We start from the raw sequence: 144,179 nt of genomic DNA on the forward strand, positions 1-144,179 counted from the left end.
TGGAGTCAGACGTTCTGTTCTGTGCATGCACCCAGTCTTTGACCTGGTAGTAGGAGGCGACTTATAAACTCTACTACTGTGGAAATCATACTGTGGTGGCATTTTTTTTCCCGTACAACACAGCAACCACAAGAGCCATGCTCGAGCTAATGTGTATCATAATTAACATATCACGATCCAGTTCACCGTTCACTGTTCAATACACACTAGCTTGTAGAGAGATACGGCACCACTTACAGAGGCGGAGTCAGATGTATTCAGCCAGCAAGACAATTTTCTCCTCCGCACGTAAACTCGGGCTCTGAAAGTTGTCCGATTGCTAAACCGTGAATGTAAACGTGCTGAGTGTGACAAAACCTGACTCGAACCAGAGTACGGATTCATATTTGTCAGAACCCTGCCCAATCTGTCATGTTTTCAGTTTTGTGTCCACGCTCTAATGCAAGCCACAGGGCATGTTAAACTATTCAAGAATTTAGACACACATACACTCTGTATGTGTGTCTCCTGTTTATAGGTCAGGCTATAAATACATTTTATCTATGTCACCACTAATTTAAATAATGTGGACATTTAACATGATGGGTGATGGACCAAATGTACATGACAAGCCAGAATGACAGTGTTGACGCAAGCCTGGAAGTCTTCTCTTAACCCTTTTGTTTTGATGAATACAACATTTGAGAGATAAAGCCATGCAGAGTAGCATTTGAAAAGTTGTCTTTGTGAATAACTGCCAGAACATGGTGAACCACTGAACCGTTTGCCTGCGTTGTGTCCTGTCCTGCTGATAATAACTTTTGCTGACATTCCCTTCCTAGAACCCCCTTTATCACCATTTCTCCTCGACATATTTTTGTAGCATTTCAAAGGAAGGTCTCCCTGCCTCAATCACAGGGATGCGACCTTCCAGACGTGTTTTCAGGTGTCACAAAAGTATGTCGCTTCAATCAGTTGCCCCCTTTCAGTCCGACGGAAAGGAAAGCGTTGAGCATGACAGAAAAAGAAAAATAATAACCCAGCATCGCTCGACTTGAGTGAGTGACTGGCTCAGCTTGTTATTGAACTGCGGAAAACTGACAAATAAATAAAAGGAGACGAAAACACAGTACGTCAGTTCTTCAATTTCACGCTAGACTGCCTTGCATCATTGCAGTGTATCCCCATAATAAAGAGTCTTTGCGTTCAGAATAGTGATTACTGCTCCTCCTACAATGTGCCACACAGCTGCTCAGCGAGAGCGCCCTGCGAGGATTCTTCACACAACTCGGTGCCTCACACCTGAGCTCAATCCGGTCATTTGAGGACACCTTGTGGTTCGTTCGTGTTAACGTGCTGAAGCTTCTGTTGAGCACAACCGTGACTTTGCACCCAGGCCACATGTGACATATTAAAGAGGGAGCGACAGAAGCAGGTGTCTTTCTATTTCACCTTTGTCTTGGTCTGTGCTCTCTGTATCGACTGGGGCGCCTGTCTCATGAACAGTCCTCTAGGTTACGGTGCCGCTGAGAGGCAAAGAGAAGGAGAACCAAAGTGGCGCAAGAGGACTAAGGCCGACAAGGACACCTGTCAAACTACCAGGCATGTTGCCCAACGCGGTCTCGCCCCTGTGAATGCAATCGATATAGGGCTGACGTCATAGACAGACACACACAGAAGCAAAGGCCCACACGTTACCCAAGCCACAACTATCTCTTCTCCCTTATTAGCCTAACTCACTTACTTACGTGTCCACTTATGCCAGCAAGAAAAATGCCCTGCATCAGCAGTGTGCTGCTGGGCTGTGTTTGCCATTAAGCTTTTGATTGCATTATGGGACATAAGCATGATTGATGCAGGTGGGGAAATGGGGATGCTGCAGAGAAAGGACAGCACACCCCCACAGATAAATCCATCCATTTGCAGATTGATCGTGTTGATCATTGCATACACGGTTTTCTGAAGGAAAGACTGTTAATAAACAGATATTCAGTTCTGTGTATTTTAATATTGGTATCCATTAAATGTCAAGGGATGCACTGTATGTGATCTGAGGGAGGTATAACATTAGTTGTGCTAATTTATTCTTATGTCTTTCAATTTTAAAAAAGAAAATATAACTTTACCAGTCTAATAACTTAGTGAACCTTTTGTTGCTTTAAGCTTTGCTAAAGTCAATCCTTGTGGACGTGCTTATTCTGAGAGACAATTATGTTACTGGAAAGCAAGATGTTGCTTATTAGTGCAGATAAATATACAGTTACTTTCTTTATTCAAGAGGATATTCAATTCTAAGAGCAGATTTACAAAAGAAAACAGGCCCTTGATGAAGCAATACTTTTCCACTAGTTTACATCATACCTTGTGTACTATTGGGCAGATCATTTGTGATTTCACAGAGACCCATGACCTAGAGAAGAGCAATTTCACATTGTACTGAAATAGCCTGAGCGCTCACTGAAGCACTCGAAATGAATTGGACGTTTGTGAAGCCACAGCATATTTGATTGCAGTTTTGCAGTAAAGCTAATTTTGCACATTATCTTGGACTGTTCAACAGAGGTGGCAGGGTACAAAATCTAAATGTGAAATGAACGACCACACTTAGAAGTAGAAAATAACCTGCAAAAAAGCTCAATGAATGCTGAAAAAGGTGTGTGAAATGCACCCTAGTGAATGCAGCAAACGATGCCTTAACATTACTGTAATCCAATTGATAACCTGAATTGAATTACCTAATTTATGATAACCTGCATAAGTATAAGGACAAACTCTCCGTTTTCCTAACGGCCATAAAAACCTTTACAGTACTGGGTTATTTAAGGGGCTTTAAAGTCACTGCAATCGATTTTTCAACACGGCAGCACACATGATGCAATGCTGCTTCAGGATAGTCTTGCACTTTAAGAAATAATCTACTGTAATAATACCTCGCAATAAACCCATCGTAAAAAAAACGGTACTTCATGGCCCGATCAACTGCCTAAGAATTAATTTACTATAATATGGCATTTGCCCTTTACATTAGGCTAAAATGCTGTGTCAGAGCACTAAACTCTGCATTGTTACTGCCTCAGTCGACGCCTGAGGGAAGTTTCTGCAAATGATGACCATGACTGATGGTGACTTGGTTGTACTGTTCCCTAGAAATAACATGGGGATTACTTCCATATCACTTCCAATTACATCAGATATACGCCTGATGCTCTGTTGTTCTTTCTTTCACCACAATAACTGTGTCACTTTCACTTATTGTTGCCTTTAAATCACTACAGAGCTCCAGCTCTCTGATTCTGACATTGTTCTTGGAGCTAAAGTTTACGCGCATTGTCATCGTGTTTGGGGCGATTTGGTTCCATTTGCCGTGCAGTCCTCCCCCTCGTCTTTACTTTCTCACTCTCAAGTCAGAGAAAAATGGCAAGCCAATGTTCTGGAGTAAGCCAGCTATGCTCTAGTGGACAAACTTTGGTGTGATGAGTGACAAGTGCATGCCACAGTTCCAGCAACTGCTGATCGGCAGGCCTAATGGAAGCCATTGGTCCTGAAGGTATTTGTCTAATGGGCCGGACACACAAATACGAACAAGTTCACACACAAGCACAGGACACAGGAACTCCAGAGGGAGCAAATCCAAGAACATTGTCCATTCTTGCTAAAAATATATCTCATGTTGAGTAAATCCACTGATTTCTGCCACCTTTACTGCTTGACATGGCAAGACTAAGAAAGAATGTGGACCTTTTAAAATAGCAGAATATGCCTGTGTCAAGGCTCAAGGGAACAAGTGTGCCTATTAATAATTCAGGGTCAGACAATCAGACAAAGACAGGTTGTCAGTTACCAGATTTTTTTCTTCTCCATACTGTGAAAATGCAGTATACTCATTGTTGTGGGGGAGAGCAACTCCATACTTCCTTTGACTTGTATGCTCAACTTCTTCTCTTTCCTTTTCCTGATGGACCATCTAACCAAACAATTCTTCAGCTCCCTCAGGCCGAGCTAGTGGCAGACAAATGTCATTAGTAACCTCCTGGACATTCTCCCCAAATAGCATCCACCATGGGATAACCGCCCAATATTAGGCCATGCACCTATCATCTTGTATTTCCTGAAAACTGATGATGGCTGGCACCTCTGTGTCGACCCTTAGTCCCTGAAGAATGGGTCTTGACAAGATCCTGAAAATTCTGGACACCTTGTCTGCGACATCTTTCAGTCATTCCTCAGAGGCTGATCTTGGGATAGATTAGGAGAGACAAAGAGCCAATGATGGGCATGGTTCACTGACTAAAAGCAGCTCATTGTCCAAGCACTTTGATACACATGAGATTGGTAAGAAGTGAATGACAGAAAAAATCAGGAAGGTCACGATGCTCAGATAAGATAAGCCCCTTATTTTGGCTGTCACATTTTGCATGGTATCATCTCATCTTTTTCTTAAACCAGGTGGATATGTTTGGCATGTGAGATTTATGCAGCATTCAATCCACCAAAACCGTTCTTTTCATGACTGTGATACTTTGATTTAATATATACTGTATGCATCTTGAATAGAGGTGGTTTACACTGTGAGCTGTGCTACCATTGTCACTGTTTTGTAGGTGTAAGCGGGCAGGGGTCCCCATTTGCCCCTAAATGGTTAGCACACTAGTTTGATTATGGTCTGAGAGGCCTTTTCCTGAAATAAATGGAGAATATCTGTGGATGAAACCATTGATCTTCTCCCTACTGATCTGTGTGAGATTTGTGTGTCTACGCCAATTACAATGGTGACTCACTATGTGATATCATCTACACTGACTTTCGAAGAAGGAAAGGTGGGAAGAACAAAAGATTTGTTAAAACATGTTATAAAGTAAAAAGTCAAATGATTTAACATGACAAACAGACGATTACCTGGCACACGAATTGGAAATCAACAGGTAGTTCTTGCTTTTTCTGTGCGCAGCTTGAAACGATTCAACAGTACATTGTAGGGATATAAAAATGAACCAATATGAATCAATAATCAGTTATGAATTAAAAGATAAATAAAACATTAATACATGAACCACTCTATCGTTTGAAAGGATGTAGCAGTTTATTGGAGCTGCTCTGCTGTTATTTCCTCACTGCGTTATGTCACTGTTTAAATTTATCTGAAGTTGAAAAGGTTTGGCTGAAGCACTGAAGATACCGACTTTTTTTCACTTTAAAATGTCAAAAATTATTGTTCATTCATTAGCCCTCAGGTTATTTGTTCAAATTTGCCAAAGTAACCGAATAATACGTAGGTATTCCTAAAATAATTCATTTAAGAATACATGGATTTTTCTGAAATTTTGTGAAATCATAGCAAATCATTCCTAATAAAAAAAATAATTAAAAAACAAATCATATCATATCCCATGTAGCTCACTACGAATTGAATTGTCCTCTCAGTATTCTCAGAATTGATTCTTAATTCTATATTGTTATTATATTACAAACGATTACAAGTTATTAAAATGAGTAGCCAGCATTTGCATTCATTTATGCAATGGCCCCATGACACCCTGCCAGTATCATCTCATCTGCTGTCATGTTACTTGTGCTGACTTGCATTCTCACCTTATAGGCCCCCTCTCTCAGACACAAGGTGAATTATGCATGATAATCTCACGGTATACACATTAATTCACCCACACACACAAGACTTAAATGTGAATTATGTTGTAAAACAACAGTATTGCGTGGGATTGGATTTAAGTTCAACATTATTCTGTGTAGCTATGACATCTGCTAGGATGTCAAGGTCAGTGAAAGTGCTTTACACTGAATTAATGCAATAATAATATATCTCTTCACATATGAGTTATAGATGTCATTCCAAAACGAATATCTAAACACTCTTTGGTAAATGCATACATTTAACCATTTCCTACTCGTTTGTCTTCAATAAAATTGCTGCAGCATGCATGTAGGTCAGTGTACTCCTGGAGCTTGGCCATTTACTGATCCATTCAATGTTTGTAAATACAGATGGTGGATATTTATGTCAGATGGTGTAAAAAACATACATGATCATAAATGTGTTCTTTTTCTCATGCTGCTCAACATCGCCAGTAATTATTTCTGATATGTGTGTCAATATACATGTTTATTTTTTACACTATAGTTATAACCTTCTGTTATAGTATATGAGTAACCAGAAAGTGTCGTGTGCAGTAGAACATAGCCTCGAACAGTTGGCCACGCTCCGTGGGTTAATGTGCAACTTGGCTGGCAAAATCCAAGTAAACAACTAAATGACTGGAGGTATAATCCCAGTTAATTGGCTTTTGTGGAAGATAAACAGGCTTAATGCCAAGGTTGCAGAGATTAATATGAAGTGTGATTTGCGAAAGATTACTCTCTATCTGATGGAAATCGCAATTATTAATGTCAACCTCAGAAAAGGTCAAATCCACTCAATAAGTGGTGTTAACTCATTTTGTTACTTGCAAACTGACTAATCTAGCATTTCTCATCTGACAGGCTCTTATTATTTTTAATATACATTTTAAAAATTATAAGACATAGGCCGTCATATTTTAGATGCATTTTCTCTTATTTAAAAGCATCTGATACCTAACAACTGCAGTATATTTCACTTACCAGGGAATCAAATTGAACTTACTCGCTCGTAACGAACTGTGCTCGTGTGACAAAATGTAACATACAGCACAATCAGAGCTACATCTAGTTTACACTAAGTGGAACAGTGGCTTGCCGTATGTGTAAACAAAAGAGTTCCGGGCCTGCTCTACACTGTGACATATCGTGGAAACAGAGCCCCACTGTCACAATGTGTGAAAGAAAACTGGCGTGTTCAGACAGCTCAGGTCTCTCACCTCTGTCTTTTTTCAACCCTCATCCTCTATGTGTGTGTGTGTGTGAAGAAAAAGATACTGGGGGAAAAGCAAAGAAAAGAGGACAAAAACAAACATGCCTTAGAATCTGTTCCTGCTTAAATCACATACCTATGAGGCAAGGTTTAAGTTTTGTGAAACAGTATCATGAGAGTTGCTCTTCCTTCAGGGTCTCCTTGTTCTATGTAATTGCTTTCGCTGTCATTAGCCCAGCCAGTGCTTACTGCTCTGTGTTCTCCCATATCACAGCGTGCCTCACCAACAGATGTCCAGGGATTACCCCCAACCCAGTGGAAAGACACACGCCCTGTTTTTTGTCTGTGAATTTGCTTTACTTCGCTCAAAAATGTCATGTATTTTTAGACGAGGCTGCACTGAAACACTAAATAAGTGGGGTGTACCAAGCATGCATCAACACACTGGAAAGCCTCAGCTCTGAAGTGCCAGGGATTTATCCATTCCTCACTTCTGCATATCCTGTTATGAAAGTGTGTCAATGATAGGATGGCTCACTTGTGCAGACCGCACGTGATTCTACACAGGTTTATGTTTCAAATGAAGACTGTGTTGCAATAATAAATCAGCACTTGGTTTGTGGACCACTGACCCCTAACCCCTATCCTTAATTTGCAGACTTACATATAGTTCCTTGAAGGTGTAATTTAAAACTTGTTTTTTCCCCCTGTTTGATTTTTATATCCTATTTTTAAACCTGTTTAGTTATCCATCTATCTTCTAACGCTTTATCCTCCACATGCACTCTTAGAAATAAGGGTTCCAAAAGTGTTCCTCTACAAGGGCTGAGGCTCTACCTGGAACCATTTGCTTCTGAAAAACCCTTTCCCGAGGAATGGATTTTTCAAGGGTTCTTGGTAACACTAATGGTTCCAGTAAGAACCCTTTTGATCCACAGAAACCTTTAAAACCCCTTTCCTGAATTAAGGGTTTTAAAAGGGTTCTTGGTAACACTGAGGGTTCCAGGTGGAAGCTATATAAAAGGTTCTACCTGGAACCTAAAATGGATCTCCTATGAGGACAAGCAGAAGAACCTTATATGGTTCTACTTCACACTTTTATTTCTAAGAGTGCAGTGCCAATCTCAGCTGAAATAAAGCGGAAGGCGGGGTTTTCCAAGTTGTCAGTACTTTGATTGGATTTATTCAATTTAGGCAGGTAATGAAATCATTTTCTACAGTGGCCAAACAAGCAGTTCACTGTAGGGCAATATTTGCCATTTGTCCATTTAATTTGAGATTGAATTTGCGCTGCTCTCTTCAGTTAAGTTCAAACCTCATAGAACGGTTGGTAGAATTATGACTTAACTGTTGCAAATTGACGTGTCTTAAATCACCATTTAGATTTTGAAAGTAATGCTCTGTCAGGAAGAGAAAAAACATTTTGAGGATGTACAATCTTGATGTGCTGCATTTGGTAAACCCACATGGCAAATGAAAGTGCAGTAAAATTTAATGATTTATCATCATGACTATACAGAAACTACAAATATTAGACATGCATTTTAGTTGCCAAGCATATCTTAAGTGTGCAAACTTTACACTATATCTCTGCATGCGATTGTGAAACATATTCACTTTTATTCACAATACATTCTTCATATAGACCATTGCACATGCTTCTTTCCCTCCATCTGTATCTATCTTATAACCTTTTCTGATTGTCATTTCTTCTATTCCCACAATGACTCCCTGCCGTCTGGGTATCTCGTGTATTGATAGCCGCAGATTAGCGCGGGAGAGCTGTGCATTCAATCGTGAGGGGAAAATTTAGTTAACCCTCTCTCACACGAGAATCCATTTCCATCAAGTGCTTTTGCAAACTATTTATGTTCTCTGCCTCCCACTCACTTATTAACCTTTTGTTTCACTCAGTTGAATTTGCAAATGACTCTCTTGTGAGGAGCGAACCCACAGATAAATTCTCGAGCTGGACTTGAGCTAATTGTCTATCGATGGAGATAGAGCGGGTTGAAGTGGTAGCTCTTGTGAGACTTTAATAGAGGCTGTTCGAGTATGTGTGACAATAAACGCTACACAGATATACCCTCACTCACACAATCCCTCATACTCTAAGGACTGCTGCTTCAGGAGAATGAGAGGCAGGCAGGCCAACAGAGAGGTGACGGCATCCGAGCCAAGGTGGCCCTCTTAAATCCATCAGCTGCTGAAGTGCGTGCACGGCTCAGAAGCATGATGGACTCTGGAGGCATCAGCGTGCTCGCCAAAATGTGGTTGATTGCTGGCATGAAGACACTATTCTGATAACCGTATTATCCATTGTCTGGTACATATGCAGTCGTATAGGCATTCTTTTCCATTCATTATTTAACATTTCAAGTTAATTTAATTGAAGTGGTATGGTGAAGATGCAACGGGTAGAGGTACAGTAGCAAAGGTGTATGAGTGTAAATACCTGGGGCAACCATCCAAAGCAATGGACAGTGAAGAAGAGAGTGCAGGTAAGGTGGAGCAGGTGGATACGAGTATCAGGGGTGATGTGTGACCGAAGGATAGCAGCAGAAGTCAAAGGGAAGGTCTACAAGGCCAGCTATGATGTATGGCGTGGAGACAGTGACACTTGCTAAAAGTCAGGAGGCAGCGCTGAAGAAGCTGAGATTTTCATTTGAGAGTGACCAGGAAGGACAGGATTATAAAGGAGCAAATTTGAGGGATAGTGCATTTTGGAAATGCAATAAGAGAGGTAAGGTTGAGATGGTTTGATCACATGCAGAGTAGGGACAAAGGATGTTGAAGATGGAGTTAATGGGCGGGAGGAAAAAAAAGAAGACCACAGAGAAGGTTAATGGATGTGAAGGAGGACACGAGGACAGTTGGTGTAACAGAAGAGGACACAAGGGATAGGGCAAGACGGAGCCACATGATCCACTGTGGCGACCTCTGAAGTGAGAAACCGAAAAAAGAGGAAGAACATTGCAAGATTATAGTTGCCAATTTTATTTTAATGTTTGTAAATATGGAATGGCAGAGATGCACTTATACCTATTGCACTGTGTTCACTTTCATCAGCTGAGATAGGCACAGCACCCCCCGCCACCCTCCAGTGGAGGATAAATCGGTAGATGATTGATGGATAGATTTCAAAGTTGACGCAAGAGATAAGCGTGTTAAGTAGTTAATTTAAAGGAGTCAGACTCTGCATAATGTATTTCTGGTTAATTCAGCAGGGCATTCATTGTTTATTTCTCATTTAGTTCATAATAATTCGATTTTTGCCTGCTGAGTTTACAGTTTGTGGAATGTTTGTTTTCCAGAATTCAATGAAAACTTGTTAAATCTTAGATTGTATGCAGGGTTTTTTTCTGTGTGTGTGTGTGTGTGTATGTGCAGGTTTCATGTCACATGTGTCTATTTAAGAATACTGTATGTCCGGTATTAAAGGTGCATTATGTAATAAATCTAAAGCAATTGGCCATAAAATCCTCCTAATAATGTCACAGAGACTCAGGAATAATGTTCATATAACAAACTGAACTCACCAACAACAACAGTACAGCCAAAATATTTGCATTAAAAAAATGTTTTGCAGACTGCAAATCATGTTTATGTTTTGAAATCAAGTTTTAGCATGTGGCGCCACCTACCGCCGTCTATCAATCATTGCAGTCAGTAGAGTCTCAGCTGCAGAGCAACCGCGGGTTGCCAGTTGCATCAGGAAACGAAACTTAAAAGACCTCTGTATTTTGAATTTGAATGTAGTAACCGTTTTTGGCCACATTCTTTCATATGGCACCTTTAAATATGCAAGACCGAAATTTTTAAATATAAACAGCCGTCAAAAAGATTCTTAGTGTTGGATACATTACAGTAATATGTTGCTTTTTGCAGTAGCAAAGCAATGTGTTGGACTGCAACACATTACCATAAATACATTCACCAATCGAGCTGAAACGGTAGAAAAAATAAAGTAGTGAATGTGCCATCGTTGCCTCGTTGGTTGTTGTGCTGCTGCAGATGTGAGGCTCTTGTGGCTTTGATCACAGACAGAGCCAGAATGTTTTGCTGTCATTCATGTCCATATGAAACTATGTCAGCAATCAAGTTGGGGTTTATTTATCTAGACTCAACCAAAGTACCTTTTCAGTCTCACTAAAGAGGCTCTCTTTTAAAGCACATCACCATGGTTACGTAGGCATTTGGGATTAAAATGCCCCAAAACAGTGCTGTCATTTTACTCTTTCTAGGTGATATTCTCTTTGAGAGATTTAGATTCTCAGAGAAAGAAAGACATTTTGTATTTATTCTCAAAATCATTAGTTAGTTTCCGGTGATATTAATGTAACAGGCACTGACATTCAGCATTTCTGACGCATTTCTGCACCAATGTATTTCAGGTCAACGTGTTTTAAATTTCTGATGACATATCAAGATTATTTTATGTGTTAATATATTACATTTCCTATATACATATCACCTTGAAGTGAATATGGGGATTTAAACTACTCTGATAATAATGTGAAACCATTAAGACGGTAATGCAAACATGCGGTCTATTTACCTTCCTAAAATGTAATTAAAGTGCTCATCCTCTGGGACTAAAGACAAGCCTGCTTCCTCTGATATGAAGCTAATTGAGACCACCTTCTTGGATGTAAAAGGTCACAGCCCCTGTTACTCACCATCCCCCTGGTGTACAGGAGGTATTGGACCCCTACCACATCCTTTAGATCAATGAATCCATGGCACCTCTGGTCAATTTCACTCACTCTATGTGGTTGTCCTTGGGTTGTCGTTGAGAGGGGACTTTCTTCTTTGGTCTGAATTTATCGTTCATATTTTCAAGCCAGACCCTCTCTTATTTTTTTTCTCACCATAATTCACATCCCTCGTGCCAGAAGAGCTAGTGGGCTCTTTCCCCTTTGCCTTAAAACAAACAAATCATAATAATAACTACACCTGTGTGATCCATTTGTTTGGTTTGACACGTTGGGTAACAGAGAGCCGTGATTAACTTCTGTGATTTTCACTCACAAAGTCAACTTATGGTATATAGACCGACAGACAGTCTCTTGTTAGTGTTTCATTTAACAGGTGACATTGATACTGAATAATAATAGTTTTAGTGAGTTTGTTGTTGTTGTTGTTTTTTACCCCAGGCTGCTTATAGTTAGGAGTTACACGTAATAAAATCATTAACCTTGGTTTTCTGACAAATTACTTAATGCAGGTGTTTAGAAAACTAAATTGTCACGCAAGTACAGTGGCTAATGGGCATATTCATGTTTTCTGTAATTGTATTTACGAAGCAAACGACACCCCAGCTGTGAAATGAGCCCGAAGAGCCTGAACAAAAATGTGTGCCTGTCAGCTTGTTAGCCCACCTTCTATCACAAACTAATTGCAACAAAGTTGGGCGTTTTTCCACAAAAAGGATACCATATGTCCCTGGAAATACAAACACAGTCAGTCCCAGTGAGTGACACCTGCCAGCAGACAAGGCTTCTCTCTGCATTTCCGTCAATGTGCAGTCTTCAGGGCAACAGACTCTCCTTCTTTTGTCCTTTAAAATCAAGACGGTATAAAGAAAAAAAAAATCGATGCAGCTTTATTGAGGCTCTGCGTCCACACATACAATAGCAGGATGGTGAATGCCTCGAAGGAGGGTAGCATATAAGGGAGGGGCCAGAGTGTGTATCTGGACGAAATCAATACATGGTAAGTAACAATACAGCTAATGTCAGTAAATTGAATATAAAAAGAAATCATTTCTTTTGCAATCGTTTTAATTGAAAGCAGGCACTTATGGTTTAGTCCTTTAAAGATGGATCGCTTGTCTTTAAATTTCAGTTGCTGATTTGCCACCAAAATAATTTTTTAAAAAGCCTTTGTGTCTCTCTATCTTATGTCATTTTACTACTCTAGTAAAGTTAAAAAGATTTGATTTGGCTGTGTGAAGACACATTCAGAGGTCCCAGTGGGCTAAATCTGCCCAGCCAGAGGTAAAGAAAACTCTCGGTGAGAGGTGCAGGGGAAAAGTTCCTTACACACACATACACACACACACACACACACACAAAGGAAGAAGGTAATCACCTCTTCAGTGAAGAGAGATAAGAGGAGGAGAACTGAAGACGTTTGCACACATGGTTCAACTTACTTAACCTCATGGTCTTCAGATCCAGCCGTCAAAGCTTGATGCTGAAGTCAAATCAGCTTTTATTCTCACGCTGTGTGAAACTGAATGTGTTCATGGATGGATGGACTTCAGTGTAAGATACGGAGAAAATGTCCACAGCAAAGTTAATTTGATTTTTTTTTTTCTCTGCAGCGATGTGGCCTTAGCGTTGTTGTCTTCAGTCCCTGGAACAGTATGCAAGTGTTCAGTTGTATTGTTTGGAAGCTGATATGACATTTTGTCTTGTTCTCACAGCAGTGTGCAGTTACCTACTTTCCAACCACAACACTTACATGTTCCAGTTCCCAAGGACATCAGCTGTTGGGTTACAGGCTCCATCTGTGCAGTCCCATCTGTGGACAAACGTGGACTCGCTGTCCGCTTGTTGAACTTAACCAGTGACCAAGGTGAGCAGCCACCTGCATGTGAATAGATTTCCAACCAAAACTAACAGTGATGTCTTCAGTTCAAGTACTCTATCATCACAACTTGAATCTGTTTTATTTGTCGAGTAGGTTTTGAACATGTAAGGAATTAGCTTGGGTTTTTTGGTGCATGATAAACAATGTATTGTATCATCACAATATTAAAGGGGACATATTATACCCTATACCCTAAAAAAAAGTGAAACGAAACTTAAGGGACAGTAAATGACATAAGCCACAGAGGCTATTGGGAGCTAACAGCAGTTAGCATTTGGAAAAGTGATAATTTGCAGGTATCCACTGGACAGATAAATCCTCTGAGGCTGGACATTTGTGAAGGACTCTGTGCTGCACTGTGGAGCCAAGAATAGAACTTTTCGAGGACTTTGTGGCCTTCTGGTTTTCAGATACCGTTGCCCTCTCCAGCACTCTGGCGTGTTTTTACGGACAAAGCGGAGCTCCGCGAGACAATTCCAGGAGTTTAGCGCATTGTGACTGCGGAAGTCAACATTGCGTGTTTCGTCTCCTGTACTTAGACTGAGGAGGACCACAAAAACATGAGTGAGTCATCTTTTTTCACACTTTGCCGACTGATAGGGCCTCCAGAGTCCCTAATATTTAAATGATTAAAAAATCGATTTTGCATAATATGACCCCTTTAAGTTAAAAAATGTGTTAACTTAATTTTTAGCATCATTATTAATTTGTGCTAAAAATGTCCTGAAAAGACAAATTGTGCTCAGACCTTCTAATGTCAGCAACCTGTCAAGCAGAGGAAAGCTCATCACATTATTCCTCCTAAAGACTGCCTGCCACTGACTAAGCATTGTGCCCCTTTAAATTCAGCTGACTAATCCAGTCTTGCCACTATATTGTTTAGTTGTTGTTGGGTTTTTCACCACGGGAACCAGATATGGGAGGTAGAAACCATCTCGCTTTTGACTTGGTTCATCTATAAATTATTAAATACATCCCAAACTCGGCATAGACGTACTTTTAAGTTTCAGCCTCGTGTCCCATTCAACTATCACATTAAGCAGCAAAGCAGTCAGACCCACTCCAAGTTTTCTTGTTCACCGACGTTAAGTGATGATCAGCTGAAGTCTTAAAATTGTAGAGGCAATCTTGACATTTTGGCCCGTCTCTATGTCTCTGCTTTCTCAAAGTGCTTTGGATTCTAAAATGAAATAAGGCGACTTTATATCCATGTGAATTACTTTATACATTTTGAGTAAAAGTGCTGTCAAACGATTAAAATATTGAATCGCCATTAATCGCACATTTGTATCTATTCTAAATGTCCCTTGATTTCTTTTTGTACCATTATTTTTCCTAATTTTAATACTCTTATCAACATAGAAAAGTGGATTGGCTTGCTTTGTGTAAATGTTATTTGCATATTTTTTGGCATATACTGTAGTGTAGGGCTGAAAATTAATCGAAATGTATCTAAATTGCAATACAGCTTACTGCAATTTCAAGACACAATATTTATAATATAATATTTGTTCAGGCCAACATCTAATTTTAGATGAATTATTATTACACATCTTATTCTACAGACTGAACCACCCTGGCAGACAAACTAATCTATGTTACAGGCTGTGGTGTTGTAGTTGTTCTAACAACAACATGTGAAACAGCATGTGAAAAAAACTACAGTTTGCTCGGCCAGAAAGAGCTTTAATCGTGCGATAAAAAGAATTGACGCCATTAAAATGGGTTCACGTTTACGTGTTTAACTGACAGCACTAGTAAAAACACATCCCAGTTTGCTCTCTCGTCTATGCGTTTAGCAGTATCTGCTCCTTTTGTTTTGTTACCAGTGCTGTTGGAGCTGTAATTGTGGCCATTACACAAAGTCATAAGACATTTAACAAAGTTGCTGTCAAGTGGGAAAGAATATTAGTGAATAATTTACAGTGGATTTAAGAGGGGACTGAACCGTGACCTGCAGAGTTTCCACTCTAGTTTTATCAAAGGTGGCTCAAATCAGTCCTGGATCAAAGACTTTGATTTTTACACTCTTAAAGAAGAGCACTATCACCATTTCTTTGTTTTGTGTCAAATCCCAAAATCATAATTTAATCGTTAATTGCAGTACTGATGCTCAAAGGTCTCACAATTTAATTTGCCTCCATGCAAACATGAATTCATGATGGAACGTCGGCGATGTTTGCTGGTCCGCGCTCCAGTGTTCAGACGGAGCAGGTTTTGCCTGTGACTCTTGAAAGGCGCAGCGTGTTTGTCAGGAAGTAAAGTTTTAAGCCCCGTAGAGGACCAGACTGGAGCCTCTTGGCAGCTCTGCAAAAGGGAGCTTTATTTTTAGCAGCTGAACAACAGGAAGGAGAAAAGGAGGCCAATTCTACCTGGCAAGATATGTAGGAATGATGACATCGGCTCAGTGGAGTGTAAACGGAGCACAGGGAGGCTGGTAGAGTATGATAGGTTGAACACTGTTGTGGGGAGGGGAGGGGGGGGGGGGGTAAAAGTGATGTAAAGAGTGATAATAGACAGTGGAGCAGAGACAGAGGTGACTCAGTATTGAGCTCAGAAAGTTTCTCTGATCACCAGCCACTGGAATGACTTAGGATTCCCATGGTTCTCTGGTTGAACGAGTGTTCGATAAGTGCAGTTACAATTCATGCAAACCGCGGCTCATTTCCTTAGTCTAGGCCATATGCTGCAGATGCTATTTATAGATCTTTAAATATCAAACACAATCATCTCTGCAGACACTTAGGATGCGAGTTATAAATATCAGTGGAGATAAAGAAACGGGTTCGCAATAAACAGGAGATTTGAATGCTTTGCATCCTTGATAATATCAGCGGCATATTTCAGGTTTGCTGCCATCCTTGAATTCATAATCAGAATATGACCTTTTACTGGCTGTTGGCATTCACATAATATTACACCATTTACTAGTATGTCAGTGCAATGTCAAAATGTTAACAACAACCCAGTGTGATCAACCTAAAGTCATCCAATGGCTGTTTTTTTTGGAAAACCCAGCTCAGTTTTCACTGTAATGACATTGAACATTGACAATATGGAGACTTGCCTGACCTCTTCAACATTTCAGAATCCTGCAGTTAATAAAATCCTCCGATCATACCCTTTTTTTATTTGCTCTTATTTTATTTTCTCGTCTGGTGTTCGGCATCTCTTTGCCCGCGATCTCTCTTCTTCACAACACTTTAGGGAAAACACAAGCACAGGATGCCAAAGAGCTCTCAGTCTAGGCACGTGATGCGTTTTCTGAACTCATAAAACTTGGCACAATGTGCGACCAGTGCAGTACTGCGTGTTAGAGATACAGTGAGTACCGTTTCTCAGTGATTTGTTCAGGTAACAGAAAGCAGTCAGTTCAATGCTCGCCTCACGACAGGCTGCAGATGCTGTGCCTGCGGCGTTTTTTGCGAGACAGGCTTTCTTGGCTTTGTTGTTAGTTTTGCTGTTTTGAGCACGGGTGTGTGTTCGACTTCCATGCTCAACGTCCGTATTTTCTCCCGTATGTAAAACAGTTTATGCTAAAAGCAGCGCTCTTCATCTGTCATCCAGGCTATCAGGACATTGTCAAAATAGGTGAATTATCCCAGTGCATGGTGCATGCCCTCAATCTTAAATGACCACAGAAGGCAAGAGTCATGTTTTCCCTCTGTTCCACCTGTAGCCTGCACAAGCCTCTGCCAGACCCACCTTCACACACACACAAACCCCACCTTGAAGTACTTTCTGCACTTTAAATGCAAATAACATATCAGACGAAACTATACTGCTGCCTGTTTAGGGGGCATTTTTGTGGATGGAGATTAGTGAATAATTTAAAGGCCAATCTGCAAGTCACAGGGGTGGCATGTGTGTGTGTGCGTGTACAAGGCAATGCTGCAGGGGAAGGCCTCTTCATTAGAGAGGGCAGATTGGGGAATGGATCAGGCTCTGCATTCATTAGCGCGCACAGAGAGGCGTGATTAAGGCACATAGACTTCCCATTCCTCACCTGTCAGGATTTTCACACGGCGACGTATTTATCAAGGGGGAAAGCGTACGTTCTTCCCGCAAACACCTTTGATTTCAGTGTTACCCAGCTATGACAAGCATTAGCAGTTAAATGGCATTAGGTGCAATTAATGCAAATGATGGGGAAGTGATCGCCGTCGCCTCCACTGATGTTCCTAAAATATGCAGGAGGAGAAGAGAACGTTGGCACAGGACCATGGTTCACCGACTCATTAAGAGCAAACGCCCCCAGTAAGTCGGATGTCAAGGAAACAGCTTCATGGTCAAACCTCAGGGGATAAAAGGTCAAGCTAGAAACACGGACATATCAAGATAATGCATGAACACATCGTCTGAGACTATTACAAAAGTCCTCTGGCAGATTATTTACAGTTACACTGCTAAGTAGCTTTTGTGCTCTTTTAAAGCGGACCTAGACCGGAAGTTCCTATTAACGCTATTTTTTAGTGTGTATCTGCGTCATTACCTTGTTTATGAAGCCCAGAAGTTTCGAAACAAACAGTTCAGCCATTGCTGAGAACGCTGTGTTTATTGTAATCTTGGGGCTCAGCGAGATCTCTGAAAATCCCGTAATAGTTACGTAAACAGCGGTTCTCCTGAACAGCAGATCGTCCTGCTTCGGGCACTAGTCCGGGCACATCCGGTTGCGTACATTGAACCGCAGAAGAAGAATAACGTCCGTTGTGGAGGTGTTTCACGAGCAACAGTGTCTTCTGACTCTGGGTCTGACTCCGGGTTAAAGTCATAAAAGGGACTGAGGCGGGGAGTCGTGAAGAAGCTATTTTTAAACACTGTTAAAACAATGTTTTGATAATGAGGAGCAGTGCATCCACCATTCCAGAGGGGGGAGCTGCGCTTCTGAGAGCGGATGTGCTGAATAGTACTGGCCAATCACAAGATTCTGTCTTCTGGGGGTAAAAAAAAAAAAAAGAGGATTTCAATCGGCTCGTTTACAGCAACTAGGAGGTTTTTGTCCATAAAAAAAAGTTAATATATGTAAGTAGACCTCCATAACTAACATATATGTGCAACAGGACCACTCTATGTGACCTTTAAAACTTTAACAATGCTTTTCATCTTTAATGGAGATCACTATAACAACAGCCTTATGAATCAGAGTGCACAATGAGCTAATTAACACAGATCTGATATTCCACAACTCATCCCCTCAACCATACCCCCTTTGTGTGTATTTCTTATTCAAAAATGGTATCAATAAATAATGCTGGCATCATCTGAGCGTGTGACTGAAATGTAAATGAGATTCTGTTTCTAAGTCACATATTCCAATGCTGTTGGTTTCTGGTCTTTCAGGCAGTTATTTCCGTGCTGAATTTGGGTCAGGATGCGCAAAGGTGTTATTTTTAAACCTCAGCCCCTTTAGCCAATGTCTGAGCCACAATAAGTTGAGGCAGGCCTGATTTGCATTTTTGAAAGGACAGCTTGGAGAATTGGTGCAATATGTTGGCTCAGTCACTTTATTTGAGGAGTAGGGAATCTTTTTGTCTACCAAGGACCTTTTCAGGTTCTATAAAATTCTTAACAAGTTATACCAAATTTAGATCATATCATGTTACATTTCCTACTTGTTTTTGTGTATCTGTCGTTTACTACTGGTTTAAAACGTCAAAACTCCACAAATTAGCCTTTTTTACTTCTACTTACTATGTGATGGCTGGAACTGCTTCTCTTCAGTGAGGCATCAGATGTCCGAAGCACACGTTGTAGCCAAAAATGACTTTCTATAACAGAAATTCTGCTGATCAAACCCAAAAACTCTCTAATTGGGTAGTACTGATAAAAACTGTCTTGTTCTTTTGGTATTTTTTCAATATTTTGTATGACTTCAGTACTCCACTGAACAGTAGTTATCTGGCACAAACAGCTGAACAATCTTTGTCTGGTTCAAGCAGTTCTTCAGCAGCAACATTCTTCCTTCACAAATGATCCTTCTGTAAGAGGTTTCCGGTTCTAAGCTTTAAGCTCTCTCAACACATAACTTGACTGTATATCATGTCCTGAGGTCCTGTGAAAGCACAGAAATTATTATGTCTAAAGCATTTAAAGGGTACATATTAGGCAAAATCAACTTTTTTATCATTTAAACTCTGGATGCTCTATCAGTCGGCAAAGTGTGAAAAAAGATGACTCGCTCATGTTTTTGTGGTCCTTCTCAGTCCAAGTACAAGAGAACAAATACACAATGTTGGTTTCCGTGCTCACTGGGACGTCACAATGCGCTAATGCGCTAATTTCCTTTGTCCGTAAAACACGCACGAGTATTAGCGAGGGCAACGGTATCTGAAAACCGGAAGTCTGCGACAAGTTCTACTCTTGGCTCCACAGTGCAGCACAGAGTCCTACACAAACTTCCAGCCTCAGAGGATTTATCTGTCCAGTGGATGCCTACATGACGGTAATGTGTCTGCTAGAGCCTGCAAATTATCACTTTTCCAAATGCTAACTGCTGTTAGCTCCCTGTAGCCTCTGTAGCTGATGTCCTTTCCTGTCCATTAAGTTTCGTTTTACTTTTTTTTAGAGATAAAAGAGAGATACTACTAAACCGAGCGTTCTGAACAGGGTGGCAGGGTGATTGAACTGCTGTGGTGCTTCATCCTTATGGTATTTTGACCAAAGCATGTCACAGACATGTTCATTAGGACACCAGGGAACTAGGTTAACTTGGAGAAATAGGGTATAATATGACCCCTTTAATTTATTGAGGAGTATTTGTCTGCAAGTCATGTATTTTACCTTGTTTTTCGAGATGTAACGATGCTTGAGATTGGTCCTTTCTCATCATCATAATTGTGCCTTTACAGGTTAAACACACGTCTTTATTCTTCTTTGTCCGTTTCACTTGCTTTGCTTTAAAACGTGCGCTAAAATCTGGACATTCTCCTGAAATTGTCTGGCAGTGCTCTGTGTGAAAGAATAATATCCACAGATGTCACTCGAGACATTTTCCAAAACTTTCTCACCAGCTGAAATGTCAATTTTCCACAAAATGTGTGCCCGTATGAAGATACTCTGGGGAGAAAGGATTTAAGCATGTGAGCGGGTAATTGTCCTATGTGCTTGAACCATAATGTGATATTATGGAAATATTCCTTCTGCTATGAAAACGTGTAGCAGCTGTCGAGTGGTTTCCTGTAGGATAAAGCACACGCCTCTTTCAGTCCTTCTCACAAATGCCGTACATGTGCAGCTCCACCATTTGAGCCGTGTGTGTGTCGCTAATTAGAACCCAGAACACTTGACAAAATTCTCCATACATATAATTACAACATATTTAGTCAAGTCAACTTTATTTCTTGAGCTCATGTAAAAAACAATCAAGGTTGACTAAATTGCTTTGCAGATTTAAAGGCACAGCAACATAAAAGGTATACAACGTAAAATCAATAACAGTAGAAGTAAAAACAGTAAAATAGTGACATGATAGTAAAATGCTAAAAGTGAAGGCCAAGGAGAAGAAGTGGGTCTTTCAAAGCGATTTAAAATATTCAATGGTGGAGGTAGATTTCATATCATGGGTAACTCGTTCCAAATTTTAAGGGCAGCTACAGAAAAGTTCCGACCTTCCCAGGGTTTTAGTCTGGACTTTGGCACATCTAATAGCAGCCTTTTATTAGACCTCAGAGCTCGGAATGTAACGTGCAGAAGAAGTAGAAGTTCAGAGAGGTAAGATAGTGCCAGAGCTTTAAAACCAACAATAACATTTTAAAATCAATCCAAAAAACGAACAGGAAGCCAGTGGAGGGAGTGCAACACAGGTGTGATGTGGTCTCTCTTCTTATTTCCTGTCTGCAAGCGGCAGCGTTCTGGACTCATCAACAATCCGTTGTTGATGACCATGACAATACAGCTAGAAGGGAGCACACTGAAGGAGGTGTTGGTCTACTATTTTGTATTAATTTCCTTTTTTTTTCTTTGCGTTTTGGCAGAAACAGAAATAAATACTGTCATTATATCGATTTTGTATTTGTTTTTTTCAGGCCAGGTCATGTTGTCTTGTGGCCCACAGGTGCACCTGTTAGCTGGAGGATTCCAAACCCTGCATAACTTTCTTCTCAGATGCCAGTATAGATCAAAGTGGGCACAGGCACATTGTTGTTGTGTCTTTGTTTGTTCAGATCTATTGTGATGTGGCAAATCAAGCTTGAAGATGCTCTGTATCTCACCATCCTCACTCGCAGTATATTGAGGTTATAGCGGCTGACTCAGATGCTCGCAGATGGCTTTAATTAGTTTCTAGGATCCGTGTTACAATCCTCAGTGTCTATATTTGGACGTTGAAAGCCTTGCTTCTCATATTTGATACAGAGTTTAAGCTCCGTCATTAATATTGGCTCTGGTGACTGACCACATTTTGGCATGGGGGTAAATGATATATGAAAAATCACTTCCATGGCCCCAGTAGGCGTGTGTGTCATTGATGGCTTTTCCACTTGACCCCTTTTTTCCTAACAGAATTTGACAGAGCTAGTATTTAATATTCTGAAATTCTGGGCCATAAAAATCCAATTAGGTTCCTGAAGTTACTGGATTATGCCTCAACCATTTGGGATTAAAAAAAAAAGAAAAAGAAAACGTAGGGTTCAATCACTGTATCATCATATATTTTATGGAAGAACATTTTAAGCACTATTTGTGTGTAAGAAAATACCAATATGTAATATATAATCAATCTACCCTTCATTGTAAACAATAAGCACATTTTACACTTTACAAAACAAAGTTTTGGGCTATTATATGTTGTGTTATGAGACCTGACTTAACTGACTGTAATAGAGCTGCAACTAATGATTATTTTTATAATCAATTAATCCGTGGATTATTTTCGATAGATCCAGTGATCAGTGTTTGTCAAACCGGGAAATAATGATGTTCTGAAATGTCTCATTTTGTCCACAAACCAAAATGATTAACTTTGAATGATTTCTTAGTGATATGGAGTAAAGAAAGGATGAATATATTCACATTTAAGAAGCTAAAGCAATCAGACATCTTGTTTTAATCATGAAAAAAGCTTCAAACTGATTAATCGAGTAATTGTTTCAGCTCTAGACTGTAATGTAAGGTGTTTATATTATGTGGTAAGCGACAGGACAACCAATGTAAAATGTGTATTCTCTTGACCATTGGGGGGCGACTCTTGTGGTCGCTAAAATGAGTCCTGTGCCATTTTGATTCAAGACATGAGATATTTTTTTTGTGGAAGCATGAGTAATGCTGCCAGCGTTTTCCAATTCATGACCCGCACGCTGTCAACAACAGCCTTGCTGTTGCATGGTGCATCAAATTTACACTTATGGATGTTCGGTTATGCAACACTGTCGCTTTGGCGTTGCAGTGGCTAGAAGCAAATTAGAATCATACTGCAGACAACAGACTGTATTTGTTTTCCATTGCCTCCCCGAATTTCATCTGCCGTGCTTGAATGATGACCCCCTTCAAGAGTTGCAGGAGCCCACACTATTTGTCTGCTCTCATCAATTTTTTATGTGCACAGGAGGTCTTGCCGTTTTCTTTTTTTTTTCTGCCACATTTTGAGTAATTTGTTTGCTGAATCACACAAAAAAAGTCACTCTCAGTTCAAAAAGCAGCTCCCAGGTTCAACCAAGGAAAAAAAAAAAAAAAAAAGAAGAAGAAGTGTGCTCCTTCAAGCACAACTCTTGTATTTTCCCCAGTTGTTTGGTGTGACAGGGGAAAACACACACTGTGTACTCACCAATCACAAACAGCAAGTGACAGGGGAGATTCCGCCACAGTGGCCAGATATGTAAAATCACTAAGATTGAGTTTTATCCTGCGCTGTGCCAGAATCATCTGCAAGTATAATGGTTGTGGACTTATTTCAAGTAAGGGATGTTTTTGAATGAATATAGAAGATCTATTTAGTATAACTCCAATGTGGAGGGAAGGCATCCATCATTTGTTGAACAGCCTTGACCATGACATTACCACCATAGTGGAACCTTGGAATTGATATAATTAAAGTCACGGCATTGAACGTTCACACAACTGAACGACACAAGCGTCTGATGCTTTCCACTAAAAGTGTGTTCCTTGACTCAGCCTTTGCCGTGATGTTCAACCTGCCCCCGCGAGGTAGTGAAATCTAATGTTTGTGTGTTTTATGGCACGGTCTGAAAATGCTTCTTGTTTGTTGTGGACAAGCGAGCAATACATCACCTGATCATCTTAGCCCTCTGCTTCCTCTCTGTGTGCTTCATATCTGTCTGCTGGAGCTCATTAAACAGGGCTAAGGGAGAGAGTAAAGTGAGCAGTGTGTCCTGAGGAGGAAACTTGTCTTCCAAAAGCATTACCATAACCTAGTGCATCCATCCTCCAGGCGTGCCAGTCTGCCTCTCCTCACTGTGTTTGTAGTGGCCCTGAGCTATGTGTGTATATTTACTATTATTAGGTGGAGAACTGCTGGAAGGTATAGAAAAGTGCCAGAGAGAGCAGCTATTTTTAACAGCTGGTGCTTGGCCTTAAACCTTTTATTTTTTGCCACTTGTTTTTTTTTTTTTTTTTTCACATGTGAGCACTGTTGCTTTATGTGCTGACTTGGCATCCATGCATTGCCCCCTCTTTCTCCCCCCTCGTCCACCCCCTTGTTTATGTGCTGATAAATCACAAGGCCCTTCTGTCTCTTTTTCCCGATGCACTGTAACATGCAGAAGACGTTAATGGCTACAGAGGAAAAAGGAAGATGGATAATAATGGCAACACATAGACTTGTATGCGGCCTTTGTTTTTATTTTAAAATGTCAATTTTTAATTTGGCTCTGCTGACATTCAGTTGAAGTGCTAGCTGGGTTTTTTTTTGTTTTTTTAATGCTGCCTTGCTGGAGCTGTGCACATATTCATGCATGTAGTGAGTGATATAGCTACACTAGTCCTCACTGACATTGCAGTGCTAATGCAGGTAGCCCCCCCCAAACACCCACCCCCCAAACCACCCCTCGTTCCACTCTGCAAGCACCACAAGCTGAGAGCCTCCACAGACGCAGCTCTCCCCTCTCTTTCTCTCTCTCTTCCTCCGTGTTCTCCTCCCTCCTCCTAATCAAACATTTGTCTTCTCAGTTTTGTTTGACTATCATTTCCTTCTCGCTCTCCTGAAAACTACAAGACACCCTCTGTTTCCACTGAGTCTGTTTTTTTTTTCTTCTTCGACCCCTCACTATTCCTCACAAACCAGTAGAGAGAGAAAAATACCTACCTCCTGACCCCCTTCAGCTGCTTATCGTTTGATTTTTTTTTAAAAAGTCTTCAGATCTCTAATCACGATTGCCTTGATATTTGTTTCTGGGACACTTTTGATTGGAGACAAAGACGCGAGGACGATACGGGTGTGTGACTGCCGTGCAAATATTCCATTTGTCAGCTGTAATTCCAGACCTGAACAGTGAAACTGCTTCTCTCTCATGTGTGAGAATAATAATAATAAGAATTACTGATTTGCATCCAGAGAGTTATTTTTAGTGAGGAACCTGACAGCTATAATTATGACAGCCATATGGTGTTATCTATCTGAATTTTGACAGCAGCGCAGAGGTCATTTTGCCACTCATTTTCAATGCTTAAGTTAACTGTGTTGTCAAGGTTACTGCATGCAGTATGTGAGCCCGATTCAGAACACCTTATTTTTCTTTTCCCATTTTTAAAGCCATAACCACTGCGTTTTGCATACTATTTTCCCACTTTTTACTCGTCTGGGTTTGAACCCCCTGCAAGGATCTGTAGCTTACGTCTCGCTGGAGAAGTGGTTGGAGACTCAAGAGACTCAAAAATGAGCATCTGGTTCTTTTTCTGTGGCACTAACCAGAGATGTTATCAAGACTGAAGGCGCATAGACTCAACCTCAATGATTACAAACACACACACACACACACTACAGCGGTGAATGACATCACCAACAGTGAAAGAGCAGAGACGGAGAGAGCGGCAGTTATGAAAGACCCGAAGATGTAATACGAGAGAGGATGTGACAGAATGAGAGGACAGAGAGGCTGCACAGCTGGCATCGGCCCAATGAGTTCATTTTGTGGGGCCACAAATCAGTCAGTGTTATGTGAGTCAGAATGCACAATTTGCGTTTGCAGTGAAACTGCAGAAAGTGCTCGCCGTGTCGGATCGGAGTGGAATGCGTCGCGTGTGAACACACACTGAAGCAGATCGAGAAAACATTGTGTTTTAATCCACTTAGGGTCCTTGTTGTTTATTCCTTTAATGAACACTCGCGTTGGAAGCATTAAACACAGCCCTGTTATCCTCCTACAGAGCCCCCTCCATGGTGCAGACCAGTGCAGTCATGCGTAAATGGCAACTATGCCTACGGGGCATTTCGTGCACAAAAGAAATACCTTGTTTAAACTTATCTAGTGAGTTTACATTCAGTAATACTGACTTCCACTGTTTTCCAGAAGAGAGTAGGCCTGACATTTCATGTATCAGTGTAATAGATTATTTGTGAACGTTGTTAAACGAGTGCACTGCTTGCAGAACGCACATGATTCAGATTCTGAATCACAGCACACACACATATTTATCTAAATTGCATACATCACAGTGAACCCTTAATTTCAAATAGAACAGTTTTTTTTTTTTCCTTCATGTGCAGCGACCATAGCGCTGTATACTATAATGAGCTAGGTGATATTTAGTGGGTGGCCATCCTGACAAAGGCAAAGTGACAGCTGCATGCTAGGTTGTAATTTGTTTCTTATAAAACCCCAGTTCGGTGTCCAGGCTTATTACATGTGAGAATATGTCACGCAGGCTTTATTTCACCGGTGAGTAAATGGCACTTTCAAGCACACAAAACTGTCCATCTCTAGTGCTGATGCAAAATGCAATCACGTATCTGCTCGATTACGCAGTAACACACACAGTGTTCTATATCTGACTCAACTGTCATTTTTCTGTGCAATTTGGTGTATTGTGTGTAAAGACACTGAATTGGTTGCCAGACTGATCTCTTTTCTCTGCGAAACATTTAGCCAAACACCGCTTAAGACCACGGAGGCCTAGGCCCCGTCCCAATACCTCCCCTAACCCTAAATGTTTTCCCTAACCCTAAATTGTGTGCGTTCTCGTGTAGGGGGGGGGGGGGGGGGAGCAAGGGGGTGTGTGATTTTGCCCTTATAATCAACCCTCAAAATGTAGTGAGCTCTGATGAAAATACCCATGATGCTTTGCGAATTCAGCTAGCCGGCTGATTTTTTTCAACAAAGATGGCGGCCACATCTGCAGAGGATCAATTTTGTTGCAAGTATATTTTCGTAAATAAGCATGTTACAATGTCGAAATGTGTTGGAATATTATGTTTGATATACATCCAAAGGACCGTTGAGGTTTCAACACTTATTTTTGATTTATCAAAGCAGCTAGCTAACTAGCTAACTAGCTCGCTCCACCGGTACAATTGTCAACATGTGGCGTAGGTTAGCACTTTTGTTACGTTCCCTGTGCTAATTTGCATATAGTGGTGTCCCAATGCCATAGGGAAGCCACTTCCCTCAACGAGGGGAATTTACGGTTGAGGGCACTGCAAACCAAGTCGAAATTTTAAGTGTGAGAAATGGTACGGGGCCTTAGTCTGTTGTGAAGCTTGAATCAGAGTTATGAAATCGCTGAAATGGAAAATGTGGGTCCACTTCACAGACACTAAAATAATACAATTTAAACCTAATTTAGATGCAAACCAGCCAGTGTACACCTTGAAGGATATTAGAATTCCATGTTAACTACTTTAGCTAATAGTCTTTTTGAGACTGTACGTTTTAAAAGCCTAATTCCATTTATATATTAATGGAATATGTATTAGAACTATGAACTGACTATCAATAAGTGAATCAATTAATGAATGGGCTAACAAGTTAGTCATCAGCATACTTTCTCTGACATTAAATGTGCAAGAAAATCCGTCAGCAACCTGCGATTATACTCTGTGAATTGAGAGGACATGACACAGGATGACATCGTCCCACTTCCAAAAAGTGCCCTGCACCCTCTATAAACTGACAAGTACCACTCAAGTCCAGCTGTAATGCTTTATGAGATTACTTGTATCCTTTTATTTTTATTATTATATCACTTTCAGATGACTATTATATTATATTACTCGGCTCAAGTTGTAATCCACGTGCATGGATATTTTACAAGGGATTTCAGCTGCTCCATTACCCTGATCCTTTGCCCTTACCTTATTCTTACCTGATCCTAGGTCTAATAATCACAGTTGTAGTTTGGGTGCACAATGCTATAATTTGCTCTTATTGGACATGTATCCCTTTTTAATTAATTGTCTTTCAGTTTAACCTGTTTCAACACCATTATTTTTACGTGAAGCATGTTTCACATACATTGTACCACACTGCTGAGGACAAATAGCGTAATTGTGCTTAGCCCAATGAAAAAAATGTGACTAGATATATATGTGATAGAGGATATGACATAAGCTCTTAAAGGTGTAGATTTGCACACCTAATGTTCTAAAATAGGTATAAATGTATACTTAACCACATAATATATATATTATTTACTGAACACAGCTATATATTCTACTTTTACCATGACGGCAGGGATGTATCATAATTCATCCATTCATTGTCCACTGCTTTATCTTCCACATGAGGGTTGTGGGTCACTGGAGACAATCCCAGTTGACACAGGATGAAAAACGGCTTCACTCCCTGTTCAGGTCGCAAACACAGGGCAAAACACACAATGGTTCGCTCTCACATTCAAATAAACGGGCAATTTAGAGTGCTCAATTAGCGTGTGCCGGAGACCAGAGTTCCTGAAGGGAACCCACACACACACACACACACACACACACACACACACGGGGAGAACATGCAAACTCTCCACAGCAAAGATCGTTGTTCTGACCAGGTCGTAAAGCCTGGTGCTGGGCAATAGCGCTAAAAATCTAATTTAAAGACATTTAAGTAAGTAAAATGTTTAATTCATGATTAAAACAAATACAATTTAGAGCAAGGGTCTCAAACTCAAATGACCTAGTTTGGTCAGTAGGGGCCAGTCAATTGGAGGAAAAAAAAAGTCCAACCTTTTGAGAAAAAGTAATAATATTTATGTTGATATTTCACATGATTTCAAAATAAAAATGTTTGTTTGGATATGCAATGATAAAAATAGTAGTAGTAGTAGTAAAAAAACAAAATAAAAACTTAAACGTATTAAGTGGTGGGCTGCAATAAATTGATTGGGGTGATCCACGGGCCACAAGTTTGAGACCTCTGATTTAGAGCAAGGCAACAGGATATTGCGATAGTGTTTGTTTAAATGTAAAATATCCTTTACATTTTCAATGCAGTTCCAAGAAAATCTGTATAAAAACCTACAAACGGGGAATAATAGTTCAGTACAGTATACAGTATGATGAAGAGCAGCAGAGATCAGTGCAGTATTTTGAAATGGGTTACAGTGAGGGCAGATTTAAGAGCTTAGTGTTTGTTTGTTTTTGTTTTGTTTTTTAAATGTCTTCATTGGGCTTTTATACATCAGTTGTGTGTGTGTGTGTGCGTGTGTGTGTTTAATCTATTCATGCACCTCCTGTGTATTTAATGTCACCCAACTTCTACAGCTGCTAGAGTTTGTCTATAAATAAAACATGACTGTGTGGTCATATTGGAAATATAAGTCTTTATTATGAGGGGAGGAAAAGTACATACATGTACTGTAATGTTAGGCCTCATTCGTGCATTTAAATGAATTAAAGTAGCAAACTGTTTTGCAGCAAGAGGTTGAAGCAATCTCTATTTTGTGTTAGCCGTAAGGCATCCCAGAGGACCCAGGACTCGTAGCTGTTTTTGATTGTGTTTTTCTCTGTCCCGGTCTCTGGAGTGTTTGCATCTACTCAAGTGTGATAGTTTCCAAGCAAGTGCCACTTTACTTCATTCAAACATGACTGACATTAGGCCGACTGAAGCCCCCATTATCCTATTCATTACCTGTGTTATTGGAAACCGTGCGTGCGTGCGTGGGGCTGTGCTTGCCACCTTGGATGCAGGACAGTCTTCCCAGGAGACCGTGCAGTAACTTGTGCCACATTTTTCTCCAGCTAATGTTAGTCCTATATAGAACTCCTCTCATCATGACTTGTCCCATCCAAGCTGTGTGCACATGGCGAGATCCTATCGGGGCAAATTAAGAAGACCATGAATACACTATTCTGTGAAGAAGGAGGCAGAGAATCAAGCCAGACACTGGGAGTAGAACCTCCACTGCATTAAACTGAAGTTATTTGATTTAGCCATTATGGTTGGCCTGGATAAAAGCAGCATGTTGGTGCTTACTGTTGCACTTTCATCAGAAGGAATAAAAGGTAGTTGTACTTTGGTGAGAAATGAAACCTGTACATGTCCTGAAAGGTCAGAACAGAGATGCAGGCTTGTGTTCACAGCCTGAAAGGTGATTAATCATAACGACATTAACCAGAAAGGAACTTTTTTTATACTCTGCTGCTTTGCTTTTTGATTATCTGTTGCAGTAACATCCCATCTATCAACAACATGCGAGTTGGGAGACAGTGTTAATCATTCAAACTCTTTGCTGAGAGCAACATGAAAGACTCATTTTTACCTAATATCTTCTCTTTTCCCCTTATTTGGGTTCTGTGATGACATCATAAACGACCCCATGTTATGTGCACATTGTGCAAATTCAGCTGATGCCCGAATGAAGTAAAAAAAAAATTTTGTGGAAATTTTGACCACAGATGAACGGGCGGATCAATTGATTTGTGTAGCTGTGTAAGTCCTCGTCGCCTGCAGATGGTCCTAAAGTCTCCACAGCGTGATTAGCAGCTTCCTACTGAGAATGCTAATCATGTGTGTGCATGTGTGTGTGTGTGGAGGTCCTTATCCTGATAAACTGATGGTTTATCAGAACGGCTTAGGCTCAGTAAGACACGGTGAAGCCTCTTGATCATCTGTACGCCGCCAGACAAATTACCTGCACTGCCTGGTTAGGTGTGCATGTGTGTGTGTTTGTTTGTTTGTGTTTTCCTGTCACATGGTGCATGTTGATATAGTAAAGTCACAAATGCGTAACCGTAAAGTTGAAGTTGTAAAAAAATTTTTATACCTTGTGAACACCAATCCTTGTTACAGGTACACAAATCCATGTTACAGGTACACAAATCCAATGTTACAGGTACACAAATCCTTGTTACAGGTACACAAATCCTATTGCTCCAATAGTTGCGGTGCAGTTGGTGCAAAACACATTCACACACCTGTGTTTCATAATCTGAGAAAATGCACAATATTTGTGCATTTGTAAAGTTGAAGTTGTAAATATTTTTTTTATACCTTGTTAACATGAAATAGGACTACAGGTACACAAATCCTTGTTACAGGTACACAACTACAAGTCAATTGATACAAGTGCTCGAATCTGCTTCTACGAGTTTCGAGATACTGTTTCTATGTCATTCGTCCATGGTAAGGAAATTACTTTTGCTTCACTGGACACTGCATCAGTTGAGCTTCAGCGCATAGTTGCGTTACAAAAGGCAAAGGGCATGGCATTGTCTGTGACCAATATTGCCACAAAGTAAACAACATAACAACATAATTCAACCTATTTTCATTTTATAATTTGGCTATGTCATTTTTAGACAGAGTTCCCTGTTCTTAAGATAATCATGCATCAGATGGTCATAGCCGTTTGAAAAGTGAAGCCTGGGGAATAGGGCAGAAGTAGCAGTTAGCCACCAGGGGGCAACAGTTTCAATGGAAGTTTACAGGAAAACGAGTCCACTTCTCTCTTGATTTATAATATCAGTAAACATTTCCTGAGGAGGTTATTGGTCTCAAAAGCTCGTCCCAGGTCTACTTCAGCACAACATGGTGTCAATGTTGTAAATAATGCTCCCATTTAGAGGAAAATAAACATTTAACAGGAAGATAAACCGTGACATATGAGGGGACACAAGTGGTGACTAGCACATCGTATCATTCAATAGGTGCCTGCGAGCGATGTCTGTGAATTTCCAGTTTAAAAAAAGCTGACATGATCCTGGTTAAACCGCAGAACCTCCAAGCTTCAAAACAGGAATCTGTTTTGCGACAACACTGAGGCATGCGTCTGCGTTCACCCGAGTGTCTGCTGCTCAGTGGTCCACAGTTGTGATGCAAGTGAAGCAAAATAGCAAAGTTGAAAATAATGTAGTGAATCAAAAGCACTACAAAGCTCCAGGAAAACTTTGTAAAAAGAAAAAGACCAGTTTTCTGCCACGTTGCTGCTATTTTTAATATTACAATATTAATTGTAACAACTTTACATATATTTTAATGCAGGATGTCTATGTGTGGAGGCACGTTTCTGCTTTTATTTACATCAGATAATTGGAATGAGCTCATTTTGGCCTTTGCCAAGCGACAAATCATTTGGTACAAATAACCCTTTGGAAGATGCAATCACACATTTGACCTTGCGGGATCCACTGGCTGAGAGAGAAGCAGCACTGACTCATTTAACAGACAAATGGAACAGGTTTGTTCAAAAACCCCTTGACATCACAAAATGTCTTCAGGTCGTAACACACAAACACACACACGTACGCAAACAGGTCTGTGCAGCTATACTTCTTAGGACACCATAACCAGTCAATGCCTAACCCTTATAATGGAAACACAAATCAAATCTTAGCCATAAACTTGAAGAGCTCCTCGGAAATGACGTTTTGCATCATTAGGACCAGAAAAGACCCAAAAGAGGTAACAACTACACATATGCACATGCAGTTGCTCATCAGTAACAAGCAAATAAGAAATACCGCTGTCTTTTTGTGCAGAATTGTGCTACGATGTTAATCCGTTGCAGAATTAGATCCCATGTTGCCCTTTAGTGTTACTTTCAAAGTGATTTCCAACAGCTCGGGTCATCTCGTTGAGTGATGAATACGGACTAGTTGAAGATGGATGCCCCCAGCTACACCCACACCTGACATACGCTATGATGCAAAGCGTCTGCTGATTTACGCTGCCTCTTCACCGCCATATGGCTCACATCAGTCACTCCTCAGTGACCAGAATTGAGACCACTTAATCAAGGCAGAGGGCAGCTTTAGTAATAGTTGTGGTTAGTGGACAAAAATTGGGTTGGAGGGGGCAAACCAATAAAAAAAAAATCCTACAAAAGCAGCACTTCACCTGCCCCTCCCTCTCCCTTCCACTCGTTCCTCAATCAAGCTGGCCTCGTTTGTTTGCTAAACAATAACAGTGCTCAGTCCTGTGTCAATAAACCTGTAGAGGAAATGTGATCAATGACAAAGGCGCCATTCAAATGATGTTAAAACCTGAGGCTAATCAGTTAATTTCCCCTCGTTCAGAGTCGTATCTGTGCTCTGCACAAAGGCTGCTCAAATGACCTCGTAATGAGCATCGGGGTTGTTTTCTTCTTTTACTTGAAGTCAGTTAACTGTGGTTGGAGGGGTTGAGTTATACAACTGTCGCACGTTATCTCTTTTTGTGTGAGCACATTTGTCAGAAATGACTTGCTTCCATGGAATAAATTGAGCTAGAAGACTGAATTCATACTGAGGTTGTATTCCTGGTATGAGTAGATCATTATGCACACATTTACAGCCAGTAGGATCAAGACCCTTTATTTTATCATGAATGTAAATAATGTGCACCTTCAAGCTCATGAAATCATTGTTTCCAGGTTGCATATGACAGCTTGATGGTGACAGCATTATTACACCTTCTAACAAATAGAAAGACGTATCTAAGTAGACCAAACAACCTACTGTAATTACAAATGTCTTACATTTTTCTTTTATGGTTTCTGACAGGCAGGATGCACCATCATCCTGTATCTGTTGGTGTGGAAAATGCCGGTGTTTCTACAGATTCTAATGCAGCATGCAATGTGGGGGGAAATTATATTCAGATGTGATTGATCTGTTTATCCAGGATTGGAGCAGCCTTCAATTTAAGCTTTATTACCTTTCCCAAAGTCAGAGTCATATGGTTTTAGATAAACAACCATCAGTCTTGTTTCACCTCTCCAAATGGCACATCATGTATGTTTGCTTTATTCAGCTCTTTACTCTTGCTTTGCGAGACGAATCTGTTCACTCGTTCATTCAATCATGCGCCCATTCAGCACATTCATTTACTTACAGACAAGACTGATAGAGGCAGAATAAAACTGTGTTGCCGTTAAGCTTCTCGGGTGTGACTTTGTCGTCTGCCCCGTCTTTAATTAGAACACGAAAACATGTTTTCATGCTCCGCCCTCGTCTTATGTTCCCTGTGAAAGGCTCATAAATAAAAAAGAGCAACATTCACTTCTGAACTTTAGGAAAAGAGTGTACTCCAGGCTGTGCGATAGGAAGTTCCTCGAGATGGGTAGTGACAAGTGTTAGATTACATCTTCAGATTTTCAATCGACTCTTTTAAACATTGCGCAATCAAATGGAATTTGAAATAGAAATAAGACAGATTTAGAGCGTTGTTGATCTCTCAGCTTCATTTATTCGAAGTTTGTACAAAGATATCTCTGACTATATTATATATGACTGAAAAGAGAAAATAAGTTTAAATAAGTTTCATATAGGCTTTTTATATCCAAGTGTATGGTTCCTACACTTCAGCTCTATATTTAAAGCAGACCTAGACCGGAAGTTCCAATTAACACTGTTGTTTTAGTGTGTATCTGCGCCATTACCTCGTTTCTGAAGCCCTGAAGGTTCAAAACAAACAGTTCAGCCACTGCTGAGAATGCTGTGTTTTATTGTAATCTCGGGCTCAGCGAGATCTCTGAAAAAACCTGTTCTGGTTACGTAAACAGCATTTACATCCAGTTGCGTAGATTGTACCGCAGAAGAAGAAGAAGGTCCGTTGTGGAGGTGTTTCACGAGCGACAGTGTCTTCTGACTCTGGGTCAGACTCCTGGTCAAAGTCATAAAAGGGACTGTGGCGGGGAGTCGTGACGAAGCTATTTTTAAACATTGTTAAAACAATGTTTTGATAATGAGTAGCAGTGCATCCACCGTTCCAGAGGGGGGAGCTGCCCTTCTGAGCACTGGTGTGGTAATAATGTCACTTCCGGCTATTGGTCAATCACAAGACAGTTGGGAAATCTCTCGCTAGCTGGCCAATCACAACACAGTCTGTCTTCTGGGTGTGAGATTTCAGTTGAAACAGCGCGGCTGAGGAGAGCTTCAGTGAGGAGAGATTTCTATTGGCTCATTTACAGCAACTAGGAGGTTTTTGACCATAAAAACAAGCTAATGTATGTGAGTAGAGCCCTATAAAATCACATATATTGTGTGCAACTGGACCACTCTATGTGAGCTTTAAAGAGAATAATCATCTGGATTATTTTCATTTTACTGGCTTAAGACAAATCTGTTAATTTCAATGTTCCTTAGGTGGTGGCCCTGGAGGAAAAGAGCTTTACTGACATCCAATTAAATCTCAGACGGCACCAACGCCGCCCTCATTAAATTATAAAGGATCTGTGCGCTGTGAAACACTAACTAACAGCGAAGCATCTAACAGGTCGCTAAAAATAGAGAGGCCTAAACAAAAAGATGTTTGTTTTTTTCCCTCTTTGCCCTTTGTTGTTACTCAAGAATCCTTTTAACAATCCAGTTCTCTCCCCATGTTCAGGAGACTGGGATAGCCAAAGCATGACATCCCAGTGTATCCCAGTGTGTGCTTGCTGGGTGTCATCAGCGCGGCGTCAACAAAACACCAGCACATCTTCGTGATGTCATTATGAGGGAGATACAACTGTTCCGGCAGATGGGAACACTCTCATTCTCTGTCAGGAGGCCCAAGCTACACGATGTTGTTGCTCCCATTTAAATTGCAAATCCACTTAAAGTACATAAGTCATAGGTTGGCATTAAAATGCAAGCCGTGGCGTGTCTGGGAGTTTTGTTTATAAAAAATCATGGACCTTACACTTAGGAGGATTACATTTTTAGGTGGGAGAAGGGGGGGAAAAACACACACACACACACACACACATCGTCGTCATCTCAGGGAGGGGCACCCCCACACGAGACGTGATATTTATTCTCAAACAATATCATATTTCTCCTCTTCGTCCAATAACACTTTTCACAGCTGGCCGTGTGTTTTCATCGCACTGAGACGCGGGTGTGAGGAGTTTGCTGTGCTCTCAGCGATGTGCAACTAATCAGGGGGAAAGAGCACTTTCCACACTAGTGACTTTTCAAGGCCCCATGGTATAAATATCAACCATCTGTGAGACCATCTGCATTGAGCTGCTATATCATGCACCGAGGCCAAGACACCAAACGCAGACAGGTTGCCTCCCGTGGCACTGAATCTGAACTGCGTGCGAGACGAGCGAGCTCTCGCGAAAGCACGACTATCAACAACGAGCGTGCCCTCGTTTCACCTGCGCTGTTGTCATCCTTTTATACCGTTTTATATGAGCGGTCATGATCGTTTGTGTGTTGCTGCACACTTTGTCTCCACTTCTCACTCTTTTCATAAGAAATCCCATGCTCTGGGTGGAGAAATGGAACATCGATGTAATGCCTGCGCTTTTCTCAATCAGCTGTTTGTGTCTGTAAGAAGCAGCCGTCCACCATGTCTTGACTTCTGTGAATATCAACTTCTACAGAGGAGATGAAATTAGGGAAGGCGCCATAACACTTTTAAGTCAAAATCAATTTTACATCTCTCAGTATACCTATACTGATATAAGATATCTGATCCTTTCTTCTTTAAAAAAAAACTTTTTCCAAGCCACTGAGCTGGTAAAAAATAATCTGTTCTGATGGATTTACCAGTCATTTTAAAAACATAACGTTCTAGTCACATGACACGCATCTCTCTTTACAGCATGTTATTGAGGGTTTGTAGATCATATCATATTTAACACATCTTTCTGTTTCCAATATCCAACCCAGTGATTTTGACTATTATCAGACAGATACTAAAACTGAGTATGAAAGTGTCTCTGCCCTGTAGTGAAGATGAGAGCACCGTGTTGTGCATTATTAAATAATAATACATTTTATTTGCCGGCCCCCTAAAATAAAATAAAAGGCAATAAAACTGGACAGTGCAATGTAAGAACAGGCACATTTTTAGTTTGGATTTGGATTGTTGGAGAGAGTCAGTGTTTGCAGAGGCCAGGTGTGGAGGAGCAAAATGGTGTATGGGCTTTGTAAGTGAGGAGCAGTATTTTGCCATCGATGCGTTGCGTGATGGAGGAGCCAGTGAAGCTGCTGTAGGACGGTTGAGATTTATTTTAAATTCGGGTGGAAAAATAAATGGAAAAACAGAGCAACTCAAACAAATGGATAAAGATGTGTGTTGTCATTATCTGTATTCACCTTGTTGATCGTTACTGGTCAACCCAGACATTTATCTGGGTTGGTTTTTAAATGTATACTTAAAATAACACATCTAATTCAATAGGTTGTATAAATAAGGAGATTGAAATGCATTGAATTTGTTGTTAATAAGTTTGAATTTGTGTAATTCAGACATACTGTGATGGTTTGAAAGGCTGAAACACATTTGATTGATGTAATAAACACGTACAAATACAAACATTGATATCAGAATCAGCTATTGGTCTAACTCAGGGGTGTCAAATGTACGGCCCGTGGGCCAGAACCAGTCCGCCAGTGGGTCCAATCTGGCCCCCAGGATGGTTTTGTGAAAAAAAATATTTTTCAGTACCAGATACCTGTTGCTAAATGTTTTGTGCCGTATATACAAAGGAGAACAAAAACATTTTTGTTGTTCATAGTTTATTATGCTATTCTTTTACTGGCCCACTTGAGATCAAATTATGTTTGACACCCATGGTCTAATTGTTATATAAAATAGTATTGTGTCATCAGTTAATATAATATCATAAAGAGTGGACCACTCGAGACAGCTTCATTGTGTCTACTCAGCCTCTTGCAAGATCTGGAATTATGTTGTGTATTTGTTGTGCCCCCTGTGTCTGATCAACTGTTCATTCTATGTTTTTTTGTTTGTATGGTGGACGGATTGAACAACAGAGGGAGACATGTAATTTATGTGTGTGCATGGCCACTTTGGCTTCAGAGACATTATTTAAAGCTATTTACTCACTGGAACAGAAAGAAATGGAGGAAGGCTGGTGCTGAGGAGCAGGCAGAGAGAAAGAGAGCGAGAGCGCGAAGGGGATGCCGGCTAGTGTAAATCCTTTCTCGTTAGTTTCTGTAGATTGTTGAGACACAGAAGAGGGGGATTAATGTGTCTTAAGGCCAGACAGCAGCCATCAGCACACAGCAGGATTTTGTTTGTTTACCTAACTTGAACCATGCTGCTCATGTAAAATATCCTGTCCAAAGCCAGTGCAGGATCAAATCTGGTGAGGATGTTTTTCAAGAGATTGATAGACTGAGAAGCTGCTAGATTGGAAAACATCACATAACTTTGTACATCAGCATGTGTCGACATGGACAGATGAGCCACACAGGTGATGCTCAAGCCCCTCCCCAGGTAAGGGCCCATTTTAAAACCATCTTTATTAACCTTTTAAAACCAAGTGTATCGCTGACGACACGTTTGAACAAGCGCACTTTGCGTTACTGTAGTTACGCAGCGTTTTGTGCTATCGGTAAAATTCCAACGGTTTCTGAAAGCTGAGAAGTTGCACGTCGAAGCCAACATGTGGTTATTACGGTGATATAACTCACGCTGTTTCAGGAAGCCGGAGAATCAGCGTCTTTGTCGTGTGTCTTTGCACACTGAGAGACAAAGAAACTAATCGAATAATGTTTGGTTAATTAAACACTGTTGTTCGTGTACAACTGCAACTGTTTTTGAAAAAAAGAGTAAACCTTTTTGTTTTTCTTCATTTTAAATCTTTAAAACAGCATTTTAGCATGCAGTGAATTGTACATAACTGCCAGATATTGGAAGTTATTCTGGAAGAAATGGGCAAAAAGCACTTTGTTACAGGACATGTTATGGTTAAAATAAGTCCAGGCGTACATGTTGGGGGTTGGGTGTTAAAGGGCTAATTTATTTTTTAAATGTTATGTATTTTTAATGTGGGCCATTGCATTAATCCTCAATTAAAAATGCATACAATTCCCAAAATGTGCATGTAAGGTGCAATTGTTTTTTCATACAGTAATTTTATAGAAACCTAGTGAATTCAACATGTGTAATATGTGATATGCCACTGTATTATTATTATTATTCGTAGTAGTAGTACTTCCCAATTAATTATTATGGTGCCCTTTTTCCACATGAGTTCCTGCCCCTGAAATGTCTGTGCTCGCCACTGTCACTTACTTTAATCCTGTAATATATATGTACATATATATATATATATATCTTCTTTTTTTTAAGGCCCTCTTTAAATCTATTCCTATCAAAGAGATCATCTTACACATCAGCTTATCACGCTGACTCACACCCTCCTGAACCAGCTGTGGTCGCGTGTGTAAGAGAACTTCAGACTCTAGAGGTCTCCATCCTTCAGGATCGCCCCCTCTCTCCCCCCCTTCCCCTTCCCCTTCCCCCTTTCATCATCCACCTATCCCTCCTCCTCCTCCTCCTCCTCTTCTCTGGCATTTTGTGCAGCAGAGAGGAGGGAAGGAGGAGAGACTGCTGAGGAGACAGGAGACAGTGGAGACCCTGAGACAACACGTCCCGCGCTAGAGCCAGACACAGAGCACAGGAACTTTGATTTGACGCCAAGTGTTAGCCCGCGACGAGCATGACGATGAAGGGACAGAGTCACGCTTCTTCGCAGCGGGAGGTTTAGGTGTGCGTGTAGTGTGTGTGCGTGTGTGTGTGTAGTGTGTGTGTGTCGGGGCGTTTGCAACACACATGATGATGTCCTTGGACTCACGTGTTCAATGAAGATCTATTCCTCGGTGATTTCGCGCATCGATCCGCCGATGGTGCCGCTTCGTTGTCCCCGCACTTAGGTCATCTTGTGTGAATGTGAAGGTGGTGCGACTGAGCGCATTGTTTCCAGCTCCCCGTTGCATGTGTGGGATTTCCAGCCACGATGTCTGCAACATTTCGCTCTTTGTTTCTGGGTAAGTCACTTCCCCTTTCTTCATTGAAAGATTATTAATTCATCTGTGAAAGAAAAACAGCAAAAAAATGATGATGATAATCTCTGCGGCGACTACACTGACATAGCTTTTTAATTATTATTGTTAGGATTATACATGTCATTGTTTAACACGTCTGCCTAAATGTTTGCAGCACAGATTTAGGATGATGTCAGAATACATTTTTTTTTCTCCCCCCCTTTCTCTGTTGCACTTAATATGTGTTAAGGATATAATATTTATATGGATATGATAAATATAAAAGCTGCAGGTCAACACCACCTTTGTATATTAAAAAAAAAAAACCTCTCAAAAATGGCTCTAATAAATAATAAAATAAGAGGAGGGGATAAAAGTTCACCTGACCCCTCCCTTTAAATCTGCCATCCAGATTTATTGGCCTCATACCTACAGTGTGTGTGCATGTATTGACATTAAAAGGCTGCAGATACACAGTCTAACAAAGGCAATTAGACTCATTTAGAATACTGTGAGTAGAAAATGTTTTTTTTTTAAGTGTTCTTGTTTTTTTTAATAATACTATTATATGAATAAGGAGCTGCAAACTGTTTAATTGTTAAGTCTCTCTCTTGTGTGAACAAAAAAAAGCTTCTCTTACTATTACTGCGAGTCACTGTATCACCACCACCACCACAACTACTACTGATAATCCCAACACAGCTGTGAATATCAGTGCCTGGAGCAGATTCCAGGTACAGAGTTGGATAGAGGTTTGTTTAATTCCACCGTGGCTACACTGACTGGAAGTTAGTGCAGCACTGCAAGAGGAGCGTGTGTGTAAAAATGACTTCCAGTAAGAGCTTTTACACTCCCCACTGCTGTCTCATCATCTAGACTGAAAAAAAAAAATCCCTTAGCTGGGTGTAACTGGGTTAAACTAAGATTTTAGAAAGGGAGTTTACAGTTTGAGTTCTTCCTGAATGTTTTTTTTTTTTTTTTTTAAGAACTTTGGAAACATGGGAGTTGAAGTAAGAGAACAGCTGAGAGTGGCCTTTTTATGGAATAGTGCATTCAAGACCTGGCAGCTCGTCCAATTCTGGTTAAATTCTGATCCACTGAGCATTCATGTTATAGTGTAGAGAGAAACCAAGGCACCATCAGGTAGTGTGTACACTGTGATGTAGGGATTTTAAATGCATCCCCATTATTGTTTTACTTCCATTTTGTGTTGACCTGTAGTTCAGTGCTGTAGTTGCCTCTTCTGAACCCCTGAACAAGATGAACGTATTGAATAATGGAATAATTGACCAATTGTGTGGACCTGCATACATTAAGTGTGGCGGTTATGTTTGTTTAACAGTGAATCCTGAGTGTGTTCTCAGCGGTGACGGCAACTCATCCTCGGTTTAATGCAAAGGGCTGACTCGGCACTGGGCCGCCGCTGCATACAGAGACGGCGCCGTAGCTTAACATGTGGATTTACTGAAACATCCCCGATGTACTGATTGGGATAATTACGAAAATGATAATGACACCACAAAGAATTCATAGACTGTGTGTGAGAACAGAACGCTGCTCATTTAATTGCACAAAATCCATTTGTTCCCTCGTAAATATGATAGAATTGCACTTTTCTTAAAATAACCATCAGTCTAGGCGTGTTTTAAATGAGAGTATTAAATGACTTCTTGTTGCTATGGCGAGGCATTTCCTCCTTCCCCTGTCTTGTCACAAGATGTGAATGCATGAAAACTGTTGAAGCTAAAAAAAAAAAAAAAGACTGAATGTTTAGCACAGATGCATCCTGGGCCATGCCTCTGTCACACCAGGATATCTACCAGCTGACAAAAACAGCAAAGACATATATATATATGTGTGTGTTTTTTTACGGCTACACTGCTCTGCTGTTTTAAACCGGAGGGCATTTCCTTGAAGTTATTGCCTGTATTAATTCAAGATCAACACCGAGGCCAAGTAAAGAGAGGAAGTGGCTGTTTTATTATAAAAGAATCAATAGCTATTAATAGGGGCTCATTTCCTCTTTTTTTTTATTTGGCGTTGGCCTCGCAAGTCAGGAGACATGCTTAATGTAATATCTGCGGGAGATGTAATATCCACTGTTCACATTACAGATAAGTAGCACAATTAATTGCCACAGAGAGCTCCGTTTGCTCCCTGCCAATACAAAGTAAGACGCAGAATAAGGCTGAATAATGCAACTTGGTGAGAGAGTGGTGCTGGGGTGGATTGGGCCAGGTAAAGGAGACCGGTGATGGATTACCCATCTGCCCTTGTGTCAAGATTAAATGACTCTGAATGGGAGAATTTAAAAATGACTGGCCAGGAAGTAATAACACAGTGTAAGTCACTTGACAGGACTGTAATTGGAAAGAATGAGTAGCTTCGTCCAAATGGAGAATCATCTTGGAAGACGATGCACTGTGAGTGGCCATGGGAATACAGTAGACTCGTTGCATTTTTTTTGTGTGTGTGTGAGTCTGTGCATTTGTGTGCTTTATGTGACAGGCAGTGAGAAGAAGTATGAAGTAATAAGTCTTATTTACACTTGTGAGGCATCACGGTCCAAACATCTGCAGACAAAGCACACACCCTAAAACAGACACATTTATAGTTGGTGCGTAATATGCTCCGCACAGAAAGAAATAAGGAAGAAGTGAATGAGTAGCATATTACTGGAATAATGTCTGAAAAAGAAGCACTACACTCTTAGAAATAAAAGTGCTACGTAGAACCATATAAGGTTCTTCGGCTTATCCTCATAGGAGAACCCTTTTTGGCTCCAGGTAGAACCATGTTTATAAAGGTTCCACCTGGAACTCTTTTGGAAGGTTACACCAAGAACCCTTTTAAAACGCTTTATTCAGGAAAGGGGTTTTAAAGGGTTCTCTGGATCAAAATGGTTCTCAATGGAACCATTAGTGTTACCAAGAACCCTTGAAAAACTGGGAAAGGGTTTTCCCGAAGCAAATGGTTCCAGCCCTTGTAGAAGGACCCTTTTGGAACCCTTATTTCTAAGAGTGTAGGGGGGGTTAAGCACTATTTTCCCCTGTATTTCTTCTGTCAAGTTTCATCATTTTAGACATGTGCTGTCACTGTGTCAGCTGAGGATAAAGGCATTTTATATAATGTTGCTTCTGAAAGGTCATACATAGACCGTATTAAAGTAGTGAAAGATTTCAGTCTGATTTGGAAAATCTCACTGTTTCTCAGCCAGTTTTTCCGCTACAGCTCACATTCGACTTCTTCCTCGTGTGAGTGCTCCGTTAAAATCCACCTCAAGAATCCAGCACCACGTGATTTCTTGTAGAACGATTTGTAAAGGAAAATCCGCTCAGCCAGTCTTTCCTTTTTTCGCGTCTGTGGTCGTCACATACTGTAGTTCTAGATATTTTCGAGATGTGCAACCAACCGCCACATCAGCTTTTGGGGCCTGTCGTGATGACAGCCAGTCTTGTGTACACATTTCTCACACCAGGTGCCCTATGGCAAGTATAAACTAAGCTTTAGATGTAGATAAAGAGAGCAATGCTCCAAACAGAAATTCTGTCCCCTTTCTATATTTAGTATGTCTGCCAGGGAAGTAGCGGATCTCTGAAATGTGAAGATGACAGCAGCCTCTGGAGTCGGAGGTTATGAAGTGACATCTTGGTGTGTTTGTGCCTGAATCACACTCCCACACACATCCACGACCAGACTTCTGACATTCCTACAAACCCAGAGACATCCTGCTATTTGACGTCTCGTTACCATGCATTAAGGCTTTGTTTTGATCCTCTTTTGACTCACATTATCATGTCGCACACATTCTAAGCTTTCAAAATATTTGTTTTTGGAACACGTGTGATAAATATGGCCGATCTGCTTCAGAATTTGGCAGACATTTGAAGAATTTGTCAGTTAGGTGCAGAGCTTTGCACAGTGCGTGTCACGTTGTAGAAGCATCCAGCTTTCTGGAATCCATTCACACCAATTTGATTTTGTAAATGTGACGCGGATAATCTCACGTACACAGGCTGAGCAAAGCGCCCCAATACAGATGCAGTGCTGTATCTGCTCAGGAATCAATATCTCGTAGATACTGCATTTAAGCTGTATGGGACACAGTACTGTATACAGTAGGTGCTGCTGCTGCTGCTGAGGGAAAATAGCCGATAGCTAGCAGTGCTTCTTTTTTTATAGATAGTGAAACGACTTTGCTTCCATCTGCAATGTCAGCTTTTTGATATTCAGAACAAAGTGTAAACAGGATTTCCATCGAAGAGAGGATTATATTCAGAAAGCAAAAATGGCTAATCTTAATTGATCAGCAAGGACAGAGCATTCTGGAATACAAAACCTCTCGCAAGGGTGACTGAAGAGGGTACAGATGAGTCCAGAGGTCCAGACGTCCTCAAAACAATTGACCCATATCATTAACAGACACTGATTTGCCTTCCAAGCACTTTCCCCCTGATGTGAATGGCCTTTGAATGACAGCATGCTTCCCAGAATAACAAGCCGTCCTCCCTCTGTACCTGAGGGTTTCTTCATGTTTCATTGATTGTGGTGCTTTTAGTCAGAGGGTCTTTCCATTCTGTCACAGCAGGCCAGATGCCATGTTTGAAATGAGAGTGTGTGTAGAAGTGTACTTGCTTTGTCGAGTAAATGCTTTTATTTCCTGAGATGGTCAAGGTTGGCTGTATTTTTATAGCAGCCTGACATCTGAGGAATAAAAGAAAGGTCACATTGTTGAAATGTAACGTGGCCTTTCCTGCATTCATCTCCTGTTTTTACATAATTTCTGACAGCGTCTTTGTCTCTATCCATCTCCTGGTATGTTTCTGACACACCCACAGTTTTTTCAAGCTTTCCACACGTCACTCTGTATGGGCCTTTGTCGCTTGCGTCTTGTAAAACACAAGACACATGCCGAGTTTGAGCTGGGTTTGTGTCGCGTTTCTGACCCATAAACACTCCCCCTTTTTCATCCTTCACCGGGAAAATTACTGCCAGATTATTTTGGAACATATGAACAGGAACTGCCTATTTGACTTCACTGCTAATCTATGACAGATGTTCCAGAGAGGCTCACATTCACATTAACTGGAGCCACATGTGCAGGCTACACATGACAGTGTACCACACCAGTGTGTTGCACTGCCTGTACAGCACACAAACAATCAAAGACACAGACATTTTCCTTTTCAGCACATAAACATATGATCATTTTTCTAAACTACAATTACTAAACTAAATTATTTATCAGGTGACTAAAACTATTTCTTCAAGAAGTACTACACTATACCAATACTAAACACTAATAGTATTTATCACTATTGATGTGAATCTTTGGGTGGCTCATGATTCGATTCCGATTCTTAGGGATTCAATTCAAAAGCGATTCTCGATTCAACCGATTTGATTCATACGTTTCCCGATTTAAACGATTTAAACGATTCTCGATTCAAAAATGTTTACAATGCATAGTGTGTTAAGGCAAATTATGGCATCAAAACAATACCGTTTGTATAAGATAATGTGATCACACACAAAGGCAAAATTAAGACAAAAGTTAACATTTATTCATTCAAAACAAATAAAAACTTACTTCCTGTATAAACAATAACTTGGATAAATAAAAGCTTAGGCTAGCTGCCTTTTTCTCCCAGAAGTTACAAAAATAAATAAATAACACAAACTGGTGTTTTGTGTGTTTTTTCAAAATAGAAAGAAAAAAAAAAAATTTTTTAAAAATGTTGTTGTTTTTTATCGATTTTTGAAGTTTATGAATCGATTCCGAATCGGGGATGATTAGCGATTCCTATGTGAATTGATTTTTTTCCCCCACCCCTCTTTATCACTGCCCACAGTGAAATTGCAACCAATCAATCAGAGCAACAAAGCATGTGACATAGGATTCTAAAAAGACTGTGGTTCTTTTCGAATAACCCAAGGGTTGGGTACCGTTACCATAATTGAAACGATACAGTACCGGCGTGTGTATTTGGAATTCGGTAACGGTACAAAACGGTACTTTTAAAATGTTTTCCAGTTGTAAAACATAACATAAATAAATAAACTTTCCTCCTACTTAATCACCTACTTAGTTAGCTGATAATTACCTGAACGTGTGGATGAGGTTGCTCATTTCGTTGTAGTAGGACTGCCAGCAGTGCTAGTAGGAGCACTTTCCATGGGTCAAAAACAATGCCTTGCATTTCGTGTCGCAAATAAAATATTAAATTGAGCCCCGTCTGTGTCTAATTGTGTGAAATGCAGCCACACTTTCGACCACTTTCGGCTCGCCATTGTTGCTGTCATAGTCTCCATCGTGTAGCTCTCACATTCTCGTGTGCTCTCCCAGACATTACAAGTACCGAAATTTGGCACAGATTCATTAAAAGTGAACCGATACTCGGAAAACAGTAATATACAGTCAATCCAAATTCATTTTGACTTTATTTAATGCGACCGTATTCCAGGAGACACTCTCCATTATCTCATTATTTATCCTTTAATGTTTTAATGCAAATGTGGTAAGACAAAGAAAAACCTTTAACACTTTGGGTCGCTGTATTTTTAAAAGGTTCAAATTGTCCCTTAGTTCCCTTAATGGCCATTTCCACCAAGGTGGGGGGTGGGGGAATAACCATGAAAGTCAATGAAGCAAATGCAATCACTGTCATATTCTTCAAAAATGTGAGGTAATGAGATCCATGTGAGCATAAATATTTTAATCAAGGTCAGTGATTGTTTTATGTAAGCAGTGGGGGAATCAAAAAGTGGACAAAATGGTGATGGTGTTTTTGAGGTGGAGCATGGATTTGTCTTCTATCGATTAAGCCCTGTAAAGGCCCAACCCAATGTGAATTATTTACAGGAAATGGAGTTGCATCTCTCACAAAAAGTGATCAAAATTCACACACTATCAAAATGATTTGTGTATCAGTGGTGGGAGACACGATCCTATCATCTCGGAGCTCCTGGTCTGGTCTGATACTGCGGCGCTCTCATGTGCTTCCTGATTTACTGAAAACTGGCGGTGTGGAATAAAGCTGGCATGCTTGTCTTCTCAAAGCAGAACATGCTTTTCATCTATGTTCACGTCTCTGAAAGCACATGTGTTGTTGCTCTGCAGGAAAATAAACAGCTCCAAAAATCCAAAATCTTCATGCTGAGGTGTTTTTCACTTCCAAGCAGCTTAGCATAGCATTTACATCAATGACACAAAGGCGTGAAATTCAAACTATTGATAAAACATTTACACTCGTGTGTGCAGCACAGGAGCGACATTGGCATTGATTCCATTTCAGGTCAAGTCTGTGTGTTTCTTCAAATAGTTCCCCTGTCATACAGATTCCTGTTTACATGACGATGAGCTTGTCGAGATGATTTGAAATTGTTCTCTTCACTCATCAGAGTGGGCCTTTATTTGACAGTAAGGTGTTTTTTTTCGCTGCTTTGGCTGATTTTGGCTGAAGCCCAGTAAACCGTCTGCCAATAATTGATCATCTTTTACCAGTCACTTAGCGCTTTAATTGGTCATGGGGTGCACCTGTCAGACTCCAGTCTGTGTGGTGCCACATCTCACACTGTGATTATTGATTATCATGTCCAAATATCAGCTTGGACATTCAAACAATATCTCGCTGCTCAAATGAGAATCGGCAAGAGGGTACAGCTCGAAAGCAGACTGTGACCACCATGAGCCATACACATCAATCTTTAAGCGAAGAATTTTTCATGCAGAGAGAAAGATTTTTGAAATGTATATGCTGGCCATTTATTTCAGTGTAATGCTGATGCACACAGTATTGACTTTTCACCCTTCATCTTTTCTTTCGTTCTATGTGGCATTCAGCTGTAATTCAGCCCCCAGCATTGATTGCAGAGGAATAAAAGGAACTTGCATTGCACCAAACAATGGAAACCCAGTCAAGTGTCTTCTTTTCCCTGCAGGTTTTCCAATTGGGAGCTGACTGAATGAACTGGAGGAAATGTTCCACGTCGGTCTATTTAGACGCCTGCTGTTCCTTTCAATTTGAAGCAGACTATTAGCCCAGCAAGCAGGACACTCCATTAGGTGTTTTGAACCTGCGTGCTACATTGTCTCACTCCATTTCCTCCTTTGCTGGCCAGTTTTCCCTAAAGCATTAGTGGCTTTAATCAGAAGAGGCCCTGCTGCCCTTCAGGCATTTATCTTTAGCCGCTTTTGGTCGTCACAGAACAGCCTGGAAAGACTTAAAGATAGATGGTGTTTGGAAGACGGGGAATTTGGTGGTCATTGATTATAGTGGTGGAAGACAGAGTGGTTACCTGCACAAGACCTGAACACCATCTGGCAGATCTCCCTCCACTCTTAGTGCATGATTGCTGAAATCAGGACTCAGCCATCTATCAAACTAAGATCTATACTGTGCGTGAGATAAAAGGGATTTTAGACTCAAAAAAAACACATCATTCTTTAACTCTAACTTGTAGCCTTAATCCATTTATTGACTGTAATAAAACTTTGGCCTTTAAGGCTCTGCAAGATTTGCAATTCCACTAATTGATTCTTTATAGGGATGAAATCCTTGGTCATCAGAACCTTTCCTCATGTCAGTAGGTACTGTAAAAAGCAATAACTTAGATCCAGCCTTGGTTTGCCAGTGCTGTTCTCTTGCAGTGGATGTTGTGTGATGGATGGTTTAATTATCCAACCACAATGCATTTGCTCTGTCATAGCACAGCGAAAACATTGTAAACTTAATATCATTGATTAGTTGCTAAGTTGTCCGCAAATTAATGTGATGTTGCTCATTGTACTACGGCTCTTCATTCACTATTTCTGATTAAAGAGCCCACAATTTTCTTACTGGGCCAGAAACTGTTGAGAAGTTTGTTTTCAGAGGAAATAAATCATCGTGTAGATGCTCAGACTCCGTGTTTATGTCATGAGATCTGAAAAAGCTTTTACCAGTCTTGTCCTCTCTATTTTTCCTTTTCCAGGAAAGAGAGTCAGAACAGATGGCCCCACCACCTTTGTTTCTTCCAATTGGTTAGATTTGACTTGTTGGTGAAATGGACCCTGTTCGCTCTGCCATCACGCAGATGTGAACATGCACATTTGTTAATGTAGCCCTCCAGTAAATGTGGCATCTTCCACTGCCAAGAAGAGCCTACAATATGGGTGTTAAATCTTTATTTCACAAGGCTCTGTGTCGTCGCTTTCCCCATTGTAGGATTTTTGTCACGACCATGAAGGCAGCTTGAGGTTTGGGAGTGTATTTTACTGCCTTCTAAATAAAAAAGTGCTCTCTGCAGCTGAAGTGGTGTTCATGTGATTGCGGAAAGTCACCGCAGTAATATAGTGCAGCTCAGAGAACAGCGAAGTGATGACAACAACTTTGCAATAATAACTCACGGCTCAGTGAATGTCTCCTTCATTAGTTTTTGACATCTTCTCCATTTCTGTTTAGCGAGCGCTTGTTTAGTCTTGCTCCATCACGCAGCTTGTCAGACCTAACTTAAGGAGCACCCCATCTCTAGCTGAGAGACAGACGGGGCCTAAGGACTACATTCAAGATGTCTGTCATGGTTTGGCATTGTTGTCCACACTGTCACACTTTAGCTTGTCTTTCTGCGGCGGCTGGTTGAGGATAATGGCGTTCTTCAGTGTGTGAACGGTGCAGTTATGAGCGAAAGCCGCTGTAAAGTGGAGTTTGACAACTTTAAAATTTGCTAAACACGAGACTCTTTCTGGACCTCACATTTTCTGTCAGCAGCAACAAACATTATTTTGTGTGTGTGTGTGTGTGTGTGTGTGTGTGTGTGTGTGTGTGTGTGTGTGTGTGTGTGTGTGTGTGTGTGTGTGTGTGTGTGTGTGTGTGTGTGTGTGTGTGTGTGTGTGTGTGTGTGTGTGTGTGTGTGTGTGTGTGTGTGTGTGTCTTTTTTCAACAGGGAAATCAAGTGTGTTAGCATTTGGCTTGATTTGCTGTGCGGAGACGTGGTGGAGGAAATAGCAGAGTTTGCAAATTCAAGCTCTTAAAATAATTAAAGTTGGCATGATTACTACTTTCTAGATGTTCCAAGCTTAAAAAGGACAGCTTTGGTAGTCAACCCACAGTATAAGCAAGCTGTGTTATTTTCTGAATGTAGGAATAATACATGGAATGTGCAGATAAGATGAAATCAAATGCATAATTCTGTCAGTGTAGTGTGAGTGAAACAAAGCTTTTGGCCTCTGGACCCCTCTGGCTGGAAATAAGCATTTTTCCATTTAAGAGAAGGAAATGCTGCTTACTTTATTAACCTTTCCTCTTGGTTGCACTCTTGACATTGAACAAAGTGGAAGAGGCCTACTCCTTACTGGCCCTTTTACTAATGAGGCAATTAAGTCCATCCTGCGTTGGTTGAGCAAGGGGCCAAGAGGGAACAGCCAGTCATCTGCTGTCTCAGCAAACATCAAGTGTCTTAGCTGTGGTGCAGTCAGAATACATAAGAAGCCGGCTTTGTTGCAGTGATCTGATCACCAAGTTTCCTCGGTTCCGTCTTGTCAGTGCAACCCTTCGCACAGATGGAGATCACAGGCAACACCAGGCTTCGTTTAATGGCGTACACAGAATTGCAGCGAATGGAAACAAAAGTCAACCACGGAAATACAATTACATTTGTGGTCTATTTGTGAAGCTAGGGTGAGCAGCGTCTGTGTCGAACAGCTATTTGCACAATATTTGGGGTAAACATCAAGAGCACTTGTGCAGGGATCAACTGTAGGATTGTCACTTTTCTCCTCGGATTATGGTCCAGTTCAGAGTTAACGCTGCCTGCTATTTTGTTAATGCCTCAGGAAACACATTACATGTCAGACATGAAACCCCCGAACTGTTGTGCTCAGAGTCAGTAAATGTACATGAATGCATGTCAGTGCTGCCTGCATCTACAACACGGCCTGATCCCTGTTTCACTTCGTAGCCTCTGTGGGTCTTGTTGACTTGAGTATTTACCTTGTTTTTTTTTATGTTATGAGTTATTCATGCTGCTAAAAGAGCCATTGCTTGTAGACAGATTGTGGAGGTTTAGATCGTAGGTGTAGATTTTTTCCGTGAATTATAAAGACGTGGACTGAGGGCATTGCTAGGATCCTAGTCCCACAAGACCTATGAGGAAAAAGTTGTTTCTCTTTTTGAACTGTTTACTGACAACTCGATGCTGTGAGGAAAAAATATGAATTTACAAGTGTGGATACGAGTGATTGAATAGCTGTCAGTGTGTTGGTTTTATCATCCGAATCCTGCTCAGACACATGTTGAGGAATTGTTGAGAGTTGCATTTGCCTTAAGAGCTTCCAAGAATAACGTTGATTGCTATAAAATGTGCTTATACTCAGCATTGATTAAAGAAACATCCTTGTTACCCAATTATGAGTTTGACAGCAATTAGCATGTTTCCTCCCTCTTAGCCCAGTGACTGGCTGCTAAGAGCAGCTGCTATGTCATAGGAAAGAGGCCTGCATTAGGGTCTAAGTTAATGTGTTTAAGGGATGCACAATTCTAACGAGTGATAAGAGAAAGGCTTACGGCTGCTCAGAAAGGATTAGGGGACGTAGTTGTCTGTCTTAAAGCTCCGGCTTAACCATCATGCTTTTCCCCTCCTCCATCGCTTCCCACTGGTAATGAATTGCCAGTGTTTCCTGACACAAGGCATGAAGAAGAGTGTCTCACTTGGCAGGGAATGGAGATGACTGCTCATTAGCGGAGGAAAGGTGGTGTACCGAACCGAAAAGACAAGATGTTGGGACAGATTTGTTTGAAATCAATGACTGAAGCTCCCTCTTAAGTATTCAGCTGCCACGACATAGCAGAAAAGATTCATAGGCAAAGGTGCGCTGAAGCCACACAGACATATGTAGAAGTGGAGGAGGATAGTTCGCACCGGCGCTCCCTTTTTTGAAATCGGGTTTTCGCCCACTTGTGCACGTTTTACTGTGCGCTTTAACATATTTGCCTGTGCCACATGACCGGATCAATAGCGAGAGATTGCCTCAGCTCGGCGCGAGACACGGACGCCTCGGAATTGACAAGGATGGAAAGGAAACGACGAAGCTCCGGTTTTCAGTTACAAGACACAAAAGATGCACAGTGGCAAGGTCACAGTAAAAGTGCTCACTTAGCACTGGACTTTACCGGCAATGGACCATGTATATGTTTGCATTAGGCTGGAGGGAATGGACACATGTCTGTGTAGTAAAATACACTGAATCACACAGAATACATGGTGCATGGATGGAGCTGTCATCGTTCAGCTCACAAGGCACAGAAGCACAAGGCGTTGGAAAAATACTTCCATCCCTTTGTCGTATATACCAGGTGCACCAATGAGTCTGATTGACAACTGACTAACTTTTACCTTCGTGTTTATCTCGATGCTTTCATTTAGACCTGGACACAGTTGTTTCTGACGTGATGTCAGTGTTATCACTTGTCATGTGCTGACCCTGAACAGTGTATCAAGAGAGCTTTTCAGTCACGTTCACACTGTTTTGTCATCTGGTAACTGTATCGCATCAGGTCTTTAGGGAAATCATAATGAAATGGCGCCAGCACATTATGAATGAAAGTTATGATGCTGAGGCATGGAGCTCTCCTTGCACCTTCGCCCCGTTCTCCTCGTCTTTAGCCGGAGCAGTTGCACAGATAATCACATTCCTCAGTTGGTCTCATGAATTCAAGAGTTGTGGTGGTTGTAGGTGGTGGTGGTGGGAGGGTGTTTAACCTCCTCCGTCCAGTGTGTAGAAATGTGATGTCTTATGGCACACATTATAATCTGAATTCATTTTATATATCAATTTTATTTCATTGATATGCTGCCATATCAATGAAAGCCTGCATTACTTTACATATTGATTTTTGCTTGACTTCACCTGTAGCAGGGCTCAAGTAATCCCACTTATTGCATATGAATTCCATCTGTCACAGTGTATACCATTTTAAATAGAAAGCAGAATAACAAATATGTATTTTTATTTATTTTTTTTACTACAAATGTTCCCTGTATTGCTATTGTTTGCTTACGTGGCAATATAAATATGAATGATGTTTCACTCGAGTGACCGGCACAGTCATCAATCCTAATATTTAGACTGTAGCCTGCCGTCCACTCCCAGCAGCGGGCTTGACTACATGTAATCATAGCCATACACCGGTGTTGTATTGTGCTGTAGGAGAAAAGCTACAAGCACAGCAGCATAGTCCATCAATCTAAGAGGCCAGATTTTCTTCTTTTTTTTTTCTCCAACCCAATGTTTGAAGATCTCACATGCCAACCTCCCTCCCCCATCCTGAGGGAGTATGTTTATGAGCTCTTTCTCTTACTGTCCTGTCTCTTTCCATTCCCCGCTCCCTCTTATGAGAAGAGGGGTCTGAGTGGACAGAGTGTGTATGGCTTTCTGCCGCAGGGTCATGATAGATGGCCACTCAGCTGTGCGCGTCTTCCTCACCATAGTCCAAATATTTCTCCGACATAGACCTGCATCTACACGATGTTGCCTTCTGTGAGTTCAGCGCGGCCCGAGGAGGAGTGTTTTATGAGATGTAATGGAATTACAGTAATCGGATTCCCGAAAAAAGATCACATCTGTAATCTGTTGTATTTACTGTAAATATGCAGTAATCAGATCACAGATGAGGCTTCAGAGTTATTGCATTGCTCAGTACGACTGTGCTATCTCAACTGAAGATCTTCCTTTTTAATTATTGATTCAAACTGTTCAGTTTAACTGAATACTAGAAAGATTGGCTTAAATTTACAATTTCACCAGGTCACAATTTAGTGTGAGTTCAGCACTTCAGCTAATTACCTTTCCCTGTAATCTTCCTAACCTTCATAACTGCTCCTATAGTGAATGGTGTGCTGGTTGGTTGGACTTATGTGGGGGGTGGGATGTATATGTCGAGGAGTAGTATTAGCAATGGGATGACCCAAGGGCCTAATTGAAGGCTGCTGCTCGGTCATAGAAGGAATAAGCGCTGCAGGGGTGCTCTGCATGGCAACAAGCCACTGCTTTTGGGTCAGAGAAATGAGAGGGGGAGAGAGAGAGAGGGAGAGAGAGGATCTGTCATTGATCCTGTGGCATTAGCCTGGGCTGCAGCCACAATGAAGCCGGGTCGCTCTCGCTCTCTTTCTGTGTGTGTGTGTGTGTGTAATGTAACTGCAAACATCCTAGTAATTATAACATACACACACACACATATATATATAGCATGTGTACCTAAACATGTATCTGTGTACACGTGTATTCCCACATGGCCTTATGTGTAGCTGTATGTATATGTGTGTGTGTGTGTGTATTACCATTTCTTAGTGGTGGCCTATTGCAGGTATGCATTGTCATAGAGTGAGTATACCATATGTATTCATTTCTGGCTCTGTCTGTGTGTGTGTGGTGATGAAACAGGAGAGGCTTCTTGGCGACTCATCCATCATTTTCCCCCCTGGCCTGCAGTGCCCTCAGAGGAACGCTGCACTGTCACAGTGACATTGGGCTCATTTTGGACGAGAAAAATGGTGCATCCGCCCCAAGTGTCGCCACTGTGTGTTGCGTCCCCCTCGCTTCCAACCAAACAACCAACTTAGACGCCGCAGTAACAATCCCTGCGATTGTTTCAGCGTTGTTCTCTCGTGTCTACAGGGACAGATCACTAATTAGAGATGCTGGTGTGCTGAAGGACCCTCATTTGTCCACAGCCATTTAGCGTGGTTGCTTCAGGTGCGCTGTCACCTTCTCTGACCCTCCCCATCCCCCAGTCATCTTGCTGGATAACCTTGGAAAGACTGAGGAGAAAATGAGAAAAGAGAGCAGTGTGTTATGAGTGTCCCGCAGTCTCTCAGCCCCGTCTCTTCCTCCCCTGTGATGTACAGGGGTGAGTCAGCATGAGCAACTGCAGTGGAGCAGTCCAATCACTCTGTTTACGCCTGCCTCTGAAGAGACAATGCTAACACCACAACACTAAACCACCTCTTCTGCTGCTGATTCATGATTGAACGTGGATATGTGTGGGCACGTGTCCTCCAACTCTTTTCACGGACAGCACGGGGCGGCACGAGCGCACATCAGGCAAACTTTCACTGCTGACAGTGATGAGTTTCATGGTCAAGGAGACATCCTGGGCAATGAATTTAAAATCAAAAAAGAGATGAGTGCATGAGAGAGAGAGAGAGAGAGAGAGAGAGAGTGAGAGGGGAGGGTTTGGCAGACAGTGGGGGCATGATGCAACATGCAGTGTCTGTTTCTCTCCCGTCAGTCGTGAGAAAGACAGAGAGTGGGTTGTACACGGATGTTTAAATCTTGAGTATTAGTCTCAGTGTATGGTTAATGTTGCAGGTAGCAACAACACACATGATTCTCTGAGGAATTATACATACAATACACTCTTAGAAATAAGGGTTCCAAAAGGGTCCTTCTACAAGGGCTGTGGTTCTACCTGGAACCATTTGCTTCTGAAAAAGTATTTCCCGAAGAAAGGGGTTTTCAAGGGTTCTTGATAACACTAATGGTTCCCGAAAGAACCATTTTGATCCAGAGAACCCTTTAAAACCCCTTTCCTGAATAAAGGGTTGTAAAAGGGTTCTTGGTGGAACCTTCCAAAAGGGTTCAAGGTGGAACCTTTATAAAAAGGTTAAAAAAAAAAAAAGTTTCTTCTATGAGGCCAAGCCGAAGAGCCTTATATGGTTCTACTTAGCACTTTTATTTCTAAGAGTGTATATATATACAGGCATGACACCACATTAGTTCATAGGTGTAATCTGTTTAACAGAAACACACACATCCACATAAAGACATGTAACTACAAGCTTAACTGTAGCCATGGCATGTTAACACATTTCTTCCCAAAACAGCTGTTGGGAGTTAGAGAAAGCAGAGAGATAAAAAAAAAAACTAAGAGAAACAAACATGAAGGTAAAGAATATAATGACACCAGCAGAGAGTTTTTACATTTTAATCCATGTGAATATAATCAAATTTGAGTAGATAGGTTTGGATAATGTGGCCAGAACACTCTATATCGATATTTACTGCTACTATAAATGTTGTTTTGTTCCTGGGTGAAATCAGTTAATTGTGGTTTTTAAACATCTTTAAGGGCAGAAAACGACAAACACTTCAGGACTTGCAGTATATTTGTCCCGCTGTCTTTAGCCTCTGCAGCTGAAAGAGTTGCTTATCAATCCTGCCTCAGGGAAAAAAAAAAACATGCACACACTGTGTATGTGCAGATCTGATGCGTCTGATGTGCTTATGTATCAGCAGAGGGACAGACACAAAATGCACAGCTTTCTCCCCAATAAGATGCCTTTCACAGATAGCTGCTGTGCAGCAGACAATAGCAAGAATAGCTTCAATTCTGATCCGAACAACGGCGATGTGAACAACTGTGTCCTTTGCTGAACTCGCTTCAGCACATTCTCCCCTCTTTGACTTTCCTTCGAACTTTTCCCTTCTTTGGCAAAGTAACTTTTTCATCGAAACATGCAACCTTTATTTGTGTCATTGGAGATCAGTTGGCATCCACCCTCTTTCATTGAACGTCTTGTTTCTTCCCTGTGCCTGCAGCAGTGTGCACGGTGACCTCCTATTCCCACCTGACCTCACCTTTCCCATAAGTCAAGCCTAAGGTTGACGTCTGTTATTAATTTGCATGACCTTGTTGTCTGTAATGTCCTATTGAGCAGCAGTGAGCCCCGTATTGTCTTTCATACATCCCTGAGAATAACTTCCTTCCTGTGCGGGGATCAATAACGTAGTGCGGGACCTAAGAAATAGAACGCCATTTCCTTTGCAATAATGACAGAAATCATGGTGGGGATATATGCTAGCCAGCCTGAATCGATAGCCATAATGTGAGTGTAAGCTCTGTCCTTCCTGTTTCAGTGACAGAACTGTTGTTTGTTGATAAAAATGTACATGCACTATAAGCGGTTGTAGGTGAGGAATCTACACTGAAGGTTACAAATGTGTCCGTTTTCTTTTGAATACCACAACCAAGCCTTATGATGCAGTGCTCCATGGACTCTTATCCCGGCCTCTGACCATGAAAGAATAGTGAGTAACACATTTCAATCATTCTGTCATGAGAGAGCTATAATCTTTTACTTCTGCGTGGCATATGTCCTTCCACTTCTGACTAATCCTTATAATGCCTCAGAAGCGAAGGTCATTGTCAAAGCCGAGGGGTGATTAACTTAATCCACTTGTTTTCTGAATCCGATTTACCTCATTTTCCAAACTGGAGAACAATGTTCTGCTACACAGACATCAAGATGATAGCATGGCATGCATTAATAAGGAGGGCCCCAACACTGAAGAGGCTTCTATTATCTGTCTATATCATCTGCATCCCATTATGTTCCGCCGGTTCTATCAGCGGATTTTTCTCCTAACGATGGCACTCAAAGCTATCGCCGCCATATGAAGAGTGTGAGTGAAAAGTGAGAGCAGATCACCCTGAAAAAGCTGATGATCTCTCTGCTCTCTTGTTCATGAGCTGATCTGCAGCATAAGCCATGAGCAAAGCAAAGTAAAGCACAGAGTCCCGTTGATCAGGAGGCCTGTGCTGCGGCCGGCCAGCCTCAGTGAGTTACGCAGTGCAGTGGCATACAGTTGACTTCATTAACAGGGCCCTCCCTTCCAGAGGATGCTTTATTTACTGCTGCACCAGGCAAAGACAGATGCTCCATACATATTATACATCATACTATAGAGTTTTGTGCAAGTACAAATAGGTGTGTTTAAGTGAGTGTGTGTATTTTAGATTCAAGACCGTTTCTCTCCACAAGAGGAGAGAAAAGTTTAACTTTTAACAGACAGTATGCATACTGCGATTTAAAACCTGTTACACAGTGAATTTTGAATTAAAACTCAACTTGAAAAGTATCAGAACAATTTTAAATTGTTTATATGTTGATGTATTCATGCGTGATAGTTTTAAAACTGCGTAAGCTCACAATATAGATAGATATATAGAATGTGACTAAACATATGATTAATTCGTTCAGAATGTTTATATATATACAGATCGTCTGACGCAGTTTACTCTTCATACATACCTGTACCAACCAGTTGAACCTCAGCTTCAATTGATCTCTATGAGACAGCACAGAATGGATTTTTTTCACTGTGGTGAGCAAGACGGTGATTGGATAAATGTGGCAAAATCATTGCTTTCAGGGAAGCGTACCATCTCTGGGAGTTAGTGGAGCAGTGGGTGGGCACAGATGCTGGGCTTATTGACTGCGCTGTAGAAATATGAAGGATACCGAGGTTTCAGTCTCAGTCCCATGCAGATTTTGCGTGTTAAGTCTCAAAACTAGGGCCGTCAAAGATAGCAGTTAACGCAACTTTGTTTACTTCCGGTGTGTGCTGACCTCTATTTGATGGGGATAATTTCTGGGTATCCTGTCAGTCAGTCAGGCAGAGCGACGGACGTTGCGATCTTTTGCCTTGACTGTCAAAGAAACAGATGTGCGACTATTTGCTGAGACCTGCGTAGAGTCCCAACACCTAGAGTGGAAAGGAAGTGGCAATCTAACCACTCTAGGCACAGATAGTGTCCGTAATATACTGGCAGCTGCCCTACGACTTCTATTTGTACACCAAGCCTGGCTGACTGCACTTTCGTTCTCTCTATCTACTGACAGCCCTACTAGAAACAAATAGCAGCCAATTGGGATTTATTTGCTCGGCTATATAGACCATTTCTGTTTGTGCATATTATGCACTATAAATAAAAACATTATTGTATTATTTCTGTGTTTCTGTTTAACATATCCTATTTCCTTGTTCCAGTAGTTCGTTCATTCAGAGCAGAGGGCAGAATTTATGTATATAAATAACTGAGCTTCCCGTGTTTCAAAGATCAGCAACGGCCAGGCATGTCTGCATTTATGAATATTTGTTCATAGATTTATTAGTATGTGTGTCTCTCAGTACATTAGAGCAACCAGTAGCTTCCCCCTGTCTGACTGGATCACTGTCTGTTGCGTCATTGTCTCATGGCATGTGAGCTGCTCTGGAAGTAGAGGTGACACACCGCGCTCTTATTTTGCCAGTTATAGTTACAGGTTTGGCACTCAAACATCATTTCTTTGACTCTGAAGAGGACAGTCAGGACATATAAACACGGATTATGAATGTGAGGTCCAACGGCAAGAGGTTGAATGTGAATGCAATCACCAGTTAGAGGAAAAACCCCAGAAGAAGTAAAACTTACTTTTTCTGTCTTTTATATTTCCAGTAGTGTGAGAACGTACGTTTTCATGAGATCGTGGGCTTTGAGTGGCCTCGCAGCACCCTGTAATTTATGTCGTTACCTCACTTTTGAATGTAAGCCACTATGCAATTACAGAAAATCAGTGATTGTTGCCTGCAGAGGATTTTATATTTAACTTTTTCAAACTCCTCATGAACTTCTCATGTACAGCAATAGATTTCTGGTAAATGTTTGCGAGAACAGAACATATATAGAAGGATATGGACTAATACTGGATAGTTTGAGTTTATTTATAATTTATATTTATAATATTTATAATATTAAACCGTCACTATTTGCTGTGGTTTCATCAAATGTGATTATTTCCAAAGACACAAAGACTCATTTTTACAAACTAGACCAATAAAGTTATCACTGAAACTGGAGTAGAACACAAATGAAATGGCGTAATTTTTTTTGGAGAGTGAGACGTAGGCTTCATGTGATTTTGGGTTCCACCCTGTCCTTGACCTGCAGTGTGCACATGCGAATGGTCCTGCTGGGAGCTCGGCTTCTCATATCACCGGGATGAAGCAAGAGAAGGGAGTGAAACAGATAAAGAATAATGAGGCACAGAGAGAGAGAGAGAGATGCTGAGAGAAAGGGAGCGACGTCTTTAAATGTGGGGCAGCCAAATGAACAGACAGTGAGTTAAAAGAAGGACGAGAGTGAGTCACAAGTAAAAACAAAAATGAGGAGTCTTCAGTAGATCCTGTTGTACGGCTCTTGAGTCATTCATAATAAACAAGCCTAATGCACAATTAAAGGTACCCGGAGCTTCTCCATCACTTATTAAGTCAAGCTTATAATCAACTGCTGATTTAATAGCAGTGTTTGTGTGCATGCTAGTCCTCTCCTCTGCCTGTCACTCCCACCACTTTTGCAGATTAAGATGTGACTGAGCCAGAATGAGATTTCTCCATCGCCAGAACAAACACCATAATAAGCATTTCCAACACAGGCCTTATTATGTCTTTCGTGACTGAGTTCTATTGCAGTTTCTACAGTGCTGGCATTTTGATCAGCTCTAGCCCCAAATGGGCTTCATTACATGTTTCCCCCGGAATATCAGAATGATAGAGTTCTTGCCCGTCCATTTAAGTAGCTTATACCCTCAATATGAATGGTTAATTTGCTTGGAGGTGAAGTATAAAACACCTCAAGGTTGAAAATGAGAAATAAATAGTTGAAAAAGATCATGGGCGCCTGCCAAGAGCTGTTTTTCTTCTCACTTTTGACTATTGTCGAGATCAGACGTAGGTTGTTTAATACACTGGCAACACTATTCTTCTTTCCCAAAGCTGTAAAACAAAGAACGCTTGTTCAAACGTCTTGAAATTAACACCTGAAGCCAAAGTTTAAGGAATAATGTCTCAAGATACCTCAGCATGGGAAAATTGGGACTTTATAGTCGACCCTGTGATTGTTTTCCCCCATTTCTTTAAATAAAGGAGGAAGTAAATGGCACAAAGTTATGATAAGGAATGTTTCTCCCTCTCCGTTTTGGATCATGATTGCAGCGGTTTGCATGAGGTGTGTTTTTGACCTGGATTCTTTGTGAAAGGGCCAGAAGCTTAGCGTGAACCCCGGCAAAATAAAAGGTGCTTTTATCTTCTCTGTTATTCTCCAGCTCATGTTTAGGACCACATCTGTGTTTGCTATACCGTTTCTGGATGTTTGTGGAGCTGGCTGAAGTATTCCTCTTTTCCCTTGTTTGCTGAATTTTCTTTTCCCTCTGTAGCCCACACCACCCGGGGATTCTACTGTTTGCCTCTCCACTCCATTTGATAAAGCAAGTCTGCTGAACAAAACCCCTTGAACTGGCTTCGGTTCATTGAAACAATCCCAAGATGTAGGACTCAAATCGACCTTAATATTTTATCACCTCTGATTCTGGGAGAAGGAAAACAGAACTTTAGCTGAACTGTTCCTGGAAAAATCCCATGACTGCATTCACTATGATTAACACATAAATTAATTATTTCAGAGCATTTCATGAGAGAGGAAGGTATATGCATGGTGAAGCTTAATCGCAGCCCATTTCCTCGCTTTATTGTTTTTCTGAAAGACTGTTTGTGATGATGAGGCCAATCTGGTAGTGGCCAGTGTGGGAGCTGATCCTTATCGCTTGTGTTCTCATGGCTTTTGATGGAGCTCTTGGTGGCAATTTCTGAGCTACAGCACAGTGAAATATGGAGCGTTAAAGCTTTCCTTCTCGCACGTCCTCACGGGCGATTGAAGTTTATGTTAATTTGCTTGTTTAACAGCCTGGCCGACCTCTTTAGCGCTCTCCTCTGCTCCTAGTCCATTCCTGCTGCCTGGAAATCATCACAGGCACTTTAATCAGGGGAAGAGTATGAGTTTGGCTTTTTAAAGAAGACCTTTAATGAGAAACAAGACCCTTAGGATTTCCTCCCCTTTTGGTTGTGTTACAAAAGGTCTTTTTTGACCCCTTTTCCCTTTAAAGGTACAATATGTAGTATTTATGGGTTTATATAACCCAAAATCCACTTTTGTATACATATTATGTGCTCCTGCATTGTCTAGTCGCTGTATAATAGTTTTTGTTTCATTTTCGTAGTGTTTCAAAAAGTCATGTTAAATAACATGACCGCGGACCGCGGTTGCATAGCCACTGTTAGCAGCGAGACGCCATGTTTCTACCGGAGCCTGTAAGGACAAAAGCGAGAAGTAAAGCGTCTCTTTACTTGTAGCGGAAGTCCCGCCTCCTCTCGCTCCGCTTCGTCTGTTACGGCCGCGGTAGCTCGCCCTCTCCCTCACCTCACGAACCTCATCTGCTGACACGGAGAAAGACAACGAGAATGACATTTGACCAGCTGCGGATACCGTAGCGCTCAGGGAAGGGAGGGGGTGAGCAGAGCAGCAGGTCTTTGTTGTAAATTTCAGCCTCTCCTCTAGATGGCACTATAAACTACTTATTTCCCCTTTAAGATAAATTAAGTTTAAGTGCATATGTGCAAGACTTAGGCTGTCCAACTAGATCAGCGTCTGCTTTGCTTCGAGTCTCCACCTGTCCCTACAAATTATCTCTTTTGCCCCACCCTGGGAGGTCCAGCGCAATGATCCATTTGAGCCAGAGAAAACAAGCCCCCATTACTCTCAAATTGAGATTGGCACCTCATTCCAGAGCGGTGGTCAAAGACCGGTCAGTGTTGGAACTCGTTTGTGTGGAAAAAGAGGTGTTAAAGCACATTAATCTGCTCTGAATGGACAGCTGCGGTAAATGTCAGCAGCTGTACCTGCATCCTAATCTGACAAGGAACCATTCAAAGATTTTGACCTACAAAAGCCATTGAGAGTGTGTCTTAAAATTAGCCAGGTAAATAGAGAACAACAAACCGTAAAACTCAGAAATGACCTATTATGAGAGGGTTTATTTAGTGACTAGAGGTTGTGATGCACCAAGAAAGCACTGAAGTCAGGCTTCAGAGGGTAACAGTGTGTGGTTAATGCTGTTTGCTCTGTGTTTGTAATTACAAGAGAGGAGACGAGGAGTCTGTGCAGTTAAAGGTGTGAGCTGTTATTAACCGAGCGGTCAATAAAACACTTAACTTAATAAAACACAGTTTTTTATTGTGTTTCCTCTCTCTGTCTTTTCCCTATTGTTCATCGTCTTGCATCGTTTATGCTGTGTCTAAAGAACCGTGAGTTTGTCAAATGCAATTTCTGCAGTCACACAATTATGAAGACACCGTCTGCAGAGCAGATAACGGAGAGACGAAGCCGCATGAGGCCCTGGAGGTGCACCAGATCGAGCTTTGCATATTTGACACTGTTTCCACCGACTTCTCTGGAGGCTGCTGGTTCTGGCACCTCAGCTACACTTCAGCTCCATCGCTGCTAATTCACTAATCACAATAAAGCTGTTAACAATCCAAGAGAAAATGAGAATCTCTTGATGGCAGGTGTAAATCCTCTGGCATACAATCAACATGCTTTTATTGGTGTTTGTTTTTTTTTTTTGTAAAAGTTAATCACTTCCTGTCTGATTTTTCAGAGGTTGTTTCTTGAGTTATGTGTTGAAGTAGCAATTCAGATGAAGAACAATTCTGTCGTGTTTAAATTCAGCTCAGTGTTTTAAGTTGCTACTTAAAATTAATCACAATTCTTTACGGAATAAATTTTTTGAGCTGTCCTTAATGTTGAGTTGTGGGTTGAATATTTCTGTTGTACAAAACTTAAACAGTTTAAGGACGTCACATAGCTGGAATGTTAACACGGAAGAGAAGGAAGAAGAAACCTGTGTAAATTTACAGACGGCTGTGAAAACCCGGGTGGATTTACTAAATAAGAGGCCAGGGGGCTGAAGGAATCTGTCTTTCCAGTCCCTGATGGGCTGGAATATGGTTGGATGGATTGGGTGCCAGATGTTTGTGGATATGCAAGGAATATGTCAAGGCCCTTGCAGCATACTGCAACATGTGAGAAAGCTTGGCACAGTAAAGGCAGCTCTCCCCTTGGCGCAGTGTGCTTGTGTGCAACTTAGTCTTGATCCCAGCTCTAACCCAAACCCAAAGACATTCTCATGATATCATATATTTAACTATTTCGCTTTTAGTTTCTCTTGCTGTTTTTGTCTTTCTTCCTCTTTTTCTAATCATGGTATTCATTAGGTGCGATATTATTGCATTACAAGAGTATCATAGTGCTCTACACATACAACCTTATCTAAATTCAGGGAATGGAAGAGGGAAGTTAATCAAGGCAATTAGCAATCCAATCGCTGCCTTGACAGCGCCGTCTCGCTTTTTGCTGTATTGGCATCCGGTGGATCTTTTGCAATCATCTCAGCAGAGGTTCCTGTGCGTAATCCTGATCGGCTGCTCTGTCTCAGTGTGCCGAATCAACTATATCACAGATTTAACCCGGAGTAGTTCAACTGCCAACAATTGATCCAACGAAGAAGACAGATGGAACGGAGGTACTGCATGTGTCCACTGCCCACATTCATCTCGCTAATCCGTCTGGTATCAAGGATGTAAGTCCTCTGTTGGGCCCGCGGTTATGTCATCCAGGGGGTTTATGTTGGAAGTATTTTGCAAACTTATCACCATGCCAAAGGGGTCAATCAGAGGGCTTTGATCAGTGACCTTGCAAACCTCTAAAGCCATGCTTCAACCACCCCACCAGCAACCATGTCGATGAAGGATGGACTGTTAGCATCACAGGGAAGCACCCATGCGTCCCTGAGGCTGATTAGAACACAGGTTCATGGACGTTATTTACTGCACGGCCTGTATGTGTACACGTGTGTGTGTGTGTGTTCTGTTTACATGAGCATACTCTCAAGGACTCTGCACCCAGCAGGTTACATGCCTCATAGCTCCATCCCCAGCTGTGGGGGCCAAGATGGCTGTCATTTTTTTTTTCTATTGGATGTGACACCTCTTTAGCCTTGGTGAATAGCTGGTGGAAGGTTGAAGGCTGCTGACATATGCTCAGACCATGACATGCCAGAATGTGCTGTGTTTGTGTGTGTGTGTGAGTGAGTGTGTGTGTGAACCTGGGTGTCCATGATGGTTTTGTGTGGCTTATTAACACCACCACTGTGTGTCTGTGCGTGCGTGTATATGTGTGCACCTTAGACGACATTGCAGCTGATGGCTTGTCACTGATAGTGGCCCCGCAATGAAACGAAGGTCACAGTACTCTCTGGGATTCATCTGGCCCTCTCATAGGAGTACTGCTGTAGCTGTTGGCTAATGAGACAGTGGATGGGAGCAAAGGAAACGGAGGATGGATGAAAAGCCCTGAGAGAGATAAAGAGAGAGAGAGAGGGTGTGTGTATATGAGAGTGAGAGAACGGGGGTGGGTAAAACTGAAGAGGCGAAAATACAGAGTCAGGCAGTGGACAAAGAAACAAGACAAAGAGGCAAGAAAGTAAGATATAAGCTGCAACTGCAAAAAAAAAAGGGTACGTCTGATAGTCATGCTTTTGGGAAGACAGCGGACAATGGGAACAAGTGAGGTAAAAGCAACTAGGAAGGTGGAGCACATTTATAAACAAGTTTCTCCTTCAACTCAAGCAAACATATGATGTATCACCACAGCGCAGCATTGGCCTGTTGCAGAAACAGTATGGGAAGTGTCCTCCTGATTTTTTTTTTTTTTTTTGCTGCCACGCACCTACCTTCCTCACATCAGCTCCGTCTTCTTGTCTCAGCATCCCTAACTCCCTGTCTTTCTCATTTGCTCCTTTTTTGACTTCTCCTCTTTTTGTTCCCCCTCATTCCTTTGGAGTGTGCTCCCAGACTGTGCCCTTAGGCGACCATGCCTCGGAGATGATGGATTAGTTGGAGGGTGCTTGGAAGTGAAGGGGGGTTGTGGAGCACTGCAGTGTAGCATGACTGATGGGGACATGCATTATTTTCCTGGAAGGCTCAGCCAGCAAGGGCCAGAGTGTTGTATATGTCGCTGGCGCACATTGCGCAAAAAAAAAGAAAAAGCGCATTGTGTAACCCTGAATCATGACCCACTATTTCTCTTTTTGTTGTTGTTATTTTTGCAGATGTTCAAGCAGCATGATAACATTTGGTCCTCAATGTTTTTCTGACCAACACTTGTTCCCCTCCGCAGAGTACAGAGCAATCAGCATATGTGTAAAAGGCCACTTGGCTGAGACATTATCCAGTGACTCACCTCCACTGCGGGACGTCATCCCGCCCCCACTTTGCCTGCCTTGCTTTCATGCATCATACATGTGTATTATATTGGCCAACGCCTACCTCTGTGTGTGTGTTTGTTTTTCCTTCTCCGGGGTGAGCGCACAAGGTGGAGTCATTTACCAAATGGCCGTAAGCATCCATCCTGCTCCTGCTCCTGCAAAGCTTTTAAGTCACGTTGTTAATTTTTAACTTAAAATCAATATGCCAGTCTGTGAATTCCCCGCAACTTGGTAAAAGAACGTTTGCCCAGCACACTGTGCTTGCCATGCTGTGCATATGTACTGTGGCCTCGGCCCGAGTCATTCATTTATAATGAGTCAGTTATGACTCCCCCGAGTCGAGCTGGAGACGGGAGTCTCACTGTTCAGTCAACCAGAACCTCCTGTTGGAGCAGGAATGGCAGGGATGTGCCACCGCACAGTGTCAGACGCACACAGACAGAGGAACGCCGCTGTGACATTAGCATCTTGTGAATATGAAGACTCAAGATTACACTCCTATTTAGCACACAGGGTTTGGTTAGAATTGTAAACGCGGCATCACGGAGCAGAAAATCATAAAACCGAACTCCAGCTGTGGTGTTTTTCAAGTGTTTATTTGAAGCAAAACAAGATACGTCCCATTGGAGTTAATTTCCTTTGCCGATCAGAAAACTCGAAAAGGAAAAGTTGTCAAAGTTGTTTTCTATCTAACATGCAGTAATTAATATTAATGCATTAATTTACATATATATATATGTTCTTATCGCTAAAGAAGCACTGTGTTTAAAGACAGTGGACCAAAATGCAAGAAGCTTCCAATGTGTCCAAAATAAACTATGGGTCACTCAAAGTTGTAGTTGTAATATCGTCCTACTGTGGAGGACGGAGAAATGGCATGCCAATTATTCATACAGGACGCAGTCATTATAATAATAGTCACAATCACAGTTATAATGATCACAGTGGCGATGGCCTAGATACAGTCTGCATGTGTGTCCATTTCACTGTGGAAAAAGTTCCAAATCTGATACTTACAGATTTAAAACCATTTAAGCTTAATGACTACACTGAAACACAGCAAGGTTTTCTGTAAACGTGCTGTTGCTCAGCAGTCGTCACGCTGCTGCTGCTTGCTATTTCCTCATCAGCACCAGTAGCAGAGAAAGTGTGTGAAAAAATAAGTCATCAATCTACAGTACATCAATGTTTTCTGTTGTTTTAGCTGCTCTGGGAGCCCAGTTTTTATCACCTACTCTTCAAAAAAGCTGGACTTGATGTCTCAGCATAATATGTTTGTCCTGTTGAGAGAAAAGGTAAGTGAACAAACATGAAGACAGGCGGCCATGTCTCAGGCAAGCCTGTGATACGAACGATTCACTTCTGTTATGCTCCGTCAGGGTCACTGTCACTCAATGTCCTCCACTATTCAATCTTTTTGATGCAGTATTGTTGTATGGATACGCTGTATCTTATACAGATTGTCAATTCTCATTGCTTTCACCGTAACCAATGTCTGCAAAATCTATTTTACTGCTTTACTGTGCGCCCTCATCCAATTAGTCTTACAGGCAGAGCACACGCCAACCCACTTTATTTTACCTGTCAGCAGACTGCGCTCCTCTGAACAAGGGATGACTCCCTATTCTACTAAAGAGCAGACTTAGTGTGAATTAACTTGAGCTCTTAAAAAGCTGAAGGAACAAACTGCCCTGCATGCTACTGTCACAGTCCACACATCTCTTCTCAGCTTGGAATTTTGCAGGGCTCCTCTCTCAGGTGTTTTTTGGAGTCTGGAAACAGAGGGTTTATGAAGAGAAGCAGCTGGTGCCAAAAGACTCAAACCTAAACACTGTGAGAGCTCACTTCATCCCCTCTGTCTCATGCCCTCCTGTTTCTTTGTTCTTTTCCTTCACTCCTTCTTCTCCTTTCCACTTCCCTCTCTCCATATCCCATACTCCTCCACTGCTGCTGCTTTTATCTGTTTCTCCATCTTTCTCTCCTTATTCTTCCCTCCCTTTGCCGCCTCTTCTCTTCTCATGTCTCCTCTCTTGTCCTCTCATGCTGTAAACCAGTCAGGCTGCAGAAAACTCAGAGCTTGAGGACAGAATGTCGGCTCCCATGAAAGGCTATGGGTCGCCACCATGCCTGTATAAGGCCAGATGACTGGCCCGTGTTGTGTTTGTTATCGTGTGTGCGTGTGTTTGTGTTAATTCACTTACCGCTGTTTGTTCTCGTGCATACCCAAGAGTTTGGAGATTTTCAGTCGAGGTTTTTGAGCAACTCGCTTTCATGAGTCTGTATCTCATGAAAGTGCGAACATGTGTGTGTAGTTGTGTTTGTTACATCTTTAGGAACTTTTCCGGCACAAACATGGACCATATCAGCCCCTCATGGAGACCAGAACCTGGTCCTAATGAGGCAGAACCTTATTTCTGAAGAACAAGTTAAGTTTAGGGCTAGGATTTGAGTTGTCAATGTTAGGGGTAGTCATTAACTAGTTATGGTTAGGGATAATGCTTTGTTTAGGCTGTCCAAGTGAATGCATAGTCCTAAGAAGAATTGTGTGTGTGTGTGTGTCTGTGTGTGTGTATGTGGCTGCAGCCTAGCAGCAGGGTGACGTGTGCCGTGCAGCTGCAGGGACTTAAGGGGGTCTGCTCTCTCTCAACTAATCCAAACAAAGCTCAGGCTGAGCCAGAATGAGGAATGTCTGCTCTGTTGGTCACATACGCAATGGGTCAACCTGGATGAATGTGTGTGTAGGCGTGTGTGTGTGTGTGTCCCTCCTTGCTTTCTTCTGAATTGTGTGGTTGTGTGCATGCACTTGTGAGTGTGTTTGCTGGCGTGCAGCTCAATATTCCCCCTGTGTGCTTGAGGGGAAGCACTATGTTAACGCGCAGGAGCATATTGGTACGCTGGCTATTCTTATCCCCAGACTTACCTGATTGCCTTGTAAAGTCACAAAGAGATGATAAATTCACCCTTGCTGGAACATATTCAGTCTGCACCAGAATCATACACAAGGGAGCTAAAGAAAAGAAAAAAAAAACCACCATCCCCACACAGAACACTCATACAATGGCTCATGCACCACTGTATGACTTTTATTTCTCTATGTATCTCTGTGATTTTTCTTCTGGTGTTTATCCATCTTTTTCTTTTTTTTATCCGCACCTTAATGCTTCCTCTGAGACTCTGTATACAAAAACACCTCATTTTATTTCCCGAAAGTGGAAACCTCATATAAGGTTGTTTTTTTTCCCATTCCAGTAACATTTGCACAACACATTGCCTTTTGGCTCTTGCCTGAAATTCCTGTTGAATTTCAGAAAATAAACCACTGACAGTGGATCGCCATTTTCTCCTTGGGGTGACTGTTGAAATACAGTCGAGGTTTGGGAAACTAAGTGTGTGCCTGAGCCAAACAGATCATTAGACATATGTCATTGACAGGGATATTATATGTTGTGGGTTTTCCAGTGAGTTGGGGGGGATGCAGTGAGCACAAATGAGGTTTGCAGTTGTGGCCAACTTGCTCTGGTGATCACAGAAACTGTCACAGCAAACTGGACCTTTACTTGAACCAAATCGTGTAAAAAAAAAAGGGATCGTTTTGGTAAAAGTAGTTGATCTAAAACATTTCTTAAGTAAACACTTCCCAGACTTAAGGATGCTTTTAAATGTCTTGTGACCTCGGCTCAAAATTAGAAGTCATTTGGTCTTTGCGGTGGCAGCTCTTGTAATGTTTACCTTTTTCATTTTGGAACCACATACATGTGTGTCATAAATCATCTTTGACCTGACAAGATGTAGACGAGGTTGTAAAACCTGTAAGAAGTGAGTTTACGACCACTTTTGTGGGTATTGTGAGGCCAATATAGTCTGACGCCAGTGGAGTCACCCATCACACACATTAGTGTTACTGAGGTTGCCAAGTATGTGATGTCCAGGGATGTGATATGTGTGTTTGCACATAATGAAGGTTTCAAGCCAAGTTAGTATTACCAGGAGAATATGACTGTTGGACAAAAGAGATATCAAACTTTCATCCAGTTTTTTTTACATTTGGAGATATTTTTGGATATATTACAGATTAGTTAAGATTTGTTTGAAACTTTGTGAGCATAATGGATGTGATGCTGTAACCAATACTTCTCTTTTTGTGTTTGTGCGAGACAGAGCGAGCGCTGCCTGATAGGTCTCCATGTGTCCCTGGAGCTCATCGGTCATAGGCTTTAGAGCAGCTGTGAATGGTTTGACCTCTGACTTTGAGTATTTTACTCCTAGGGTATTGCTGCTACAGAGTGATATTCTCTCTTGACTTGCATAACCAATTTGAGATATAATATGTAACATTTCTGCATTAAGGATGAGACTAATGTGATATTTGTTGAGGAGTGTACTATGTTGCCACACTCGTCAAATCCATTGAAACCCATATTTATATTCATTGGGATCGCCTGTTGATGATGTCATCCACCATACTTTCTCTACCCGCAAACTTTTGTTTTGTATTTTGAGGAATAGACCAAATTTACAGACACCGCATTTAAGAGCATTATGGTTTGTATTGTACCACCAAAGATGAGTAGGTCTGTGCACCAGTGGCCCTAGAGTAGGTTACGGTTACGGCACTGAAAGCTAAACGTTTACCTTCCTTTGCACATTCTTTCACACTTAATAATGTAGAATTCCTGGGAGGAAAGAAACAAAGCAGCAGTGACGCAGTCCATTTACAGCCGGCTTTGGTCCATTTGCAGTTGCACATGTTCACACTCTGTGGTCTGGTGCACTGTGGCATTGCTCGGTCCCAAACGTGGAAATTGTTAGACTACAATGAAATCACAGACGCTTGATGCAAACCCTCTGCCATCCATCCGTAGCCCACAGCCACGAGGAACACTGCCATTTCACAAGCAGGCCAATTAAAAGCCAGTGACATTCAGGTGTGGGAGACAGAGTGACATTAAAACTAATTCCTGCTAAAACCCAGTGACATTACAGCAACAGTGGGCCAACTAGAGCACAAGCATCCAGTGACCAACTCGAATCGCTTGTGTTCTTCAGTGAAATATGTAGTATTGTGTAGAGAAATAGCCAGTGGGAACTCTGTATGAAGGCGCAGCCCCTCTATATATGTCATAAGGCATTTGTCATTGTTTTTACTGATATAAGATGATCTACATATTCTTTTTGAAGAGGAGGAGCACAGCCTCTTGTGTTCAGAATTTGAATCACCTTTATCGCCAAGTACATTAACATGTTAAATGCATTTGCGATGCATCACCGTATGCATACAGAATGTGTCGCTGCACGTGGTTACATCAGTGAAAGATTACATGGTGTGTAGTGTTTGAGTAAAGGGAAATGCACATTGTTACTGTGGTGAGATGAATACATTAGCTCTTCAGCCTGCATGTGCTAAAAGGAAAAGGGAGTCCCTTCCCAACCCATTCTGCTGTTATACCCTTGCTCGCATTCCCATGCAGATGTTATTCCCACCCCCCATCCTAGTGCGGGATAGGAGCAGGGCTGTAATGAAGGACATCTCAGGGACAAAGGACATCGGGGGCCTGAAGGTCATACCGTGGAGTCGGTCGCACATTGCTTAGGGCAGCAATACTCTCTCGTTCAAGTGTGCATGTGCACATATGTTTACAAATATGCTAGGTATGCACAATATTAGTAATGTGAGAGTGAGTAATCAACAGTGCATGCTGCTAGAATATGGAATAAGTCTTTGTGTCTATATGCTGGCAGTATGTTTGCTCTTCTGCTCATTAAAGCAGGTGTAGTCGTCTTCCCTGTCACTCCCAGAGTGATGAGAGTGATGAGGAAACGGAGCTCCTGAATCAGCATTATTCTTATCCACCAAATGAACATCTGCATTAACAAGTCCAACATATATTTCGCTCATTAATGTACATACCACGTGGATGTGAAAGCACACTGACATGTTTGTATGCGCACACACATAAACACACACATACTAGCAGTAGTGGCGGAGATCAGGTGGAACAAAGTCCCCTGTCTCTCTGACCTCCTCCTTTATCCCCCTATTAGCCTGGCCTCTCATGCAGAGCCACAAGTCTCACATCGCATCACTGCAAGGCACGACTAATAGAAATATTAATCTGTGGGAAGATGAGGGAGAAAAGCTTTTTCCGCTCCCTCTCTCTCCTTTTCCCCTCAGCAAACAGATTAGTACCTAATCCAGCCGGGATAGGGGGAGATAAATTGTCCCTGATTGGCTACATTGGGATAAATAAACACATGTCTTCTGCGAGTGGATTGGCACTGCAGAAGGCAATTTTTTATCAACCCATTTTGTCTCATGTTCAGCCTTAAATATCTTACTTTCTGTGAGGTAATTAAATCCTGCTGGCGAGATAACTGCAGTTGTTTTGCTAAGCAGTACGAATTCTTTCAGCCGTTTCCTCAAAACGTCTTGAAAACAAAGTACAATCAAATAGCTCAGGCTATACATTTAAAGAAAGGTTTGTGAGGGATGCAAATTAATTACCTCTAATGTTAATCTTTATCTCCACACAGAGAGATACTTACACTGTGACAGCTTTCTTTCTTATTTCTCTTGGTATATGATGCGTTTATTCATTTGTCACCTTGATCTTAGCTGTAGGGTTTTTATCTCTTCAAATGGCATTAGTGTTTAGGAATGTAACAGGCCAGCGTGTGGCACAGAGGAGTAAAGCTGGGATGTCTGAACAGTTTCTTCTTCTGGACTCAGGGAAGAACATTGCCATCATCCTGGCATTGGTCCAGCCATGCATGCTACAGGCATTATGCACTCACGACTGAGCAGGCGCCATGCAGGGGCAGAAACTGTGCTTTTATGACAGTGACTGTTTGTGTGCGCATGTAATGAGCATGTGTATGCGTGTGTGTTTTCTCGATGAGTGTTACTGCGAGGCTGAGTGATAAGAGAGATGCAAGATACATGATGACGGTCATTGTGAGGATGGTGGATGGGGCAATTGGGCTGATGACGGTAGAAACCTTTCCCCTCAGGCTCCCAGCGTCCACCGTTTCCACATGTGAGAGCAGACACAAGGGGCAGAGGCTGGCTCTTGAGATGCCTGTGCAGAGAAATTCACAGTTGACACCAGTCTGAGAAAATGGTGCTACGTTTCCTCTAGAGCAGGGTGCCACACACAGTGGGAAAAGTTGCCTTTGTTATTTTAACATTCCTCCTCAAAGTCTCCTAATTTAGCCAGCGGGATTTGCACTTTCCATTTTATTTAACCATGCATAAATATTCTATTCTAATCTTTGGTGAATATTGTCACTTAAGACTTGAGCTAAATCCGATTTCACTCGTTGCCCTCACCACTTAGCCCGTTCCCCATCATTGTGCATGTTCACATTTAATAGTAGGATGACCTTATTCTTGTTGAAGTTAAAGGACAGGGTGAAGTCTAAGGGCTAACTAGCCATGCACATGGAGATTGTCCAGGGGCACACTTCAGAGTATTGTAGGGCTGTAATCAACCAAATAAACTCTTGGTCGACTAAACCCCCGAAATTAATGTTAACCATCGTAAAGCTATAATTGATTAGCATGTTTCTTACCAATGATAGTGCAAGCGCTGTGAGGGTGTGACGTCAGAGTGAGGCAACGTGGTGGTTGTTGTTGTTGGAGAGAAGAAAAAATAAGGGGAGTGTTGCTCAGCTCCAAAGAGTATTATGTTCTTTAGTTTTTGTCAGCAGAAAAGAGTGACTTTAGAAGCCCTTTACACTTCGGAACGCTACAATAGCAACATGCACTATAGCAACATGCACTAGCTATCTAACCAATGGTCCAACAGCAGTCCAATGCATTGAGGATGTTTTGCTTAAGCATTGGCTCTTGAAGGGATGTCCCATTTCATGGGGCTAGACATTAAATGTCCCATATTATGCAATAGACTCTGGAGGCCCTATCAGTCAACAAAGTGTGAAAAAAGATGACTCACTCATGTTTTTGTGGTCCTCCTCGGACACCAGGGAACTAGTTTAACTTGGAGAATTAGGGTATAATATAATATGTCTCCTTTAACCATTACCCCTAACGCACAAAGGGTCAGTGAAGGGGACCTTCATGTCCACAATCACTTGTTTTAGCCCCATTACAAGACTATGTCTGGAGGACAAAGCACGCACAGTGTAACATGTGAACACTTTCACCAGATCACCATCTCAGCCATCAGCCCCTCACCTGCCGCCACGAGTCTGCACCTGTTGTGCTTAGTTGCTAACACATTAATGTCACAGGGAATCAAGAATACCTTCAACTGTTTGGAAGTCACCTCTCATTACACGCGCAGACAAAAATGAGACCTGTAATTTCCTCAGGCCTCCTTCTGATATAAACACACATTAAACAGATGTCCATGTCAGCATTGTCGAATATTGAACACATGGACACACAAGCACCTGGTGTAGTGGGGGGGGGGACAAAAAAAACGTGTTGGACTAATGGGTTTCAGTATTATCAAATTTGTCAGCACAAGAGGCAGATGCAAGGGGAGGAAAGTGTTTGAAATACAGCTGAGCTTCACCTTTTCATGTATTTGTTGTGCTGGTAAAAAAAAAATGGAAGAAAAAGTGCAGGATGGAAGAATTGCCTCCTCGTGCTAACAGAACATTTTCAGTGGCGTGCCACATAAACCTTTCACTGGGTCTGAGGCGCTGTTTTTTTTTTTTTTTTATTATTCGTTGCGTGGGATCCAAACTGCCAAAGAGCCAAACGTCTTTCATTAATCTCAAGACAAAAGCTCCTGCATCAGCACAACCTGCAGAGTAAGAATTATATCTCAAACTTTTCAGAGAGAAAAAAAAAAACTAAATACACTGCCAGGCTGAGCTGGCCCCACCTCAGCAACACATACGCCGTCTTCTCTACGCCTTGTTCTTTTTCTAATTAGAAAGGAGATACCGCCTAAAGACAGATACGTAAGGGACAAAGCACTTAACGTGTCTGGCCCTAACTAAGATTCTACACTCTGCTTCTTAAAATAAATTAATTTATGGTTCCCTCCTGGGTATGCTTTCTTATGCCTTAAAAAAAACCACGATGTTGATTCTAACTTTAGCTGCCACACTCTGTAGTCTACCCAAGCTGTGTGGCCGAATTTAAATGAAAGCACCGTGGTACATGAATTTGCATAATATACAAATGGAGAAAAGGATGGAGCGCAGAGGTAAAGATGAAGGGACTGCTCTCTTTTTTGAAGCAAAAATTAAAGTCCCTTCGCGTCCCATACCACGGCCACAACATTCAGATGCTTCAAATTACTTCCTTAACTCAATGAGAAATCTTCAGATATACCTCATACACAGTCGCCCTAATGTTTAATTCACTTGGAAGTTGAGCACAGGGCATGTTTTTCTTTCGGTCTGCTCCCATTTTTCTCTCCATCTCCCTGTGGCGATGTCACAGGGGATTAAGTCACGGAGAACACAAGGGACTTGTTTATGATTCATCTGGAGGGAGGCTGGAGCCAATAGTTATACCCATAGGGCAGGCAGATATCAGGCAACATCCTCGGCTCCCTCGCTTTTCTGTGTGCTAACACGGGACGCTCTATGACATGACACAGAAGGATAATTCTCGATAAAGTCACGATGTGCATTTACACCTTTTGGTGTGTGTGTGTCACAAGGCATGCCATTAACGAGTGGATAAAAATACCTGAATAGGTGGTGATCGTTTAACACATAATTTCCATTACCTACAACCGACATCTTTGGAGGATCATCTTTTCATGTGATGAAGATGCAAAGCATCCCATTCCCTCACTTCTTCTCATCATCATGCTGTTCAACATCCTTACTGCTGTGCATAATCTTAAACACGTCCCTACATTTAAGTCAGTTAATGATGTGATTCAGTCCAGATTGCTGTCTGTGAATTACACTGTAAGACATCTTGTATAATAGGTGCAGTGGTTCACACTGTGTCTCGCTATGAAGCTTTTAATCTAATGGCCAGCTAGAACCTTTCTTTGTGGAGTTGACGTATTCTCCCTAAGTCGCTGTCTGTCTGAATGGAATCGTTTTTCTTGTCTCTATGTGGGCCCTGTGATTGACTGGTGACCTGTATATGGTGCACTTTACCTCTTGTCTCTTCCCATTTTATCTGATGATATACTGGGAAATACACACCAGGCAATCACTGCATATAACACATAGCATGTGCACTTATTTTAACCATAAAAGGGCCAGAAAATGTCCTGTGAGTAAGTGCTTTTGCCCAATTTTCCAGAATAACATTCAAAATCTGGCAGTTATTTATAATTCACTGCATGTTAAAATGGTTTATTAACAAATTAAGATGAAGAAAAACAAAAGTTTTTATTTTGAAAAAACTCTTTTGAACAGTATAAAACGTATTTAAAATAACATTTGATTGAGTCTCTGTCTCAATGTCCAAAAAATGGAAACTATGTACACAAATTTTTCCACCGCTCTTCTCTCTGACACTGATTTGGCAGCTTCCTGCAACAGCGCAAGTGAAATTACCGCAATAACCATGTCAGCTTTCCAACGTGCAACTTCTCAACTTTCAGAAACCGCTGGAATTTTTCGGATAGCACAAACCATCCCGTATCGACGGTGATAAAGGGTTAAAGCTCCAGTGAGTAACTTCTATCACCCCCTGATTTTTTTTTCTTTCTGCAGTACTTCTGTAAGTTATGTGTTGTACGTCTTGATTTTGAAGTAGGCGTTACTCATTCAGACTGCATTTCGGAAATTTAAAACTGTGTGGTGCAGGAACATGCTGGCACATAGTCACACTGCGGTGGAGCATGCATTTTTCAATATCAGAATATCACATTTTGTGAGAAGCCAAGAATCCTGATTGTGATTCAAATAGAATTGTGAAGTCCTATAGAACGTTTCAGATGTATTTTCAGCAGTAGAATCCACTTCTGAAACCTTTCATCGGCACTTCTTGCTGTTTTCAGTCACGGTCTAACTGCATGCCACAGTCTCTCTTTACTAGAACTGTGCAGTTGTTGTGCTTCCTTTTGCCTTCTCAGTCTTGACAGAAACTGTGTCGCTCTGTTCGCTGCATGGAAATGTTTGTTGCCTGAGACATGAAAACAAAACACTGCTACGATATCTTATATCTTGGGAGTATTCCATGAAATCCACTAAAGAAAGTCAGACTTAAACTAGCACCATCTCCCTCAGGTTTATCTAATTGAGGCTGATTCAAGACACGCAGGGATGTTTAAGAAGCCCAAATGAATGGATGAACGAAAAGTCAATGACATGACTACTTCATCAGTGCAGCAAATACTTCTAATGGAGCTGTATGATGGAAGAATACAAACATTTTTTTTATGAAAAAAAGGAATACAACAACTGTTACCAAGGCAGAAAATTGTGTTTCATGTCACATACATGTGTGTACTTTCCTTATAATGTTATTCTCTGTTCTTTGATCTTTATGAGGTACTTTAAATTGTCTACATATCCATTCTTACATCTTCACTTTGATTTGGGGGCCCCTGCCCACCCACCACCTCAGAGTGGCCTGTGCTTGACTAGTAATTGATACAAATGACCATAAATTGCATTAATTGGAGTTGTGTTATTTACACCAAACCAGTGTTTCTTTTTACATTAGAGGGCAGTAAAATCACAAAAGTAGCTCAGTAGTAATTTACACTGTGGTATTCAATGTGAAGCACAAAGAGTGGTAAACAGAACTTGAGCTAAACAAGAAAAGCAGTTTAATAGCTTTATTTTTTTTCAAACTTAGAACAGATGTGCACTAAATGTGCAATCATTAAAACCAAATAAGGTAAGATTCTGTTGCCACTCATTCCATTTAATGTCTGATATGACATTTGCAATAATATATCATTTTGTAGACAATGTAAACGCTGAGATGTGATATTAGAGAGGCTTTATTATTTATATTACATGATGTGTGCATGATGCAACCAGCGTGACCTTGGAATTCTGTCTGTTTCCTCCTTTCCACATTCTTTGAGACAAAGCTATCTAACTCGGCGGTGATTCATTTAAGCCACCATGATAAAAAGGAACTCCCACTTAAATGAGTCAGACTTATCAAAGTAAGCAACACTTTCCTTTAATTCTGCTCTGATATGAGACAGATTTGTGCACAAAGCACCATTTTACTGTGTTATACAAGTCTCCTGCAGCTCAGTCTCACCTCTAATTGCACAGGAACCTGTTGGAGTTGATTAACTTCCGTAATGAGAGTGTTTGTGTTGTGGTGAGGCTTGTTTTAACGAGGCATCTCACAGTAGGCAAACCGCGGCTAGTGCTAAAGGTTAGTTCGAAGCACATGTTCAACCACAAAACAAGGTAATCTTGTGCCACGTTCTGCTGTCGTTCCACTGTTACCAGTCCTGTGTAATGAGAGGCAGTTTACTTCTTGAAAAATGACAGTAGACGTAGTGTTATTCAACTTCATTGGGCTGGTGTCAAAATTACTAATATTGCTGCAGTTCGGTGGGACCTACTGTCTTCTTTTAATTGCTCTTTTAATTAACTCGTAGCTTCGGTCTTGTCAGAGGATGCCCGAGCATGCCATTTAGCACGAGGTAATGAGATTAACCTCTCGTTGACCAAGCAAATGTAGATTATACATTATGTGTCGAAATGAAATGAGCTGGGCTTTGTTTACTCGTGTGTACAACCAGGCGGCAGGCAGGCGAGCCACAGCTCTGTCAGCGGTAACATAGCTAAAATGTCGAGGGGGTAGAAGGGAGCGTGTTTGGTATCGAGTCGGGAGTGTGGTCGAGCAGCTGCATGGGAAGGAAAGAGAAAGAGAAAGCAGACAGAGCTGGAAAGTACTATGAAATTGTCCCTCTCTGCTTCTCAGACAGTCAAAGAGATCGCGGTGTTAATCAGTCACACGCTCACGACTGACTGTTAAGTTCAGCTCCACACAAACAGACCTAAAAAAAATCACCCAAATTCTCATCCTGTTTCTTTCTCTTGCTCTCTCGCTCCACACACATACACGGAAGGAATGCAGATGACACACACTCTCTTCATTTACACACGCACACATAATGACATGACCTCCAGTGTAAAGAAACACTAACTGTTCAGAGCTGGAGAAAACAACACGTGGCACTCTTTTTTTTCTCACTCGTTCTAAGTGAGTTGTTGTTGAAAGTTTGTGGCGTTACTCAACACCGTCTCTAACGTCTGTGGACACAATCCCGCAGAGATATTCAAAACACAGTCATATCCTGTGTGTATTCAGAATTGATTTTCTCTTAACATGTGGACTACGCCCTTAAACAAAAAAAGTGATGTGATGCCAAATAGGGCCCCCTGTAATAAATGGAATAGTGTAAACACATGCATTCAAATGTACAGGTCACACTTTTGTATTGCAAAATAAATGTATACTTCAACTATATCGCATCACATTTAGAAACTGGTTGTTTTCTCCTGAGACTGTGTAAGCCAACGCGCAGACTTCAGTGGTAACCTTCGGTCCGTTTCCTCCTCGTTGTCACGGTGAGCAAATGTCCTTCCCCGAGCCAGAAGAAGCTGCCTTGGCCCAGCTCGTGCTCTACCTCTTTTAATCAGGCTTTGGGGAGTGAAATATGGGCCTGGCGAGCCGTCTGTACCCGAGCTTCATTCATCTGGTTTCAATCTTCTCTCCACCTTCGGATGTGGCCGCGTGGGCATTCCTTTTCCAGACACTGGAGGGGGGTGAAGCAGAGAAGTGGGCTGAGCAGCACTTGGGGCAGATGTATTTGTTATGGGTATGTGTGTGTGTGTGTGATCGTGAAAGTGTGTGTGTTTGTGTAAGAATCTGCCACATGCAGCAGGGTACTGACTGATTATCGGAAAAAAAAACTGCAGTGATATGGGTTCCGGATGGTGACCTTCTTGATAACAGAGAACCGGTAAGGGGCTAGGGAACGTGTGTGTGTGTGCGGTAGTTGAATAAGATTTGTATCCTGCATTAACAGGTTTTAGGTAATCACAAGGACAGATGGTAGGTGGGACCATTAGCTCTCCTAAATGAACCTAAGTGGGGCTTTTTCCTGGAATCATTGCAGCCCTTGTTGACCTTCGTGGCACATCGCTCAGCCGCCACTCTGCCTCTGTCAGCTCCCCGCCCGTCAACACCTTTTTGTAAACAGCTGACAAACAGTCATGGCAACTGCACACCTCTGGGGAAACGGTAGCCTCGGTCGTGTCCGTCCTATAGGTAACCTCTTTGTCCTCTAAAACTGCAGCACCTACAGGACGAGCGGCTGTGAAAATATCGTCGTCTCGCTTGTGAATGAGGTGTCAGTCTGCTTTGTTAATTTCTGCCAAACTGATCAAATAATATGATATCTCAGATGCATGCCTTAACACTGGCGACAGCGCTAATATGTCAGTGACCCAGTCTTGGGCGGATGGAGAAATGGAGTTAGCGTCCCATCTGTTTTCAATTAACTGATGAAATGTACAACATGGGAGTGGCTCTGTTGTGTTCAGCTTCTATTTCCCCATGATTCTAGAGAAATAACTCGTATTTTCTGTGCCAGACATTGACTTTAGATGGGGACAAATAACTGCAGTGATCAAAATAATAGAATAAAGTATGTGTTTGCAGAGAGGTGAGGATGAGAAGGAGTAGAATAAGAGAAGCAGCTGCAGTCACCATACATTCCGCACCATGATCTCCCAAAATCTAAAGCTTGCATGCACAGACTGCGTCTATCTTACACTGCTTCTAAAGCTGAGCTTTAGTGAATGCTCCTCCAAATATAGCGCCATAGCTCTAGGCTCGCTTTCTTCTCATTCCACTTGTTCGTCGCATGCCAACAAACTTAACCATATGGCCTACTGTGGCTTTTATTGTCTTCCCACAAGTTGTTAAATGCTCCTTTGAAACACCATTGGAGTATTGAATTGCATTTAATAAAAGTCAGGGGTGTAGTAGCTTATAGTCCATGAGGTAGATAGCATTTGAAGTTTTCATTGGTCCACACTATTGTGAAGCATCCATCATCAGAGGGAGAGCCGAGGCGACCGCAATGCATTCCACTTCCTGTGGTCATACACCTAGTCAGCTCTATTTTCAGGCGAACGGACATAAAAAAAATTGCAGATTGCAGCAGAATGGACTTGGCAGCGCAAAGGCTTATTAGGTATTGATCCACTGAGATCAGTGCCCATGTTCAGCCACTCCAACAATGTGAGAGGAGTTCATTCACACGTTCGCCAGCCACAAATTGAGATTCGATCACATAAATAACCAGGAAAAAAACCGAGAAGATTTTTTTGTCAAAGCCTCGCGCTTTCCCTGATGTAAAATCTGCCAGAGAGGAAAGTTGTTTATATGTGCACTGTGGCCATTATAGCTGTTTATATCATAGTCTAGCCCATCTGTCCAGACTCCTGCAGTGCCTTGCATGATATGATATCACAGCACTACCAATGCCCACAAGGAAATCTTTAAGTTGATCAGCGGCAGGGAAACCTGTCCTCTATAGTGTCTTAATAAGTACAGCTCATCTCGTCTCTCACAGCACCATCTGTCAGCAGTGCAGGTCACACAGCCTGAACTCAGCAGAAGAAACCGTGTTGTGTTGTCTGTTCTGTTGTGACTTGAGAACTTTTGGATGAATATTTTCCACTCGTATGCACTAAGTTAAGCCAACAAAAAGATCTTAATGCCATAATGACCAAGAATAATAGCAGCCCTGGGACAAAAGCTTGTTGTAAACAAAGGAATAGGGAAAATGTTTTGCAGAGGAAAGAGGAGAAACTTTTCTCTCTGATGGAAGCCAAATTTGATTTCTGTGAAAGCAAATATAATTTGCCTACCTGGGTTTGGAGATGTTTTCTTTTGATAGCACAACCCGCTGACCATTTAAAATTGTCTTGTCTTTAGTTTTACTAGTGAGAATGCGTTTTTAGAGAATGTTCCATGTTCTACATGTATATACAATACAGTATATACATGCCTTTATATATCAAACTCCCCTCTCTCTTCTGTTAAACATGGGGGGACACCAAGTTTATTCAAGGCTGTGTGCATATTCTCCAGGGAGGATGTGTCCTTTACGCACACTTATACCCATACACGGCGTCAGTGATAAGTTTCTGCAAGATGTTACTTTTGTCTCTTTCCCCTCTTTGCCGCATGCTCTCGCCATCGTCTCAGCTTGGTAGACGCTCATGCAGAACAAAGTCAGTGAGCACACAGACTGGTTTGTTTAGGCTCTGCCAGATGTTGGGAGGATCCCTCGCTGCAGCAGAATATCAAGAGGTCACTATCCGTTTCATTGAAGCGTGTTCGTTGATGCAAACCATTTGACATTTTGGTCTTTTTTGGCAAAAGTGCATTTTTTGAAGCTGAATGTAACGCTGTGACCGGTGTAACACCACATGAGCTTCTGTAGCTTATTCTACTAGTCGGGATGAAGTCTCCAAGATGCGTAATATTATGTTTTAATTAGGGACCATTGTTTCTAAAAATAAATGAATTAGGTTGTTTTTTGGTTTTTTTTAACTTCCAGCCAATGACATGCTCTCTTTTCTTTGTACCAGAGACTGGAGTTTGTCTAACTCTCCTGCTTGTCACTTTTTCCACTCAGTCACGTGTCTGGCTGTGGTTTTTACAAAGACAACATGAAAGTGGAAAGAATTAAATGTCAGTGTTCTCTCCTTCTTCTCTTTGTTTTTGCTATACTGTAAATGTTTAGTATGCTTATTGTAAGCTTGTACAAGGATGGTAAAAGAAAACAGACATGACCAAAGTCTAAACCTTCATAAGAAGGTCTTTGAACCCTTTTCAAGCTTAACCCCAAAGATTCATAGTACAGTCGTAGCATCTTTGGACAGCCATGAGTGTGGGTGACAAAACCAGATGCAGTGTTGATAAGATGCGTATAGCACAGTAAGCAGGTTTCACTGACTCTCCTCCCCTGGGGCACGTGGTAATTAGCTTTTCTCTCCATCTCCTCCTTACGTCCTTATTTTGCAGAGGAAAAAAAGCTGAATATTTTTTGGGGGGAATTTAAAAAGCGCTTGTCGTGAAACTAATTTCGGATCTATTTTTGGTGATCTGTCAGCGGGGTGGTGTCCCTGTTGCTCGACATGACAGCAGTGACAAAGTCATGAAAGGGATGCTAATGAAGGCAATAAGAACATCACAAGGTGAACATTTACCACAGGGCATTTCATTATTCAGACCTCAGTGGTATTTCATCTCTCTTTTCCAATTCCCATTGGTGCTCCCTCACCTCCCTCATTTGCCTTCCTCCCCCCCCCCCCCCCTCCAGGTTCAACGGATTGTTGTGGGAATTATTCCATTTAGCTGTTACCTCTTCAAACCCACCATGACTAGTCCAACCAGAGTTCTTAGAAACCAAGATGAGCATCTCCCACGAATAGATGTAAGCAAATGTAGTCCTGTTGTAAAAGTAATGATTGACACTTAAATGACTATAAAGAAAACGATTAGATGTTAAATCACGGAGACAGCCACATATGCAATATATATATATTGTGTCTTGTTTGGGTCATCAGTCAGTAAATAATAAAAACCACCACAGCTGCATGTCTTGACTTTACTTGATGAGACACAAGTTGTGTGGGGTAAAAAAAATAAACGGTTTTGTTCGCACAAGAATAGGAATGAGTAATTACAAAGGAAGGAAACGTTTTCCAGGAACTACAAGTGAGCTATTGCTAATTAGCCATTAGGTCTGTGTTGCGCCTCACGTATTCCTTGGTAATAGCGCCGCGTACCTCAGTGATAAGTGTTACTGACAAAAACTCAGTGTCAGCAGAAAGGATTATCAAATTTGATCCCTTCAATGAGGGGGGGTAAAAACAGCCCCCTTTGATTTACACAGGAGCAGAGCATTTATGAGTTGGGCCTTGAAACTACAGGGAGACTAGTGTAGTGGGCCATATGCAAAACATGTTTTAATGGGGCATGATAACTTGGTCCATTTAAAGAGACTTACCCCTTCAGAAGTTGTAATTAAAAAGGGAGTTGTGGCTATGAGAATAAAGGGAGTCTTGCAGAGTGTGCATGGGGGTTGTTTTCTTCGGTACTAAGTTTGCACTTAAAGATTTTATGGCATTTCGAGAAAGCCTCTAAACCCTCAACGATATTAGGATAAAGGGTGAGTAGCCTACTCTCTAGTTGTTATGTTTAGATATGTGTTTTGCATTTGAATCGCCAATTCAGGTCACACAAGAGCGCTGCACTCTTGGTGGGAGCAGACACAGCCTTTTTTCGACTGCACACTAAGCTTTTGTCTCATCATCCCTATGCTACCTGTCAGCTTGTCCCCTAATCAGCTAAAAAAAAAAAAACTACCTTTGTGTCAGCGATAAGAATTGATGAAATTTGTTTATATTTGCCATGTCAGATTTTTTTTTGCTGGTTATGAGCGTGATGACAATTTTAGAGAATCTGTATGGAGCCCACACATGTCTGTTAATCCCTGATGAAGCCTGATACGATGGTTAAAGATAAAACAGCTCAGATTGACAGAGGTTGGAGATGATTGCTTTAGCTTGCTCTATAGTACGTTGCTAAACCGTGACTCAAGTTTGTGTACCTGATGACAGCTGTATGCCAAATCATAGGTTTGTGTGCCAAGGCTTTGATTTAGTATCTGCAAAATAAAGTCCCTCGCAGCACAGTTATGTAGACAGGCAGCAGTGGAAATGTGTTTGCGGTAGATCACTTGTTCCCATAAAGCGTACATCATACACCCCAGCAGGCACACATGTACATAAAATGAAGATTTATTCATGAATGTGCAGTACAGTAAAAAAAAAACGAAAAAAAAAAAAACTGAGGTGCCGCCAACCTTTTATTCTCCTTTTTGTATATCTGTTAACTTGTGTCTTTCTCACTGTATAATCCTTCCCACACACCAGTGAAGGATACAGTTAGTGCTCAAAATAAGGCATTGCACCATCCCGCCACCCTTCACTTAACCCATGTCTCCCCGTCTTTTCACCCTGTCTCTGTCCCTGTCTTTCTGATGTGCTGTACCGGAGTATCAGAGGTCATAAGTTGTGGATGTGGTAAAGGCTCCAGCCCGGGCCAATTTGCTGACTGAGGGTATACGGGGCTTGACTTTGGCAAGTGTGAAAGATCCAGGCCTGCCTTGTTTGTCCGTCTGTCTGTCCATCTCACTGGCCACACTATAATAAGATTGCAGAGCCCTGTAAGGCGGATTTACTGGAGCACAACTCCCCCTAGGGCCTTTTCATAGAAATTGGTTCCTCCACATTTACCCAAGCCTCTCCTTCACTCTCTTTCTCTCTTTGTCATATGTGTCTCTGTTTCTCACTCTGTCTTTTCCACCCGTGGGGGTAAGCGCCCACTTTTTTTTTGTTAATTATAAAATGCTTTTCTTGCTGTCTGTGGGTTAAAATTGGACCTCGCAACACAAATGGAAGCTTGAAGCGGAGTCAAAACAGAGCTGAGAAAAGCAGACACAATGTGGGATGGAGGATATGGCAACAGTCCAGATATCACAACTCCCTCTCCACGTTTATCTCACCCTCACAATGGCTGTGTTTATTCAGATGGTTACACTGTGTCCTTATGGAATCTCATACAAAACATGTAAATGTTTGCATAGCACCTTGAACCACAGTCACACCATGAATGCCACTCGTAAGATGACACTTTAAACAGTTTTCGCTGTTGGTTTGGTAGACGTTATTGGAAGACACAGAACGTCAAGGTCAAGAACCCAAGCCTGACTAACTAACTAACTAAAAACTGCAATTTTTCATACTCTGTCTGCATAGCTGATTGTTATAATTATTCTGTTGTGTCTCATAGTTGATGTTGACACAAATGATGGGGTCTTGCTGTCCAAACATCCCAGCTGTGCACACAGTGAATGAGGCCAATCCAAATGTGTGTACAAACTCACATCAAGGCAAGCTTATTTCGGGAGTACTGTGTCATCCATTCCCAAGCACATAAGCCCCTCTGCAAGACTAAAAATAAATGGGAAAATGGGGAGCAGTGATTATATACTGGCAAAATGAAGACAATTTTATTTCCATCACAGATGCAGCATATTTACCGTACTGTTTTTCCCCCCCAACAGTAGCAAGCAATTTATAGAAATCGAAGCCTCATTTTCAGGCAATGAAGCAAACTTCTGACACCAGCAATTTCAGTGTTTGTGAGCTGACCCCAGTCATTGTTTCAAAGTCAATGTAAAGTCAGCGAGTGGAAAGTCAAGTTACTTGGTGTGAGAAAAGATTCCAGTGCCCTGCTTTCTTCAGGTCACCTCCGTCCTATCTGTCTCTCACACAAACTCCTCCATTAATGGAGCCCACAGATGAAGCAATGGGCAGTTAAGTGTGATGGGAGGCGAGACAGGAAGCGGGGATTTCTTATCAGGCCTGTTACACAGGATGAGCCGCGAGGGCCTGCGGGTGGGCATGGGAGAGCGGATTAGGGAGGGTGGACTGTGGAGCCGAGGGGAGACAGTGGGCACAGGTCTCCCAGCAGAGCCGTACCACACCATCACGTATTAACTCGCACTATTAGGTCCAGCAAACTGCACACACACACATCACACACACACACACAATCTGACCTTTCTTCAAAATATAATATATTTTCTGCAAAGCCCCCCCCCCCCCCTCTCTCTCTCTTCTCTGACATCCAAACGAATGTGAGCAGGGAGTCACAAGACGAATGACCCCACAAATCCTGCATTAAAAAGGCATAAATGGGGAAAACTCTAGGGTCCACGAGCTCCAGTGTGGGGCGAGGTGGACCTTTTTGTTTTAGTGACTATTGAAGTAATGATTTGAACCAAGCAAGTGGTCCAAGTCCAACAGAGCAGATGGACCTCAGCAATTTTGGTCTGACAGTCCTGGAATTCCAAGGAAAACACAAACACTCTACTGTGAAGTTTGCGCTCTCACTCTCTCTCCAGCTGGCAAGTGGAAACCTTAAATTTGATTGGCCAAGTAGCCTGGAGCTCAGGTTTATTGTCCATTCCTGCACACTGTAGACACCAGGGGTTAAACAAAGCTTAAAGGACTGCTGAGGTCCACCACACGATGCCAGCTGAATAGTCAACGCTCTGGTGAAAGAAGGGGGGTCTCAGCCATGCCTCTCATCCCCTCTGTGTCCTGTGGCCGCACTGACTCATTGTTTTCGCAGCAGAAGAGCTGACATTTTCAGTGGCCCATAGATTACTTGCGGGACAGGGTGTTGGCTCCTGTGAGGGTGAGCCAGTGGACGCGTGGACAGGCGCCCAGTGAGTGCTGATGCATCCACAGGTCACACATGGTCTCCCGTGGAACAACTGACAGCATGTAACTGTGTCTCTGCAGAGCGCGGAGAGGCATTCTTTAAATGCTGTGGGATGAATGACTCCTCCATAGACGGAACATTTGTGAACTACACACGTACATTGTTGGTCAAATATGTGTGTGTCACACCATGATGTATATTTATTCTGTGCAAACGGGAGGGAGTTTTTAAACTCTAGGGCACTTTATTAGGCAGTATGCCAATAGAAAAGGAGAGTTAACAGTATGTACACAACTGTACATTCAAAAAAATTAGCATCTGCTGGGATGGATAACTTTATTTCAAGCACTCTGAATCCCCAGGAGCTGGTGGCTCATTCGGCAATTAAATTATAGGCAGGTAGTTAAGTTAAATGCTGTAGAGCCAAAAATATCTGTCACATTTATGTGTGTAAGCTCAGTAGAGCTCTACAGTACTGCACAGGGTTTTCACAAGAAGGAGGGAGATGAATATCTCAGCATTGCACCCCCCTCTACACACACACACACACCATCCATAGCTTCCAGCAAACCCCCTGTGATGCCTCTGGCTAATTCCCCTCAAGGCCACTGGGCTGTCCAGCATCCTCCAATAAATTAGCCTTGCTGCTTCCCCACTGACACACCGGCTCTGACAGTCTGGCTGCTGCCCAAAGTCACTCATTTGTGCACACAATTAATTATTGCTACTTTTCTCTGTAGTCCAAGCTCTTCATTAAGTAGATTGTGTGTTGTGTTTGTTTTGGTTATTTGTGTCATTATGGTTGTGTGACTCAATTGCATTAGCTGTGGGAGGGGTCTTATCGCTCTCTCATGTTGCCAGTTTGTCTCACAGGTATGATTTATGGTTGCAGCGGTTGTTCTCATAATCTTGTGTAAAATGACGATCGATGTTTCCCAAAACCTTACACCGATGATGTCCTCAAATGTTTTGTTTTGCGCACAAAACAAAGTTTATTGTCACAGAATCTTTTTAATCAATGGATCAAAAATCAAAATAGCTGTTGATTATTGAAACATCAATTGACTGTTGTATTAACTATGATTAAAGACAAGGATGTAGGTTTGCGTGGAGAAAGCCAGATTGTCCCCACTAATATTAGAGACGGGGCAACGTGTACGCGTGTGCGAATGCTGTGAGAGGAGAGCAAGAGTGGATTTTACGAGCATCAGTGAACGCATCACAGATAGGCACAGCACCCCCTGCGACCCTACGGTGGAGGATAAAGCGGCCATTCACTGTTTTGTCTCCTACGCCACCACAAACCTACGCCCTTGATTAAAGACAGGTGTCCAAGTCTAGTCTGGAATCGTCGTGTTTCTACATAAAGAACAAGCGCCCATGTGCAGCATGTGCAGCTCTTCAGAAGTCAAAGGCTCTGGCCCTTTTCTCCGCCAGGCTACAGCTCCCCAAAGATGCTGCTGTGAATAAGAATGTGTTCTTTGACTTGCCCTTGTCAATGGGGGGTTTACAGAAAGATCACCATAATATTTCTCTGTGTCTCTCTGGGCTCTTATACCAAACTGTGAAGGAAAGGGGGCAAAAGAATCCCAACTCTGTCTCTCTTCAGTGTTTGTCTGTAACAATATCTCAGCATCTGTCAGATAGCGGTTTGGATTCTGGATTCACTATGTCTCAAGTTATTGTCCCCATCTCTTATGCCCTTCTCCCTTTTTATCCCCCTCTTCTTGTCCCACAGTTCTACTCGGCCTACTGTCCGTGGGTGCCCAGACGGAGATGAAGAAGGTTGTTGGGGACAATGCCACCTTACCATGCCACCACCAGTTCCAATCAGCCGGCTCTCTTGACATTGAGTGGCTACTGCAGAAACCAAACTCCAAACAGAAAGTGGTGAGATATGAATCCTTTCACTTCCTGTTTTATCCCACCTTTTCATCGTCAGGTAGTTTGTCAACATTTCACCGATAACCATAACTGTAATGAAAATGACTTTTTGGTCCTTGGGCTTTTGGGACAGACCTAAGCTGGGAAGTGTGCCTCCACAGACACGTCGCTTACTCTCTACCACAGGTCATTGTTTATTTCCAGCAAAGCTATGAAGAAGCATCTGGTCAGTTCCTAGCGACAGCAGCCAGAAAAAAAACATGGTTATAATGGAGGCTCTTTATAGAAAGAGAACGTGCAAACAGCAATGATTAAACAGCTTGTGTCTCAAAGCTCAGGGTCATTATTCACTCAAACTCTCTGTAAGTAGGACAGCGGTAAGGGCTTTTATCTGTGATTCAGTCGTGAAGAGGCTCTTGTCTCCAATATTGTTTATGTATAAACAATAGGTGATGTGTTAGGTGAAGAATGTTCTTATTTGGTTCTGTAATAAATGTAATGTGAGTCTGTTTAGTCTATGATTAATTGCTGTAGTGCGTAACAGTTAAATATTAAAAAAAGGATTTTACATACAAACCATTGTCAAAAATAGCATTAGTGTCTTTGATGCACAGCTCTGCTTGTTCCGTGGGCTCTTTGTTGGCAACAGTATTCACAACTGGTAGGTATCACTCTGGTTGTAAAGATTTTTCCAGCTCACCTCTTTCGTCCTTGATGCATCAACCTTCAATAAATGCTTGTGCTTAAGCCATGTGGGATCTCCTGAAATCCTCCTACTGCAACTCAGATTTGCAGGAGGAGGATTAAAAAAAGTTAAGGGGTAAAACACTTTTTATACTTCAGGCAGAACGCTGAAGTATAAGTATCTCCACCTCTCTCTTACATACATTTCCTCTATCTTTCTTACACCTGGGTCATGCTGATTGATTCCCTACGAGAGCAGTAATTGTCGCACATTACCTCGATGCCTAAAGTAACTGTGCTGGCTCAAGTTTTAGTGCCTTTTCCACAAAGGAACAATCATTTTGCAGAATGTTCCCCAACAAATTAGGTAGCTTGGACCCTGAGGTCTCGACTCCTTGCAAACAATTCTATGTTCGTTCATATCGATACCATATTTTTTTCCTGGTTTCATTGCAGAACATGAAATCAGCCTTGTCGACATCATCCCCGTTGATTTGTTAAAGTTTCCCCTACATTTTTTAAAAACACTTTGTTTATTTATTTAGTTATAGATTTATTTATTATTCTTTCTTTTGTGATTCTTTTGATGAGAAAGAGAAGAAACGGCGGTGAAAGAGAAGGAGCCGGGAAGGAAAGAAAGGGGGGAAAACAAGTGTCTTACGCTTTGATGATTCAGAGGCGGGCCGCCACATTGCGATAAATATTTAACAGGAAGATAACATTGAAGGCACCATTAATTAAAATCAAACATCTGAAAATTTGATTAGGAAAGAGACTGCGCCTGTAGCGGAATGAATAAATCATCCTTTTGTGCTGCTGGAAGGTCGTGTTTTGAGGGAAAGAGCATCATGTCATCATTTAGCAAATGTACAGACATCAACATGTTAAAAATGTACAGCACTATATGTGTTCGGGACACAGAAGGGCAGAGACAGGACATTCATCAACTTCATTATTTAAAGTCATTCAGGGTCTGAAAACTACACACATGTGCTTTATATGAACTTACTCGTGGGTTGTGTGCAGCTGGCTGGAATAATCCTTTTCTACTGTATATATTCGAATACTGCAAATAATGTCTCTGTCTTTCCATAAAATCTCAGAAGTCAACAAAAATTGCATGTAATTATTAATAACTTTTTTTTTATCAAGTCATCAATTTTAAACATTTTTGCTGAATTATAATATTTTAAAAAAATAGCAAACCCATATTTCATCCAGTGTCTTCTTCCACATCAGATATTTCATTCAGAAGAGCCAGCGATGGCAGAAGCGCTGCATATCTGCATATTCTATTTTCAATTTTTACTGAATAAACAAACCACCTCATTTTAATTGCAAACTATGTCAACAGCCTCAGGTCATTTTTACTGAGTTATCCCTAAACTCCACACGCACTTAAATGTGCAAAAGGACACAAACGCAGACATACATTTTCAACATGTGAGTAATACATGTACGCTGTGCCCACAGGTAAGTGCTTTGTTTTTTAAACTGTGAACCACTTTGTTTACGTGCCAGGTCAGTGTTGCTTTGTGCCTGCAGCTGTGCTACTGTAATGTATGTCTGTGTGTTTGAGGTGAGTGTGCACTTACGGGCTGGTCCGTGTGTGTGTGTGTGTGTGTGTGTGTCTTTGCATGTGCGGCCACTTGTCACCTGTGATGACAGCAGGTGGCCCTGTTTCTTAGGTGCTGATTCACTGTGGCACCAGCATTTAGCAGGCCCCATCTGTGGGCTCTCACTTGCCCTGAGTAATCGGCCAATGTGACAGCTGTGTTTGTTTGTGTTTCTGTGTATGTGTAAAGAGAGGGGAGGAAAAAACGAGGGGAAGGTTGAGTTTGAGGGGGCAAATAGAGGTGGATGTTAAGTGGCTGAGAGAAGAAAACGATTGAAGCCGGTTTATAGCTTTAACATGCACTAACCTCATGTGATAAAGATGCTCTTTAGACCAAAGTTTCTTTATTTTGTGTGCTCAGCGTACATTTATATTAGAAATAAATACATTCCTTCTCTGCATTCTCAAACCTTCCAAGAATTATGAGCAGCACCTGGGGAGCAAGTTTTTTTGACCTGCTGGGGACTCAAACCAGCAACCCTCCAATTGCAATCCAAGTTCCCATTCCACTTGGCCATGGGCTGCCCCACGATCTGCCTAGTGTAAAAATAACAACATAATATGTGCATAATATATACAGACAGTACAACATTTAAATGACAATGGGGGAGACAGTAGCTTGGTGTTAGAGTGACTCGTCTTTCAGCTGTAAGGTTGTGGATTTGATTCTACAAGTCGGTCCTAGGAGGAGACACTTAAGCCCACATCTGTGCACCCACTACGGTGGACTATGCTACACCAATGATTAACACCTATTCTCACCTATTCTCAGACAATGAATGAATGAGTACAACATTATTAAATCCTGTCAACATCACTGAGAAAGACAGAGAAAGTCATGTGTACCTCATCGGCTTAATCAGTATTGTGTTTTTCTTTAAATGTCACACTACAGCTTGGACAACAAAAAGACGAATCTAAATATCTATAGTGTGCACATTTTTATGCACTTTATGGCCAATGGTGAGTAAAACGCTTAAGTATTTAAATCTGTCATCTCAGCCCCACAGTGCTCACATACAGTCAGCTAAATGAACACTGGCAGCAAATGCATTCATTTCTAAAATATTATTTCCCAAGTGTCAATTAATTAAAAAGCAATTGTTAACGGTGTTACCCATGAGCGCCAGTACTCTGTGTTTAAGTCTGAGCTGTATGTTGTGTTATTTTCAGTGTTAAAGGTCCATTGTGTAAAGTTTTCTTGAAACCATTTTCATTTGTTAGAAATTAGAGATTAATGAATTGTACTTAATTATAATCAGGCGAACAATCACACGATTGTGCGGTATGAAATGTTGTTTTTCATTAACTCAGAATGTGCTTTTCTATAGCTCCATGGGGGCCATCATTTTGGACAACTATATTAGACCACAAATTACAAACTAAACAACACACTCGGAATGAAAGGCTGGTGTGAGAGATATTCAGCGAGGACATACTACTTCACCAATAAATGTTGCTATATATTACGCGCTCTACCTTTAATAGAGGGCCACCAGTCACGTATATCAAGGCCGTTACTGTTGGGACATAGAAATTAAAGTAAAACAAACAGGTTGGTTCTTCAATTCCGTTCAATTTAATTCAATCTTTGTTGCACACTCACAGGAGCTCCATAGAATGAAATAAAGCACAGGTAGAAAAATAACATTGTTCTGGGAGTCGGTTGCAATAAGCAACTGAAAACAGACAACAAAAATATTAGAATACCATGTACAAAAATATAATAATAATAATGTCTCCTTTTCTGTGTTCCAGATCATTACCTTCTTTGGGGGCCAGGTATACACCAACGAGGCGACGGGCAGTGAGGCCACTCGTCTGTCCTTTGCAGGGGAATATCTGGGTGGAGACGCTTCCCTGCTGATCAGTGACCTGCTGCTGACGGACTCTGGTGAATACCACTGTAAAGTCAAGACGGGCGGGAAGTACCACTGGTGCCATGTCAACCTCATTGTGCTGGGTGAGTGTTGTCTCACACACGTTAACATGCACACACGTTTTGACGCAGCTTTTATTCTGAGGACACTGCATTGACTTCCGTTCATTTGGACAGGCCAAAAAAGTGTTATCCCTAATGCTGCATCATTTTAAAGCATCCCTAATGCTTTAAAATGATATGTGATAGAAATCAAACTACAATCGCGCTGGTCAAACGCCTGCTACTGCATTCTTTCTTTCTTTTCTACTCTCGTGCCACTTGCGTGCTCATTCGTCACCCTCTTATCTGATCATTGAGCAGTTACGTCACTTCTCTCTCTGAAGACTAATGGAGCGCCACGTTAGCGATGGGGAATTTCACACAGCTGCAACTCAGGTCTCCGGTTCACAACCAAACCACAGTCCCAGCACTGCTTCCCACTCTCTGTCCCTCTTTACCCTCAATTAGATCTCAGCCCACTTCTTGGCATTTTTTTTCAAAATCAGTCATTGATCACTTCAACCATAACAGGCTAATGCCTAACCTTAAACCTTAACTTAACTATTAAATAGTTAAGTTTAGGTTTAAGGAAATTTTCCTTGGAAATTAGGTTCTGCCTTATGAAGGACAAATGTTTTTGGTCTCTACTACTGGTCCTGACAAGGTCAGTGTTCTTGGCAGAAAAGCTCCTAAACAAGTAGCAAATACACACACACACACTGACACTCAGGGCACACAAGCATGCACATCTGGGCACATACCATCATGTTATGAAAAAACCGAAACCCATTTATTCATGGAGAATGGACATTGCTCCCACTCCATCTCCATCTCTCTCTCTCTCTCTCTCTCCCTCTCTCTCCCTCATTCACCCATACACAGAGCTAATCACTGGATCATTAGCCTGGCACATTTCCTCCGTCATGCTGACTGATCTAATGATTCAATTTGATTCAGACAGTGTGATTTGATTTTGCTCGTGCTGTTTGGGTTCGTTTGGATTGCTTTGTTGATGAGGTGAGACCAGGAACAGGCAACTGGGCCTGGAAGAGCACAGAGCTGATTGATTAAGTTAGGGACCGAGTTACATGGACAAGCATCAAGTTAAACTCATTTCTATCCTCTACAAGATATATGAGGAAGCAGGCAACAGACTCTTCTCTAAGTTATGGCGTACAGTACATTTTTGAATGAAATTTAGAAGTTTACTTTTACAACTCATGAGCCTCTACAATGTTGTTATTATTATACATTTTCTCCGCCTCTTTTTTTTTTTCTCCAATCCCTATTGTTTACCCCCATTTGCCCAACATACAGATGGTTATAAGTGGCTCAGTGGTAATACGTGTTTCTGGCTGCGTATCTCAAAAAGCTAAACTACTTAGGACAGACGGCAAAAGAGGAAGAGCCGTAACACAAAAGCCATCCTCAAAAGTCCGGCGAGAGGACTGTGATCATTTTCAATGTCAGAAAAACAGGAGATTTATTAAACTATCGTGAGAGATTAGTTCAACTCCGTAGTTATTGGTTTTCTAATGGAACAGTCTGTTAATCCTCTCGCTCTCACGCTCTCCTCTCCCCATCCATGAAGACATTTCAGAGAGTTAGGGCCTCGATTTTTACAAATTGCCCTCAGCTTTGCGGTGGCACTTTCGATTCTGAGAGAGACGAAAATTAGCATTTTTTTCTCTCACTCCCCGTGCTAAGAGAATAGCTTGGCAGCAGAGTCAGTTGTCAGCTTGGCATGAGACAGTATGCATCTGTGCGAGTGCATTCATGCCTATGTCTGCCAGGATGCCTGCACTGTCTTTGTAAAATGTGTGCAGATTTGCATGTGTGGGAGTGTGTGTAGTTGACCCTGACTGAGCTGTGACATGCACAGATGAAGCATCAGCACTCACCACTCAGCTCCCCTCATTATATTGCTTACTGAGTGCGCGGGCAGAAAACTCTCTGCCTCTCAGACCAGGAGGTGGAGAATAGCAGGGTTAGACCAACAAAGGGAGGATACTCTTGGAAGCCGTCTGGCTTTATGTACCAGCTATCGCTAAGTCACTACATCTCAGCATTACTCAGGAGTTCCTTACATTTTTGCTTTGCAGGCAAGCAGCAGCAGCAGACAAATTCAAAAGCTGTCATCTCTACCAGACAGTGCAGCGAAAAATACAAAACTGACGTTTAAATTTAGCTCGCCACTGATCTAAAAATATGCTGCATGGGAGGGAGAAAAAGGATGTGCTATTTTCCAGCTTTTGTAGCGGAGCAGTGCCTTTCGGCGTGTGTCTAAACAGCAGCTGTACAGGGATCAGCGGGTTCCAGCTATACTGCGCTGTGCCTCCAGCTACTGAACTATGACCATAACCTTTGACCTGTGGCGAACATATCACCACGAGCGCACACAGCTTTGGTGTCACATTGATCTATTCCCTATGGGACTGTTTTGTTTTGTTTTTCCTGTGTGTCACCAGCTCTGAGAAGTGACAGTCACAGCAAATAAAATGAATATATTATCTAGAATGTAACTGTAAGTCAGCAAATATTGTTAGTTCTTCATTTTTATGTGGTGGTGTTGACTTTATATGAAATAATTATTTGAACTACAGATTCTATTTTTAATCATACTATAATTATAAACACTTAAAGAATTGTATCATCTCCACACTGTGCCTGTTTTAAGTGTGCTACATGATTAATACTAAATTAATAGTCAACTATTTTGATTATAATCATTATTAAATCAAGATTTCTGATTGTTTTGGCTTCTTAAATGTGAATATTTTCTTTGTTTCTTTGCTCCACATAACAAAGAAATCATTAAAATGTAATTCTTTTGGTTTGTGGGCAAAACAAGACATCCGACAAGATCATCATTTCCAGGATTTACAAATACTGATCAACGTTTTCTGACATTTTATGGACCAAATGATTAATCGATTCCAAAAATAATGCAGCTCTAGTTGCAGCTCTACTATAGTTTGTTATTTGCTCTTCATATCATTTACTTCACATCAATTAATTAAATCATTTGATCATATGAATTAAAAGTTTTTGTTGAACAAACGGTCCTTGCTCTATTGTTCTTACGCATTTACTTTTCCGTATTAATTGTGTATGTTTTGCAGTAACTGCATCCCCCCTTGCTGTCCTTGTGAGTGTGGTTCTGACTGTTTCTGACTTCCATGTGCTCCCGCAGTCAAGCCTTCCAAGCCGACGTGCTGGAGGGACGGCAAACTCCTGGAGGGCAGTGATGTCAAGCTGAGCTGTAAGTCCAGTGACGGTTCAGACCCTATCAGCTACAAGTGGGAGCGAGTGCTGGGCAAAGGCAAGAGTCTGGGCAAACTGCCAAACCTGGCACTGATAGGTAAGAAAATGAATTGGCAGTACAGTGACATGCTGATTCACCATCCCAGCGCTCTGCGCAGAAATGCTACCAGGACTCATTTTCATAAAAGCAATTTTTATAGGCTGCATTTATACGAGAAAGTGTTTCACTGCGCACGCCGCATTTCCTTCGCCTCCTTCCATCTTTAAATTCATACATTTGCATACGCTGACCCGTCATCTGCCCACACTATTCGACTACTGTTTTGTCTCTGAGCTGCTTCACTAGAGTAATTAACAGTTTTGCTCAAGGGCACTGAGATAGGCTCACGTTGCCCCACAGAGGCCACTGATCTTTCATGCTGTATACATTTTCTCCTGCATATCAGTGCATGAATTCTACATGTACTCTGTTGGGACGAGTTATACAAGACAAAGGTTTAGACTATGATCTGGTGAAGTTGAAATATCCGTCTGGATCACATTAATTACAACAGTACGCATGGAGTCAGTGTCAAGTGAGTTATTTTCCTTGGATTGTGTGTAGTTTTGTGAAAAACCAATTATCATACACCGAGGTGATGAACATCCTGTTCAAAAAGTACACACTTTTCACCAAACCGGAACAAACACCATCAAGGCGCGGACCTCTCTGTCTCAATTCTAGCATCTGCAATGGCACGTACCCAGACAGAAACCTTCAAATTAATGACCTCCACCACACAACACCTGTTCTGTCTAATTAGCTTTCATTGGATGATAACAGACAGTGTCAGCAGCTATTATTTATGGGTCTGGTGGAAGGTACAATCATGTGGATGTCATTGGTCGGGGTGACTAAATGCCCCATGGGGCTGCAGGGTTCCATCGCTCTCTCATTCACACTCCTGTTACAATAAACATTCCACCATTGGCTGTTTTTCTAACATTCTGCTGTCTGTCTGTCTCTATCTATGTCAGGTCTTTATTTACATTTAGTTGCATCTCCTGTCATGCAAATACAGTAATATCAATGTACACTCACCAGCCACTTTATTAGGTAAAGTAGACATCTAATGAAGCAGCAGAAGAGGCACCTGATGCTCGGTTTGAAGTTGAGCAGATTGTCTTCACCATGTCTATTGGCTAAATAGTGGTTAAATGAGTGTAGACCCTCCTCAACAGTAGATATTGAGGAGGGTAAACACACAGGAATTCTAGAACTACACAATCAGCCCTACGTGTAAAAATTGAAGTCTCATCGGGTGTTTTTATTCCACAGATCTGAAGAACCCAGAGATTGTGACCCTCAGGAATCTCACCATGGACAGCACAGGTGTCTACAGGTGCACAGCCAGCAATGACGTGGGAGAGGAGAACTGCACAATAGAGGTCCCAATGCAGCGTGAGTTTTGGGAGGAAACCGAGTCGACCTCAAGTATTCACCTCACACCAAACTGCCACTCTGATTGATGGTTATTGTTTCAAACTGCAGCTGGAATTACATTTATTCCCCCCTCTGCCTTTCTCCCACGTCCCAACTCGCTCACCCTCTCCATCATTCCCCTCCACTGCTCCAACACTTGGGAGTGCACTAAACTTAAACTGGTGGCTACTGGTCACCACCTCTGCTACAACAGTTATGTTTCACTGTCACTCTAATGCATTTCCTGAGAGGCCCAGGTGGCTCGGGGTCATGTGTCAAGACAATTATACATCTAGCGCCACAGCAGGAACACTTGGATAACTTTGGTTCTGTTTGCTTGCTGTGGCACAACCGCAGGGAGGTATTTTCAGTTGTGAGGCATGAACCATAAGAATTAGCAAATAATGAAAAGAGTTGAGAACAGTATGTGACAGTAAGTGACTCCTTATCTCATCATGTCCTCTCATGCCCACAGATAAGAGGGACGTGCAGGTCGCAGGCGCAGTGGTGGGAATATCCCTCGGTGTCCTCATTGTCATATTAATCATCTGGCTAGTCTTCCGGAAGAAAGAGAAGAAGAAGTACGAGGAGGACGAGACTCCGAATGAGATCAGGTTAATTCATCCGCCTTTTTTCTCTGATTGTTTCACTGTCGTTTTTGGCCTTTTGAAGTAGAATAAAAGTGTTGAAATTGTGTGTGGGATTATATTATGTGTGTGTGTGTGTGTGTGTGTGCTTTGTCAGGTTGTTTTATGTACGTTTATGTTTTGAAATAAGCTCAGAATCATTACTGTCTCTTCTAGAATTCTTACACTGTTACTCTGATTGAGAACCAAATGTAATGTTGTGTAATGAGTATTCTCTACATGAATCATGCTGAAAACAAGGCTTTCCCACCATCTATTAAACATCACATAAAAAAACAAGATAAAAACTTCAGAGGCATGAAGGATCTATAGAGAAAAAAGATGTTACACTTGCACCAGTACAAACATAGGGTTCCACCTATTTTCTTTTTTATTTATATTATATTCACAGATGTAGCATGAACATTATGAGTACTTTCGTATAAACCGTGTAGGCAAGAAAATAAACACAGACAATGTTTGATGTTCCAGTTGTTTACTGTCTAAATCCCCTCGCCTTTGATGTTTGATGTAGGCCACTGTTACTGCGTGGCCTAGCCTTTAGCTGCGTACGCTAAAGCTTTAATTGGCAGCTCCCATGGCTGCTAAACTTATATGACACCCCAGCGACTACGCATAGCTTATGGTGATAAATTAGAATTCTGAACACGGTCACGCTATTTTGTGAAGCTAAGCATGTGACCTGCGCTGAAAGTGCCCTAAAACACAGCTGAGCAGTTCAAACGCGACAGTGACAGAGCCACAGCCCCTGAAGGTGTTAACGTGTTCGCTGTCAAAATGTCTTCCTGTCTGTGTGTGCGTACATATACGGCTCCACCTTGTCAGAGCCGTTGGTGAGAAAACATGCTTTGTGTCAGCGAGTGCGACGACTCATTTGTAGTCATCTCGCTGAAGCTCACGTGCGCTAATGTGACTAATACAACAACAGGACTTGCTATAGACGCATATTTACTGATGTAGCGATAAATAATGCAGCGTCTTTGAGGGAAAGCTTAATGTAAATAATGCAGATGGGTTGTTACCCCATTTTTGTAGCATGTTTATTTTCTGTGTCCTTGCTCTCATGTGCTCAACCCAACCACACCAGAGTTAGTGACACACATTTAAACCCAACCTCAGTGGTGTTTAAAATTGTATTTTTTCCATGCAGGAGTTATAGAAACTTCTCTGATGTGACCGATGTTTGTAGCCAGCAGTGCATAGATGACAGGTTTCTGTAGAGTTTTATAAGCCTTATATCAATGGGATAATACTACCTGCTGTAATAATTACACGTCCTTCCTCCTGTCATGTTTAAATTCTTCGTCTATCATGGAAAAACTGGGAATTCTGAAGTTTTTTGGGGGGGTTTTTTCAGCAAAAACTTGTTTCCCTTCAACAACTTTCAAAAACCATCTAGGCAATGATTTCAGTAGATTTCATTATCCCATGCAAATGTGAACTCCGAGGGGGTATCTCATGAATTACATGAGGCTCCCACAACACCCATGTGAATAGGAACTCATGCATGTCTCTATTTTTAGAGGTGCAGTTTTAAATAAATGAACCGTCATTTTTTTTCCTGTGTGTATGTCTGTGTATATGTAACTCCAGGGAGGATGCAGAGGCTCCAAAGGCTAAGCTGGTGAAGCCCAACTCCTTGTCCTCTTCCCGCTCCGGCAGCTCACGCTCCGGTGCTTCTTCCACCCAGTCCATGGTGCACAACAGCGTCCAGCGCGGCCAACGTCCCCGCCCACCTGCTGTAGCAGCCCTCAAGGAAAATGGACAGCCTCCAGGCTTCCCTCAGTCCCCTCCAGCCTACAATGCAGTGGTGCCCCCCAAGACCCCCGAGCCCCCCACCACTCCCAAATTCAACTCTAGGAACATGTCTGGGCCCACACCCCCAACCCTCATGGTCCCCGCTCAGACCAAGGCCTTTCAGACTGTGTAGGACTGAAAGCCAATCACCTCCTGCAGCCATGTGAGACTACCATCCCTGCCCAAGCCCCCAAATCCCCCTCTCAAAGACTCTTCCATAAACACAGAAATGCATTTAGTTAAAAGGATGTTACTAAAAGAATCAATACTATAAGGCCAAAAGAACTTTTAAAGAATGCTTACTTACTTAGGGGAAAATATGACATGCTTGCCCTCCACCCTGCCACCACCTTCACCGAGAAAAAAAAAAACAGAGAATAAGCAAAACAAAACCTGAGATGCAACTGTTTGTGTCTCAAAAAACAGGCCAAAAAAAAAAGGGCAGAACTTATTTTCTGAGTTGCTTCTTTTGGCCTTGGGAGACACAGGGAAGCACCATGTGCAGAGAGGTGGAAGAGAGGCCCCCTCACCGAGCGTTTATTTATTCATCACATCAAAGGATTAAGCATTCTACAGAGAAAATGAGGGGAAAAGAGGAGGCTGGCACTAGAAAGTGGATCCAAACTCTACACCAGGTGCTGGTGGAGTTTTACGGGCTGTTGAGCTTTACTTGTTAACTAATACAAGATGGATGCCAACAAGAAAACACGGAAGATGAATGAGCGTGTAAGAGAGCTCGTCATTTTTTGGTGTGTGTGGGCCGCGCAAGTATTGGAGTGATTCTGTGATTCCTGTCACTCTGCACCTCCAACTCACTGCTTCCAGCACCTGCTCTGAAACCACAAACCTCTTTGCCTCCCCTGGGCTCGGCCGACTGTGCCCATTTATGTGGACCGACACGGTGCGTGGCATGTGTATCATCTGCCTCAGTGCTCTTGGTCTCTCCGTGCTCTCGCAAAGAGCCTGCCAGAAACCACAGTGGTCCTGAGACTGACTCAGTTCATCTGCTTTGCCATTCAGCAGGGGAAACTTCAGGTATGAGGGTGTGGCGTTGGCAGTGCAGTCAAATCAGTGGAGTTGTTAACCCTTCCCACGTCGTCTGTAAACATCACTTTCTGGTACTGAATATATTCCCTGAATAGTTAAATAGTATATATTACGCCTATAGCGTGTCATTTAAATATAGGGGATAAGCATCTATTAGACCAGCTGGACTTGTTTTCCTTTTGCTTTTGTTTCCCTGTGTCTCTTCTTTCTGAGCAGGTTGTAAAGGGTGATTGACAGCCATAATGTCCACTCATCCATATTAAGAAGTGCCACCAATCCTTAGGATGGGTTATTATTATTCTTGTTTTTTTTTTGTTTTTTTTTAACTCATGCGTTTACCTGCTACATTTCTTAACTGAAACCAAAATCTCTCACCGTGAATGTGTGATGTACAACGATGGTGGATGCCGTTATTTTCTGCCTCCTGTAAGGTAATGAATCAATATTTCAGCTAAGGCACAAAGAATTGACCTTGACGTTCAATTTTACGAATACTGAAAGAATGGATTGAGGAGTGTGATTCTGGAGACTTTAATTGTATCGGGTGTGTATGGCGTCATTGTCAGTACTCTCCCTGGATCCATAACAATGGAGTGGCACTCAATTGTCGTCTCACTGAATCACCAGGCCCTGCGCGGTGATTGGTTGAGCTGTGCTATCAGCCAATGCCCCTTTTTTTTGTCATATCCTGAGACAGACCCAGAGCAGTTTGATTGAAAGCAGCTGAAAAAGGGCAAGTAGCCTATCTAGTGTGCCTTTGCAATCCCCCCATCCCTGCGATGGTTTCTTTCTTTGTCCTTATCTTCAGCACACCAGTGATTACGTCTGTTCACATACAGTTTTGAGGGTCAACAGCAGCAAACCCCCACAAGGTACAATTTCACATACCGAGTAATAATAACAGATGCAGCCTCGGCAGCACACAGTCAATTAGCCGTAGTGAGAAAGCGGTCCCATTTCCCGGGGACAATATTATGTATATTCTGTAATCAGTCTTGTTTTATATTGTACATACAGATAGATATACGCACATGATGTCATTTAATTTGATAAATAAGGGTATGTGGAGGAGAGATTTCCTCTCACAAATGAGTCAAATGAGAAACCTGGAAGTTAATTTAAACCATATAACAGATGTTGTGTTTTAAGTGAATTAATGTAAAGCATATTACTATTATACCAAATAGGTGGTTCAAATGTCAGGAAATGCTCAGTCCAAAGTAAGATACTGTTATCTTACAACAACAACAACAACAACAATGATATGTATGGATTTTATTGTGATTGAAAATTATTTCTTTGAATTAAAGTGACCTGGTGACCCTTCCTAAGGCGTTAACATCCAGTCGAATACTTCTCGAAAAGTCTCTTCCAGATTACCACAGAATTTGAGCTAATTATTGGCAGTTTAGTCTAAATTCAAATCTTTCCTCTTAGGAAAAATGTAAAGTCCACAACTGGTTTCCAAGAATAACAACCAGTCAGATTACATCATGTAATTAACAGATTAATTGCTTTTCTCTCTGCACCAATAGATGGGTTTTACTCTTGTTTTCATGTTTTTCATTTTGAGATCAGATTTTGATGTGGATTTTTCATGTGACTTAACTTTGAGGGAAATATAGGGTAAAAATAATGCCTTTTATATTGAACTAGAAATAACAGTTTTGACCAGGGAAGCTACTGTATGTGTGTGGGTCTGTGTGTGTGTGTGTGCTTGCTTGCGTGCGTGCGTGCGTGCGTGCATGCATGCATGTTGATGATGATGATGATGATGATGATGAATGTGTATGAGTGTGTATGTGTGGGTGTGTGCATGTGTAAAAATAAGCCCTTGGGCCACACCCACACATTCTCTTGTTAGGCAGTCGAGTGAGTGAGAAGGATCCAGTCGGGCAAAGTAGCCTCTATCAGAATGATATGACATCCTGAGACAAATCCCGTTCATAATTCATCACCGTCGTCAGCTCTGGAGGCCACTTGCATGCTCTGTCCCTGCTCTGTCGGAGAACACACTTGGCCTCCCAGTGCAGATACACACACATACAGTCAGGCAAAAGTTGTGTATATATATACTAGGGCTGTCAATAGATAAAAAAAAATTAACTAATTAATCTCAAATTTTGATATTCATTCAAAATTAGTGTGCGTTTCTTCTAACGAGTAAATTCGTGAGTATTATTATTGTATTACAGAATGATTTCAAAGAGACTCAGGCCTATCAAGTGCAAACCCGGTCATCTTAAAATAAAGGCTCAACATGGATGACTGCCATCCTGTATGCAACGCGAAACATGTGCTAACATCACAGCAAAACAAATCCACCTAAGAATGTTTTTCGAAAATCAGACAACGGAGAGTGCGAAAGCACTTCAGCCACACAGTCTCCAGGCAGCTGCCAGCATATTACGGACACTATCAGTGCCTAGAGTGGTTAGTTTGCCACTTACTTTCCACTCATTGGCGTTGGTGTGGAGTAGTTCCCCTGCACAGGTCTCAGCAATTAGTCACGCATCTGTTTTTTGACAGTCAAGGCAAAGGATCGCATCTTCCAATTATTGTCAATAAATAGTACCGTGACACCCAGGTAGCTTTTGTTTTATTGATGGTTCCATCGCTCAGCTTCTTAAAATTAAACCTTCCGCCCAACAACCCCTCACCTCTCTCCATCTTCAGCAACTATCTCAGTCTCTCATATAGTGTTTCTCGTGGGTAATTCCCGGGCTTTCATGTCAGAGGTCAGCGCACACCAGAAGTAAACAAACTTGTGTTAAAATATTTTAGCACGTTAATCTTGGCTGTATTAATCGCAACCATTAACTCGTTTACTTTGACAGCCCTAATATACAGTATATACTAACAGGTACACGTGGCACAGTCAGGTGTGCTTCGTGTACTTAAGCAATGGCACATGGACACACTCACGTGCACTTTACACAATAAAAAGCCCCAAACAGCAATCCTTGCTTTTTCTGCTCCATCAGAATCAATTTGATGGATTGAATGTTGGCTGGTATTAGGACTGACTGATGGAAGCAGAATCCTAAACACAGCACAGAGAGGGGACACACTGCACTGCATTCCCCAGGAGACATCTGTACACACACACACACAGAGAGAGAGAGAAAGAGATACAAAAGCCGCAACTGTAACAACAAACATATATGTGCATACACACATGCACTCAGAAGCACACTGCTATGCATCTTAACAACCTGAGTAGCATATGATTCAAGACTCTTTCCATTTTTTTTTTTTTTTTAAACTGAGAATCTGCAAGAGAAGTAGCAGGAATCAGAAGGAAATAACAGGATTGATATTGAGCCAGGCCTGTGGGCTGCTGCCATTGAAATTCCCTCCACCACAAATGGAAGTAGCAGCGAAGGTGGAGGATGGGATGCAAGTCTTCCAGCTGCTAAATTCCTCCAAGCTTTATGATTTGCTTTCCAGCAACTGCAAGTCTCAGGTGGCAGATTCCCCCACTTTATGAACTTTATGAGCCTGCATGTTGCATCCCTCCACTCTGTGTGTGTGTGTGTGTGTGTGTGTGTGTGTGTGTGTGTGTGTGTGTGTGTGTGTGTGTGTGTGTGTGTGTGTGTGTGTGTGTGTGTGTGTGCATTTTTTGTGTGCTCTTTCCAGAATTTTTTTTTAAAAATGCTTTTTGTCAGTTCAGTCGAGAGAGGAAGAGGAGAAACGAGAATCTTACAGCACACCCGATGTCATTCTTTAAAACAGTGTCCATCATGTCTTATTATCAACACTCAGACATGGTTATCCTGCGTTATATGATAGGTGTATGAATCTCATGTAGCCACAATGTTTTATGTTCTACTAAGCAGTTTTATTCCTGTTGATTAAAGCTGTTGAGCAGGGGCAAAGTGACGCTCAGACGTTGTGGTTTAGCCTCGTGTATAAGGGAATGTGATGTATCATTACTTTTACGAGAGAAGATGGATGAGACTGACGTCAACCTCGAGAAAGAAAGAAAGAAAGAAAGCGAAGGCACCTGCATGTCGTAGGAGATCGAGCAGAGGAATGGGAATGCTTTGCTTTGATGTAACATAACTGTATTAGGCAAAAAGAGACAAAAAAAATGAAAATCTACAATTGTAAATATACTCACAGAAGACATAAGAAGCTTTATTTTTTGTCTTCTTTTGATTTCTTCTTCCATGTACCTTGCACTTTTCTGTGCGCTATGTGCCGATCGCCAGCCTGTGAGGGCTCAGCGCGGTCGGCCGGTTTCTTTTGACTGCACTGGTTCGGTGTCACGGGGAGACATGCTCAGTGCGGTGTCACTAAAACGAAACACAAGACACCTTTGTTTGCTGTACTCTCATCTGTTCTTTTTTCTGCCGTGGCTTCTCTTTGATTTTGTAAAACAGTCCGGATTTTTCTTTTTCTTTTTTCTTTTTTTTCTTGTTTGTTTGTTTGATGAAAACAATCCATGTAAATATCACAAGTAAAAAAATGTATATTTTTACGACTTCTGAGTTATTACTCTTTCATTTGCAAATAAAATACTCAATGACAACTTAATTTAAATTGTGCCATCGTGATTTGAAGTGAGATGTGTTCTGTTCAGGTATTTTGGAAACAAGTGTCTTCCGTTTTTTTTTTTTACATAATTGTCCTCTCCGCATTTTATTATATTTAATGATTCCACATTAATCCGCTGGCTGATTTAGCTTGAATTTGGCAGTTGCTAAAACTGTGTGTAATTCATAACCTATACTTAAGAATAATCAAAAACGGCCAAACACATTAGGTTAGCAGTTTTTCCTTGCATTAAGAGATTTAATCGTAATACAAGATGCTCACATTTTTTCTTTTTTCTTTTTTTTTTCTTTAACCAAATGATGGTAAATTAGTAATGGTTAATGACTAAATGTTCCACAAAATAGATGAGCTATCTCAAGCAAGTTTCACGACTCAGCAAGTTGACCTTCATAGTTTAGAAAATCAATTTATAATCTGCCCCTGAGGAACGTTTTCAGCTTATATATTTATATATTTATATATATATATATATATATATATATATATATATATAACTGCTGTGCATCTTCCACTGAATGAATCATGGACCAGCTGTGGCTTAGGTATTAAAGGGCACTGTAAAGTTCTTTAAGGTTTGCTGTCACAAATATAGACATTCTATTCTCTTTAAGCCCAGAACAATCCATGCCGGGCTGTGGATGAGACGCTTCTCCTTCCTCCATCTCCTGCCTCTCAGCGCGACACTCCCACATGAAGCAACAAGGTCAGCAATATCTATTGGCCTGTCAGGCACTTATTGACTGACATTTATCTCCTCCGTCTGAAAAGTTTGTATGCTGACAATCTATTGAACTGGCGAGATGAAGCATGAGTGTGTCAATCCCAGTAACAGAGCGGGATGTGACTTTATCTACGAGCTTCAAAGATGCACACAAAAAGGCACAAAAATAAATCCCAAAAGTGGGTTGAACACGTGGAAGCGAATGCACATGATGAAACCATGGAGGATAATGCAATTAGCGGCGTGTTTATCTGACTTGTGTTTGTGGTGAGGCTTGGCTGCACACCGCCTGCTATATTTACACCCCTTTAAAGCACAGCACCTGTGGTAAAGCACGACGACTTTTTTAAAGCCAGATCACATTTCTCGCTCCCTGTTCCATGCCTTTGTAGCCTTTGTACCCATTGTCCCATAAGCCAATCTCACATGCACATACACAGACAATTATAAATACAACGTGCATATGCTTTACTGACATTATTTGCTTACAGCTTGAAACTGATGATGAAGATGATGAATGTGTTGCGTTAAATAATTTACAACTGTCTTTTGTTTAGGCTTTAACACAGAAAAGAGACACTCGTCCTCAAGGCAGCCCTGAATCATCACACAGTAAATAATCATTTGGGCAGGCATTGTCGTCTAATTAATATGAAATCATATTTTTGCTCCTCTGTAATCTGCCGCGTAAATACTTGTAGATTGCCACAAAAGGGTTCTATAATTGAAGTCGCTTGCATAATAGCATCCCCTGGTGTTAATCGGGGATAGTTCTCGTTATCTGTAATGCAGATAGGCTTGTAATGGAATGAGTGGAATAATAAACCGCTGAGATTATTTCATTCAGAAACCTCAAGCGTAGCAAAAACAAGTGCAACTGTAACTTTCGCATGACGGCACTCTGTTTCCAGGATGTTATTGTCACCCTCATTTTGTCAAAGTTCTTTACGTCTGTGAGGCCTGGTTAGTATTTTCTTCTTTCTTGGAAATTGACCTCATCACTAATCACCAGATCTCATTTCCTGAGTCCCTACAGATAACTGTAATCTAATTTAATGGCAAACCAAAAGTATCAGCGAAACAATAAAGACGTCAATTTACGGAGCACTGCTGTCCTATATGGTTAATTGAGAGAACAGTAGCAGTCATTTTGTTTGTGGGTCTCACTGAGTGCAGGCTCTACACACACGAGTGGCTTTGCCTAAAGCTCCCTCTGGTGGAACTTGACAAATGCACCAAGGGCTCAGACAGTAATGATTAGTGATGTTGGAGAAGTGAGTTCATCAATTGTCACAATGCATTATGAGGCACAGTGGAACAGTATAGACCACAATAACTATAAGCAGGCACTGCGGCTTAAAAAGCCTAATGCTATTGATATGTAAATTGACATATAAATCATTCTTCTCTATGTTCCGTTAATCATTTCTTGTTGTTTGACAGTCAGCTTTAAAACTTTAAAAAACGACAAAACACAGTATTCATGCACACGACATACAGAAAACTGTCTTCATTATCTTCAACCTTTGTGAATAATACTGTGGACCTTCACTGGTGCTCTGTGAGTCTTTGCACTGATTATGCGGGGGTAATGAAAATTACACTGTGACCTACATTTAAATTATATTTCACTCTGACAACTCGACTAATTATACTGCTGCCACGCATTTATAAAGAGAGGTTAATAGCTTGCTATTTTTGACACTTGTTCCCTGCTGAAATTCCACTTAAGAAACTTGACTTGTCTTTGCAAATGGACGAACTGAGGGAAAAATTTACATTTTTTTGTGGAGGCGAAATCACAACTATGACAAGTATCACTTTACATTGTGATTCTCTGAGATTTGAAGTGAGCCTGCCTGAGCAAAATGTGTCACCCTTTTCATGCAGAAACACTCACCTAGTGTTCACAGGAAACCTTTTAGTCTGTCACATTTGTTTAAAAAAAAAAAAAAAAAAGAGACAGTTTTCTTTGTTTAGTTTTTTTTTCCAGGAAGGACCGTTAGCTGAATTAGGTACAAAGGGGGAAAAACTAACTACTAACTATTACACCAGCAAGTGACAGATTTGGTCAAATGAAAGTATAATAAAAGTAAATCATCTACAGATGTTACCAAAGTTAAAAAGTCCCCATCCTACACAAAGACACTAAATCTAGTTTATTTCTCTGGCAGCAGAATTTAGGCCACTCCACAGATCATATCAGAATCAGAAGAAAATTGTGTGTTTTTTGCCCCAAAACTCTATAACTATAACCCTGAAAACAATTAGAAGTCTTTAGAAAATTTTTTTTTTTCTTTTGCTATACATATGACTGGCATTAGGGCACTTCCTCATGTTTTTACCATTCTAGGGGGGACTAGAGGGAGTTTTTGTCTATTAGGACACCAGGGGGATCCTCCCACCCCCTCTTGTGTTTCTGAGGGACACCTGTCCTGTAGGACCTAAAACTCTGTCTCCTCCTCCTCCTCCTCTCAGCAGAGCAGAAACGCTCCTACTTGAGTGGGTGACACTCACAGGCAGTAGATTATTATCCTCGCATTGACTTCCTGCTCTTTGACTCTTCTTCAAACATCAGCTGGCTCTGTGTCAGTGACAGAGAACATGGCCGCGGAACATCTCATCCCTCAGGTGAGGCTGGAGGAGCCGGAGGAGGACAGGATGTTCCGGCGCATCGGCTTCCGCTCTTTCCAGCATGGACTTCACCAGCGCGGGAAGTCAACTTCTCCCTGCAGCGGCACAAAACAACACAAGTAAGATTTACTTTGACTTTGCGTCCTACGTTCAAGTGTGTGTTGCGTTAATAACGTCTTTGTCCGTCGAGGAGCGTTCAGGTTCTAAATGTCCAAGGACAAATTATTCATTCTGGTATGTCAAGAAATGAAAACTAATCCTCTCTAAACCACTGTATTTAAATCCAGAGATGCTCCTTTATTTTTTTATTTCTAACATGTCATAAATATCACAGTGACAGCGTTATTAAGTACATGTACCCACAGTTTGTTCACTTAGTAAACAAACAAAAGAGGTTAGCATAAATAATCAGCACGCTAAGACAACAAATATGTTCTCAAAAGAGTTAAACATAACAACAATACTACTGCTTACAACATACATTTAATTATATCATGAACAGATGATGTGTATATGTATTTATTTTTTAATATTTGACTTTAAATTCGATATTGCATTGGATTGTTTTGCTAATGCTGTTACAGTATTTTTTTTTAATTATTGTTATTACATTGTTTTTAAAACACCAAAAACCTTCTTGGCAATAAGACGATTGTGATTCTTTGTGTCTAGTTTAAAAGATGTGGATAATCTGTACAAAATCTTTCGATAAAATCAATATTTTTGAACTTGAAAAACATGACGCATGACTACATGCCTAAGTGCACTGAATTTCAGCCACTTGATAACATACTTTATTCAGTGTTAAACTTGTGTAGAAAATCTTTATTTTACAATATTTGGGCCAATTGTGACTTCACCTGCACATTTGAAACCCTCTGAAATTCCAAGTTTAAATGATGGTTAACCTTGTTGTTACTCGCTATAGCGAAATGAAGAAACCAAAGAAATGCAGCAGCTGGGGTTTTTCTTGATCAGCTGTTTCTCTTTGTCTTAAGGACAGCCTCACTGATTGGCAAGTGGTAGTTAACGATGGTGGATATGAACATTTTAATTAGCAACAGATGACATCTTGTGGTATCTTACTCAACACCAGATGTACATTTTCTTGTCACAGTAAAGCTAATTGTTCCATACCAGGTTGTTATAATAACAGAGGATGGCTGAGCAGAAGACTGTAGGTTCCAGGGTCGAGTGTCAGGGTGAAGATGGTCAGATTGCTGAAGGGTGTGGGCAGAAAGCCAAGTATTTCTAAGTGAGGTGGAGGATTTTGTACTCTATATGATGCGGGATTAAACTGGAAGGAAGATGAATGTGTGTGGGTTTGGTCCGAGTGAAAACCCTGGCGTCCTGAAGCCTGTCCAGGTCGTTGCTCCGCACAACATTATGTGCCAGAGTCGGGAGTAGGATGAGGTCATAGAAGACAGATTTTGTGATGATTTTAGGAGCTTGGCTGTTGCAGGATGTCACAACACATAATACAGATTATGCATGTAAATATGCAGAATCTGTTTTTTGGGGGGGCAGAAGAATTATGGTTTCATTGAACCAGTCGTGTCTGAGCAGTCTTTAGTTGTCTCTCGCTGAACGGTCTGTGTGGAGAGCAAAAGAAGTGGAACACGTAACGGAAATGCATTGGCTATTAATGTTTCTAAGATTGAGCTTAGAGATTACCTGAAAACCTGCTTATTATTAAAACACAGTGTGTTTGCAGATGTCATATCAGCATCTCTGTTAACTGTATACGTCGGGCAGGAAGCAGGGGATTTGGCTCAGTCTTATGGATCCAAATGCTACTTTCCCACGGATAAATTTAGGCGATGGGTTCTGAGATTGCAAACGTAACTGACTTCGGAACAAGACACTGCTCTGACACTGCATAAGTCTCTCTGCCTGTTTCTATTTCAGACGTCACCTTCGACAATTCAGATCTAATTGGAGCTTTGTCTAATATGAAAAGTGGCTGTTAGCAGCCACAGTGGAATGGTGATTAGGCATCCATCTCTGCTGAATGGTTATCAGCGCCTCCAGTGTCAAGTACGTGTCTTGTGATGGCAGAAGCGATGCATGCCAACTGTGTTGGAGCCAGATTTCACAGCTCAGTGATGGTGTTAGAGCAGTGAGGGCATCTGTCTCATGATGCAGCCTCTGACGACAGCGTCTGACCTGTAAAAAAAAAAAAAAAGGGTGAAGACGCACAAGAAACACACGTTTGGTTTAATCTGATCATCAGGCAGAAATTCACAAGGGTGTCACACCATGTTAGCAGTGAAAAGAATTACATGTGTCACTGTAAAAAAAAAAGTGCTATTTGTTGTGTTCATGGCAATCAATGTGATAACTCAGGGGTGTCGAACTCATTCATTTGATCTCAAGTGGGCCGGACCAGTTAAAAAATTAGCATAATAACCTATAAACATCAATAACTTTTTTACAAAAACAAATGATGAACAATCACAAATTTCTTGAGAAAAATAAGTACAATTTCTACAATAGTTTATCATTTGCACACGTGCATTACAACTTACAGATCTATGATTAGATTCTACTCTGTTGAAAACCAGCATAGTTTCCATGCTCGTCTATGTATGTTATTAAATATGTAATTTTAACAAATTCATCCCATGGGCCGGTTCTGGCCCTGCGGGCCGTACATTTGACACCCCTGTGTTAACTGTTCGACTCAACATGAGCATTAATAAAGGAGCATCAGTGCATTTAATGTTGCAAATGTAGCATTCCCTCCAGAGGAAATGATGAGCTGAAGGACACAGATATCCCCACTGACAGTGGTGTGCAGTTGTCACTTGTCAGGTGTCCAAGCTTGTGTCTTGTGGATGTAATTGGTTGTCTTATATAATTGTGATGGCAGTCCCTGTGTGTGTGTGTGTGCGTGCGTGTGTGTGTGTGTCAGTGTTACACTGTAAAAATGCCACTGCTTTCTTGACAGCTTTTGGGCTCAATTGCTGCCGTTTCTTGCTGAGGGCTACTTATAAATCTCTGACGTTACTCATCACCGAGTCATATTTTTGTGCATTGCCCACAAAAAAAGTTTGGTCTCTATCACCAAATGAGAAAATTTATGAATGATGGGACAAACCCCACATTACAGAACTCAGTGTTGATGCGACTACTGGCTCGATTGTAATTCAGAAAACCCTACAAACTTCTAAACCGTTCTCTCGGTGCATACTGTACAGCTTTAGTCAGCGGGACTTTTATTGCCCGTTGATTAAATTGCTCTTAGAAAAGCACTACTAAAGAATTTATCTGGTCCAGCCCATAAGACTTATCTCACAGTGGAAACTTTCCAAATGCATGGAGTATGGATGTGGAGTAAAGAAGGAAATGATTAAAGATTTTTTTGTGGGATAACCGATAAACCGCTGGTCCTTCTGTGTAAAATGAGGCATTTTGTATGTTCAGATGTCACATTGTGTTAATCATGTTTCAGTCATCCTGTCTGAGCTTCTATAAGTGGCAGCAGCAGGAAGCTCGTGTCATAGTGTGCCAGTGTAGTGGTGCTGCCTAATGTCAGCACTTTTTTTTGTTGTTGCCTGAGCTTGTTAGACCTCATTCAGTGCACACAACTCTCAGGGAAAACACAGCTCATGCTAATGCCAGCGGACATCGGGCCAGGTCTGGCGTTTCCCACGTTGTCAGCAACTTTATGACTGAAACAAATGTGTTCAGTTTGGTAACCACAGCTGCTGCGATCTGCCCCAGATAGATATGTGGGTGATGTATTGGATGGCCACTGGGAGTCCTGCACACATTAATGCACACACGTAGAACGGATGCAGATGGTGTGAATGATGCTGACTGACAGAAATATAGCATAAGGACGTATGGCGGAGCTCTGCTCTGACCCTGCTTGTGTACATTTATAATTAGAGAGTGTGGTATATGAGGCCTGAGTGCTTTAAATTATTGAACTATGTCAGTTTGAGCTCTGCAGCTGATTCTGATGCACTTTTCTCCTCTGTCACAGTGTCCTACATGGCTGCTCTGACAGCCGACGCATGTGTGTGTGTGTGTGTGTGTGTGCAAGGGTTCTAATGAGGACGCCATCAAATCTGGGACTCGGATTCAAGCCTTGGTTTGCGGAATTGATCTTTTTTGTTTATTTTCGAAATGTCATGCAGTCAGCAGCTCCCTCTGAAAATCCATGAACACAGCTAGGATCATTAAGCATTTTAAATCAGGGTCCCCCATCATTGTGGTCTATTTTGGAAAGCAGAAAATGAAGAGGTTGTTGAAGTCATGAGAGCGACAGAACTGTTGCATTGCTTATATTCTCCTCAAGATGTTTTGCTTGAGAAAAAGCAAGGTTTTCTGCTGCAGTTTTCATTCACAGTGCCGTCACATTTACATCAGAGGAGGTTTGTGCTACTTCGAGCACTGATTCTCATTTGTGTGCAACTTTTTACTTCAGAGTTCTGTGAAACATGCTGGGAAGCTTAAAGCCCCCCACTGTTTTAAATCTCAAACACTGAGAAAGAGTTGCATACTTTGGATAAAATTCTGTTTCATGCCCACAAATATTTTATCTTTTTACTGGTGACTCAGTAGCTTTACCTTTCTTTCATTTTTCTTCTTTACCTTTAGATTTTCAGTGATGGCAAAATGGCTCTTTACTGCTTTAACATGTGAGCCGATCATGCAAACGCAAATACTTTTAGTAAATAGTTTCCTTGCAAATTGCATTTGCAATTGAGATTCTATCCAAAATGCCTTACAATTTTCCACTCATTCACTCACACACACACTGGTTTTTACACAATAACTCTCCATGAAAGTTTCAATTTAAGCTACTTTTTAAAATTTGAATTCTGTATCTTGTCAATTTGTGTTGGTTTGTTTGTATGTTAGCTGCAAAACTCAAAAGAAATAAGAATGGCCGTCCCAAAAAACTAATCTGGATCGCAGATCTCTGTAGTTTTCCAGTTCCACTGTAGTTTTTAGTAGTTTATGTACAAGCATGATTTTAATTAAGATACAAACAGCATTTTGCAATTGTATGTTTTACATTTGAATATATTAGTGCAGACATAGTTGATTTAAACCTCGTGTAATCATCCCACTGAATTTTTAATCAGATAAATATTAAAATACTGCAGAGAATTTATCATGAAATATAAATGACCAGCTCGTTGCCTATAACTGTAAAATTAATGTTTTCACAGATAAATTGTGAGGTTTTTTTGTTGCATTTTCTGTTGATATTATAAAATGACTTAAGTGGAACACAACACAGTGTGCAGTCACATTTTTGTATTTTTTTTTTAAAGAGTAAATATTATCTCCATAAAACTACGCACGAGTGTGAGCCGAGCAGATGCTTCATTTATGTACAGACATCAGCTTTAATGATCACGTTTAGCACACACAGAGCAGTTTGCTTACTCATTAAGTTGCACCGGTCAAGTACATTTTGTGCTGAAAAGACATCGGTCTGATATCTGTAGACTCCTCAGAGCGCTGATCAGACCAAATTTTTTTTTTCTTTTTTTTTTTTTCTCTCCCTCTTGTTGATTCTGGATTTGTAAAAGAAGTTGTCCATAAGCAGATTGTGGTTAACCTTAAAATTGTGGTTTATCTAAGTCTGGTGCTTTTGATTTGTTTTGTGTTATATAAAAAGGTGTATATTTCATGTTTTGTCCTTCACTGATGTGAAAACTAGTATGACTTTAAATTTCAAAGCATCATATCAACAATGAACAACTTAAAATATCAGTAACTCACTTGTCAGTATTTAAAATGACCAACAACCATGATATAAAGTTTGTCTTTAACCATTTGGGAAGTCAAATTCTTGATGTCCTCCACCGTGTATCATTTATATTAACAGCAGTAAATACTCACCTGTCATTGCACGTCAATTTGTATCATAGGTTTCATTTTCTGTAAAATAACAAATGTTAAGCTCATTTGTTTGTTCTGCAGATGATCAGTTTTCCCATCAACAGAAAAGCAATCAGGCCTATAGCCTGCAGAGTCGGTAAAGCTCAACCCTGAGGTCATTTGATTCAGATAATCCAAAAACAATAGAAGCCATAATGGTGCTGAAAATCACTGCATTCTGCTGCCGTTGTACTGACAGACCTGTTCATAAACTGCTGCTGCAGCGATTATGGAAACCGAGCTGTTTATTGGATCGCAAGGCACATGTTTGCCCACATTAATGTTACGCCGTATGTTATGGTGAGAACTGAAGACATGCTTTGTTGTCATGGGGATAGACCACAGTGAGCCCTGCAGTCCAACACATGCAGAAAGGGCCAGATGGTTAAATTTCGTTACGTGGCAATATTTGAAAAACAGATTTTACAAATACATGATGATAATTCATTTTGCATATAGAGCTTAAAATGAATAATTCTGTGTTGCACCATGGAAGTTGCTTTGGTATAGGGAATAAAGATTAATGATACAATCAATATATATTAAAGCAGATCAACTTAATTACTATAAGTGGTTACTAAAAGGAGATAATACAATATAAAAATGAAAACACCAGTAGAATATATACAATAGTAACAATATAGCAAATGGAAAATTAGCATTTTAAACATTTTCTGCCCATTTTACGGACCAAACAACTAATGGATTAATCGAGAAAATAATCAACAGATTAATCAATACCAAGTAACAAGGCTTTTTAGGTCTGGTGTGTCCTTCAATATTTCTGACGCTGAGTATCTAGCTCCTCTCTTTTCGCTCTGCTACACACTGTAAACATACAATGCCATCCTGCCATGTGTTCAGTAAATAAACTTAACTTCACCTGTATTTTAACTTGTGTTTCCTCAGTCGCTGATGACGCATCATGGCCATAGACGCTTTGACCACACTTCCTACTGTAGCCGCATAGGCCACACCTCAAGTGACTCTGCTTTGTTTCTTTAAGGGAATCAGTCGAGCCGCACTAACCCAAGGGCTCCAGCTAATTAGCCAGCACAGGGAAATTGATTTATTCTCCACCTTCCTATCTCCATCCCATACAGGCCAAAGATAACACAGGGGGAATCCCCAGGGTCATGGCTCGGTAAAGCCCTCCAAAGTTATTTCCTTTCCTCCACCTAAAGAACCAGATTAATTATATGTCAATAAAAACTTGAATCATGGCTAATAATTAAGTGTATTGAACGTATGCATTCCTGCACAGTAGGCATGTTTGTAAAGAGGCATCTGTGCTTTGTGCATTTTTCCTAAGGCTGCAGTAATTTATTGCTCTTTCATGACAAATAATAAAAAAAAAACATTTTAACATGCAAAGCTTATGCGCCTGAGGTGGATATGCACAATATAATAGGATATTATGGTGTGTCACTGCTGATCTTCAATAAAAGCCTTTTGAAAACATCTGAATGCTTGAAATTTAATATAGTCAGTATTATCCATTTCCTGGAACCTGACTATGCATATACAAATAAAGTACAGTATATGTGCCATATAAAGGGAAATTCTAATAAAATGGATAAATGCTGCTGATGTTTTCAGTCCAGAACATAGAAGATCACCTATTAAAGCATTTCAGTATATTACTTATATATACGGTGATGCTTTCAGACACCACCTTTCATTGTCGCTGTAACTGGAGGCACTGCATACTTAACTGTGGTGTAGGTAACTGTCCACATGGGGGCAGAATAGCTTCACTCACTATGTGCATCCTTGCAGGCAGCCTCTGAAAGCTACAGCCCTGTAAATTCCCCACAGTAACTGAAGGGCTTTGAGTTATTTATTAAGGAAGCTTGGCCAGGTTACTCTCCGGTTATCCTCAAAATGTGTTATAAATAAGTCCCTGCTCTGCCAAGGCTTCAAACCATATTTACACACACACACACACACACACACACACACACGCACACGCACACACAAAATACTAAAGACTGCTTTATAGATAACTGAAAGTCACATGGAGCAGAGATTTCAGAGAGTGTAAGTGGGGAGACGCTCTCTGGATGTGCTTTTGTTTTGCTGGATTATTAATGGGAGAAGGTGTGAAAGATTCTCTGGGTATCATGTTTAGTTGCCTGTCCAAAACTGAATTGTGTTTAGCAGCCACACATAAATCAGGCAGCAGTAAATCTTTTAATGAGCTCATAAATTCAGCAAAGAGTAATCAAGGAAGAATGTCACACAATTGTTCTCTCAAACTGATTCTCTGAATCATCGATAACAAATATACTGCTATTTCCTTGTTTTACCACAAAAGTTTGTGTTTTTGCATATTTCCAACAAATTAGTTGAGAAATACATATATAAATGTATATGATCATAACATACAAATGTATATATGGACAAATATCGATCATCTAAAGTATGTAAACTGTATTTATCGTTTGCGAAATGACCTTATTGATATTATTTAGAGTCAGACGAGTGCATATAGAGTTGATTTCATCAGGTTCTTCTGCAGTAATCAGGCCAATAACCTGCAGTGTCAGTGAAGCTCCCCTGTGAGGTAATTTCAGTCAGATCATCCAAACAACAAAAGCCATAATCATGCTGAAATTCACTGTATTCTGCTGCAGGTTTTTTCCAATCTCTGATTTGCCGATCATAATATAACTTAACTCAGATTTAAAGGGTTTGAAATGCGGCTAAAGTGTTGAATTTGCCGTAATATTTGCTTTGCGTAATATGCATGTTTTCCTCTGGGTTCTCTGATTTCCTCCCACAGTCCAAAAACATGTAGCTTTTGGGATAAGGTAAATTGGACAAGGTGAATGGTGGCTTGGGTTAGGGTTAGGGTTAGCCCTATGATGGACTGGCGACCTGTCTCGTCTTGTACCCGCCTTTCGCCTTATGTCAGCTGAGATTGACGGTGACCCTCATGTGGAGGATAAAGTGGTAGAAGATGAGATGAGTGAACATTTGGGATTCTCCAGACTATTGTAGGTAAGTAGATGAGTAGGTACGGTAAATAAGTAAGTGAATACATGTTAGTAGGTAGCTCCTGTCTAGTGTTATATACTTCAGAATATAAATGTGCCAATTATTTAGTTCATGTCCATAAGCATGATAATGGCTCCTCTGCATCCAAACACTCTTCCTCCACCCTAAGAAGAATCTGCCTCCTCTCTCCCTGATTATACCTGTCCCAATACAAAACACCAGTTTGTGTCATATAACACAGAGCAGCACCTCCACACAGCTTCTCCTCTCTCAAAGCATATAATTGTATCGGTGCACACGTATCATTCCTCAACTGTATTATACAATTGTAAGATAATAATAATAATATATGTTTTATCTTCTTACTGACGAGAAAGAAGATAAAGCAGAGGAGAGGGTGCACTTAAGTGTCGCTTTGTAACAATATCCTTCCGGATCGGAATTGTCTTCCTCCTCTGTCTGCAATTATGCTCTATAACAATTGCTGTGGAGAGAGGTTATGTCGAGTACTCTCTGTAGTGTTCAATTATGAAGGTTGCTGAAATGAGAGATGTGACAGTGGAGAGAGGTCAAATACATCACTTAGTTCTACTAAATCAGTGAGAACAAATGGCGTTAATTCATTTAAAACTGCAGCAGACCCTTGCATGAACTAGAAAATACAATTTAACGAAATTGCCATGGGATGGTTGCTTTGGGATTGAAGCTTTTGCCAAAATGTCAGACGGGTGTATGATACAGGCAACACACCTCAGAATATTCTAATGAATTGAACTAAGCTGTAAGCTGTTTGTGGCTCTTATAGAGCTACAGTAGTTGATGTCACACATGCAACACTCGGGACCAAAACAATGCAATATTCGTAGGAAATGTTTAAATCCGTATTTCACACATATTTCTGTCTGAGCTGGCTGTATTAATAAAATAGTAAGGAAGTGAAGCTGTTCTGCTAAAATAAAGTTGAGAACATTTGACCAGATCACCAAAGATCCCCAAAAAAACTACAGAGCACTTAAGTGCAAGTGCTCAAAGTGATTATAGAGGTCAGAGCGATGGGAACCCACAGGCTACAGATTGCACTTGAGTAGTGATCACTTCATATCGGGTACAGAATCCAGTGCAAACTAACTTAAAATGCATTCATTGCATTGTTTAGGTCTTCTCTGGCGTAGGAAGAGGAAAAATTTATCAGAATGACATAATATTAGGATTTAAAGTGTGAAGTGGACTCTGTTGCTGTGAAACTGGCACTGGTGTCATTCATTTTTGCAGAACCTTTTCCTGCCACCATGGCCGAGTAAACTCACTTGGCATCTGTAGATTCATTACTGCTGTGATTCTGTGAGGCTTAAATAGTATTTGAAGACACTTTGCGTAGAAATAACTGCCTAAAAGATAAATTAAGGAAAGAAATAACTTGATGTTCTAACCTAAGCATGGAAGTGGCTGGCATATTAATTACTTGCACAATGTATAGGACACAGTATAATCTTTTTTACGTCACGAAAGCTGTCCCACACTTTCTTTATGTTTCGGTTTCTTTGTTCCATATAACAAAGAAATAATTTTGGTTTGTGGACAAAACAAAACATTTGAGAACATTAGCAGGACAAACTTCACAAAAATGAATTTGTTAGGTGCCAAAGAAAGTCAATTATAGACCAATCTGACCATTAGTGGGGAAGCTCCAGCAATCAGTATCCAACCATCCATCCATCTTCTACCACTTTATCCTCCACATGAGATTTGCGTGGCAGTGCGATGTGATTGTCGGACGTCAAGGTCAAGGTTTTTCCTTCTGGTTTGAAGCGACAGAAAAGATTTTGGCACAAGTGCTTATGGATAGATGGTTTTTAAAAGACACAGTGAAACATTACTGCTTGTGGTCTGGTCAGAGTGCCCATCTTGGTCCTGTTTTGTCTCATCAATGAAAGATATTTATTCATGCAGCTCAGAATGTGTCATCTTTCATTATAACCAGCGAGGTGTCATCAGTGAGGACCAGCGTGTTAATCAACAGGCAGAAGGGCGTCTTCACTCGTCTCTTATTGGGATCCTTACGTGACAATCAGAATCTGATGAGATGGCCTCTTATTTCTTTTCAAAGAAATCAAGCTGATTGCAAAACTATGACTTTTTACCTGTAAGTAGAGCTTATTCAGAATGCACAAATGACTCACAGCTCAGAAAAACATGCTGTGGTTATTTTAATTGCACATAAAAGAAAATCACCTCGTAAAGCAACACTCCACCAAGATTATTCATATTTTGGTAGTCTCATGTTCTTAAAAATCAGTTTTAAAAAGCATGCAATGTCCAATACCAGACAGTAATAGGAAAGAGCCAAGGTCAAAAGATGAAAAATCATCAAATGTTCTTTAAAACTGGCCAAATGCAGGACATTTAACAGCAAATTAATTAATTAATATCAAAACTCCCACTCTGGTCTGGTCTGTGTTAGATTTGTGTTTTCAGTTGAAGGATGCAGCATACAAAACTGCTCATGAAGACAACAGAAATGACTAAAGGTTACACACTGCAGCTTTAAGTCCTTAAATGCACCATGCAGTTGAAGCATAACTTCTACTACACATCTGGATCTTTTGCATGGTCAGTCTTGTTAATCTAGTGGAATGATTGCTCTCTTGGGTTAAATTAACCATTGAAAGCATTTTAATAAATTTTATATCCTTTGGTATAAGTGAAACACACAATTTATTTCATTTTCGGTGATCCTATGGTAGGATGAGAAAAACCATCTGCTATGAACACAGCTGGGTGAGATTCACTGTTATAATAATAAGAACAGTAACTTTGATTTCTAACACGCGTCAGAAGACCTGAAGTGTCACTTCAACATTGATTTAAAAGACTCCAGAGTTGGTGTCTGGCAAATAGCCAGAGGGTGGGAGCAGCAACACTGAAAACCCTGTTGTCAAAGTTTTCCCTGCAGGTGTGGGGGATGGAGGGGAGACTATGGTCAGCAGACCACAGGTTTGGGGAGGGATGGTGCACATGGAGGAGTTCAGAAAGATAATGTGGAGCAAGTGAATGGGTAGACTTGTAGCAGAGGAGGAGACACTTTGAATCTGATCTGGAACTTAATGGGAAAGCCAATGCAGATGTTTCAACGTGGGGGTGATGTGTTGCCAAGGTTTGGTCCGAGTGAGAGCCCTAGCAGAGTTCTGAACATGTCGGAGCCTATCCAGCACTTTCTTGGGTACCCTAAATAGGACAGCATTGCAGTATAGTCCAGGCATGATGTAACGAATGCATGGATGAGGGTTTTAGCAGTCGGGAGGTATTTCTGAGATAGAAAAAGGCAAATTTGGTGACCAGATCTCCAACCTTGTGGAGGAGAGACTTGGAGCATAGCAATCAACTCAGTCTTCCGGCTGTTCAGTTGGAGCAGGTTCCTGCAAACAGTTGATAAGAGATTGTGTAGGGAGTTGAGTTATAAATACTAATTACTGATCAGTATTTGACCAGATGTTCTGCCTCAAAATAAACACCTAGTTATAAATCTCCACCTTAATTATGTATGTAATAATAGTAATTTGTTTTTAGGTGTTGTATAATGACAAAGAAATAGAGAAATCCCCTTACTTACTGCCAATACTGAATAAGGACAACATTATAGAATAAGTATCATAATAATAAATTATAAATGTTGAAGCTATATTCTCATTTAGAAGTGGTTTAAATCTGTGACAATCACTCGATTTGATCACCAGTTGCTGCAGATGTTCCGTCTCATTTCTGCTCGCAACTCATTTGCACAAATCCTCCTCGATGACTTGCTATGTGGGTCATTTCTGTTTTTAGTTGCAGGATGTTAGTTGCTCAGATTGGTCAGAGGCTTCTGAAGCAACATGATGACTGAATGAAAGTGACATTTTGTTTCATGGTCAGGTTGGCCTGATACGAGGACAGGACTTTCCTGCTTATGATGAAGGCTGCTTGAGGATGTCACGATGGAACAAAGATTTACCTGTCAGCCTGACCTCACATCCAGCTCACTGTAGAGACCTTCTTCAAACAGAATTTGTTTTGTTTTTTTAAACTTTAAATGAATAGAAGATACCAGTATTTTACTGTTTTATGATTCACTCCAGGCTTTTAACAGCATATTATCGTCAACTGTAATACTTCCATTATTAAAGGTCATGTTATTTCCATTGGATCAAACACTACTGATTAATTTTAATGAAGACATTTTCATTAAGTATTAGTTAACATCAGCTTGCTTTAATAACATGAATTTACATTTAAGCTATCAAAACAACACAAACAACTGATTATTGCCTTTAATGTCATGTGGGATTTATATGATGGTTTCACATTTGTGATCAGTCTAATATTTAATAGTTTGGATTAATGTGAACAAAACAAGATTTGTTTTCAAACTGTTGTCAAATCTTAAATAGATGATGATGGTGAAATGAAGTGCTTGCTAGAGCATTTCAATATGTTCATTCATTGCCTTAATTTCAGCTAGTGAGACATGGATTAATTTGCTTTTGTTGTTAAAAAATATAGCATAAAAAGTTTAACCCTGTAGAGTTTTACTTTGCTGTGCTGCAGAAGTGTATGTTTTTATCTGCCTCTGTCTCCACCTGCTTGTTGGTAGTAAGACTGGAAACAGGTGACTTCCATCTCTGTGTGGACCTTTTAAATCCTCAAGCTTATCTACAGATTAAAGCGGCCTCGCTTTACTTTTAATCACAATGAATTCATTGTTCTTTTTTTAATTCCTGGAGAATTTTCAAAGCTTGCTTAATCACATCCTCACCAGAGTAGTTTTGCATTAGTTTCATGACCTCGATTTTAATTTTCTTTAATCTGTATATGTAGTTTACCGTTAATTTATTGTGAAAGTTCATCATGTCTTCTGATTGAACTTAGATGTTTTGGTTCGGTTTTAGACAACAGTAACTTCTGCCTTCCTCAGAACTGTCACTTGATGTCACTTGATGTCACTTGACTTCCTGTCAGATTTGACACGTCGACCACGATTTCCCAGTGTCGAATTAAATTACCGTTAATTTGTTGGCTGTATTAATTTTCAAGTGGTGTGATGAGGCATGTGTGCACACACATCACATACATGTGCAATGGTTTCTTTGTTAATTAGACGTGACATACTTCAAGACATTAGTTAGATTTTTTTGTATTGAAGATTTTCCTGACGAGGTTTTTGTTTCTAACCATACTATAGTACCAACAACTTAAAAATGATGATCTACAACAACAACAGGTTTACATGCAGTAATATTTTTAATGAGCACTGATTCCCTCGTATACTATACAGTGCTACAGCACCTTTTTCCACAGTCCACCCTGATTGGCCAGGTGGCTCAGTCTTTTGTGATTTTTTGTTTTTGTTTTTTTCCAAATGCCTGGACCATGTGTCGGTAATGTCATGCCCCCTTTACTGAGATGCTTCCTGACCAGCTGTAAACACAGCTGTAACCACAGCAACAGTGTTGTTGGTTCTGCTGTTCCAATTGGAGCCAAAGTGGCCGGAAAATGCGAACACACGTAGATGCTTCACAGTAGGAGCAGCAGTGTTGAATGTGGTGGAGAAGAACTTCCCTTTTTTTGTCATTGATAACTTTTTTTTCATAACAGTATATGAGTCATTCATGGTTGACTGGTCTCTAAGCTTACTGCTGCTACCTGTCATTATGTGAGCTTCTGCGTCTGTTTCCAACACCTGCTAATGGCTCGGGTCTTCTCAGCACTATTTATATCACTTTCTGCCCTCCTGCTGTTGTTCCCATACAGCGCTGAGGGGAAAGACGTGCAGGAGGTGGCACTGGGAGAGTGGGTGTAGTTTTCGGCGATATTCTCATAATAGTCCTTTGCAGTCCTCTCTCTTGCAGTCTTGTGTTGTGCATTTCAGCCGAACGCTCAAAATAGAACATCTCTCAAGAGCATCCAGTCACAGCAGTGCACACACACACACACATACACACACACACACATACATACACAATGAAGCCCAGTTCTCCATGTGATCGTGGAGAAATTGGATTTGCACCTAAAGTTTCACTGTACAGTGACTCATTCTGAGAGATTTCTTTTATTCATTATATCTATTTTTCATCAGAGCTGAGGCTTCATGTCTGAATCCCTCTCCACACACTCTGCTTCTAGTTGAACGTATGACTAATCTTCTGTGGTGGAATGCAATCGAATAGGGACCAAATATACGTCTTTCCCCAAAAAGAGTCTACATTTCTGTTGTCTGACACACTTTGTGGTACGCTCATCAACAGTCTGCCACGGAAACACAGAAGAAGAAGTCGCCACTAGATATATAAATAAATGCTTAACTGGGAAAGCAGTTGACTGGGGTTTTTGTGTGATCTTGTGTTTGACTGTGTTTATTTGCATATTTTATTTGTATAGTACAGTGTGTATGTGTGTCTGTGGGTGCGTGAGCTACAGTGGGTAGGAATGCATGCCAGAGAGAGAGAGTGAGCGAGCAAGTGTACCAGAGGAGCAGAATCAGGAAGGCGAGAGAAAGAGCAGAGAAGGAGACAGAAGAATCAGAGAGAGAGAGAGAGAGAGAAGGAGGGGGTTAGACTGTGTGCAGTGGCAGATAGTGCAGAAGCAAGTCGCGATTCCTCAGGAAAGGGGAGGTGCGTCCATCCATCTTCTCATGTGGGATTTAAACTGTCTTCAGATTGGCTCCAGTCTCACGGAGGATTTCCCCGCGTGTAGAGTACGACTCCTTCTTCTAACGTTACACTGGACTTTGTGAAGCGAAAGAGGTGCACAGGAAGGAGGGAGAGGAACACTTCCTTTGTGCCCAGCCTGTTTGACAGATGGCACTGGCAGAATGATCTTTGACTCTCACCCAACGACCAGTCCTCGCTCCTCTCACTGAGGTAACGTATGTCATTCCTTCTCTGCTTTGAGCAAAAAAAACACCCAAAAACAACCTGCCTGCTCGTGTGTGCTGTCTGTGTGCATTGTGTGTCATGAATGAATGGGCAAAATGAATATGACAGCTCAGTGTGCATGCAAGTGTGTCTGACATAAGTAAGTTTAGAGGCAGTGCCAGGAGGGGAAAGAGAATAGGAAGTCCTGTAGTTTTAGTCACCACCTCATCAGCACCTTGTCAGAGTGGACTCACAGTATTTTACTGGCGTACCTGGTGGAAACAGTTGATTAGTGGTTTAATCAGAGTGAAAAAAGTGTGTAACATGACTTACCTTTTATATACTGTGCTGGGGTAAACTGAGGACTCGATGAAAAGTGGTCATGTCGAGCTGAACAGCAGCACCTGCCAGTGCTGCCCAGTCTTTTTCTCTCTTTTTTACTGAGTCTGCATCCACCTGCACTGTTCTTTAAAAAACCCTCCTTTGTAATTATAACTGATGTTGCTGTGCTCTGCGCCTGTATTTTTTATTTATTTTTTGCTGTAGTAGACTTACAAATCATGGTGGCACAAGAAGTTGCAACAGAATCAGGTGCTGTGGTTGAAAACGCAGCGTCCCCGCAGTGTTGCAGGTTAATATAAGTGTGGTGGTGTTTGAGAGGGTTGGGATTTGTGTGGTTGCAAAATAAAAAGAAAGTTTTGCAGAAATGACTGTGCCAGTACAAGAAAACTGTAAAGCATTTATTTTAGTTAAGATATAAAAAAAAAACCGAGAGAGTTATTGTGATTTTGTTTTACTTTTGTTCCCGTTCTAAATCAGGATTTAACCTCTGTCGTTGGCCACTCGCCAGCCTTTCTTTTAAAACCCATGCTCTCAACACAATGTGCTAGAATCTCTGAAGCAGCTGACACTGTGGGAAATGTATTGTTTAATTTCCGTAGAAAAATAGATGACAGCCTCTGTAGTATCTAGTGAAAACCTGAGATTTTTGAATGTAGGGAAGTCGGCATCCGACAACAATGGCAGAGTCACTGCGCTTGTCTTGTGTGTAATAATTCAATCACACACACACACACACGTGTGTGGTCTGCTCTCGTCTCATTTCTGCTCTCAGCAGGAGGTTGATGTTCAGAGAAGTCTTCACAGCACAACACTGATTGTACCTAATAGTTGAAATAAGATAAATCACAATATCACTTCCCCAGTTTGCTGCTTTTACCTCACTCACTGAATTCAAGAAATAATTAAAATTGTCAAACGTTATAGTTTTTTTTATCTGCTCATTTGAGTTCAATAATAATCACAAATGAGTCACAAATATTACACTCTTTTTATTTAAACTCCAAGTATAAACACACATAACTAAACATGATGTATTGTGCTTAATTACTGCGAGCCTGGTGCAATGCTATCATCTCATCTCATTGATGTATCTCTCTTTGTGTTCACTAGATTTAAAATAGAAATTAATAATTGCACATCATGTCTGTCTCAAATGATTGAAGACTCGGAGGTAACTGCATGACAATTACAACAAAAATACGTTTATATTCGCGCTCATCTTTTTAAAGCTTTATTAAAAAGTAATGACATTGGTCTTTAGTCAAAGTCAAGTAACAGGGACGTGATGATCATCACGTTATCACAGAATAAACACGTTCTGCATATTTATTGTATATTCTTACTTGTCAGAAATTGTCAGCATCAGGAATGTCTCGTGTTTTGAACATGGTTTAATATGAACTCAACACTTCTCTATTTTGAATTTGAAAAGTAATTTTCCTCCCTCCAAACTTGTATTATATTCAACAAAAGCTTGCAGCGAATTACTAACACGAAGACCCAAACAACAAAAACAACATGTTTTTCCACATCACTAACCCACACCACAGCAAATGATGAGTCACACAGCACTGAGACCCTCAACATGCGTGTGCACGATCGACATACTATACTTTAAGCTAATTAAATATTTAGCAGACGTAGTGACCTCTGCAGTTCAGACGTTTGTTGAACCATCGATCATGGCAGATTTTAATACTTTATCACCTCACCTGAGGAAACCCCGTGTCCCCGTGTCCGCAGGTGCACAATTCAAAGTGTGTTTTTTTTGCCCTTCTCAGCTCCGTTTGTTTATTTTTAGCTCTCATTGACCCGGCTCAGTTCGTATGAAGATTGATGTTGGACTCCCTCCCACTGCATTACCAGGGTCACTCGCCAGCTCCTTGGTGTCCATGCTGAAATCTACACCATTAGCTATAGATTAAAGATGCTTCCTGTCTCGCAGACCAAGTGACAAAGCAGGGTATTTGTAGTCCATGCAGTAACTCACCAATTCCAGCCTTAACTGACAGGCTAGTGAGAATGTGGCTGTGAGACAAATGAATCTGTACAATGATTTAAGAGGTGGGGAGTTGTTGTTTTTTTTAGTTTGACCTTTTGCTTTGGATGTGATGTTATTTATCAAGGAACAAGGACTGGATTTATATTTCCTTCAAAACGTAAATTAGCATGAAAAAAAGAGGGAAACCACCTTAAAAGAAACCTGCAAATTGTAACCAACGTAGTTCTCTACACATCAGGAAACTATTGGCACTTTTCCAGCATACTGTTCTCGCACTACTTGGCTCTACTTGGTTTGAGTATCATGCACCTCCTCAAGGTCGGTGGGGTTCGTCATGATGTCGTTTTTTTTATGTGACGCAAACACACATACAATGCTGGACATCGAGGCCGTGGTGTACTTGCTGCTCAGTCTGTGGCTTTTTTGTCACACACAAAGCAAGAGAAGGGAGCCAGAGAAGAGAGCCAGAAAATAGAGTCAGAGAAGGCTGCAGGCGGCAAGACAAAACACACTGGAACACTGGCCAGTTTTTCAAAATGGCAGGTTTGATTCCTGTGTGGGATGTCGAGCTCATGACTCTTCCAGTGATGACACTCTCTGAATCAGTGGCCGGCAGTCGGTTGACGTCACATTTTAGTATCTGCTCAGCTCGCTTGGAACTAGACCTGCAATTAACTATTATTTTTGTAATCGATTAATCTAACGATTATTTTCTCAATTTGATCGGTTAATCGTTTGGTCTATAAAATTTCAGAAAATGTTAAAAAACGTTGATCAGTGTTTATCAAACGTGGAAATGGCGATGTTCTTGAATGTCTTGTTTTGTTCACAAACCAAAATGATTCAGTTTGAATGATTTCTTTGTTATGTGGAGCAAATAAAATAAACAAAGAAAAATATTCACATTTAAGAAGCTATAACAATTATAAATCTTGTTTTAATCATGAAAAAAAGCTTAAAATCGAGTATCAAATTTTTCGGATTCAGATGCTGTAGAAGCATGGTGGCACAAGATGGACAAGACACTTGACTCCATGTTGCTCCTGACGGCTCTAACTGTGTGTGTGAATAAGTGTGAAAGATCAGTGATAGAAAATGCACTGCACAAAGATGAGCTGTATGAAAATGTGAGTGACTGGGTGAACGTCAAAACTGTAGTCTAAAGCAGCTTTGAGTGCTCATCAAAAACTATATTCATTCAAATCATTTACCATTTAACACATGGCCCTTGCTATGAGGTCCCATATTATGCAAAATCAACTTTTTAATCATTTAAATCCTTATATACGGGACTCTGGAGGCCCCATCAGTCGGCAAAGTGTGCAAAAAGATGACTCGGTCATGTTTTTGTGGTCCACCTGAGTCTAAGTACAGGAGATAAAACACACAATGCAGACTTCCACGCTCACTGGGACGTTACAATGCGCTAAATTCCTGGAATTGTTGTCTCGCGGAGCTCCGCTTTGTCTGTAAAACACACGAGAGTGCTGGCGAGAACCGGAAGTCCGCGTTCTATTAAAAGTTCTATTCTTGGCTCCACAGTGCAGCACAGAGTCCTACACAAACTTCCAGCCTCAGAGGAGTTATCAGTCCAGTGGATACATGTTATAGATGACAATGTACCTGCTAGAGCCTGCAAATGATCAAATTTCCAAATGCTAACTAATGTTAGCTCCCAGTAGCCTCTGTGGCTGATGTCATTTCCTGTCCCTTAAGTTTCATTTTACGGGGCTGTTTTGGCAGGTTGATTGAACTGCTGTGGTGCTTCATCCTTATGGTATTTTGACCAAAGCATGTCACAGACACGTTCATTAGGACACCAGAGAACTAGTTGAACTTGGAAAAATAGGGTATAATATAAATCCTTTAAAGCACATATCAAAGGCTTATTCTAAGGCTCCAAAAACCAAACACTATTTATTTTGAAGTGATTATACTTTCATACAATCACACTTATGGGGTAGTGTATTCAATTTCTTCCAATAATTCCTCCTCAATGTTACACACTGGAGAAAACAAATACATTTAATGTGGTGTACTCTGTGTAAACACTGCTCTGTAAGGGTCTCTTGTCTCTCTCGCTCTTTACCGAGCTGCTGCTCGAGGCAGCGTTGTCATTATCTTGGTAGTATCTTCAATCTCAAGAATCCCTTTTGTGTGATATCACGATTTAATGTTTATATACATTTTAAGTGTATGCTTTTTCTGTGGTTGTAATCTATAGGCACTAAAGCGTATTTTCTTCTCAGCAGGTGCATATTATGCATTTGATAAACACTGGCCCTGTGGCCTTCGTGGAAACTGTTTCCCCCTATGTAATGCCTGTACTAATAAACACTCTTTATTAGCATTCCCTGACTAATCACCTGCTTACTTGCTCATAAAATTCAAAGCACAGAGCATAGTTGACATGTTTGACATCAAGGTGAATAGCTGTAAGCCGGACTGACTTACTGTGGTGAGACGTGCTGAGTTTTATATAATTCAGTAATTAATGAGTCCCAGCTTAGTTTCCTCAAAATAAAGGATTTATTGCCATACTTAAATGTTGACATTTGAATGTCAGGGTTTGCCTGGAATTCCACACATGGTATGTTGTTAGTTTATCTGTCATTTGCCATGAATTAATGGTTAAATAAATTACGTTTTCCTTTTTGTTGTGCTGGACTGGAAGAGTCGTCACTACATTCTCTGTTTTAAGAGTTTTATATAGATGTATATAGTGTTGTTTTGTGTCGGTGTTATGGATAAGATTTATTTTGACGTCTAACAAAACTTAAACTGCGATGTGAAATTATGCTGTATGTTACATCGGTGATTAGTCTTTACCCTACTTTAAATGAATGTTATCTTTGATAAAAATGTTTCGGTTCACTAATAATAGATGAACTAGAATGTATCAAGGTGAATTGGACCAATCAGAACAGGTGTCATATTAAAAATCTGTGTATGTCTTTATTACAGTTACAGATTTGTTTCTTTTCAGTGTTCACTTCCGGCAATCTGGATGATCATTTAGCTAATGCGTTTAAACTTGTTTACTTTACATCTGGGAAATTAACAAGTGACTAGGAAGCAAAACTAACTTCCTTCATGTCGCACTAGAGAGAGGATGAGGCGGAAACAAAAGCCAAGGGGTGGTTACAGTGCAAATTATAATTAGCTGCTGTTATGATGCTTTAGAAAGTATTTTTGGTTTCTGCAAGCAGCAGTTACTCAGAGAGTGTAGTGAAAAATGTAACTACAATTTGCAATAACTCTGTACATTTAGACGACGGATCATGGTTGAGTCTTACTTCAAATAATAAGTCGGTCTCTGTTAATGTGTGCATCTCAGCCCAGCAGTTAATCCACAAAGTAGTATGGAACAATACAGCGCAGCCTCTAAACACAGCATGTCGGCAATGAGGCAGGAACGCGTGGCACACCGAGGGCTAGATTTAGATGCCAACAGAGATTTGGAGGTTCTTTCCTGTGCAGCCTCCAAAGAAAGCAGTTTCCACATAATTAATGGCAGGTTTGATGTGACACAACATGTGTTTTAGTGGCAAAGATAAAATAGGTAATTCGGTCAGGAGGAAAGGGTGGAAGAGGGAAGTAGAGTAGGAACATTAGGTTCTGCCCTGCACCTGTGTGCAATGTGTCATCCCTGCAAGAGGCAGCTTTTTCTATTTTAAGTGTTTTCTTCCCACAAGAGAACAACCCCCTTATAATCTCCCTTTCTGTGTGCAGGCTTTCAAGGTTGGTATCCTTGCACCTTTTTTTTCACTAGCTGGCCTTTAGAGATTTTGTTGGCCCCAAGGAGTCTCTAAAATCACTATCACTTTGAATCTGATAAGTGGATTTGACACAGGGGTTAGCGATTAACTGAAAACACATTAAAGCTGACATTTAGACCTCTCTCTTTTGCTATTCTCAGATTTGTCCCCCCCCCAGTTTTTTTTACCCCAGGGGTGTGCGTTTATGAGCTGTCCATTTAAAAGCGACAACTACATTCTAATACTTCTCCATATTACGCTGTACCCCAGGCATTTACTTAAAGTGAAACCAGCGACATGCAAAACTTGATTTTATACCTGTATTATGGACATGATTTGGCTTCAGGGAAGATGGCATCAAACATAGGTAAAATGTAAACACTGCAGAAACCAAGAATTCATTCAATCACTTGGAAGAAAATAACATTATTGTTATTATATACTTTTAACAGGGAATTTTTATTAAAAAAAAAAAAAAAAAGTGAGTCGTAAAGTGGAGTGAATGGGTGTTATTCGATTGAACTGCCCAGTGTATTCAATAAATACAATTATTTTTATTGTTTTAATATGAACTTTTTTTTATATTGATGCTTGAAAAACACTCAAAAGCTGTGACAGAGCCAGCTTTACCAACAGGTCAAATCTCATTTTCTTTTAATGATACTTTTTAAATTTCCAAGCTTTACATGGAAATGTTGCTGTAAATGAGACGCCATTGTCGTCAATTTTGTCTGATTCTCCTCTTTAACTTTTGTGTAGAATCAGACCTGACATTGTCCTGCTGAAATAGACATGGAGTCACTAGGGAACAATGTAATCTTGATGGGAGCATGTGTTTCTCAAATATTTTTATATAAGCGTCTCCATCAATGGTGCCTTCGCATGCATGCAGATTGCCATGGGCACTGATGTTAATATGTATCCACTGGACAGATAAATCCTCTGAGGCTGGAAGTTTGTGTAGGACTCTGTTCTTTTATTCTTAACAATCTGCATGGTTTTCCATCTTTTCTTAGAGTCTGGTGTTAATTTTTTCCAAACAAAACGAGCTGACTTCGGTGTCTTTCAGGCCATCTCAGATAAGATCGTGTGAAGAGACTTGAGTCATGATTCTGTGCAAAATGGGCATTCAGAGTTTTAGGTTTCATTTGTTGATGTTGTGTAATACAGCTCCATTCAAAAGAATGAATTGATTTAGCAGAGCTGCACTGCTCTTTTGAAGAATAACGTTTCAGCTTTCCTACCTTCTCGGCACTGGAATGGACACTTTTCCTATTACTGCTCTAATAGTGTTTTGTCTTTGTCCTGTTGGAGTGACCTCTCTCCAGCTTTCTACTTCTTGTTGTTTGATGTGGATGAAAAAAAAAGTCCTGTCTGATTTTTGTTTACCCCCATCACTACCTGCGTCTCAAGCTGCAGAAAAAGAAGCAACACAAATTCACTACATACAGTAATACACACATAAAGAGCAGCATGAGACTTACAGGAGTTTTATTTTCAGCTCTGAGTTACATCCATGCTCCAACAGTTGCAATAAAAAGCAAGTCTGAGGCCGTCAACACATGCATCTGAATGACACTGTTCATTAACAACATAAACTAGAGGGCAAGGGGGGGACACCCTCTAAAAAAAACTCACACTTGTCTCCTTAATAAACCTAATACTTGCATCTAAAAGTTCTACATCTCATATCTGAGCTGCTACATAAAATGTGTTGGATTCCTCTAAATTCTATGTATATTATTTTAAATGAGACACAGCACTTCCTCCACATGCCCCTCAACCCTTGATGTGTTTCATTTATATGAACAAACACACCAGATAAAACCAAACCGAGATGTGAATCAAATATAATTGTTTTATTTCACTTATCTAATTTGACTTTTTTGTGAACCTATATTGTGTTTGCTTACCTCCCTCAGCTTCAGAATGAGACACATTGATGGCATTGGCAACATCCGTTCTTTTATAAGGATGACAAACTTTGCTCTGTGGTTTACTTGTATTGTTATGTACAATATATTGTTATTATTGTGTATTAACAGAAAAAAAAGACATGTTATATGTTTTTTTTACAGTTAAGTTGTGTCATGCTGATAAAATGTCTGATTTATGTGTGTTTATGTATATTTATATATATTTATATATATATATATACATACATATATATATATTTATATATATTTATATATATATATATATATATATATATATATATATATATATATATACATATATATATATATATATATATACACATATATATATATATATATATATATATATATATATATATATACATATATATATATATATATATATATATATATATACATATATATATATATATATATATACATATATATATATATATATATATATATACATACATATATATATATTTATGAATATACACACACACACAAACACACATACATATATATATATATTTTCCTTGAGTTTTCAATTACATTTCTCAGAGGCAAAATATGAAAAGGCAGTCATGTGCAGGGTTTTGGTTTGATATAGTTCCATATATATACCTTCTGGAGGTTTTGCGTATACTATACTGTATTTAATTCAGTTGAAGAAAACCAATATATTGGACCATTTTAAGATCAAAGCAAAGTGGTCATTTGATTTTCAGTCTGTCTTGAGGGGCCTTTATTATAATGACTGATTTATGTGGACAAATTGAGTTCATGGAGCAGGCTGCTATCGACACTTTCAGAGTCGCCCTTTTATATGGAAACGGCCTGATTGTTTGAATGGATGGATTTTTTTTTTTCCCTCCCAGGACATGTAGAATATTTCTTTCTTCTGATGATGGGGAAAAAAAACTCTCTTTGTAATTTGAGAGCACTGGCACATTTTTAAAGCTGATACTTCACACTTGTCATGGAATGAAATTGAGCCATTAACTGTATGTTAATGTACTTATGTGGCACATTTCAGCTTTGATGACAACTCATGACTCATTGTATACATTATAGAAGCAGCACTTTTTTTTTTTCTGTCACACATCATTTCATTAATCCGCAACCTTCCAGTTGAAAAATGCTCTACTCTATGTGCCACAGCTGCCCAAAGTTTGCTGTGATTATTCATTCAAAATCACATTAATTAATTTAACATTGTCTTCGTCAAGCTGATGTGTCTACAACTGAAGTGGGATGCAGGTGTCGGCTATTTCTTTTGTAATATTTAGCCCTGGAGATCAGGGGTACATATGGATACATGGCATTTTTGGTTTGAGTTTTGTGTTTCTCAATTGACCTCACAGTATATCAATAGAATCCATCTTCATTCCTTACTGATTGCCTTTGCGCTCCACAAAGGCCCAAACAAAAAGACATTTTAGAGCCATAAAAGACTTATTTTGTGCTATAGCGGAGTTTCACTTTAAGGAAGCTTTTATTACTCCTTGATTTGTTACTTTGTTTTGGCTGTTTAACTACAATAGTGTTTTAAACGGTCCAGGAAAGCAGATTTAGGTGGACAAGACTGTGTTCAATGCTGCTGATACTAAGTAGAGCTGAAAGATTCAAATAATGCATCATATGCACACTTCACTGGCACCAACTACCCTCCATCTGCTGAGCTGCCATTGATCGTCACAGTCTTTAGTTCTGACTGCTTTGTTTTCATCAAGGTTGCTGTCGATGCTGTTTCAGATGTAACGGTCCCTAGAAATGATATCACCGTTCTCATGCCGTAGCCAACATTTGAAACCTCCTTTTTCACCGTACTGCGCCTCAATTAATTTCAACATCATTTAAAATCTGAAGTGTATTGACTCTCTGTATGTCAGCATAACCTTTAGACAAGGTGTTTGATTTACACTCTTTATATTTGTACTGTACAATAACTGGACTGTATGTTGATTCAGAGGAAACTGAGCTAAACTGCATTACTGTCAAAAAGTAAAACTTTTTTTCCACTGACTGACGACTGATGAGCCGCTGATGCAGTGGTCCTCAGAGAGCCCCTCATTCTATTCAACACTTTTTTCAGCTACAGCTGGAAAGGTGCCTATTTTTCCCCCCAGTACTAATTACCAACTTGTGGCTGTTTCCAGATGGCTGTTTCACTTCTGACAGGACCTGATGTCACTGCTTTTGCCGTTTTTATATTCTGCACTTGAATCAGGTTTTCAGGTTGTCTGAAAATCAGGCTAAAAATAACCTCATTAGTGTCTGAAATAACAAGCTTATGTTTGTATCCTTGTTTACCTCCAGAAATCTGTCACAGCATGCAAACATATACAGTATATACTGTCGATATATATTTATTTCTTTAATTGTATAAATGTCATCAGCATATTCATTTATATTTGCTTTTCCGAAGAACATTCTGTGCCACAGAAACTGTAACTTTCTATATAATGTTGTTGTTGACCATCTTATTTAAGGCTAATGACCCCAACTTGCATAAGACTCAACCCTCCTTAAAGTGGACTGCATAATTGGACTCAATGTGTTGCTTTCTCTGGGTTCTCCAGTTTCCTCCCACAGTCCAAAGCCATGCAATATGTTATACATGTGTTGCAATATTGTCCGTAGTGAGAGTGAATGGTTGTTTGTATTTATGTGGCCGTGTGATGGACTGGTGACCTGTCCAGGGCTGTGACCCCACCTTTCACCATATTATGTCAGGCTGAGATTGTGGAGGATTAAGCAGTAGAAAATGAGTGAGTGAGTACATTTGTAGCGACACAGTTACAAAATAGGCTGCTGGGAGAAGGTAATGTCAGAATATGAATAATTCCTTATGAGGAAAAGCAATAATAATAATTGCCTTTCCATACAATCTACAATATGTAAGTTGCTCTGACTCATGGTTTATCAAAGTTGGTAATATTAGATTGTTTTACATTCTTGTCAGCAGGCAAATCACGTCCTGAGGTCCATTTGTGGCATCTGTAGCTTTTGAAGGTCTCCCATGATTTTCTTTGATGCAGTTAAAAAGCTGATTTGTGATTAAAAAAGGTCTTTGTTAAATAACAGAGACATATTTGTCACTATATGCAATGTTGGCCTGCCTCCCAAGAACTGCATGCCCTTTGCTGTAGCACTACTGGCTCGCTTTTATGAAGCACATGAGAAGATGCCCTTGAGAGTAATGAACAACATTGGACAATGTTACTGTAAATCAATATCAGGGGCATATTAGATAATTAAAAAAAAAAAAAGTATTTCAAAAAGCCTGAGTCATAATCTCAGAATAAGTAACATGAGTTGGACTCTATTCCGATTTCTTGACTACAAGGATGCTTATCTGAGCTACTACACTGACATTTCATGTAGATTGTTTCCTATGTGATTCTAATATTATTATCACAGCCTATAATCATAAAAAGAGCAGGGGTCCCTGAGGATCAGGATTGGGAAACACTACACTATGAGGACCTCTATTTATTGGTCAGGGGAAACTTTTATTCCACCCTTTTTTTTATAACATCCCTCACAGACCATTGTACATTATAAAACACATAACTTAAAAATCAGATGGTAGTTTTGTTTTTTGAGGTACTTTTTTGGCAGAAACTGTTTATTATCAGCATCATGCTTGTCAATGCTGCCTATTTTTATTTTGTGTAGACCACATTCATTTCATCACAATATAAAGATTTCATGGCCTTCATGGTCTGTCTCTGCAGCTTATGCCCTCCATCGTTTCAATAGGACACTGAGATCTGAAAGGCTATACACAAAGATTTGACTCTCATTATCTGTGCTGATATTTTACCCTTGGGCGCCATACTGTGCACATAGTCCCCAACAATTAACATTTATTTTTTTCTGGCAAAAGAAATGGCCCCAGCTTCTGTCTCTGAGCTGACTTTAATTATTCAGTCACTCTTTAGAGTCCCCCATCACTGTCAGTCCTGTATTAAATCTTCCCTTCCTTCCCTTGATTAATTTTGATGCCCAATGCTTGATAGATTTTATATGTGGTACAGCAGCTATTTGAAGTGTGAATTATGGCATGATCCCATCACCTTCAGAGGAAAGAGAGAGGAGGTAATAAATTCTGAAAGTCCCGTGAGTGTTTTCAAAGCGTAATGAACATATTTTCACATTAAATTGGTGTGTACCGTGTGAAGAGTGGGAGTCTTGATCACTATCTATTTTAACATCGGTAGACACAGCTTTACTGACATATTGTTCCATTATCTCACCTTTGAGAGTGCGATTCCCGCTTCTCTGACTTCACAGTTTATCAGAACAGAGGATTGTAGAGAGAGAGCAACACCCTCTGTCTGTAGAATGTTGCCATTTGGCTCCAAAATAGAGACATTAACATTATTCATTCACCGACAGGGACTGGGAGATTGTTGCCAAACGCTATTAAGAGGAGACTGAAGAGAGCACATCCTCAACAAGCCAATTATTGTGTGATTGGATGTCAGTTTCAGAAAATTACGCCACTTTGCTTCCTCATGTGTTTCCATCACAAAAGGTGTTCATTACACTATATTGCATATTAGTGTATATATGATATAGTGTATATCATGTATACCGTATACCAGGGGTCTCAAACTCAAATGATCTGGGGGCCAATGCGCATCTATTGTGGTCAAGAGGGGGCCGGCCGAAAGAACAAAAAGTGGGAAAAAAAAACAATTGTTCACAACATTGCATCATGATATCACACGTATACTTAATAATACTATTTATGATGCAAAATGAATGTATTAATGTCAAAAACAGACATTTATTTTAAATGACATAAATAAAAGTGTGGACAACTGTAATTAAAATTCGTACCAGGAGCCGTTTCGGCCACTGCCATTTGTGGCTCTGGCCCAAACAAGTGTATTTATATATGTAATTGAATGTTGTATATGATTTAATAATTTAATAATGGGATAATTATGACCAAATATCTTATTATTACTGTTATAAAAAACATTGCTGGCAAACATATGTTATATTCCATCACCTCGCTGGCAGCTGTGCCTCAGCTACACACTGTGTTTAAAAGACGGTGTCATCATGGGCCATGTTGTCATTATAACATGATATTATATGGGGGGGTGCATGTGGCCCCCGGGCTGCCAGTTTGAGACCCCTGCCGTATACACTATATCAGTACACTATAATGTAGATTTAAAGCTAGTTCAGCAAGTTTCATCTAAAAAAAAAAAGATTGTGTATTACAGTTGAAGTCGCAGGCATTAGTAGGAAGATTTAATTGGGTGCTCCATTAAGTTGTTATTCCAAGTTATTAACTTATCTTTTTTGAAGCACCACTCTCTTTTTCATGTCTAATTGAATGGGTTGTACACACAGCACTCTCCTCTTCCATCAAGTATGTTTGTCACTCCCTCTACTCCAAAACAGAAAATATAAACAGTGGTGTGAAGTTCTTTTGAAAATAGAACACATTTAACTCGAGTGAGACATTCCCAGTTTGGACATATGACTTCCAATGAACTATTAGACTGTCTGTCAAACCAGCATATAAACACAATCAATTTCTGAATATAAAAAAATCATCATGGTCTAATTCACTTACTGTTACTCCCCGCAGCTGTCGTATCTATTAAAGTCATGTAATTTTCCCAAAACCTTAAGGATTTATGATGCACTGCGTGAGGGTATGAAACTCAGTATTTCAGGCAGCACAAAGCTCATTTCTTCAGCCATGTTCTCGTTGTTTGTTTCACTGGGAAAGAGTTTGACAAATTAGTTTGTCCTTGCTTTGTGTGGATGCTCAATTGAGTTTCGTTTTAGCCTCATTAGTGAAGGGATTTGCTCGTGTCTTTGCTCATCTGCTGTTTTTTGTACTCAAGCGGCGTGGAATCATGAAAGCGATGAGATGTTTAATTATAACGAAGTTGCCTACCACACTACGAAGTAAAAATGTATGTGAATTCATTTCCTGTCAAAACAAATCATCAACATAATCCTTTTTTGTCATCTTCCACTCAGCTAAAATAAATTGTTTTTATATCCAGAAATGCAGCAACAAAATAAAATGTCATGATGTTGCACCTATATCTCGCAGCCAACTGGTGATGATGTGACTTTAAGTACAGTCTTTTGTGTAGCACACACGCACGTGCGCACACACACACACACACACACACACACACACACACACACACACACACACACACACACACACACACAAGAAACTAATTTCTATGGTGCCTCTGTAAGTTATGTGTTTTATATCTGTCAACACAGCATAACTTATCTAAACGGCATCCAAGAGACTTGGAGCTGCATGGTGCAGTGAACAGCAGCGGCTGTTTTGTGTGTTGATGCAGGCAGTTATTTAGTGAGTGCTTCATTTTGCCTTGTGTTCCGATTGGAGGACTGCATTTTCAATATCACAAGACTAGAAAACCAGTAGAAACCAAAGTGTCACACTGAAAGTCCAGGTCTATTTTTAGCTGTAGCTCTCATGGGTGCCTCTTGGTGTTTTCAGCCATAGTCTAAATGTAGGACACTGTCTCACTTTAGTAGCTCTGTGTGCTTCTTCCCCCTCATCTGCTCAGTCCTGACATAAAATGTGTCACAGTGTGCAATGTGGGAGTTTTGCCACAGACGTTAAAACAAAATACTGCTGTACTGGGAAACGCAGAGAGTCGTGCAGAGCTGACAGTCTTGACAATGGCTTGTTTGAATGCAGTGGACATTTTGTTTATATTTAAAAGTTACACACTGCTGCTTTAAGCGTTGGCCAACTGTAAACCAATTTATTTGCTAACCAAGAAAAAAAGGTTTCCGATGACCTCTTTATTGGTACCTCACACATGAGCATTGTGTTTCTGCAAACACAACCAGACACATTTAATCAACAACGTTGCAGTTATTTATGGTTCAGAGACGGACTGAATTAATCTACCCTCGCTCTCATTCTATCGCTCTCACTCTCACTGGAGAGAGATCGTCTACAGCAAATGTAGAACCTGAAGTTTAGCAGCTGCTGTGAGTATCCCGCATTACTGTGAGCAAAGGGACTGCTCACATTATGACAATCCAGTCATTAAAACATAATTATTAGACTGAATCCATCCATATGCAGATTTAAATTTCGGCAAAATGTAATATTTGTCATGTGCAGTCATGTTATGTAATCTACCTTCTTCATCACAGCCCATTGCTGTCTGTATGAGATACTGTAGATCTATTATGTCTCTCTCAGTCCTTAAACAGAATATTTGTCTTCTTCGTCTATTTGTCTGCTACTATTGATGGATGGGCCGTGTACCAACGAATATTTGCATGCATAACATTAATGTGTTTTTGGGATTATGTAAATTATGCAATGATTGAACACGCTATAGTTCACCAACAGAGACTCACATGGCTGATCTTAGAAGGGTCAAGAAACCCATATGGACATGATCGTAACATCATCTGAAACTGCAATGACTGATGTCTTGTTTTCTCCAAAAGTCTCCAACATTTAATGAGGCCCCAAAGTGATCGTGTCCTCCTTTATGTCTCTCCTCCAGTTTGTTTTACTGCTTTTCTGTTATTCTATGCTAAAGCTGTGCAGTGGGTGGACAAAGTAAGTGGGACATCACAATACAAAATGCAGCCGTTGAGTCAACATTTCTTTGTCCACACAACAAACGGCAACATATTGTACATGTTGTCAGTTTCCATGTACATGGAATATTTATCTGGGCCAATGCTCATGCTGATTTTACACCACACTGAACTGCTTTTGGGTTTCACCTCATTAGCATGTACTCCATGGCTGTATTTTAGGTGGAGGAAGCAACAGGATGTCATTTGCAAATAAGTATCTAAATCAAGGAGTCAAAGGCCAGCAGAAACAGCATAAAATGTTATTTTAAAACATAATGTTCCTCTCATCCCCACATTATTAGACTGTCACATATAGAATTACCACATGAGACACATTCGAAACATTATCATGAAATCTCAATGTTTATATTAACATACAAAAATAGAACGTTTAATGTATATATATATGTATATATATATATATGTATATGTATATATGTATATATGTATATGTGTATATATGTATATGTATATATACTGTATATATATGTCTATGTATATGTATATATGTATATATACTGTATATATATATATGTATATATATATTTATATATCTATGTGTATATGTATATATATATATATGTGTATATGTATATATATATGTGTATATATATATCTATGTATGTATATATGTGTGTGTGTGTGTGTGTGTGTGTATGTTGGTATATTTGATGACCTCTATGATTTGTTAAATACTTTTACTTTTTGAAATTGCGATTTTCATTTGAAAGAAATTTATTTTTCAGCCGTAATTGAAAACATGACATTTTGTAAGATACGCTGACTCACTGTCTGTAACGCTGACTTTGATCTTAAACCCTCTCGTTCACTGCGCGCTGCCTCACTCTTGTGCAGGACGTGAACTTGTGAGACGTTTGTTGAATCAAAAGTTTTGCCTTCATCTGACAAAAGTTTGCAGATTAATTAAAATCTAATTAAAACACAAACCTTTCCAAATGGGCACATTTTGCTTTTGACACAAAGTCCTCTGCCTCCAACTTGTGATGAGTCACATTCTCTTTCATGTGACTCTGCTGCTGTTGACACTTTTACTTTATATTTGCAGCATCTAAGATTAGAATGTAAAGTTGAAACAGAAAAATGATGGGTTTGTGTCTGTAAAACAGTGAAAGATAAGTGGAATAGTTATCTATACATTTAAATTGAGAGGTGAGTGACCATGTATCCTGTTAATGCTGCCGTAGAAACCAAGACAATTTTTCCTCTGTCCCACTTCTGGTCTGTGTATTTATTACTTTGTATATTGGACATAAAACATAACATGTGAACAAGTTTCAGGAATCTGTGTAGGGGGGAGGAGGAGGTGTAGAGAATAAGAACTACAGATAGGCAGCTGATGATGAATGTGTTTTTGGAGAATAATGCATTTATTTAACCAAGGTAAGTGCAACGCCTGCAGCTTTTCCTACATTTGTCGCTGTTACTTTCATTCAGTTTTATCCTCCTCTTCCTCCATTTCATTATTCCTCTCCAGCACTTGCAATCTCATAAGGGCATTCAATGGTCCAGTGCAGCAGCCTATAATTTGACAAGTACATGATAGCCGTGGCCTGTTTACGATATCACTTAACACTGCCTGAACGGAAAAAAACAGAGTGAGCTTGACAGCAGTTGAATTACCTGAGAAATGCTGTGATGAACCTGATAACAGTTCCAGCTTATTTTAAAATTCATTCAGTTGTTCATTGGGCAGCAGCAGGAACACCAGATTCAACCGACTACCATCTGGGTCTGCATGTGAGCAGAGAAGGTTAAAACCCCTTGATTATTGCCGTTGCCGACAAAAATCAAGGGGTCAACGATGTCGTAGCTTAATTACGTGACACCATGCTGAGCATTTCTTAGCATTGCTAATGGCTCATTAAAAATAACGAATGGAAATTCATTGTGTAGGGAAGAGAAAGGTTGTAATAGTTTTGGTTTTCATTTAGTTTTGACTTATAGTTTTTTAAAATTAGTTATTTTTAATTAGTTTTAAGAGCGGGTTTGCTAGTTGTTAGTTTTTATTGTTTGTAAATGCTCAGTTTTAGTTTAGTTGTTTTGTTAGTTTAAGTGTTAGTTTTATTTATTTGTAATATGGAGTAATTACAAACCAAAAAATAATTAGAATGGATAAACAACCATCGCTGAATCGTTGCAGTTGATGCGAAAGGTAAAAATCAAATAGCCAATAGACTAAAGACACACATGAACATAACTTTTCATTATTTTGCACAGGTTTACTTACAGTATATATAACAGACTCTCCATCACTTCTCTTCTGTGGGAGTTGGATGAATAGAAGAATTGAATACACTTATTTGTATTCCATGATATTATAGATCCAGGTACTAGAAATCAGATCTGAATCTGCTGTACAGTGTTTTGGTATATATACATACTATAAATACCAGGGTATGTGAGCAGAGTGGAGCTGAGGAACGAATAACAAAATAATGATATTACGTAATAATAATTCAAAGAGTCACCTTTATCTCTCGCTCTATCTTTGTCTTGTTTCTATGGAGCCAGAACACTGACATTCAGTTTTGGCATTGGCACTAAAACGAGATAAAATATTGTTGTTCTTGTTGTTGTTTTTAATGCCTGTATTCTATTTTTCAAAGGAACATTCTTTAATGCCAATACTTGCTTTACTGTCAATACAATTTTTTCTGCAATGCCACATTTTATTTTCAATGCCAAACCTTAATGTCAGAGAGCAAGTGATCTTATTGTGATTAAATCTGCCTCCCGCTCAGCCTGTTTACACCACTTTATTTTAACGTTGGTGATAATGGTGTTACTTTGAGAGCTCAATAACTTCTCAGGAGGAACCACTGATACAGATAATGTACATGTGCAGACAGATATATAGTTTCAGACATTTTGTGTGGATATACTTTGTGACACCATTCTCCACTCCTCACTGATTCATTCACCACTTGCTATGTAAGAGACACTCTGCAGTTTGAGCTGCAGACAGCTATAAATCCCTTTATATATCAGAAAGGCACTCATTTCTTTAGTCACCTGGATTTTGCGTCATCACTGATTTTTTGAAGAGATGCAGATTGTGACACATTCGGGATTGATTGGTACAAGACTGTTATACATTGAACCTATACAGTAAACATATTAAATATGTCCAATAAAACATGAAGACTTATCTCGTTTATTTGTGAGTCAACATGCACAGAGGCTTTTTGTGGACAATAATAGGATAAATGCTTCACAGGATGTGACGATATTGTGAAGAATTTATCTTATTTTGTCCACAAAAAGCCTCTCTGTGCATGTTGACACACACAGGTAACTGAGATAAGGCTTCATGAGTTAATGAGCCATCTAGTTAGCAGTAATCCAATCTTATATATGGAAAGAGATGGAGTTTTAAGAGACAAAGTTTTAAACATATTGCAGTTGAATTCAATTATATCAGTTAGTTGCTTAGGTGAAAGATATAGTACGTGGTGTAAAAGTCTGAGTTCAGTATGAAAACAAATGTGAAAACATGAAACATGAAATTGTTTTTATTGTTGTTTTATTTATTAAGAAGTTTAAATGACTAAACGGACTCATCTCTAAACATAACAGTGGCCATTTGCCCAGTTTAAAATGATTACAAAATAAAAATGATAAGACACTGCTTAAATGCCAAGGTTATCTGCATTTGCACTGGTTTTTTGAATTTTTTTCCTCGTGCCTGTGATATCCACATTTGGATGATGCCGTTTCAAAGGAGTTGTCACGTTTGATGTGTCATAGCCGATTTCAGCTG

At 40.7% G+C, this 144,179-nt stretch overlaps 1 protein-coding gene across 1 annotated transcript; it reads left to right on the forward strand.

Moving 5' to 3' along the window:
- Nucleotides 1-39,487: 39,487 nt before the first annotated feature.
- On the forward strand, nt 39,488-100,122 carry clmpb (CXADR like membrane protein b; the record flags this gene model as incomplete). The annotated part of the gene is made up of 7 exons (XM_083886436.1): nt 39,488-39,518; nt 88,454-88,605; nt 92,657-92,861; nt 96,013-96,180; nt 97,402-97,524; nt 98,021-98,159; nt 99,786-100,122. 7 exons carry the CDS (start codon nt 39,488-39,490, stop codon nt 100,120-100,122), a joined length of 1,155 nt encoding a protein of 384 aa, XP_083742562.1.
- Nucleotides 100,123-144,179: the final 44,057 nt, after the last annotated feature.

This window comes from Microchirus variegatus, assembly GCF_963457635.1.
Source record: "Microchirus variegatus genome assembly, chromosome: 3".
Taxonomy (NCBI): domain Eukaryota; kingdom Metazoa; phylum Chordata; class Actinopteri; order Pleuronectiformes; family Soleidae; genus Microchirus; species Microchirus variegatus.